The 138111-nt window shown below is 38.3% G+C and overlaps 17 protein-coding genes, 1 long non-coding RNA gene and 1 pseudogene across 41 annotated transcripts in view; 7 read left to right on the top strand and 12 right to left on the bottom strand.

Annotated features, from left to right (window-relative positions):
* LOC131321156 (dolichyl-diphosphooligosaccharide--protein glycosyltransferase subunit 2-like) overlaps nucleotides 1–163 on the bottom strand; it is a 9501-nt gene extending 9338 nt beyond the window's left edge. The window contains exon 1 of the mRNA XM_058352165.1: nucleotides 11–163. The gene's annotated coding sequence lies outside the window, so the exon portion shown is untranslated. The remainder of the gene's footprint in view (nucleotides 1–10) is intronic.
* A 938-nt stretch (nucleotides 164–1101) lies between these two features.
* LOC131321147 (ABC transporter I family member 19-like) lies at nucleotides 1102–5792 on the top strand. Its single transcript, XM_058352156.1, has 6 exons — nucleotides 1102–1401; nucleotides 2590–2750; nucleotides 3598–3649; nucleotides 3943–4079; nucleotides 4516–4602; nucleotides 4820–5792. Exons 1-6 carry the CDS (start codon nucleotides 1113–1115, stop codon nucleotides 5105–5107), a joined length of 1014 nt encoding a protein of 337 aa, XP_058208139.1. The 5' UTR covers nucleotides 1102–1112; the 3' UTR covers nucleotides 5108–5792.
* Nucleotides 5793–6102: 310 nt separating this feature from the next.
* On the bottom strand, nucleotides 6103–7266 carry LOC131332153 (F-box protein At5g49610-like). Its single transcript, XM_058366229.1, has one exon. It carries the CDS (start codon nucleotides 7264–7266, stop codon nucleotides 6103–6105), a length of 1164 nt encoding a protein of 387 aa, XP_058222212.1.
* A 1509-nt stretch (nucleotides 7267–8775) lies between these two features.
* Nucleotides 8776–12024, top strand: LOC131321136 (H/ACA ribonucleoprotein complex subunit 3-like protein). 2 transcript variants are annotated; one of them, XM_058352145.1, is made up of 4 exons: nucleotides 8776–8965; nucleotides 9223–9294; nucleotides 10778–10820; nucleotides 11757–12024. In XM_058352145.1, the coding sequence occupies exons 2-4, from the start codon at nucleotides 9241–9243 to the stop codon at nucleotides 11852–11854; spliced, it is 195 nt and encodes a 64-aa protein (XP_058208128.1). In that variant the 5' UTR covers nucleotides 8776–8965; nucleotides 9223–9240; the 3' UTR covers nucleotides 11855–12024. The 2 variants fall into 2 exon arrangements, with proteins under 2 accessions (XP_058208128.1, XP_058208131.1); XM_058352148.1 differs by having other exon boundaries at nucleotides 8793–8965; nucleotides 9231–9294.
* A 1419-nt stretch (nucleotides 12025–13443) lies between these two features.
* LOC131321093 (serine/threonine protein phosphatase 2A regulatory subunit B''beta-like) lies at nucleotides 13444–19752 on the top strand. 10 transcript variants are annotated; one of them, XM_058352136.1, is made up of 14 exons: nucleotides 13615–13712; nucleotides 14535–14565; nucleotides 14660–14780; nucleotides 15162–15264; nucleotides 15381–15480; nucleotides 15635–15740; nucleotides 15997–16087; nucleotides 16364–16505; nucleotides 16967–17114; nucleotides 17263–17372; nucleotides 17995–18151; nucleotides 18238–18363; nucleotides 18477–18621; nucleotides 19231–19752. In XM_058352136.1, the coding sequence occupies exons 5-13, from the start codon at nucleotides 15470–15472 to the stop codon at nucleotides 18609–18611; spliced, it is 1026 nt and encodes a 341-aa protein (XP_058208119.1). In that variant the 5' UTR covers nucleotides 13615–13712; nucleotides 14535–14565; nucleotides 14660–14780; nucleotides 15162–15264; nucleotides 15381–15469; the 3' UTR covers nucleotides 18612–18621; nucleotides 19231–19752. The 10 variants fall into 10 exon arrangements, with proteins under 10 accessions (XP_058208100.1, XP_058208090.1, XP_058208096.1 ...); XM_058352123.1 differs by having other exon boundaries at nucleotides 13624–13712; nucleotides 14715–14780; XM_058352128.1 differs by having other exon boundaries at nucleotides 13628–13712; nucleotides 14715–14759.
* A 7246-nt stretch (nucleotides 19753–26998) lies between these two features.
* Nucleotides 26999–29997, bottom strand: LOC131321084 (large ribosomal subunit protein eL14z-like). The gene is made up of 5 exons (XM_058352100.1): nucleotides 29825–29997; nucleotides 29636–29737; nucleotides 27877–28006; nucleotides 27684–27796; nucleotides 26999–27264 (listed from the first exon to the last, which is right to left on the bottom strand). The coding sequence occupies exons 1-5, from the start codon at nucleotides 29825–29827 to the stop codon at nucleotides 27208–27210; spliced, it is 405 nt and encodes a 134-aa protein (XP_058208083.1). The 5' UTR covers nucleotides 29828–29997; the 3' UTR covers nucleotides 26999–27207.
* A 656-nt stretch (nucleotides 29998–30653) lies between these two features.
* Nucleotides 30654–32609, top strand: LOC131321074 (CRIB domain-containing protein RIC7-like). Its single transcript, XM_058352093.1, has 5 exons — nucleotides 30654–30879; nucleotides 30980–31110; nucleotides 31340–31443; nucleotides 31586–31685; nucleotides 31911–32609. Exons 2-5 carry the CDS (start codon nucleotides 31053–31055, stop codon nucleotides 32384–32386), a joined length of 738 nt encoding a protein of 245 aa, XP_058208076.1. The 5' UTR covers nucleotides 30654–30879; nucleotides 30980–31052; the 3' UTR covers nucleotides 32387–32609.
* Nucleotides 32358–38828, bottom strand: LOC131321066 (succinate--CoA ligase [ADP-forming] subunit beta, mitochondrial-like; annotated as a pseudogene).
* A 4158-nt stretch (nucleotides 38829–42986) lies between these two features.
* Nucleotides 42987–44227, bottom strand: LOC131321059 (uncharacterized). Its single transcript, XM_058352077.1, has one exon. The coding sequence runs from the start codon at nucleotides 43733–43735 to the stop codon at nucleotides 43274–43276; it is 462 nt and encodes a 153-aa protein (XP_058208060.1). The 5' UTR covers nucleotides 43736–44227; the 3' UTR covers nucleotides 42987–43273.
* Nucleotides 44228–47825: 3598 nt separating this feature from the next.
* Nucleotides 47826–51680, top strand: LOC131321046 (rho GDP-dissociation inhibitor 1-like). The gene is made up of 5 exons (XM_058352071.1): nucleotides 47826–48275; nucleotides 49287–49350; nucleotides 49439–49660; nucleotides 50391–50515; nucleotides 51383–51680. Exons 1-5 carry the CDS (start codon nucleotides 48039–48041, stop codon nucleotides 51449–51451), a joined length of 717 nt encoding a protein of 238 aa, XP_058208054.1. The 5' UTR covers nucleotides 47826–48038; the 3' UTR covers nucleotides 51452–51680.
* Nucleotides 51681–53565: 1885 nt separating this feature from the next.
* LOC131321041 (BRCA1-associated RING domain protein 1-like) lies at nucleotides 53566–60100 on the top strand. Its single transcript, XM_058352061.1, has 13 exons — nucleotides 53566–53797; nucleotides 53897–53950; nucleotides 54105–54175; nucleotides 55207–55302; nucleotides 55413–55831; nucleotides 56250–56570; nucleotides 56727–56827; nucleotides 57032–57218; nucleotides 57322–57434; nucleotides 58113–58203; nucleotides 58679–58844; nucleotides 59011–59129; nucleotides 59598–60100. The coding sequence occupies exons 1-13, from the start codon at nucleotides 53709–53711 to the stop codon at nucleotides 59937–59939; spliced, it is 2169 nt and encodes a 722-aa protein (XP_058208044.1). The 5' UTR covers nucleotides 53566–53708; the 3' UTR covers nucleotides 59940–60100.
* Nucleotides 60101–62811: 2711 nt separating this feature from the next.
* On the bottom strand, nucleotides 62812–71652 carry LOC131321035 (cellulose synthase A catalytic subunit 4 [UDP-forming]). Its single transcript, XM_058352048.1, has 12 exons — nucleotides 71419–71652; nucleotides 70877–71078; nucleotides 68500–68618; nucleotides 68301–68370; nucleotides 68055–68205; nucleotides 66803–67415; nucleotides 66160–66297; nucleotides 65926–66051; nucleotides 65517–65729; nucleotides 64693–65214; nucleotides 64046–64396; nucleotides 62812–63674 (listed from the first exon to the last, which is right to left on the bottom strand). The coding sequence occupies exons 1-12, from the start codon at nucleotides 71497–71499 to the stop codon at nucleotides 63093–63095; spliced, it is 3168 nt and encodes a 1055-aa protein (XP_058208031.1). The 5' UTR covers nucleotides 71500–71652; the 3' UTR covers nucleotides 62812–63092.
* An 897-nt stretch (nucleotides 71653–72549) lies between these two features.
* On the bottom strand, nucleotides 72550–79928 carry LOC131321020 (protein PHOSPHATE STARVATION RESPONSE 1-like). 4 transcript variants are annotated; one of them, XM_058352017.1, is made up of 11 exons: nucleotides 79613–79921; nucleotides 78518–79131; nucleotides 78302–78408; nucleotides 77492–78210; nucleotides 77154–77364; nucleotides 76976–77052; nucleotides 76839–76878; nucleotides 75621–75678; nucleotides 74792–74861; nucleotides 73369–73726; nucleotides 72550–73054 (listed from the first exon to the last, which is right to left on the bottom strand). In XM_058352017.1, exons 4-11 carry the CDS (start codon nucleotides 78125–78127, stop codon nucleotides 73041–73043), a joined length of 1464 nt encoding a protein of 487 aa, XP_058208000.1. In that variant the 5' UTR covers nucleotides 78128–78210; nucleotides 78302–78408; nucleotides 78518–79131; nucleotides 79613–79921; the 3' UTR covers nucleotides 72550–73040. The 4 variants fall into 4 exon arrangements, with proteins under 4 accessions (XP_058208000.1, XP_058208009.1, XP_058208018.1 ...); XM_058352026.1 differs by lacking the exon at nucleotides 78518–79131; XM_058352035.1 differs by lacking the exons at nucleotides 78302–78408; nucleotides 78518–79131 and having other exon boundaries at nucleotides 72550–73143; nucleotides 79613–79928.
* A 3938-nt stretch (nucleotides 79929–83866) lies between these two features.
* LOC131321010 (acid phosphatase 1-like) lies at nucleotides 83867–89884 on the bottom strand. Of its 2 annotated transcripts, XM_058351990.1 has the most exons (4): nucleotides 89409–89884; nucleotides 86190–86565; nucleotides 84770–84979; nucleotides 83867–84199 (listed from the first exon to the last, which is right to left on the bottom strand). In XM_058351990.1, exons 1-4 carry the CDS (start codon nucleotides 89689–89691, stop codon nucleotides 84022–84024), a joined length of 1047 nt encoding a protein of 348 aa, XP_058207973.1. In that variant the 5' UTR covers nucleotides 89692–89884; the 3' UTR covers nucleotides 83867–84021. The 2 variants fall into 2 exon arrangements, with proteins under 2 accessions (XP_058207973.1, XP_058207982.1); XM_058351999.1 differs by lacking the exon at nucleotides 89409–89884 and having other exon boundaries at nucleotides 86190–88145.
* Nucleotides 89885–93573: 3689 nt separating this feature from the next.
* Nucleotides 93574–96300, bottom strand: LOC131321001 (large ribosomal subunit protein uL14). 2 transcript variants are annotated; one of them, XM_058351979.1, is made up of 4 exons: nucleotides 96141–96300; nucleotides 95763–96047; nucleotides 94824–94865; nucleotides 93574–93818 (listed from the first exon to the last, which is right to left on the bottom strand). In XM_058351979.1, the coding sequence occupies exons 1-4, from the start codon at nucleotides 96151–96153 to the stop codon at nucleotides 93736–93738; spliced, it is 423 nt and encodes a 140-aa protein (XP_058207962.1). In that variant the 5' UTR covers nucleotides 96154–96300; the 3' UTR covers nucleotides 93574–93735. The 2 variants fall into 2 exon arrangements, with proteins under 2 accessions (XP_058207962.1, XP_058207956.1); XM_058351973.1 differs by having other exon boundaries at nucleotides 93574–94865.
* A 1179-nt stretch (nucleotides 96301–97479) lies between these two features.
* LOC131320963 (probable inactive histone-lysine N-methyltransferase SUVR2) lies at nucleotides 97480–107340 on the bottom strand. Of its 7 annotated transcripts, XM_058351937.1 has the most exons (13): nucleotides 107161–107260; nucleotides 106916–107009; nucleotides 104400–104635; nucleotides 104151–104186; nucleotides 103973–104017; nucleotides 103407–103836; nucleotides 100756–101975; nucleotides 100260–100525; nucleotides 99356–99422; nucleotides 99205–99255; nucleotides 98689–98785; nucleotides 97862–97908; nucleotides 97480–97770 (listed from the first exon to the last, which is right to left on the bottom strand). In XM_058351937.1, the coding sequence occupies exons 3-12, from the start codon at nucleotides 104580–104582 to the stop codon at nucleotides 97880–97882; spliced, it is 2424 nt and encodes an 807-aa protein (XP_058207920.1). In that variant the 5' UTR covers nucleotides 104583–104635; nucleotides 106916–107009; nucleotides 107161–107260; the 3' UTR covers nucleotides 97480–97770; nucleotides 97862–97879. The 7 variants fall into 7 exon arrangements, with proteins under 7 accessions (XP_058207920.1, XP_058207911.1, XP_058207893.1 ...); XM_058351928.1 differs by lacking the exon at nucleotides 106916–107009 and having other exon boundaries at nucleotides 107161–107308; XM_058351910.1 differs by having other exon boundaries at nucleotides 97480–97908; nucleotides 107161–107255.
* A 4290-nt stretch (nucleotides 107341–111630) lies between these two features.
* On the bottom strand, nucleotides 111631–116261 carry LOC131332142 (homeobox-leucine zipper protein ROC1-like). Its single transcript, XM_058366225.1, has 10 exons — nucleotides 116192–116261; nucleotides 115610–115680; nucleotides 115029–115469; nucleotides 114644–114757; nucleotides 114275–114484; nucleotides 113962–114139; nucleotides 113267–113508; nucleotides 112827–112952; nucleotides 112452–112743; nucleotides 111631–111907 (listed from the first exon to the last, which is right to left on the bottom strand). Exons 1-10 carry the CDS (start codon nucleotides 116259–116261, stop codon nucleotides 111879–111881), a joined length of 1773 nt encoding a protein of 590 aa, XP_058222208.1. The 3' UTR covers nucleotides 111631–111878.
* A 4998-nt stretch (nucleotides 116262–121259) lies between these two features.
* On the top strand, nucleotides 121260–123179 carry LOC131320960 (uncharacterized). Its single transcript, XR_009198425.1, has 2 exons — nucleotides 121260–121552; nucleotides 122937–123179. It is a non-coding gene; the product is annotated as an uncharacterized LOC131320960 (long non-coding RNA).
* Nucleotides 123180–124911: 1732 nt separating this feature from the next.
* On the bottom strand, nucleotides 124912–130868 carry LOC131320947 (homeobox-leucine zipper protein ROC2-like). 3 transcript variants are annotated; one of them, XM_058351894.1, is made up of 10 exons: nucleotides 129776–130512; nucleotides 129453–129538; nucleotides 128804–129331; nucleotides 128032–128145; nucleotides 127659–127868; nucleotides 127301–127478; nucleotides 126645–126886; nucleotides 126178–126288; nucleotides 125797–126082; nucleotides 124912–125249 (listed from the first exon to the last, which is right to left on the bottom strand). In XM_058351894.1, exons 2-10 carry the CDS (start codon nucleotides 129519–129521, stop codon nucleotides 125221–125223), a joined length of 1767 nt encoding a protein of 588 aa, XP_058207877.1. In that variant the 5' UTR covers nucleotides 129522–129538; nucleotides 129776–130512; the 3' UTR covers nucleotides 124912–125220. The 3 variants fall into 3 exon arrangements, with proteins under 3 accessions (XP_058207877.1, XP_058207862.1, XP_058207869.1); XM_058351886.1 differs by lacking the exon at nucleotides 129776–130512 and adding an exon at nucleotides 130557–130868 and having other exon boundaries at nucleotides 124913–125249; XM_058351879.1 differs by lacking the exon at nucleotides 129776–130512 and having other exon boundaries at nucleotides 129453–129769.
* Between the last annotated feature and the right edge of the window lie 7243 nt (nucleotides 130869–138111).

The following is a 138111-nucleotide window of genomic DNA, read 5'->3' as shown; positions in this document are numbered from 1 at the left end:
TAGATCTTACGTAGAGAAGTTCACGGTCGCTTGCCCTGAGTGTTCTCAGTTCTCAGTCAGCGCACCACTGAGAGGGGAGGGGGTAGATACCGCGAAGGAGGAAGACGTTTTTACGCTCTTCAATTCCAAATTTACCCATCGTTTTTCATTATAGTAGTAGTAGTTTTTTAAATTGAGATTAAAACTTTGAAAATGTTATATGCTATTGTTTCTTGAATTTTTTAAAATTTTTGCTAGATTTTCAAAATATATCATCTTTACATTACATCTTAGACGATGAGAGGAATCGAAACAAGGATAAGATATAAATTAAGTTGAAAAAGTCCATCAAAGACAACGAAGGCACATTAAAAGATTGTCTTTATAGTCTAATATTTTTTATGCTTTATTTGGAACCTAAGGAAAGTAAGGAAAAAGAAAAGAACGTAAATTTTTATTTTTTTTACCATTGTTTGGTTACAAGAGAGAGAAGAAAAAATAATAAATTCTAAAATTGTAAAGTAAAATTTTTCTCCTACTTTTTCTCTCTCTTTTTATTTTATTTTCTTTTCCCTCATTTTTTCCTTAAGTTGCAAACAAAGCATTAGTGACTTTTTGATTTACATCGAGTTTCAACCGGGAAAACAATCTTTTAGTATCTCTTCGTTTATGGTATTTTTCTAATAGTTTTTTTTATTACTCTCGTTGAAACGAATAATGTGATGTAAAAATTTTGTCCAAACCTCGTTAAAATTAAGAAAATGATTTCCACACTCCCCTTTTATCCATTGTCACTCAATATATTTTCTTTTATTCATGTAAAATTACTGAATTACCCTTAACTATTTAGTCATATTTTTCATACAAAAGACAATTTGATACTTTCATGTTACAAAAAATAGAAGTGTCAATTAATAATAGGAAAGTGTTTAAAATCACTACCCTAAAACTAAGAGAAAACAAGCAAAAACTGTGACAAAAATGCCACCGAGAAATTGGCCTGAGAGGGGTCCTTTAAACATTCAGGGGACAACTCAAAAAACAAGTCAATAGTTCAGGGGGTTTAAATGTAGTTCCCCCTTGTAATTACAAACGGTCGCAAAGCTCAACAAACGAAGGGGTGGGTGGGTGGGATGGAGACACGTTCAGAGAAGGTGAGCCTCGAACTCTACAGAGGCCATTCAATCGAACACGACGAACATTCATTGGAGTTCGGTTGCGGGAATAAAACTCAGCGTTGCGACGCATATAAAGTGCAGAGAGAGAGAGAGAGAGCCGGGAAAATGGAGGAGGAGAGTTCGAGCGGTATTCGGGTGAGTGGTATGCAATTCGCGTACGATGCCCAACCCCCGCTTTTCCTGGACTTCAGTCTCAGTATCTTGCCCGGATCTCGATGCCTTCTCGTCGGTGCCAACGGATCCGGTAATCAAAATCACATTTTTATCGCAAATGACATTTTGTTCTTCCTTGATTGTATAATACCTTTGTTTTGTGTTTTCTGTTAGTCAATTGCGTGATTATGTTCTTTGTGATTGCGTGCATATTGTTTGCAACTACCCTCGAATTGGGAGTATTTACTTTGTTGGAATTCAGGTTATTATAGTAGCTTCCATGATCTTTTTGTTCCAAATATATGGTTGCCAATTTGGGAGAGAGTGGCTACGTGCATACTGAGGGAAAACAGAGAATGAACCAGAGTTTCAACACAGAACACGAGAGAGAGAGAGAGAGAGAGAGAGAGAGAGAGAGAGAGAGAGAGAGAGAGAGAGAGATTGAGAGAGAAGGCACCATTGAATTCACATTCCCATGTCATTTGATCTGCTTTCTTGTTTTTATTCACTGTTTCTGTTCTTAGTGGAAGCTATTATCGAAGCTATCCCGCATTATTTTGCTCTTTCCATGATTTTAGTATGATCCTTTTTTTTACTTTCATAGATGCATGAATGAAGAAAGCCACTTGTTTCCACTAAACTAAAAGTTGTAGTACTTGACTCTTTTTCTTTTGTCTTTATTTATATTTTTCCAAAAATTATTCACGTTTGTTAGTTTTGCGCCAAATTTTTATGGATTATTGGTTTGTCTCAACGAGAGGAATTAAAAAAGTAGAAATAATGACATTTACCCAAAAAAAAATTGGAAATATCAAGAAAAAGTCCAAAAACTGGCTTTTCCGATTTGTTCGTTGGATATGTCCGACAAATGTTGGGTAAACATAAATGTCATAGTTTCTTACCTTTCCAATTCCTCTCGTCAAGACGAACAAATAATCCACAAAAGTTAAGCGCAAAGCAAACAAACTCGATTTTTTTTTTTTTAATAAAGCGAAACAAAAAAGCCAATTACTCCAACTTTAAATTTAGTTGAAATTGGCTTTCTTGAAAGTCACTTCCATCAGTTGCTTTACAAGTTACAAATCCGAGGTCCTCATTTATTCATGTTAGAGAGTAGGATTGGCTGGGTGGAGCAATCATGGTCAAATTTTCCAAATATTGACATGATTTCCTATTATTACCTTCCACCCCTGACTGTACTGACTACTGAGCGTCTAAGTTATCTGGAAAAATTTCATTCTCTGTTTACTGAATCCCACTCGCTGCTAATATTGTGTAGGGAAAACCACTTTGTTGAAGATCTTGGCTGGGAAGCATATGGTTGGCGGAAGAGATATTGTTCGGGTGCTTAATGGTTCAGCTTTTCATGATACACACCTAGTTTGTAGTGGTGACTTATCCTATCTGGGAGGATCTTGGAGTAAAACTGTTGGCTCTGCTGTGAGTTCTTTACCAAGCTCATGTAAAACCCACAAGTGCTGTACCTTTTCTGTTTCTCCTGGCATAATGGAATTATACTATTTTTAGGAGAATGTGAATGCTTGAATCAGGCATATATTATTGCGTGTTTGGGTTTTTAAGACTTACTTTGGTGTTCGCTGCTTATCGTTGGGAAACGTTAGATGAAATAATCTCTCCCTCCTTGCAACTTACTAATAAATTCATTTGGTTTCGAAAGGAATTATGCCATATTTCCAGAGCCTAATTAACATTTATGAGACATTGATTCTCTCCTCAACTGTGAAGTGCATTGCTTTTCAAAAAACCATGAAGTGCATATGAAGCATGATCATCTCAGCCATGTAGAAGACTAATTGGCCTGTTCATGTATCCAGTAGTTCGCTAGGAATAGTAGATAACTAGTTATCTACTTCTAGTGGATTGGTTGGGACTTGGGAGTGAAGTAGTCCTTGTGTCTTTCATCAGTAGGCCTTTTATAATACCCATGCTTTTCGTCAAAATGTTCATCTTATTGTTGGGTGGCATGGTTTGTGAGCCTTTGGGTTGATTTAAGGTAACTTTCATTTTTGGCAAGGTGGAGCTGCGAGATAGAGTGCTAACACATCTAGCCTAGTATGCCTTTCATATTTTTAAGACTGCCCTTGATCCTTTCATATTATTCAGTCTGCCCTTTATTATTTGATATCAGATTGTATATATGGAGGGAATATTTGCGATATTTTAGTTTTTGAGCTTTCTAGATTTTACCGTTTAATGTTGGTTTCAAAGGGATGTACTGTAGGAAATTAAGATGCGATTCTAAATTGTACTGCCTTTTAACATTCAGGGAGAGATACCACTTCAAGGAGACTTTTCTGCTGAACATATGATATTTGGAGGTCAGTAAAAGCATTAGTTTGATAGTGCTTACGGATAATTTTTTCATGCCATGACAATCATCTACTTCCATCAAGTCTGAATTAACTGCCATTGTCCACTCTTTTGATTGGCACTTTATCTTAATATTCGAAACTAATGTTGACAGTTAGTGTGGAGGAAAAGATTTATCTTTTGAATGTAGATGAAATACTCAATCCAACTCATGTTCTCTCTATGAAAACTACCTAATTCTTGTTGAATCCATAGTTTGAAAATGCGCCGTGAACTTCTTTAATTTTTCCTTGTCATCCAGTTGAAGGGGTTGACCCTGTTCGACGAGAGAAGCTGATTGAACTGCTCGATATTGATCTACTGTGGCGAATGCATAAGGTTTCTGATGGTCAGCGGCGTCGAGTCCAAATCTGCATGGGTCTTCTCCATCCTTTTCAGGTATCTTTGTTCCATTGGCTCATGTATATCTTCTGTGAATTAGAATATGCGTTATTTATATGTTATGCTAGAATTGCATGAGTTTCAGGTTATCATGTATTTGCTGGTAATTTGGTCCAATCTTGTAAGACTGATGTGATTCCTGAAAGCTGAACGTTTTAGTTGTGTTAGAAGATTTGTGGACCTAAGTGAACCTTTTCCATTTACTTCACTTGCGGATACAAAGGCACCTCTTCATTTTTGTTTTCCCCTTTCCCTTATTCTTCCTCTTCATGAATCTGGTCATTGTTGTGTGTGTGTGCATATCTTTTTTAAAGTGTACATGGTGGTAACATGGGCATGCACCTGCGTTTTTTTAGACAAGTGGATGGTTCTGTTTGGTCACACGGTTTTGCATCTCTTCTAGTTTTAGTGACTCGAAACTACTCTCCTGCAGGTTCTTTTGCTAGACGAGGTTACAGTTGATCTAGATGTTGTTGCCAGGCTAGATTTGCTGGACTTCTTTAAGGAAGAATGTGAGCAGGTATGGACATGCTTGGCGTATTTTTAGGTTTTTACATAAGTATATGTACAAGATTCTAAAAAATGGCATTAAGTCCTAAAATGGACAAACACCGAAGAAGTTTTAGCTGAGGTTACGCATGTTACTGTACTTCAATATTTGTCTTGAATATCAACTTTCCCAAATCTTAACTAAGGCATTTATTTGTTTATATCTTGTTTGGACTGCTATTGGGTAGAGAGGAGCTACCATTGTGTATGCAACCCATATTTTTGATGGACTGGAAACGTGGGCGACGGATTTGGCCTACATCCAAGATGGCAAATTAAAGAGGACCGAAAAATTATCCGAGCTTGGTGAGTTGAAGAACTCTGCTAATCTACTTTCAGTGGTTGAGTCATGGCTTCGATCTGAAACAAAGCAAGAGAAAAAGAAACCTGCCAATCCTTCAGCTATAATCCAGAAATCTTCCCCATTCGATTCGTCTCCTTTTAGGTCATCCAGGCACATGGCCTATTATCGGTGATCTCTCCAAATTTGGCAACTTTTATGTCACAGTTCAAATTGGAAGTCATCCATACACAGGAAGAATTATATAATGAGTGCTGCCGGTTGGAATATATTACTACTTCTGTGTCCATATAGCTTTTGGTTCAAATTTCTGAGCAGTCCAATAGTTTTCCTACAACGTTTTTCAGAAATAAGGGTTGCAACTGCTGCAGTTCTGCTTGACGTGCTCGCTCTTGGGGTTACTGATCTTTCTGAGAGATGCCTTGAATTCAATCGAGGTGATGATTATAACCTGCTTGCGCACAACTAACTATAGACAAGCAGCGTGGTTTGCCATTGGTTATTATTCAAGATTTTTTACCCATTTGTTATGTAAGGTATGGAGTACTGGGGCTCCAGGAGAGTTGCAGACTTGCAGTTACAAACCCTGTCACTGTATTATCTATTTATCTTATCCACAGTGAGGTTCCTACGTAGGATGTCTCCGATGAAGATTAGGTTTTAAGCCGAACTATGTAATTTCTTTTCTCCTTTCTTTTCTGATTTCTTCATATTCTACGTAATTACTATGTCACAACCAGGGGCTGGAAACAAAGTTTATTTTTCTAATTTTTTTTGCTTTTGTCTTTTTAAATATGACTGGAGAAACTTGTATTTGGATCAAAAGTTATTTTTGATTGTATCTAGTTATGACTTATTCATTCGAAAGTTTCGTTAATCAATTTATATAAAACAATTCGTAAAACAATGTAGGTAGTTCAACCAAAACAGTTATATGAAATGAAATGAAAATTTGTGAAACAGCAAAGTTGATTAAGCTAATCACACAATTAAACAAATCACCAGTTATTCCAAAACGGTAACTAAAGCCGTGTCTAATATTGAAGCCGAATAACGAACAATCAAGCAAAATAGGGGGAATGAACAGCAAATACTTCCTTGTGGGAAGTATATGGTTCCAACCACAAACAAACAAAAACAACTACAGTTCTAAAAAAACCTTCCAAGAACTTATATATGAATCACTGACGCACCGTCTCCACACGGGCGAAGAGTACTCGAGTACGAACTTAGCAACACATCTCCGCCACATTGATGTCGACATATGTTCCGAACACTCCTGCTTTTCCAATCACCGGTGAGATCGTATCGATATATCCTTTTTGTTGTGGCCACTAGTAACGTACTCCCTTTCAAGACGGTAAAACCAACAATAATGGGCTCAGGCTCGACCATTCGCATCGCTCGCCCACGTATCTTGAGAATCCTACTCCATGACCCCAAGTTAAAGTCTCGCAACACCCATACAAGAAGCACACCCTTGAGTAACTTCACCAAACAGATCGAGTTCTCTTTTTCCCATGGAAATATACACATCCTGCAACTCCGATCAGTAAGGCCTTTTCTTGACTCCTTCGGTACTTTTAAAAATCCTGACTTACCCTCTTCGAGATTGAACGCAAGAACATATGGCCAATAAAAAGGACTTCTTTCAGCAAAACAAGGAGACCAATCTGATAAAAAATAAATAGTGCCACCTTGATACACGCCAGATTCAAATAACAAGTTTCTACCGCCACTATCCATGTGCCCAGCCTCAAGCCATATCTCCTTTTGGGGTACGTAGATTTTGCATGAAAGGGTGTTAGACCAATCTTCTTCATATTCCATCAACATTAAAAGGTAATCGCGGGGAAACTGATCATATAACTCGATATTGCACTGAAAAAAGATATGCAAATCTTTATCCGCCGTGCTTCTGAGGTTAGCCGGGGAGGGAATGCCTAGCCAGCTTCGCATAGCCGGGTTGCAAATAAATAACAGGTGATTCATTGTTGCTTGGTTGCTAATATTTCTACAACAAACCAGCCCGTTACTCGAAGCAAGCACCCGGCCATTAGTTTTCATGAATTTGACACACTCGTTAGGCACCCCCTCGTAATTCTCCTCACCAGGTAAAGTATGAAACTCCAAATTTCCTTCGAATCTTTGGCATGAATGTGGTTGTACGAAAAAGCTAGAGTCGCCTTTCAACTGCATGTTTCTGTTTTGTTTTTTTATGAAAAACGGATCGGAGACATAATCTTTGCAAGCGTTGCAAGCTGAACTGAATTTGAGGAGGGATTTTGCCGGTAACCATGAGAAGATTTCAAGAATCTCTCCGTCAAACGCCATCGTTGTTGCTTAGAACAGAGAGAGTGACTAGTATTGTGGGAAGTAATTTATGAGAAGATCTGATATTCTGTAAGACTGTGAGGGACATAAGTACTTTGGAAGACTATATATAGAAGAGCTGGGAAATATAATTCCGCTAGGATTTCCTAATTGTATCAAGTTTAGGATCCGTAAAGCCCAAGCAATCCCATATCCCATAACGAAGTGCTCTTAACACCCCCTACTGACTTCCTTGACTAGATTCCTAATTGTATCAAGTTTAGGATCCGTAAAGCCCAAGCAATCCCATAACGAAGTGCTCTTAACACCCCCTACTGACTTCCTTGACTAGATTTCCTTTGGGGACTCTAATTGTCGACTTCCATTGGGAAACAAACTCTCTCTCTCTCTCTCTCTCTCTCTCTCTCTCTCTCTCTCTCTCTCTCTCTCTCTCTCTCTCTCTCTCTCGTAATGGCCAGCTAAGCTTCACAGCGTCGGGAGTTTCTAAATCCAGCCAATTGTCCAAAGTAAAGGGGTGAGCGGACCAAATTGATCCGGTTCTATAGTAAATTAAGAACCAAACTAAACTCTTACAAAATAAAGATTTTTGAAAACAAATCAATCCTTGAAATCCATTGAAATGAACCAATACAAACCATTAGACGATTCTTATTTTTAAGTACTTATTTTCAGCTTTACAAAACACGTCATTCTCTCATAATATAACATTCAATTCAAAAAATAAAGACTTATTTCCCTTCGCGAAATGGGGCTTTAATTAGTTGATATTTTATTTAGGAACACGAGATAATTATAAACTCAACTGTAATATACTCTCATCCTATAAAGTATATAATTAGTACATATTTGGTTTTATGACTGACAGTGAATCTTATGAATCTATTTTAGTTACTTTTAGGGGTTTTAACCAAATTGGTTCAAACACAAAGTCTTGTTTGCTTCAAATGCTTTTTAAGTAAATTATCTCAACTTGAATTAAATCGTAATTTAAAACCGAAATCAAACAATGTAATGTAAATTGCGGTCTGGATCGGTACGGAATCTGAATTGTGGGAATAAATCCACAAACCAAACCGTTCAAATTGGGGGGGGATTTTCCGAACTGAGACCAATGCAAACCACACTACTAAAAAAATCAAATCAAACCAAACCAACCTATTTAGACCTGTTCGAATTGGATTTGCAGTTCGACGATTTCTTGCTCACACCTTGTTCAAAAATTCAATGACCTATGAACTTCATTTGATTGTACATACAAACAGTCACCAAGTTTCAATAAGTCTTCCTTCGATCTAACTTTTTGGTGATTTTTTTTTAATCATAGTCTATTTGATCATTTTATCATAATTTTTAAGTAGATTTTGGTATGTTTCTTACCTTAGATCATTCGGATCGACGAGTGGAATCGAAAAGGACACACAAATACACACCAAAATCGGAAAAAAGTTTACAAGACGACAGAAAGAAATTAAAAGATTGACAATATTTAATTGGACAATACTGCCCCACTCCCCTGGTAAAACCCTAGCTGTCTTTCTGAGCAATTCTCTGGACAATACCGGAAACACGGCTTCTCGTCTCACATAGACACATTAGGGTTTCCTCCCCCCAATTGTAGAGGTCTCCAGGGTTTTAGGGTTTGAGAAGTACAAACTTCAAAGGCTCCACAACTAAGAATTAGCTTCCCGCGTAATTTCTGGTAAGCTTCTATGTGCTGTTAATCTTCATCCATCTTAACTTTCAGCGCTCGTAGTTGCTATAATAGACTGTTTGTTTGTTGAGAAAAGTTAAAGGTGGAGGATAGTAAAATTTCAGAATTTTTGTGTGCTTTGGAAGATACTCTCTTTTCGGGTCCGTATTCTGTATAATAACCAATTGGGTTCGAGTTGTTTTGTTTTGATGTTTGTGTTCTGTATGCCGATTGCTCTTAATTGTTTTGTTGTGTCGTATCCACAGGTGAACAGTTTTGACAGAATGTATCTTCAGTTCTACATAAACGAGAAGGGTGACAAAGTTTACACTACTAAGGTCTGTGGGTTTTTTTGGTCAATGCTTTTTTTTTTGTTTTTTTTTTGTTTTTTTCTGCTTTTATTTATATGATATGATATGATGTTCCACGTTACAACAGCAGTTCCAACCGTTTAGTGTTGCTATATATAGTTTTAAAATTATAACCCCTCATTGAAACATTCCTCGAGTATGAGAAATCGGACCATGCCAAGGACTTGCTAACTCGTACGACTTGGGTTTTAGTTAAGTTCTTTTTTCCTTTCATAACCCCTATTGTAAATCTCATCAAATTGAACCTTATGTCCCAATTAGTTGGGCTTAACTACATGAATTATCTTTTGCTTCAATCGAGGGCTATACACCCGGTTCAATTAAGCTTTGGTTTCACCGGTGATTAGATGTTATCTATTTATGTGGAGTGTTGAACATTGATGAAGCTCAACTTTGATGGTAGCTAGTAGTTAGGTTAAGCTTGATGGTGGTGTTGGTACATGAACATGAATGTTATCGGTGCAAGCAATCCTAAATGTTAAGTTAAGCCTTTGAACCTTCTTGAGGCTTTTGTGGCTTGAGTTGCTTAATGCTTCTACCATTGTGGCTCATCTCCGAGATGGTCCACCACTACACCTCATGAATTGGAATCCTAGTTAGGAAGGTTGATATGTTGGGTCAGTTGGATTTGAATGAGTCAAGTTGTGGGCCATGTAGATGTAGTAAGTATCATGTTTAGCTGTCATTTGGCTTAAGTTGGAACGTGTGTTGGATCTGGTCTTATTTAGAGTATCAACACCCATAAAGCCAGATTTCCGTTGCCATTGCCATTTTTTGGCAATGAATAAAGCCATTTTGGGCAATTGCTAAACTTGTCACATCATCCAAGCCATTGCATCAAAAAACAGGATGAGCTTAATCTGACGGTCTGGTTTTGAGATTGTGCCAAAATGACACAAACTGGTGTCATAGCATTGCTATTTTATCACATTGTAGTGAGCAAAAAAATGGCTTCTGTAATGCCATTTGGCACTAACGGTTGGACTTGCTCTAAGGCTCAAGTTGCACTAAGGCCAATTCTCCTGGAGCTTGAGATAGGAGAGATATTGTGCAACACACAGCTTAAGGCACATGTTAGATAGGCTATGAACCACATATACAGTACTATTAATAGGTTTACGTAGATATGGAAAAAGCTACAAAAATTAAGGTACATGTACTACTGGATGTGCCCTCGGAAATTTTAATATTTCAATCTGGAAGGTACGTGTACATATTTCACTGAACCTTTTGAAGCTCTCTTATTGGATACTTCTAGATGGTTAAAGTGAATGGAATCTATCGTCCATCTTCTTTTTATGAATTCATTGCCCATATTTTGTTCAGCCCAGCTCATCTAATTTTCACGTTCATCTTCCATATTTTGTTTAGCTCAGCCAATTTAATTTTTAATTGGCTTTGTCTTGTATTATGCTCACTATTGACTTTTGAGTTACTTTTCTGCACGCAGAAAGAATCACCACTTGGATTGGCTACACAATCTGCTCATCCAGGTACTTTTCTTTTTGTTTGTGGATGTATTAGTCTATTTTTGTTGTACTTTCAAACGGGGAAAAGAGTTTCCGACTTTGAAGGATCCTTTGGATTAAACTACAGGTTGAGTATGCCCATAAAAATATCATCCCTTCTCTTGTTTGTCATGGTTTAACCATGGATAATGACTGAAGTAGACTGGGTTGTTATTGGGGGATTTAAGAAAACAACTATCTCCATCCGGTGGAGCTGTTGTTTGGTTTCTCCATTGAAAGTAAATTTATCCAAAGTCATGTTCTAAGTAATTCTAAAATGAGGCTTTCGGACCTTTTCTAGACCAATGAGGTTTAGTTAAGAGAGAGAGCTTTGACCAAAGTTTCATTTCTGTGATGTTGTCCTCTTGATTATTATGGTTCCAATTTTCGAATGCGGGTTCAGTATTTTCAAGTTGAGTCAATTTGCTTACAGCATGGTGTTTCTGCCTTTGGAACTTCACCTTTCTGTTTTTGTCACTATCCTATGGTACCCTATTCTTGACGATAGCCCTCCAGAATTGGCGCAGAACTAATTTATAGAGCCTCCATTTCTTTTCTAGCATGTCGTTTAGAATGGGCCACTTGGTTCAACGAAACATATTCACACCCACAATTCTCTTCTTTTTGTCACCAACGCCTGGAAATAGATGTGCATTACTTTGTCTCCACTCCACAATCTAAGAGTTGGTTATCGTCCTTTCTTTTGAATGCTTACTCCAAGTAGAATTATGTTTTAAGTCTTCACTATACTTATAGTGAATCATTCTCTTCATCTTCCTTCTCAGGCTTTGTATGCTCTTTTACGTGTCTCAGTTTGTATGTATGTTTTGATACTACTCGATGATATATTACCTTCAAAAGAAAATTATGCAACTATACAGTGTCTTTAGTAATTGATCTGCTTTTGTTTTCCAACTACAGCTCGATTCTCTCCTGATGACAAATTTTCAAGACACAGAGTTCTTCTAAAGAAACGCTTTGGACTGCTGCCAACTCAAAAGCCGCTCCCGAAATATTAGGCACTTAACAGGCTTCATGCTTATTACTATGTAGCTGTTCGAAGTAATTGCAATACTAAGTATGGTGCACCATGCTAGCAGTAAATCTTTGAATGCTGAAATTGTACTACGTATGGAATGCTGAAAATTTGAACTATATGAGAGAGACTTCTGGGTGAGAATTTGTTTCATGTGGTTGGTATTAATCTGGTTTCTGCCTGGATTGAACCCTCCAGGCACCATTTCTTGCTATTATTGTGTTCGTTATCTGGCTAATGTACAATTGTGCTGCTTGTGCATAAAGATCGTGCAGCATTATTGTCATTTACACACCCTTACAACCCGTTCGAATGGTGAGATTTCAGGAGAAAAGAACAGAAATGGTCATGGTTTCTAGTCAAATCATTTTTAGCTGGCTCTTCTTCTTTCTCATCCAATCTCACCTGAAATGGTGAGACTTTAAAGTGAAAATGACTCCCATTTTCTTATCTCACATTTTTTCACCATCAGAAGGGGTTGTTAGATTTTTCCATAACGAACCCCAATTTTGAGGCCAAATTTGTGCGCTTTAGACGGTGATCTGTTGAGCTTATACTTACAGTCGGGCTTAAGCAAAGTAGGAAACTGTAATTCTTAAAGTGATCAAATTGAAAAAAAAAATGACAGCTTATGAAATATGAGACGGTCATTTACAGAAAATTATAATTGCTTCCGGAGCACTCCCACGTGATGTTCCCGCCAATAAGTGCAGGACTATCACACCAATTCATTTTTTTTCATGTTAATTTACAATACTAGAGAGATGCTACGTACACTACACCAAACCACTACATCATCCATTACATTTTTAGTGAAGTCCACTCAAGATTTCAAAAAAATACAAAAAAATATCCAAAAATTTTAAAATAATGTTTTTTATGAGGCCTTATAAAAAATTAGCTCTAACGGATATCGGTAAATACTATTATTTATGGGTTCGTACGGCCAAAACTGCACAGTTTAGCATTTTCGCTCCTACAAATCTAGAAATAATACTAATCGATATCCGTTAGAGCTAATTTTTTTACAGGCCCCTCTAAAATATTATTTTAAAATTTATGAATATTTTTTTGAATTTTTTGTGAGACCTGAAATAAGTCCCATAAAAAATGTAGTGAATGATGTAGTGGTTTAGTGTAGTGTACTTCTTATATCCACTTGTACACTGCACTAACAGGAAATAATAGGAGTGAAAATGCTCAACTGCGTAGTTTCGAACATACAAACTCAGAAATAATATTTATCGATACCCGTTAGAGCTGATTTTTTACGGAGCCCTCTAAAATATTATTTTAAAATTTATGGATATTTTTTTGTATTTTTTGTTGGACCCGAAATGAGTCTCATAAAAAATGTAGTGGATGGTGTAGTGAAAGTGTGTAGTGTATGTAACATTCCTCTTTTTTTAAATCTTGAGTGGATTACACTGAAAATATAATGGATGATGTAGTGATTTGGTGCAGTGTACGTAGCAAACTCTCTCTTGTTGTCTCGAAATGCAAAGAGAGGAGTGTATGTAGACACGTAAGCAGGAGCATACGTATACGTCTGTATATAAACATCAAACTTCTGTTAACGAGTGCGCTCTCTCTCTCTCTCTCTCATCGGTGGTCGTCTAGAGCTAGATTTTGGAAGTGGTGGTGGCCGATGATATACAACCATTTCATTTGTATATAGACTGGATATGGATATCGTGGGGGATGTGACGTCACTGGACCCTGAACTGTTGCTGCAACTACAAGAACAAGAGGTCTCCTCTGTAGTAAGGCTAAAGAACAGCCCTCGGATTGCCGAAGACCTGTTTGCTCAGTGGTTATCACTTCCACAAACTGGCCGACTGGTACCTTTCCTTCTTGTGATTTTGTTACTTTTTCTCTTCGGGTCGAAACTCATCGGTTGATTTTGGAGTGGGTGTCTATGTTGGGCTTGTGAAAGCCATATTTGATTTGGGTTGCGCTTAGCTAGGTTATATCCACTTGTACTCTCTTTCACCCCATACGTACTAAAAACTGGCTTGGCTAGGTTATTAACACTTCTTATATCCACTTGTATTCCCTTTTCATTCCATACGTAGCAGAAACTGGTATGAGCCAAAGATGTATTCTGTCGGACCGCTTTTCCACCATCTCTCGTAAAACCTAACCTAACCCTGTTAGGGAGGACTTCAATTTAGTCTTTTACGACATTCGACACCGCCCCCAAGTCTGTTATTTAGAGCGGTTGTAGAGAGTATCATTATGTAACCAAATCCATGGGGGCCACTCCGGGCCCAACAGTCCCTCCCTCGCGATGACGCTCCCGCAATTCGAACCTATCACCTCCTGGCTCTAATACTACTTGTCGGTCTGCTTTTCCACCTCTTTCCTAAAACCAATTGGTGTTAATGGCTTCAATTAAATCTTTATGTCATTCAACATCACACCCGCAAGTTTATTTTTAGAGCAGTCGCGGGGAGTGGCATTGTGTAACCTAATCCAAGGGGGCACTCCGGACCCTAACATATTCAACCACACATTTGGGAACCACTTAAAAATGTACGTGTCTTTTGTTCTTTGTTTATTTTCTTGATTGTTCTTTTCATGCGCCTGTATTTGTTTGTTGATTTGGCCGATTTCGTAATAGTCTTGTTGAATATATTTCCCTCTATTTTGGAAAAATGCAGGTGAAATCGTTACTTAATGATGCAAAATCAGGTATACCTACTAATAATGCCATGGGGACCTCTTCGATTTCAAATGTTGTTGGTGGTAGCAATTCATTGGCTTCTAAGTTTCATGTGGGTAGTAGTGCACCTCCACTTTCACCTGGAATTGATTCTAGTTCTCCGCGTTCTTTGAAGCAGAGGACTAACCCTTTTTCACTGGGTTCTACACTAAAATGTGAACCAGTTAGAGAAAACATACCTCAGGTTTGACCCATTGAACCAATCGTAATGAAGGCCGATAAACGAACCAAGCTATTCGAGTTTGAGCTCGTGTTTTAGAAGCTCATTCGTGATAGATTTGTTACATAAACAAATGAAGCTTGAACATTTTTTGAAAATCGTTAAGCTTTTAAACCAAGCTCGAACAGGCTACTACTCTACTCGTGTTTGGCTCGATTGAAGCCCGTTCGAGATCAGCTTGTCTCATAAATAAGCTAAGCTTGAACATGTTTTGAAGCTCGTTAAGTTTTCAAACCAAACTTGAACGACTAACTGCTCGACTCGTTTATCGCCCCTAATTGTAATGCTGTTGTTACTTGTCTTATGTATCGAATGCAACATCCATGTGTATTTATGTTCTTTCAGTTCTATTTTCAAAATGGTTGTCCAGCCCCAAAGGAACTAAAAGAACAATGTCTTTCTAGAATCAATCAGCTTTTCAATGGATCGGATGGATTGCAAGTACATGGTCAGATATCTGCTTTCTCTGGTTTTCTCTTACATCTATGTTGGAAGATAAATCTTGGTTTTATCCTTCCTCCTATCTTAGACTCGAGTAACTATTTTCTTGATTTCATGATGCAGAATTTAAACAAGTCACAAAGGAATTATGCAAGTTGCCATCATTCTTTTCCTCTGCGCTTTTCAGAAAGATAGACACTGCTTGCACAGGAATGGTTACTAGGTAACTAAATCAGTTTAGGACCCCTTTAGATTCTGACAAGTGCATAACTATGAATTTTTAACCCACGGGAAGATGATTTTAGCTTAATGTCACATGAGAACAAGGTTTGTCACCCCTCCTTGCTGATATGCTGCATAATTTTTCGTGTTTGCAGAGATGCATTTGTCAAATATTGGGTTGATGGCAACATGCTGACAAAGGATATAGCGACCCAGATATTCAAAATTCTTAAGCAACCTAACCTTAAATATCTTACCAAGGTTATTTCAATGATTCTTACTTCAGTGTGATATTTGGGATCTCAACTTTTCCTTCATGCGTATGGTTAAGAGTTAACAGAAATTGCAACAGGATCACTGGTAAATCTCTGCAATCCTAGTGGCCATAGACGTTGGTTGTATGCCATGACGTGGCCCTAGATTTGGTTGTATGTTATTATTGCCTTTGGCTCTTTTCTTCTTCATTTCAATTTTCTTTTATGTATTCGCCATTCATTTCTCTGGATCTTGCATTCAGGCTGACTTCAAACCTATTCTTCGGGAACTTTTGGCTACCCATCCAGGGTTGGAATTCTTACAAAGCACACCCGACTTTCAAGAAAGATATGGTATGCTCTTAATCAGTTGACAAGTTCCTTGTGGTTTACTCGTGGGACCGTTGATCTAATGTCCCGCCTTTTTTTTTTTTCTTTTTTCTCGTTTTGCTCGTGGTCACAAGGTAAGACTGGGATGAATGGAACAGATCATGGCAAAACTGCTGTTAATCTTGACAGACGTTTTTCAGTTGTATTTTGGACATTTAATCTAGTTTTGTTCTCTTTTTTCTTTTAAAAGTTAGTGGGCACGTGGTTACTAACATGCTTTGAACATGAACAATGGTCCAGCTGAAACTGTTGTATGCAGAATATTTTTCTACGTCAATAGATCTGGAAATGGCCAACTGACCCTCAGGGAGCTGAAACGTGGAAACCTTATTGAAGCAATGCAGCATGCAGATGAAGAAAAGGATATTAACAAAATTCTGAGGTAAGTGTGCTTGGGAGATTCTTTGCATGATTGGAGTGAAGGACATTTGAAAAATTATTTTCAGTTTGGCTGCAATTACAAGTATATTTTTAATTCAGCATCTGGTGTACTCCTTCGAAGGATCAACTTTATTTCTGGGGCTCGCTAAACAAGCTACCAGAGCTCGTATATATATTTTGAGTTAGTTCCTTTTTAAGGGCAGCAGACACAAATGAACTTCTGGAAGTTTTAGACAAGGACACTCGTGGGCTGCAAGCTCATCCTGGTCAAGGAGGTTTTGTCTCTTTATGTTTCATAAGACTAATTTGTACGTGTTATCTTATTTTAAGAAATTGTGTTTGAAATTTTGGTGTATGACTGCCATTGGTAACATGGGAACTAATTTCTTTTCTGTTTGATGACTGGGTTCATTGATTGTTGATTGATGTGAGCTGTTGATTCATGCTTTCCCTTTTATTCAGGTACTTCTCTTATGAGCACTTTTATGTTATATACTGCATATTTTGGGAGCTGGACACAGACCATGATTTCTTAATTGACAAGGAGAACCTTATCAGATATGGTAATCATGCTCTTACTTACAGGATCATTGGTAGGATATTTTCACAGGTTCGTATTTGTTACTTGATACTATATGCTTCAAAAACGTGTATTAAACTAACTGATATTGGTGCAGAGTGAACATCTATACCTAAACACCTATGCATCTACTACTAAACTCTAATGCATTGTTGTTTTTCTGCTCTATTATTTTCAGGTTCCAAGGAACTTTAGTAGCAATATTGAAGGGAAAATGGCTTATGAAGATTTTGTTTATTTCGTGCTTGCGGAGGAGGATAAATCATCTGAACCTAGTCTTGAGTATTGGTATAGTTATCTTATATGTTCTGCCAATTACCAATTGTTCCTGTCATTGATTTCTATACTAAAAGAAGAATTATCTTCTGCTACTGCCTACCTCAAACTGCTCTCTTCAGTTCAAAAGTGCATTGGCCTTGTTACAACTATTGATTAGTTGCAGTAGCTACAAGTTCTTTTTGCACTCAAATTGGGTTCCATCAATTTCATATCTCGATTAGCCAGTGATACCATTGATGGTTGATATTTTTAGGTAGCAGTAGTAGTACTAAATTTTTGATTGATGTATTCTCATCCTGATGATTGATAATCTAATTGGTGAGGCATTTTGAAAAAATTACTTGGGACTTGGGCAAGAACCTAATGAGAAGGTCTTTAGATGAACTGTTGGCACCCTAAATTTGTCAAACATTTTAAATGAGGATTCACTGCGGAAATGGTGGAAGGAAAATTGGTTCTTTTAAGTTTTCTAGATTTGTAGGAATTTCCTTATGAAACTATGAGGTAGACATTTGAGGTAGAGTATCACGCAAGATTTGAAGCAATCCAGGCCTTTAGTTTCTGCTTATTCAAGAGATTTAATTTTATATCATCTTTTTTACTCCACTTACTATTCAAACAACTTTGTTAGGTTCAAATGCATAGATTTGGATGGAAATGGGGTGATAACAGTGAATGAAATGCAGTATATTTATGAGGAACAGTTTCACCGAATAGAGTGCATGGCCCAAGAGCCTATACTATTTGAAGACATCTTATGTCAGATTGTGGACATGATTAAACCAGAGGTTGCAACTTATCCTGTCGTTGTGTCCTCCTTTCCCTTGTCTATTTGGAGATCTCTTCACCTTCACTGATGCCATATTGCTTGCAGAGGGAGGATTACATCACACTCCGTGACTTCAAAGGGTGCAAACTTTCAGGACACATTTTCAATATCCTTTTCAATCTCAATAAGTTCATGGCTTTCGAAACTCGTGATCCATTTCTCATTCGCCAGGTACTTTGACGATTTTGTTCTTTGATATTTCATGGCCTCACCATCGAGATGCAGGTACAATTTCTCTGCTACTAGCCTACTTTAACTTCAGTGTTATGTGATGTTGTAAGCAGGAGCGAGAGGATCCGTCTTTGACAGATTGGGATCGCTTTGCACATAGAGAATATATTAGGCTCTCAATAGAAGAAGAGGGAGACAAAAATGAAGGTATTAAAGTCTGGAAAAGATCAGTTGAGGCACCCTTTTGAGTTCAATTAGGTGAGTTTTGTACAGATGAGGCCTTGATGGGAGTCATAATAGATATCCCACGAGTAACGTTTCATAAACATAGTCTATGTCCTTGTGTTTCTGAAGAAAGTCTTGCTCTTGTACGTAAACCAGAAAACCTTAAAAGGCTTTTTTTTGGCTCATGGATTTGCGGAGGGATATGGTTTATCAAGAGAAAGGCTAATAGTAAGGAAGCAAGAGAAACAAATTTAGCTTTTACGCTCTTTTCCTCTCTCAGCGATTCCCTCCGCAAATCCCTAATCCAATCACTACTGCAATCACAACAATCTGGTTATGTACCTTGCTGTGCGTGCACTCCAAATCGTACTAGAGTGGGACCCCACCAGAGGGAGTGACATGAATCCTAGAGGAGAAAAGATGAAATTTTTAATTCTGCTGTTTTAGTGCATAGGATCTCAAAACTTGTGGCATTTGTGAAAATTTTTGTTCTGCCAGAAAGCTCTCAACATTAAACTGTTCGAGCATCAGTTACCTTGATCATTTTCTTAGATATTCAATTACTTCAAATCACAATCTCTTCTGTCGAGTAGTATATTGCTTAGAAAACCAAGATTCCATAATGCTGTCTTATTTCTGCAGCTTCCAAAGAATGCCCGTGACACTCCCAGGAAACACTCATTGAATGAATTCAACGGGAAAAAGTACGAAGAGTGATCTGGTGCCTTTTCGTAATACTCTGTCATGATGCAGTTGAAACAAGCAAGCACTTGGGAATCCTGCATCAAAACGTTGTAATTAGGAATGCCGATTGGTCTTTCACAGAGGCATAATCATCAAGCCGCATTTCGACACTTTGTTTACTTGGTATCAGCTCCATTTCTTTTTCCCCATCTATTCTGGATTCATCCATGCAGCTGTCATGCATGTTGCGTCCCGTCCCCCATTCCAGTTACTCTGTTTACATATTTGTAGCCTGCTATTAGTGATGATTTTGTGGAAAGTTATTTAGCTTCACCAAATTTAAGATGAAAATCTTGAAAGCTTGATGTTGAAATATGATAAAGCATGTAATATTGATAAATGAATGCGGCAACCTTGCGGCATTTTGTACAGGCGCAAAACTATACTTGTATCGGCCTATAATTTCATTTGACAATTCAGTGCATCAAAATCCATATTAATTAACGGCATCCTTAGCACACCCAAGGTTGGTTTGGGTAATTCCATATATGCAATACGGCAGCGCACGGCTGCCACCATTTAACAATTATTGACTTAATTCTGACACCCCCTTAATAGTAGGCTAAGACATCTATCGAGTGACCAAAACAAAAAGGCTAAATTCTGACTTTTTTTTTGTCGCACGTGTTATTATAAAACTTCTTATTCAAGGTCTCCGATAAAAAACCAATCTGATCCATTTGAAGCTTATGTTTTTTCAGATCAATATAGGAGTATCGTTTATTTTGCGAAAAACAAACATTGCGATGTTCGCAAATCAACTCTTCAACTATGAGGAAGTAATGTTCATTTACCAAGTTGAGAGTCGAAATATATTTTCCATATTTAGTTACCAATGTATAATCTTCGGAATGCAGCCTGTGTTTTAATTTGTTGTCCAAAAAAGTGCTCAAATCTTAGATAAGGCAATTATTTAAGATAATTCCTCCCACAAACGTTCATTCCCCTTATTATTTAAGATAATTCCTCCAATTACTAAGACGTGCAAATTTTAAAAATATGAGGACTCTTGTTAATTTTAAGTGTTCGGTGATTAGTAATGATTAAGACAACATTAACGATAAACATGTTAATAAACTCTCTTAATTTTGATTTGACAGTTATAGAGCGTCAAAACTGGTTGAAAATGACAGCGCCAACGACATACTTATCTCTGCATGTTACGCCGCCATTTTTAGTAATAATTGGCTTACATCGTCTTTGTCGCCGCTTAACATAGCCACAATTGCTTATCCGATCTTACTAAATTCGCCACTTAGTAATCTATGTGGTCAATCTAAAGCATCAAAATATGGTTTCCTTCTAATATCAATCATTGGATTTAACGGGAAAATTAGACAAATATCAAAGTATGGACCAAAATTGAAAAAAAATCCAATCAAAACGGGAAAAATAAATAAATTTAAACTGCCTTCTCGATAAAAACAAAGTTCCTGAAATTTGTGTTTTCCTTTTATATATGCCATGTGTTTGAACCCATAATAATTACCAAAATCTGTCAGGATAATTATTACCAAAATCTGTTAGGATACCCCGAATTCGGTACTACTCTAAATATCATTTAGTGTAGAGACAACCCACCAACACCAAGAGAGTGAACAAATGTCCTTAATACCCTTCCATTGCACATGTCCATGCATGCATTCATCTATATAAGGAGACACGCTCCCTGTAGAGTTTGCACACTTGAGGACCTCAAGTTAAACACACTCTCTCTCTCTCTCTCTCTCTGATGGAAGGAGGAGACCTGTACAGTGTCTTTTCTGCCCTCGAAGAAGATTTCGACGAATTCGAGGCAAATGTTCTCAACAAATACTGGCCACTGATTGAAGAAATTCCTTGCCCCGAGTGTGAGCAGACAATGCTTATGTCAGTAGAGGAAGTTGTGGCTCACTGTGTCGAAGTCCATAACTGGGAAGAACGAAACAAAAGTACACTGGGCAAACTAAAGCTGAATGACGTTCCTGACCCTCGAACAATGTTGAAGGGATTGTTGGAGGAGGAGTATAAAAGTCAAAAATCTGAAGCTGCAGGAACTTGTAATTCCGTGGAGCCCAAGGCTGAAGTGATCAGCCTTGAGCTCACTCTTGGGAGTGGGAAAAATGGAGTTTAAGAGAAATATTTACTTAAACTTAAGTCTCATGTGTGATGGGCATGAGAAATTTTCATGTAGCTGAAAATCCCAAATATTGTCTTTGTTGTGTTTTTGTTTGTGTCTGCACCATGTGAGGGGACTAAATTGGAACAAAAAGTTGTTCAGATGTTTAGTACTTTGGTTGTCTGTGAAATTAAATATTGAGGATTGCTATAATTTTAAGGTATCATTCTCTCTCTCTCTCTCAAACAAAGGGTGGCGATGATAACGAAGGAAAGAAGGAATTAGGATTTCCCCTGGAAAGGGAAAATTACAGTATTACTTAACGTATGGACTTAATGGATGGACTCCACGTGATCGAATGCATGGCGGTGCTTGATCCAAAGGGCTTTGCCGGCCACCATACATTTACATGGATTCACGATTTAATGTATAGACTCCAAGTGAATGTATGGTACTGATAGAGGCATGTGGAACATCATGTGACGGTGCTCCAGAATCTCTGAATAATTAGGCATCCAGCGTTGTTTTCTTTCTCTCTCCCTCTCTTTCTCAGGGCTTTCTTCTTGGGTACTGATTCACACACACACATATATATGTTGCTATACAATTTTTGTTTATCAAGATGAGAGAACTGGATCTCTGCTTGTGTCTTACTTTATAACTTCATTTTTTGTTGTACAGTTTAATTAGATTTATTTTGATTGGAAAGGAATTCATGGCAATTCAAAGGAGAAAAAGGGTCAAGTTGATGAGCACCTACTAGAAATCGGCAATCTAGCATGGCAAACCTAGGACCCTGTATATATCTTTTATTTATTCTGTACTTTTTTTTTTATCCGCATTTATTCTGTATTTCTAGAAATAAAATTTCACATTTGATGATTACTTCCTTAATTTTTACTTCGGTTAAATGTGAGATATATAATAAGGTAGAAAATATGTGAGATCTGATGGTCACCTGTGACCGACGTCATTAACCGACATTTTGTCCTTGATGAACGGACATTATGATCAACGTATATAACGTGCATTGGCGTAAAACTAACTTCAACTGCCGTCTATCGATTTGACAATAATAGAGCGCCATAATTCTTGAAAAAAATGCATTGGCATGCCTATCTCTTCATGTTGGGTACGTCATAAATATTTTTTTTTAAAAATGACGGCGCTCTACTGGGCGCTCTCACTTAGTAATCGTTGCTAATTTCTAGAATCTTTGTTGTCGTCTCTCTTTTGAATACACAGAGTTCGTTAGTTACGTACCTTAATGAAAACATCTTTATAAGTATACATATATAAGTATATCCAACTGTTGAAAACATCTTCTTCTTCTTTTAATTCCCCACAAAAAAAAAAAAAAAACCCTTTTGTTTTGGGGTATTAGGGCATGCATGCAGCTGTTTGAAATTTGAAATTTTTTTTTTTCTCGGCAAACGAAACTTTTATATACTCGAAAAGGATACATCAAGGGAGCGAATGAAAAAGAAAATAAAAGAAACATCCAACAGATAATTGGATGTAAACACACCTAAATCTAAATTAGTTGGAAATTTGAAATTTTCTTGTAAGATTATTTTTCTCAAATACTACTACCAAATTAGTTTCAACTTGAATTTGCCGCTTTATTGTATCAAACCTTTCTTTATCATTTCCATATGTTAGGAATTAATTAATAACCCAAATATATATCAAGTGCTCTAAATATATATCATTAATTGTATCCAACGCATCATGAGATTGTTACCCCCCACCATCCACTCAAATACCATAAATGCCCTTCCAATCCCATGCATGTGATCCTCACCTGTATATATAAGGCCATGCTCCTTGTAGGGTTTTGCATATCCGCCAGAGGAGAGGTAAAGGTACAGGGAAAAAAATTCACAAAATATCTCTCTCTCTCTCTCTCTCTCTCTCTCTCTCTCTCTCTCTCTCTCTCTCTCTCTCTCTCATGGAAGGAGGATATTTATATTATGACGATTCTACCCTCAACAAAGTGCCACCAAGCGACCGATTTCACTGTCCGGAGTGTGACATAATTCTTGACCCCCCAGAGGGACTACTGGAACACTTATATGAGTACCACAATTGGGGAGATAAAAGGAAAGGAAAGAAGGTTTTGAATATCTCTGAGCATGAAAACATGTTGGAGGAATTTCTGGAGGAACTGAGCAAAGGTGATGGTAAAAAATCAGAAGCCGAACCATCTAATTCTAAGGTGGAGCCCCTCAAGGAAATGAGCCTTGGGCTCAACCTGGCTCCCCCCAAGTCAACCCCGGTCGCACAGGTTCAACCTCTGTGGCTCGATCTTGTGGATTTGAATCAGGAAGCTGCTGAAGTGAAGCGATTTGAGATTGATCTTAACGTCGATCTTAATGTACCTTTCTAGGGTTTTGGTGTTCCATTTCCTTAGTTTGATGAGTGTTTTGTTTATGTTGTGAGTGATTTTGGATCATATAAGAGTATCTTGTGGTTAAATGAAATGTTGTTTGTTTTCTTCGCGATGGTGTTACTTTCGATTGTCTTCTTCTCTATACGTACATCAAATGTTATTTGTTTTGTTTTTCGAAACCAAGAAACCGCACAATTAACTAGAGGGCACAATGGGTTCACAAGGTTGCAACCCTGTTGGTGCGGCTATGACCCACTTTCGATCGTTTGGTGGGACAGTAAAAACATATGAGTGATTGGTCTTTCACGAAACCATTTGCATGTCTAGAATACCTATGGTCACGTCCACGGATCCATGGGAGCTAGGTTGTTATAGCCACCATTTTATGAAGGGAAAAAATGGGTTAGACTTTAAAGTTTCCCATGGAATCCAGTTAAAGATTACAATTGACCGATCTGATGCATGGGCGACATCTGCTTTCTCTCTCTCTCCCTCAAACGTCTAATTATTCAATGCTTTCGGAGCACGGTCACATAATATTCTGGGACACTTTGTGACTTTGCTCTAAGACTACTGAATTATTACTCCCCTAAAACGGTTCTTATCACATAAGTGAGAGAGATTGTTATAACCACTTATTTTCTTGCTATATAAGATAAGAAAATTGAAGCTTCACGAGAACACAAATGGGCTCTTATTTATCGTACATTTGTGTGGATTCCACACACTTTGTGGTAGGGACTACATAATGTATGATGGAGAATGAGTTTGGGGCACCACGTGGCGGTGCCCGGGCCATTGGATAAATTTGCAAGCTTCACATTACTTGAATACACGTTAGAACCTCTGCTTTTAAACTTTAATTCTCATTTTTTTCATTATTATGTTTTTGAATTTTGACGAGTTGAATTTTAAGTATATTGGATCCATATTTACGTTGGATCTCACATAATTAATCAAACCAACTTGATTTGCTTTTATACAACAGGTAAAATTTAGTACTATGTTTGAAAGAACAATATTCTGGTGGCGCTTGTCGATATGTGGTCTGTATTAATTTCCTCCAAATTTTTTAGAATTTTTAGGAAAGATTTACTTTGGATCACTTATTCACTTGTGATTATTCATATAATTAGCTAGATTCAACCTCATGAACTAACGAATTTTACAAGAAAATTATGGCGGCGCTTGTCGGCACGTGACTTGCATTAATTCCCTCGAGATTTTTAATTTTCAGGATAGATTTACTTTGGATCACATGTAGTTAGTCATATCAGTAGATTCAGCGACAACAACTAAATCAATCTCAAGAGAAAATTTAGGCGGTGCTTGTCCATTGATCGTCTTAATTTTTGCGAACTTCTTGTAGAATTTTTACATCTTTTTACAAGAAAAGTGAGGAGTTGAGTTTAATTTGTTTTAATATACATAGGATTTTCGATACCAATGTTTCATAAAAAAGTCCTAATTTTTCCCAGAGTAAATAATTTACTGCGCACCAGCCAGCCAGCCAGCCAGCCCTAGTTCAATTTGAAGAGCTTAGCTTTTGGTTTGATGCCATTAAGTATATGACCCTCATATATATCAACTTTAATTGCCAAAGCATTAAATTTTGAGAATCTTAATGCATTAATATGCTGATTCGTACAAATTAGCTGGGCATAAATCAATGCATCTAGCTCACAGGGTAGGTGGGTCTACTCTACAGCATCACGTGTGGGGTCTACAAGTTTCATTTTAGTGTATAAAACTATTTGAGTGCTAGAGTTTTTAGCTTGGAGATTAAAAAAGAGATGGAAGTATTTTTCAAACATCAAAAGTATAGTCATGAAGATCTCAGTACGTAGTAATCCTTACCGGTTTAATTTATTACTCCTACATGAGACTATAATCGTGTTGCAATCAAAGTTATGAATCTCGTATCCACAAGTATTCCTTCTTCTTTTTTACTAGTGCGCTACATATGTATAAGACTGTACCGGTGTACCGTTTTTGAAGTATCGATATAATACATTCTATACTTTAATTTTAGAGTACTCCTAATATACTACTCACCATGGAAAACAGACAAAAGTAGAAGTTATGATTTTCTACTTTTTAACAATAAAAATATCTTCAGTAAATAAAGAGTTATAAAAAATAAAAAGCCTCTATACGAGAAGGGTATGGTTGTTTTTGTGACGTGAATAACTAAGGCTACGACAAGTGAAATTTAAAATAGCATTAAAAGGCTCAACTTGAGAGTAATTATGAAATAACCAATTGTTAGAAGAAAAAAAAAAATGCCTTTCTAGTACCGGCCGAGATTCAAGAAATGATCGAGACAGACCAAAACACCTGTTATCGCCCGGAATGTTTAGAACAAGGCGGTACAATTCGTAAGTTGGGTTAAGCTTCTACATATGCGAGATTTAGGAAAGGATTGATGTACATAACCTCACCCTAGTAGTAAGCAGATGAGCTATTTCCAAGAATCGAATTGATGGGACCAGCTTTAAAAGTGTCTCCGTTCCGGAACAAAAAAAAAAAGCTTTTATTTTTTAAGAAGACAATTTCAAACTCAAAAATTATAGACTTATTGAAATCTAAAAATATGCAATGTGGATCTTGTTTAAAAGATCTTGATGAGATCTTTTATACGATGCAAAAAAAATTGAAAAATTATTTTTCATTTACTTTATTTTTGAGTTTGAAAATGTGAAATAAGCTACTTATTTGTTAAGAATGTTTCTGGAACGGGGCCTTAGTTTTGATGCTTTGGACTCAGATATTAATAAAATCAGATTTTGTGAAATCTGAAGATTAGACAAAACGCCTTCTGCCAGATTTGAGAAATCTTGGGGTTAGGGGGCCAAACACCTTAAAGCTAAAAATGAGAAATCCAAAGGGGAGTGATTTTGCACTCCCTGTATTGATATCCACACTCCTTTTTTGGTTTTTTAGTGTTGAAAAAGTATATTTTTTCACTAAAGACAAAAAATAGATTGTAGATTTAAAAAAAAAGAGTGAAAATCAATTCCCAATCCAAAATGGGCCCACAGACACCCTCTTAGTCAAAGCTTCATCAGTCAGAATGAAAGCAGACTATCATCTGGGGATGAATCATGCAAAACGCAACGATACAACGATACATTTGGTCGGGCCATCCCATAACTCAAAAAATCAAAGCAACCAAATGTGAACATACTAGCACTGATATTGAAACCACATCAATCCCAATTTTGCATACACAAGTTACCGAGCCAAAGACAAGGACTCAAAAACCAGAAGGCATTGAAATGGAGCCAGATGATCATCTTAACAAAAAAATTCAAAAAGCACTGCAAGTTCCCAAAAAAACTTGCAGAAACCTATGAAAAAGCTCCAAATAAGAAGAGAAAAGGCGTTATGCTGCGCTCTGCTTCTTAAGCTTTGCAAGTTCCTGCCTCACAGCTCCAGCTCTCTGCAAAGCCACATTTACAAAAATATATATCAAAATCACAAAAGAAATATAGGCTTTTGAGGTTCAACTACTAATCAATGTGTTAGATACTTGAGATATTCTTTAATGCATTCAAGAAGATTACAAAATTGTGCAACTCTAACCAACAAAACCAATAGAAGCCCGTGCATCAACACGGGAACTTGACTAGAGAATGGGCCCTAAACGATTCTGTAGTCAAGTCTCGGCTCAAATCCATTAACACAAATAGGCACCGGGGGTTTCAGTCGAGCTCAAGCTACTTATTAATGTGTGCGTGGGTGGTTGTGGCCTGTGGGTATAAATACAGCAACAGGCTGCATTCAGAAAGTTCTCAATTCCTCAAAACATCTTTAAAACTAATTCGAGAAAAAAAAAACATATTTGGAAGCACTCTGGACCTTGATTTTTGCCAACATTAGCTTGAACCGGTCAAAATCATTAAGTGAAGCCCTTCTCTTCTGCACAATAAGCTTCCTGCCCCAAGAAGTGTTCTCCCACTTGTTCTTCACATCTGCCATCACAATTTATGGGTTCAATTCCTGAAGCATGGAGACAAGACAGAAACCACACACTAAACCATTTTGTACTTACCAGCAGCTTCCATGGCTGCAATTAAAGTCTTCTTCTTTGGAACCCTTTTGATGTCAATCGTGATATCGGTGAGTGAAAGCCTCTTAAAATTCATTTGGGTCCGCACCATATCAGGGGAATCAACAAGAGCCTGCACGAGGGCAAAAAGGCTAAACTAAATGAGCGAAACCAGTGTTTTATCTTCGGGAAGTAAATGCACATTCTCCAACAATTTATGAGTATGCCTGCAACATCAAAATGTTAAAAGAGTGAAAAGAAAGAGAAAATCCAGGGGCCAGGGAGTATAAGACAGATCAAGGGGCTGAAACTACAGCCTCCGAAGTATCCGTAGAACACAAACACATACATGCAGAAAGGTCTTGTAGGCATTCAATAAGTAGCAGTCCGAGACAAGATGTTTCACCATTCTTCAAGGCAACCTCCGGAACTTAGTTATAACTTCATAAGTTCTCTAGGACGTAGATCTCAAACTAAGGTCAAAATTCATAAAGTTCATTGGATTCAGTTTGGTAGCAGTGCGCAACAATTTCTTTCCCCTTCGTCAATACGTCAAGAAATAAACTCACTTTGCAACAATCTAGCAGATAAATTGTTCTTGAGAAGCAGAGTTACCAAACGAGATCAGTAAAAACTAAAGCCATTCTGAATCAGTAGGTCATACTCTTGTAAACCATGCCACTCCTTTAGAACTCTTATCACTACTCAAGGAGAGCTAATTCATTCATTGGGTAAAACTTACTGATTCAAAAGACTCAAAACCAAAACAAATGTTTTCATTTAAAATCTCATTAAGCTTTTCCTAATGAGATCATACCACAAACCAGGTGCACATACAAACATGCATGCTCATCTCTGAGGGATCAACTCTAAGGACATGTTATACATGCCGTCCAAGCTTTGTTACTCCAAAACTCATAACGAAATTATGCTAACAAATGAACTGTCATGATGGTTGCATCATTAAGACAAGCAAAAAACAGAGAAAGTCACAATAATACTTAAAGACAAGATCCAAGAAATAAATGTGTGATAACTAGAATGGTCTTCAAATACTGGTTAAACTCAAAAGAAGAGAAGTAAGCCATTAGTTGTCCTGACTACAAATGCACAATTGGGCTCAAGTTCTGCTGGACTTCCCTAAAGACATATGGGACTTCTTCCGCTACCTGTCCAAGCACCTAGAAGGCTAGATGTGCACAACCGAGTATCTACATTGTACCCTACTATGAGCTGAATATGCACCCAACTGAGCTATCAAAAACAAAACACACACACCTAACACAACAGAAGGCACTTTTAGGACTCAAAAAATTGGACATCAAAATTCTGTTCATCGATTCATACAAATTCAAGGCAACTGAATGAAGCATCGTACAGATACATACTACTCTCGCCGACACAAAAAGGTTGTTCGGTCCACAAAACGAGAACTTAAGAAATTACATTTTTTTAAAGACAAATTCAAACTCTCTTTAGTATATTAAAACAACTCATTGATATTTAGTATATCTAGCGGCAAAAGGTTTGAATTTCTTTCTCGACAAAAAATGCATTCTTTTTAAGTTCTTCGGCAGAACCGGACAATCTTTTTGGGACGGAGGTCATGCATGTATTCAAGTGCATATAAGTAGACACGAGGGAGAAGAGGCGCGAAATTTAGCGTTCCTTCAGCAGTTCGGTCTCCGTTCGTTGACAGCAAATTGAAGTTACAACTGATCGAAAATTAGCATTCGAATCAAAATCGAAGCAAATCGCGTACCCTATTTTGATCGATGACGTCAACAATGACGACGAGACTTCCATAGTCTTTCCCGTAGTTGACGAGAGCGACCCTTCCGACCTCCACGTATCTTTTGAACGGCTACAACCAACACAAACAACCACCATCATCGCTAATACACATACATTTACATTTACAGGTAATGAAAACTATAGCTCAAAATCTCACCATTATCGGCGATCTAAGTTGGCCGGACGGATACCAAAAACGACTGGAAGGCTGAGACCGCAGTGATAGAATTAGGGTTTGCGAAGCGAAGGCGACAGTGGAGTTTCTCCGTTTTAGAGTTGTGATCAGATGGGGTCGATACCAAGGACGTCGTCAACGTGTCGCAAGAAGATTAGCTGGCCCCAACACTTGTAAATACACCAACTATACATATTCACATTTGTTGTTTTTTATTTCATGATAATATCCAAATTATTTTTATTAATGTCAAATTTTTTGTGCATCATATACACTTACACATTTTAGCATTAACAAAAATAATTTTAGCGTTTTTGTTTACTTTATTCTGAAGTTGCATTACATTTAGAAATAAGGAAGTGAAGTTCTAATAAGTCTTCAATCGCTTTCTAGACTAGAGATATTGTAATAATAAAAAGTTTATCTCGCCGTGACATTCAATCTTGAATTCTCAATACTTATGTGCATTAAAAAAAAAGCTAAAGTTTCGCGCCATATCATCCTACTTTCTAGTAACCATCATTCATTTATAACATCTTTTAAACGGCATGACATCTTTTAAAGAAAAAATGACTTGTTAAAACAAATCTATTATTAGCATTCTTGTTCAAAAAGATGTAGTAATTTTTGTTTTGCCACCTAAAATTTCGATCAACAACTGGTTTGTATTAACAATTAGTTAACCACAAATCTCGTTCAATGCATGAGGCTACCGCCACTACAATATCAAAAATAACCAAATCGACACAACCTTTTCCCATGCTCGCTGTAAATCTTAAAGTAGTTTGATTAAAAGACAAGCCATACATTGCCATCAAAAGTCAACAAAATTCTCCTCTTTCTTCCATCTTACTTTTTCTTTCACCAAGGTAATCTTCACAATGTTACAATTAAACAATGAAACAGGTTTATCACTTTCCATCTCTTTTTGAATTCCTTACAACCTCCATCCAAAGAGGATCTCATCTGGTTGATCGCTCACCCAGTTTATCAAATCTTGATCCCATGCCATGGCATGGAGTTTTTCTCTTTTAAAGGTTTGTTTCCATTTTTTTTCTTGCTTTCATTCAAAATGAGGTTAAAACAGGAACTCTAATTCACATTCTCTATATAGCTAATTTTCTTCTTGGTTTTCAGATGTGAGGGTCAGATTATTCCAGTTTCTACAGCTATTGAGGAGAAATTGTTAGATTAGACAATTAATAGAAGAATGGGCACAAAGATGAAGGGCCTTTTGAAAGGCCTAAGATACATTACCCAAATTTTCGGTTCGCAATCTCAATCTCTTGTTGCATTGACAATTTCCCTGCAGAACAAAACTGGCTGCCACAATGTAAAGCCTGTCGGCCGCAAACTATGTCCCTCTAACAACCTACTAGCCGTAGAGATGAAACCTATGGCCGATAGGTTTTACATTGCGGCAAATGAGAAATTCCAATGCAATTGAGCGATATCTTTCTTGAGAAATTCTAATACGATTGCCAATTTATCTTGCAGATGAGGAAAAAGAACCGGAAATGCAGATTGGCAATCCAACCGACGTGAAACACGTGGCTCATATAGGATGGGATGGACAATCATCTGCAGATTCACCAAGCTGGGTAATTCTTTTCTTTCCTAATAACATCCCATTTTGTGATACGAAATTGGGAAAACTAATTTTCTCTTTATCTACAATGGTAAAATGTTGGGGGTTGGACTCCTCTAGTTGTTCAAGAACATTTTGTATACTGATTTGTGCAGATGGAGGATTTCAAAGCACCCCAAGGGTCTGAATCAGTACCATTACCTGTTAATGGGGACTCTAAGGAGAATCCAGAAAACAAAGGGGCTTCTTCTGAAGGTTTGTTACTTCACTTCTTAACTTGCTCATAAAGGGATTCAAACCTTAAGAAGGCAGTATCTAGATTCATTTTGTCCAAGTATGACAGGGAACAAACATGTCCTTCTGTATTTACGAGTAGTTATCTCTCAATGTTGTTAAGATCAAAGGAGGATTCGAAATCATGGGTCTGTCGTCCATGTCTATGTTTAGTAGTGGAAAAATGGTCTCATTCCTGTTTTGCAGGTTCAAGCCGAAGGAGTTCAAGATCACAAAATCCTTCCACCAAGGACATACCTGAGTTGCCAAAATCAACGAGACGCCATTCGTTGGAAGACGGCTCTTCAACAGCACCAGCGTCCCCAAGACGAGAGTCTTCCACCAGATCAAGGCAATCCAGGAGAAACACATCCGACGGGTCTAAACCGGCGCGTCAGCCCAAGGGTTTAGTTATTGGGTCGGACTCACCCTCGCGAGACCTTCCCGACGTACCAAAGAAATCATCGCGAAAGAAGGCAAAGGATCCGACGGGTGAAGGATCAACAAGATCATCGCGGTCAAAAGCCCATAATATCCCTCCTGTGGCCTATAAATCTCCATTCTCGGATCCTGGACCAAATACCGAATACATACCTGGATCAAATAACGGCGAGCTCGCTCACTCTTCAAGTTTCAGGCCTCTTGTAAGAGAGGGAGAGAAAGGATGTAATGGGATTTCTTGAAGAATTGGTACATATGTGTTGTAGATAGAGAACAGACTCGCTTAGCCATTAATTTTCTTGGAATACTATTGTGCAATCCCATGGAAACCCACTGCTTATTGCATCTCAAAGGGGATTGCAGAGTCCTTGATGAATGGTAAGTTCTTTTTGGATGACTCAAAATTTTGCATTTCCTGTACAAATTCTGTAATAAGAACTTAAGTGCAATGAATAATATAAGGAAGCCCTTTCTTTCCCCCCTTCTGGTTTACAAGTCCATTCTGCTACTTTCTTGGGCATCATCAGACCAACCACAATCACCGAAGTTGCTTTCCTTTTGATCACGGCTTCACGATTCTGTCTTCTGTTTCAATGTCTGAAAGACTGAAACAACGGGAAATCAAACTTCTCTAGTTGGCTAACGAGATCACCAAACATCAGAAAAATGAGTAACACGAAGAACCCGAGGTGCAGTTGACCACCAGCTTGCCTTATGGAGGATTGACACCAAAATAACCTCCATCACTATTTTCATCATACCAATTCAAAATTTTGTTCAACAAAATACCACAGAATTTGCAGAGGACTTGACACAATGAATCAAGGTAAAGGGAAAAAAAATTATATGAAAAGATCATTTGACTTCCTCAATTGTACGCCGCTTTGACTGCTTTCTCAGCGGCATCATCTAGATCTTCTGCTGTAATTAAGGTCATGCCACTTTCCTGTAACCAGATTTGAGATCAAAACAGCAATCATCGATGGATTTCCTTTTTCATTAGACAACTTTGGAAGACGTAGTGAACATTCTGCCTATAAGATTTGACTGGAGATACAGTTTCGAAATTTACCTTCAGAATGCTCTTCCCTTGGTCAACATTGGTGCCTTCAAGACGAACAACTACTGGTACTTTCAATTGAACCTTCATTGAATACAAATGCATAGAGAAGTCAGCGCTTGTGCGACAACTAGCATATAGGTCAGAGATCGAACTGCTCTAAGCATAAGTAAAGACTCGAATGAAAATGAAATACTACGTAATATCCGAGCATTGGGTGGAAAAGGAAATAGACAGTTGAGAGCTGTTAGATCATTTAACTTTTCTATTTCCTTTCTCTTCTTTTACCAAAATACTTGATACAAATACAGCCTAAGGAATATTTTCTAACTGAACTAGGATGAAAATTGAAAAATGAAAATCAGGATATATTGATATAAAGACCCAAAGCCAAAAACTAACAGGGAAGCAGTCAAAAAGATATTGCAATCTCCATCATTATAAATCTGATGCAAAACTCACATGTTTAGCAGCATTGACAATTCCACTCGCTATTACATCACATTTCATTATTCCTTCAAATATATTCACCAAAATTGCTTTCACCTTGTCATCAGAAGTCAAAATTTTGAACGCCTCCACAACCTGCATCACATGATTGCAGTGTGGATAATTGGCAGATGAATTTCTGTTAGCAAGATAGGCAAGCACCCTACACGAATTACCTGGCCTTCAGACGCATTCCCGCCAACATCAAGAAAATTGGCTGGAGTTCCACCACGCAACTTAATTATATCCATTGTAGCCATTGCCAATCCAGCTCAGTTCACCATGCAACCAATTTCCCCATCCAACCCGATGTAATTCAGATCTGCTTGTGCAGCAGCAACCTATCAGAAGTTGAAGACAATCAGCAAATTTGACATAGCTGAAGAAATATAACCAATCGTATGTTAATTGCCTTTATCCTCAATCCTTCAGCAGATAAAGTTTGATCTCCAAATTAGGGGATCTCAATTCTCCTCTGTTGAGCCTACCCCCCTTAATCTAGCCCTTCGTCACTCTTGACATCTAACTCCTAGAATGTGTGGTTCTGAGTCTGTATCAGTTTAGTGTCTGGTTTCGAGTGTTTTCCCTTGTGCTCCCTTAGTCGCTCTCTTCGTCTGGTCTTTCTAAGAAAATTTTGGATTACCCAAGAAAAAAAAATGAATCCTAAGTTTAGTTGCAAAGTTTTTATTTTCTTCTTTTCCATAGGCTTTGCTCCTCTTATATGAATATGACTTCCAAAAAACTATGACCTTATACTCTTCCGATATACTTTCCGCATCTTTGAAAAGACAAGCGCTCAACCACATCCCAACCCAAGACATAAACCCTGCACTCCCTTTGACGATGGCAGGAGGTGACATTCAAGCTAACGGCTGGTGTTATCTGTCCAAATTTTGTCTTAGGGAAGGTAACCGGAGACTTTAAACCAGAGTATCAGTGCAACCATTTTCACATATCTCAGGAAAAAAATGTTATCGTCAAACCTCACGAGGATCCTCCTGTGTCGGATCACGAAGAGAAAATATCTCCTTCTGACGGTAAGCAGCATTGTCATCAAAGTTCAGCTTTGCATCAGCAGCTACCAACTGGTTATCAGAAGTTTCTGCAATTGGATTGATCTGTCCATATGCAAAATGCTCAGCTAAAATATGGGACAAAAACTTTTCAGAAACACAAGACAGTCATCAATTATTAACCCTGAGCAGGGGTCATGACTCACGACAAAAAGCAGCTAATGCTTACTTCCAGAAGAGTGCAGTCAGTTTCACAGAAAAGTTTGTACAACTTCTTCACTTGTTCCATCGAAGCACTCCTGTCAGCTTCCTTGGGAGCCAATCCATCTACAACCTTGGCAGCATCTTCATCTGTAATCTCCTTGAAAACATCAATAGGGACCTGGGCAGACAACCAGACAACCATTTATGCAAGGAAATACAATGTTGCAAGGAAACTACTTATGGTCTATGTAAAGCATGCCAGAACCTTTATAATCATGTCAGGGAATTTCTCTGCGAGGTCTTCGATGCTGGTTCCTCCCTTCCGACAAGCAATAATGAGCTGAACAACAGAATAATGCAAAAGCACCTTACACTTGAGAACATCTGTTTCAAGGCAATAGAAAATGTGCAAAACCAAATAAAGAAAACTAAATCAAAAAGGATTCCATCAAAATTGATGTTGTACTACTTCATGAACTAGCATTCGGAAAGGACCAAGTAAAATATAAAGGCAGGAAGTAGATATTCTTTCTGATTTATTTATTTATTTATTTATTTTGGGTAAGTATTCTTTCTGACTTTATCACAGATGGAAAAGAATTTTTACAGAACAATTACCAATCCATGCTAATTCATAGGAGAATGGAAGAAAATCACAACTTCTTACACTCCATTCAATTTTTATCAACAACAGGACCACTGAAATCTGAACTTGATAGCTAACAACTAGATACATTTCAATGTCATTAGAACATAATTTGAAGAGGTAAAGAAGCGCTATGATGAAAGCCAGAACCATACAAAATGTCATATAACTAGAAATCAATCGATCAATATCTCTTTCTATACCAAATCGAGTTAACCTTTTCTAACTTCCCTGACAGGGTGGCATGCTTATATATGATACACTGCCAGCCCTAGCATTCATCCTTGACTCTTCTAAACAGCAAATGCATAGTAAAGTCACACAAAGTAGTCATGTTCCAATTGTTTTGTTGTAACGAGAGGCACGGAGTTTTCCTTCAGATGTAAGAAAATCAAATATCAAAGAGAAAGAGAGAGAGAGAGCAGACAGGAAACAAGCTGGTCTTTCCCCAACATAACCCTAAATAGAGAACATAGGCCTCTTACGGAATAATAAGTAACCCTTCACTATGTTAAACTCAAAAACCAAAGAAAGTTTGGGGGCATACAGGACCAGCCGTTTTACAATCTAGAGTGATAGCAAAGTACATCTCATTGACCAAGGACAGCTTTTGGCACAAGTAAACCTGTGTAGGAGAAAATAGAAGTGTTAAGGAACTACTGTCCAGATATCTCCAAACATAAAACATGTAAATTGGTATTGAGGGACAGCAAGTAATAGAGAATTTAACAGACAATCCAGTTTGATTTCTTTTCTCGTAACACATTCAAATTGTGTTGCAGCTACTCTTTATCTGTCTACTTCAAATTACAAATTCAAGTAGGTCTTACCATTAAAAGTTGTTCATGATGCCAGACAATGCTCTTGTCCTACCCTCTAGTAGAACCATAATTTGTGAGACAATGTTTTTAACTGGCAGCCTAGCTAACATGGGGACAAAGAGTTAATTTACGACAGGCATCGGGCATGGGGATAGCTGAGGGTATGCCAGAAGGAGCAGAATACGGTTGGTGAAAGTGAAAGTGTGAAACACGTGCTGTTTCCGCCAATTGCCAACCCAAACAACTATACTGACATATTACCGATTCATATGCACAAGTCATAATGCAAGTCCAAGAAGATCAATCTTACAGAAACTTCGTCACCTACCACATGAGTCTACTGTCAACATAAGGCCGAGCCAGAATCTTGGATAGTGGGGTTAAAAACCTAAAATCACATAATGCTCAAGTGAGGGGCCATAGGGCTTTAGGCAAATTAGGTGTTCTAATGTGGTCAAAATTGTAAAACAGATGTAAAAGTTCTATAATTTTCGGGTGAGATGTTGGAGTCACTGGGCTCAATTGACCCCATCTGTATCTAAATAGCTCTGCCCTTGCATACATAAGAAACTTAACCTTGCTGACAACTTTGCCCTGAGGCCCAGTTTGTTTAGTTACAAGTATCTGTCCAAGCATCTTCCCTGCAAACAATAACAAGCGACTAAACTTGGGAAATATATCGATTTAAAAAGTAAACGTACAAGTATAGAGCGCAGTTAGTCGCATTACAAAAGCTTAACCAAACTCTCTTTTGAGAAAAATCCTTTGAATAATCGAACGCATTATATATCCAACAATGTGCAGAGGTGATGGGGAAAGAATTATTGCACCTTAAGTAAATTAACAATTTTCAATAGCGGCAAAGGAAAGAGACGAAAGAAAACTTCCATACCAGCTATCTCTTCAACCTGATCAGCTTTAACAATGTGGACACCACCCTTAAGACCACTTTTGAATGTTCCCAAGCCTCGACCACCAGCAAGGATCTGACTTTTAACTACCAACTGGATAAGAACCAAAGCGAACATTGCTTATTCATGTTTCTTAGCTTGATTGATAACCGGGAAAGGAAAAGAAAAGCACAAAATAATCTTGCACTCAAAACAGTCGTATGAGCAGCGTCTGCATTATTTTTTCTTCCTGATTAGTCATATATTTCTACTAAAAGGCACCTATACGGTTGCCACCAGCATACTTCAGTTCTAAAGAAGTCAAAACAGAAGGCTGAAGGGCTATGTGATTCTACATTCTCAACTGACAAAACGACAATACCAAAGAAATGAAACTTTACCCTTGCACTTAAGTAGGTTCATCTATACCATCAACAGATTCCCTGCCCCGCTTGCATTAATTTAGTGAATCACTTCCCAAATCTGTTCCAACAAAGCACGCCGTCTACTTTCCAAATGAAGATCCTCTGCCTCGATCGGTACCCCTTCTCATACTGCTACTGGTTCATGGATTTTTCCATGTCATCAGGGGGGGGGGAGGATTCGCACCACAGGAGACAGATGATCTGAATTACTAAGTTTCAACTATATAGTCTCAGAACTTCTATAGTTCCCGACACCGCAAATTAAAAATCTGCATTCAACTCGGCATAGTAGTGCTACATTGCCAGATTGAATTGGCCTTTCATACCTCCGTAAAGCCAAAAGAAATAAAAATTGAGACACAGGCATCCTACAGCGTAACAATTACCTCGCTTTCATTGGGAAACACATCCTGAATTGCCTTTCTAACTTCTGGGACTGAAGAAACCGCTACGCCTTTCGGAACATTTACTCCATACTTGCTCATCAACTCGGCTCCCTGAAAATTCACACAACATCACTCCAGCTGCTAAATTTCACCAGGTTTCCCTATCTACAACCCCATCAGAATCCAAACAAATCAATCAAGCTGTGATTTATGTGGTTAGGCTTTGGCTAAATGGAAAGAAAAACATTGGAGAGCGTATAATTAGGTCTTTCTTTCTTTCTTTCTGTACTTATTTTTGGCAAACAAAAGGAGGACCAGTTCTCGAATCGAAGTCGAAGTAAGTTCTCTAGATTGCAGGTATCTACGGCTGTGTAAAATAAACATTACGAAGGATGACAATAGAAGAGGAACCTGATACTCGTGGATGTTGAGACGGCGGAGCTGCTGCTGCTGCCATTTACCGGCGACGGACAGAGAGCGAGAGACGAGTTTGTCAAGCGATCCTCTCACCATTCTTCTGATCCTTCGGTAAAGATCAAGGTGACAGGCTCGAGAATGGTTGGATCAAACCCACAGAGAGACAGCCGGCGACATGGTCGACCGTGGCGGGAACGGAAAAGCAGGCCCTACCTCGTTACTTCCTTTTTTTTTAATTACCTTTTGAGCTCTATATTCTAACTGCTTTCCAGAAATAACCCTTCACTTGTTAAAAATACTCCGTTGTTCCCAAATTATTTTAGATGCAGCAAAAGTATCATGTCCTTTTGAGGGGAGTAATTTTTGGCGGTCATGAGTAATTCTTCGCGGTCAGAAATAATTTTTTGTGGCCATAAGTAATTTTTTGCGACCAAAAGTAATTCTTCACGGCCAAAAACAATTCTTTGCGGTCAGGAGTAATTATTCGCGCCCATAAGTAACTTCCTCCTCCCCTCTTAGCCCTCCATTGATCCGAACTTTCTCCTCTCCTCCCCCACTCTCCCCATCATTTTTGAAATTAGGTCTAGGTATTAGTTCTTGCACGGAGACCCTAGTAGGTTTGGCTCGGACGATGATTTCCTGAGATCTTCAATGGTGACGATGAAGGCATTTGAAGGTAGATCCAGCAGCGATCCTCTGACGATAGTATGATTCGGTGGCAATCTTCCATCCACCCACCTCTATGAACGAAGTATTGGGATCCGATATCAGCGACTGAGCAAGCTTTTCTTGTTTTTTTGTTTTTTTGTATTTTGCTTTGTTATTTTGATGTACTTTGTTTTTCGTATTAATATAGTAGTAACTTGGATGGTCTTTTGCTAAAAAAACTTGGATGATATTTCGAGCAACTTAACGGATGATTTCAGCACGCTACGAGGGTCTCTTTGGGTATTTTCGTTACATTATTCGATGTAATCAAAGCGATTCCAGAGTATTTTCGAAACTATAATTGTAGGAGCATCATAGCTTAATCCGTTTTGAAAGTTCACTAAGGTCTTTACTAAAAAAAAAATTTACGAGCAATATAGTTATATTAAAACGAAAAACAGTACAATTGATATACGGAGTAATTTATAGTACTGCTTATGATGACATTAAATATTTTGCTATGCACCCACCAAGACTTTTTTTCGTTAAACATCATACCGACTCGTTGAATTCATGAAGAACCTTATTTGTGCATGAATTCAAACCACGTTGTGTGATTCTAGTGACGGAGGACATATAGACAAGGGTGGGCAACCAACCCCATTGTCTACCACAAACGTAACGGTAGTTTGTTCGTTCCTCAAAACAAATCAAGAGTTTCATTTACGAATTACACATAGTTCAAATTTTCGACCCCATTTATCAAAAATCCTGGCTCCGCAATTATACCAATTGAATTGCTCAAATAAATATGCCTTATGAATTCATTCGCCCGCTTGATTTCTTAACCGATTCACACCTATAGGGTCGTGACAACTCATGAGATAGTGGAGATCTTACAAACACGGGTGCTATATCCTTTAGATCCACATACAAAACTACATCCATCCAGTATCCATTTTAGGGTTAATTTTTCAGTGGCTCTAAATCTCCCAACAGTAACGGGAATCTGTTTTTATTCAATCCCAACATGTGATGAATTAGACTCGTAGTAGTAATGTTACTACCACCTTCACATGCATCATCAACATATGCCACGTAGGATTAGTCATTGTAGGAAATTAAAAGCGGTTTATGACAAGTTGACTATTGGTGCTTAACAATGCGGAAAGACGTATGCTCATAGATTCGGACATAAATGCGTCTGGAATAGTTCGATGTACGTATATTTAATAAGAAAAAATGTGATAAGTCCATACATATCGGACGATTTCAAAATATCTTTATCCAGATATATACTATATGAACTTCTTGTCCGTAACACTTTTGAATTAGCAATGACTGGTTGAGAGCCATCTTTGTTTAACCCCTAGCTCTTTTTATGTAGGAAAAAAGAGAAGTGTTGTAACAAAAGAACATAAAACCCTAACGGCTCGTTTGGAAGCAGTGTTGTGAAGGGATATAACTTATCCCCTCTATAATACTATGGGCCCTCCTTATCCCTTGGTTTGGGAACCAAAAAATCTGGGCTTCTTCGTTTATCCCCCTCTTCTATAACACCGGTCAATACCCCCTATGGAGAATTATTTATGGATGGGTTTTGCGGCGTTATTAGTTAATACCCCTGAATAAGGCCGAAATAATACTCTCTCCCCCTCCATTTCAACTATAAAATAATATTATTTCCTCATTTTATTTTTCATCCAAACAAAGCACTATTCTATCTCCCCATTTTTAATATCTCATCCAAATCAACTATTGTACTATTTAATATATCCTTTATAAACATCACATCAACGTGGATCATCCCTTATTAATCAATACCCTTTACTATTTTATCCCTCTTCATAAATAATACATTCAATCCTTATCCCGCATCCAAACGAACCCTAAGGGATAATGTAGTTGGTGATTGTGCAGGACAGAGGGGCTTAGCACCCTAAAATTTTAGGTTCGACTCCTCTGCACTGCAAAAAAAAACTCTTGGAAACATCCATGCGTAAAAATCTTAGGGTTAGCAAACGTTGGTGGGGGCCATAGAGATTTAATCCAGCGTGCAAGCTAACGTGAAGACAATCTGCGTTAAAAAAATAATAATAATGCATATAACATAGGGATCAACGATCTGGCGGAGCTGAGTTTGAAGACTATCATCATTTTCGAAAAGAAAACACACATCATGATTAATTTCGATTTCAAATAATTTCCCACCACCTCATCATTCTGATATAGAAGACTATGTGTAGAAGCTAAGCTAATAAGGAATGACGTGTCTGAGTTTGAAGCCTATCGCTCTCAAAACAAAAACATAACTCAAAGATCTTTTTTTTCCTTCAAAATTAATGCCACAGGCCCACAACGATAGTCAGTTGAAGGAAATAGCACACAAAAATGAAAAACATTTTGGAATTCTTGAAACCAAAGTACAAGGGCATAGCCAGAAATAACGAATAGTGGAGCACAACGAAAGCACAAATTCAAGAAAGAAAAAATCGTAACAAATGATACTACCATATATATGTACTTTTCTTCACTGAAAATACTACTCCCTCCGTCCCTTTTGGCACTTTTGGAAGTTCTCACTTTTAAAAAAAAATTATTATTGCATTGTGCAAAATCAAGTGTCTCATCTTATCTTTTTAGTGTACTTTGAATAGTACTTAAAAATTTGAAATTAAAATTTTGTGTCCAAAAGAAAAAGGTAACATGGGAAGTTTACTATATTTTGCTTTTGAATTTTCAAAATGAACAAATTATATGGGACAATAAAAAACATGAAAATGCCAAACATTTAGGAACAGAGGGAATAGTAAAAAAGTAGTAACATATTCATCTACCAATAATAGAATTAATGACCTTTCCATTAAAAATACCAACAAAACAGATAGTCACGAACAAAAGTTACATAAGTAACAAAACTACTTATGAAATAAAAGTTACATTAGTTAAAAATACCCCGACGAGTTTTCATATTGTGAAACCAAAAACTTTTCATTATAATAGTTTTATTGTCAATACATTTAAATGCATCTCTCTAAATATATAGAATCATCTTATCACTCACCCATTGATCGCCCATTCGATTACGCCATTAATTCTTCACATAATTCATAAATGAAACGCCCGCGGTTGAAACCGGTTAATGTCAAAACTAAAAGCAAATAAATCAATGGAATAAATAAGAAAATATTGGGCCTGCTCCATGACTCTATGTCTCCATCCTTGATGGTTCACCAAGGGTCTGTTTGACTAGCGATATAATAGTAAAAATGCAAGAAATAGGAAAAAATATATACTTTTTTCTGTTCACTTAGCAAAAATATCCTAAAAATTGTAGAAGGTGAATTTTCCCGTACAACCCTTTAAAACTTGAGAGCTTACCTCACTTTCTCTCACAAAATGTGCAGAAAAATTTTATTTTATCAAGAAAATCAATAATAATTACTCTAACTTTTCTCTTTACCCTCTTTCCTCCAACTTTTCTCTTCTAATTTTGGGTAACTTTCCTCATTTTTAAACAATGATATTTTATTTTTTCGATTATTTTCTTGTAAAACTTCATCCTAATCGGATGTGAGAAAAAAAATATTATATTATATTTTCTTTTTCTTTTCTTTAACTTCACTTACTATCATTTTCTATTATATTTTTCTTGTTGATCAAACGGATTCCAAGAGATCAAAGTTCAATCATGCTTAATTAAAGAAAGTTTAGGAACAACAAAAACATCAAAGAGATCAAAGTTCAATCGTGCTTAATTAAAGAAAGTTTAGGAACAACAAAAACAACATAGTGCGTACTTATTTTTCTTAGTGAAATAAGACCTAAGCAGACATGGGGATCTTGTAGTGCACTTTTTGATTTATCAAATTCACGAATCATGAAATTTAACCATCCATTCTTCCTAATTCTACTTCACCTGGAATTCGTATCATGTTTTTCACATACTCGCATGCTAGCTTACATGCAATTACATCACATATACAGTACATAACAAAACTACAAAAGGGCCCTGCATTTTAGAGAGAGAGAGAGAAGAGAAAGAAATGGATAACTGGTTTCGTTTAGTGGAGGAAGAACGGACCAATGAAGATATTCCACGTGTGCGAGCGTACCCGGCAAAGCCCGCGTCACAGCTGCAGGGAACGCGCGAGTTGGGTAGGGTTGACGATACCTGGAAAGTGGGCCCCGTCAGTCTTGAGTAGATCCGCTACTTCGACGTACCTTTGATTCCTCTCCACCTGCGGCTCGGCTCTCGAACTCATCTCGGCTTTGAATTTCTGCCCTGACAGCTTCAGCCTCCTCGAATCGGCTGACACGGGCACAGCCTCGGCTCGAGCCGGGTCCCACGGCTGGCCGAACAGAGTGCCCTTCGTGAGGAACTCGTGAGCTAGATACCCCGCCAGGAGCTGATTCCTCGAAGCCGGCTCGGGAGCCGGCGCCGGCGAGCCGGGTCCGGGAATGCCAAGCCGCGCTTGCTTCGGTTTCGGATCGTCGAAACCGTCTCTCTCCTTGCGCTTAACTGAGGGGCCCACGAGCGCATGATTCAGAAATCGACGGTCCTGATTGCTCATCGTCGCTGTCGTACTCATGCCTCGCTCGATGCATGCCACGTCAGCTCACAGAAATCAACGTTTTTTTTTTAATATTCCTCCGGAGTCCGGACCACTCAGACGTACTCTCTCTCCTCACCTTATTTCTCTCTCTCTCTCTCTCTCTCTCTTTGAATTAAAGGAGAAAAGAAAAGGTTGGGGGTTATACGGTAAAATGGTGAAAAGTGAAAATGTTTTAGGGGTAAGCAGCGGTTAAAACTTAAAATCGGGAATTTGGTTTTGGGCGAAGGAAATTGAAAATAAGGGAGTAAATAATCAAAGGGTGTATGGGCACCAAAACAAGGATTAATATTGCGAAAATAAATTAGATCGGAAAGGCTGTGGCCGGAATCTGGACCTTACCGGAGGTTGACAAGGAGTTGCCGCCGGTGGTCGCCCACTTAGAGAGAGAGAGAGAGAGAGAGAGAGAGAGAAGCGAAGAGAGAGAGAGGGGGAGGAGAGAGAAGCGAAGAGAGAGAGGGGAGAGGATTAGGGAGGGGGTAATGGTAGGGACCAGGGGGCATATTTATAGGGAGGCAGTAGTTGATTGCCCCTACATTTCGGTGTAATTACGGGGGAAAAAGCTCGAAGGTTGTGAAAAGACCAAAAAAAAAAACCAGTAATGCTACACGCACAGCAACTGTGCACAGATTTTGTGCACAAATTTTTTGTGGGACCCACTACGGGTCTCACACAAATAATTCGAGTCGTTCATTAAATGTAAAACATTTTTTCAAGGCCCCCCACCAAAAATCAGTTCAATCCGATATCTATAAGTGTTTGATTCAATCATTTACTTTTCATTATCCTGAGATTCGAATGAAAAGTTAAATGATTGAATCAAGCATCTATGAGTATCGGATTGAGATGATTTTTTGCGGGGGCCCTTGAAAAAATGTTTTACATTTAATGAACGGCTCGGATTATTTGTGTGGAACCCGCAGTGGGCCCCACAAAAAATCTATGCACAAAATCTGTGCACAGTTGCTGTGCGTGTAGCATTACTGAAAAAAAACCCAACTCTTCCTAAATTGCGGGCCTTCGATTATTTTGAGACTTCGACCCGAATGATGCTACTGGTACAGATTTAATATTTGTATCAGTGAGTACAAATGATTTTTTGGGTCTTTTTTGGATTTTAAAAAAATGATCGGAATCGCTCATTTTGCTTAGAATAATTTGTTTATGATCCTTGCAAAAAATAAGCTCAATCTAATATCGGTAAGAGCATGTACAAAACATCCAACTTTGTCATAGAATTCAGGCTTGAATTCTAAAGCAAAGTTAGATGTTTTGTAAACATCCTTACCGGTACTGGATTGAGCTTATTTTTTGCAAAGACTATAAACAAAGTATTTTAAATAAAATGAGCGGCTCTAATAATTTTTTTTAACCCAAAACATGCCCAAAAAAGCGTTTGTACTCACTAGTACAGATTTATGTCTGTACCAGTATCATTTCTGCTTCAACCCAAGAGCATCCACAATGGGTGTACTAACTCGTGTGTTTAATTGTATGTGTTAAGATTTAGCCAAAAAAAAATGTATTTTTTATGCTACAATGTTTGCATTTAGCTTGTGTGTTAGAGTGTGTTAAATCTTGTAATGTGCTAGCATGCGTGTCAAGTTTGACAAATATGCTAGCAAACAAGAAGTGGATCCCACCTCTATAATTCAGACTCCAACCACAAAATGTAAATGTCTATTACTCCTAATATACACTTGTGGGACTCGTTTTTTTATCCTAACACATATTTTAACACAAATTTATCAAACTCGTTGTGGATGTTCTAACACACTCCTATGTTAACAATGTTTAACAAATACTTGTAGGATCCATTTTTATCCTAATACACATTTTAACACACAAATATACCAAACCCCGTTGCGGATGCTCTAAGCCCAAGTGCAATTTTGCTCACCCATTGGGATAAGGTCTAGTCCCCTCTAGTTCGACCTTTGGTTGGCCCTTCCCGGTCCACAACAATTATCGGAAATATTTATTTTATGGAACTTGCTGAGTAAAAAATTATGTGCATGGGACACCAATCAATGCCTTGTTATGGACTCGTTTTGGGCTCACAAGTGGCCAAACTGAATGAGACGGGACATTAGGAGACTAGATTGGACTTTATTCTTAAGAAGTTTGCGAAGATTACAATGTTAGATGTGGAGAGAGATAAGAGGGGTATCGTGGCTCGAACCCAAGTCCCTTCGGGGATAGCACAAGTGTTAGCCGTTAGGGAGATAGAGCTTTGGTACAATGTTGGATGTGATTTACATGTGTTTCATTCTGATTTCATTTAGCGAAACTTTTTCTATTTTGGGCAATTCTGAGAGAAAATAAACCCAGATAGTCTTGTATAGGTAAGTATTTAATCAGACAACACTTATTTGGTTCAAAAAAATTGGGAGAACAATAATTCATTAATAGCATCTGGTTGGTTTATGATGCATGATGAAAGGTAAGCTTCCAAAGAAGGTCTTTGACTAAACTACGCATCTAATGAAATTAATGTGTGAAAAAGCAAATAAACGACTGTCCTCTAAGAGATCGCATGTTCGAATTCTTTGGAGGTTAAATATTCCAAACCTTTGAATCACTGAAGGGTTTGTGTAATGTCGTTAACTTCAAGGCTTTGAAATTAGTGGAGGTCTGAACAAATTGTTCCTCACATCTGATTATCGAAAAAAATTAGTGAAATTAAAATTAATTTGAACTCGGATAAATTTTATCACTTTGTGAATCTGTTTCGCAAGATATTCATGATAGTATCTAGTTGATGCCCATTGCTGGGTTGTGGACTGGACTATCACGCTTTGGGCGGCATTCCAAGGCCTAGGTCCATTCAAGGCCTAACGATTGGTTCATACGCGGTTTTGCCTTAATTTAAGTTGGAATATTTACATTTTTTATTTTCGACTCTGGGATTGGTCACTCAAAGATGAGTCGAGATGCAAGTAAGTTAGTCTACACATTTTAAAGTGGTCAAGAAAAACATGCAAAAAGCGAGTCGTTGTTGGGCTTGCCCGGTAACATACGTACAAAAAAGTGAAGTTAATTGAAATTGATATATAGGAAGCATATTTATCTTAGATTTTTTTTTTTATGTTTGGCCTCCACCTGTCTCATTTTTTTAGCCATCCTTCTGTTTTAGAACCTAGAGGGAGGAGGGGGGGCTGCTGTCTCCTTGGGGACAGCAGCGTGCTGCTGGGCCCAATTTTTGGGTCCACTCCAGTTTCGCTCCGATGATCGGAATCGTTCATTTTGTAGAACTCGTCGAGTTGAACAATCATGCAAAAAACTAGCTTAATTGGATATTGTTAAGTGCCTGATTGGAACTTTTTTATCTTGAAAAGAATGGATCCGAAACACTGGATCAAATCCACTGTAACCCATGGACCGAGAATTATATGGGCTCTGATCAGGCACTTAACGATATCCAATTAAGCTGATTTTTTGCATGGTTGTTCTACTTGACGAGCTCTACAAAGTGAACGATTCCGATCATCGAAACGAGACCAGAGTGGGCCCAGAATCGGGCACAGCAGCCCCCCCGCTTCCGATAAATACACGTTCACTTTAAAAAGTCAAGACAAACACCTTTTTAAATTTCCTATTTACAGTATTAGCTTTACAGAGGAGAATAACACCACTTTAAAAAGTTAAGATCAATAGGGTCAATTTTGAAAATAAAGTACTACATTTTGATGTGACTTGAAGTTTATTATATATATGCTCTTATAAAATGTTTACAATAAATAAGAATTATAGTAAGATGGAAGTAGTAGTCATTCCATTTACAAACGATTAAAGCAATAATTTTAATGCCGTTTAGAAAAGGAAAAAAAAACAGCAATTTTAAATAAAATAAACGATTCTCATCAAATTATTGGACCATGGTGTTCAATTTTTTTTGAAAAAATGACGGTTAAAAACGTATTTTCATAATTAATACAGTACCCGCCAAGGAAAGGCCAATAAACAACGAATAGACTTTAAATTCAAGGGCAAAATAACGGTTAAATTTTTTTGACATGGAAATAACGTTTAAATTCAAACTTGCAAAGTATGTGTGACTGATCCACTGTATTTATCCACACGCCGACAAATCCGACACTGCCGAAAATGTGCAAACAGAAGACAAGCCAACAAACAAATCCAGCAACCAAATCAGAGAGAGAGAGAGAGAAGAGAGAGAACTTTTCCTTTTTAGTTTTAGGTGATCTTTGTCTCCGTTCCAAATCTGTTGGGAGGATTTTCGACAACACAATTTGTGGTGTTTAGAGATAGAGAGAGAGAGATGGAGGGTAGAGAGAGAGCAGGGGCAGGACAGACTTGTGGGTGTGCTTCAGCTAGTGCTGTCGGTGGTGATGAAAATCAACAAGTGACTGAGAAACCAGTGGAGATCTGTATTGTGGATGATGATCCTTCTGTTGATGAAGAAAATGATACTAGTACTCTACAAGATGGTGAGGCTATTGGGAAATTTGTACCCAGCCCTCTGGTGCCTCTCAGAGACCAGATTGAGAAAGACAAGGTTTGTTTACTCTCTCATTCAGTATCATTTTCATTGTTGAATTTTACCAATGCCAAATCTTTAATTGTTTGTATTCCGTAAGTATATACTGCATTTGCAACCTGCTAGGTCGAGGAAGAGACGAGATTGTGTGTATACACGTAATCATTGCTTAATTTTATACGAGATCGAAACATAATTGGTAACTTAGAATTAATTTTAATAACTTCTTTCACTCAAGGCACTCAAGGGACTTGTAGGCGCCAATCTCACAAAAGTTTTCGAATTAACCTAAAAAAATAGTATAATAAATATGAATATTTGGAGTTGTGCAGGGGCGATCACCCCGGCATCCCTTGTCTCGGCCCCGGTGTGGACACATGTGGATTGAAATAAAGAATTTGGCACACGTTGTTCGATGAGAATAGTCCAATCTCAGATTTAATAATTGCATATGAATTTGGACATTGGCTGTGGGAGCTTTATCACGATGGAGTTGAAATGACTATGTAAGAAAACCTTGAAATGACCATGTAAGGAAAAATTCATCCTTAGGATTTTAGTTTAACAATAATATGAATACATTCTAGTTTTACACGTCACCTTATAACCACCACCCGGGTTGGTAGCCAAGACGGCAATGGGTTACTCCCATTGGGTTTGGCTCTCATGTGGTCATGGGTTCGAGGCGTGCTAACGCCCCCTCGCTCCCATTTGAATCCCATGAGCCGCCTATTGCCTTCTTCGGATTATTCTCCATGGAAACGAACCTAACAGATTGCGTTTTCCACTCAGCTTTAAACATTTCCTTTCACATCATTTGTAGAACTTCTTAAAGCTTATACCTCCACCGTTTCCATTGCTGATGAAGATTATTCACATGCTGGGTTACCTAAAACAAAAAATATTTGCATTTCTGTTGGGCATAGAAGTGCTCCAATAGATGATTGCTAGGTTCATCAATCGGATCTCATTGGTGTATCCTTTGGTATGGCCAGAGATCAGTACTAAGATTTAACTTTGCTTTTTCAGGAGGATGAGAGCTTAAGGCGGTGGAAAGAGCAGCTGCTCGGTTGCGTGGAAAGCGATTTAGATGGTTGTCTTAGGTTTTATGATGCCTTATAAAAATGTTCAAGGGCTTCAATGTGTTTTGTTTCGTGAACTTTTTTTCTTTGTTTTGTTAGGAAAAACGGAACCTGAAGTTATATTCCACTCCATAGGAATCATATCTGATGATATTGGGGAAATTAGTACTCCTATACCTGTTGATGAGAGTAAAAGCAGCTGTGCCCTCTTTACCCTAAAGGAGGGTTCCGAGTATCGACTTAAACTGGCATTCACTGTCTTGCACAACATTGTCTCTGGCTTGACCTACACAAACGCAGTGTGGAAGGGAGGACTCCAAGGTGATTGAGAACTTTCTCTATTTTCTCTCTCACAAATGATGAGTTAAATTTTATATGAGCAGAATCACTGGTAAGATTGTGATGAACTCATTGCAGCTTAATTCAAACCGTGACTAATCAAAAAGTAATTTTTTTTTTACAACACAGGTGTTCGACTAATAAAAAAATGGGTAAATACTTACAAATGAAAGCAGTTTCATTCAACCGTAAAAGTGATTGGGAAACAGTTGGAGGACACCAAAACTGTTGCAAATGCGCCATTGGAATTCCTATAGAATGCACAATGGTCTATACTTATTCACTAAACACAATGACATGTGGGTGTTGTGTATGGTCTATACTGTTTCCTTTGTTGTTCCTTTTGCACACAAATAAAACAGATAAATGTTTTAACTGAGGTTTATAAATCAAGAGTTCTGGGCAACATGGTTTCCGCAATTGCTGTTAAATTAAAAACGGTTAGCAGAATTGTTATCACAGCAATAATGTAGGGATTCCTCCGCAAAACCGCTTTAACAGGAGCTATGATTCTTTGGTATCGCTGTAATCTTGGGTTTTTGTTGGTTTTCATCTTTACGGCAGTGGTATTTCAAAGGTTCGAGTCGTTCAACTGTGCTTAGGAAAGAAAACACAGAACACTTGGTTTCTTAATCTTTGACAGTGTTTATTTCAACCAACTTAAAGTTGTATTTTACTTATTTTGTCCGTTTATTTGCCATTTGGGTTGCAGTTGATCAAAGCAAAGGAATGTTGGGTGCATTTGCTCCTCGACGTGAACCATACGTGCATACCTTAGACGAGGAGACCGCTCCATCTGGCGTGCTTGCAAGGGGAATGTACTCGGCTAAGCTTAAGGTGTGTGCAATTTCGCCTCTTCCTCCTCCCTCTCCTTGCAACAACACGTATGTGCACTTACGCCCTCAAGCATGCTCAAGCATATGTAACCAAAAATCTGTGATCTAAGCGGGTAAAATCCGAAGGTCATGTTTTCTTCTTAGCCCTCATTTTTACACCTTAAAGAATATGCATAGCTTTGTTCTCTTAAGGTTGGAGGAGCATTCTCCTTCTTGAATGAATAACTGCTAAAAAGAAAATCTGTTTTATAATTTTCACTTTTATTGGAGAACTAGTGGCTGAATTAACCTGGAGATATATAACCTACCTGTAAGCTGTAGCACATTTAGACTTGCACATTAACTGGAACCTGAAATCCATTTTACCCTAGCACAAGTACGCCGACTATGCTCAGCTGGTCTTTGTGAATGATCAGCCACACTTGGACTAAGACACGGCCCGGACTGCTGAAAACTTTACCAAGTTGGTTCCGTTTGTAGCACACAAGTACATCAAATCCAAGCTGGTTTTGCTCTATGTTGCATGATAAATTCAGGTGCAGGTCTAACCGTCTAGGGGTTGGACCTGTCAAACCTCTAATCGAAGAGTATGAAAAAATGGCACCTTAATATTGGACACAAACCACACTTTGTCCAGGTGTGAATTGTCAATACAAGTACTTGCTTTATTTTGAAGAGCCCATGTGACGCTGTTCTGCCTGTAACGTACAGTTAGTGACATTGCAGTTGATTCTAATGGAAGTCTATGCTATACCTGTAATGTGATCGAATAGATGAAGTTTCTTTTGTTACCATTTTTTCCTCTCTTTTCTGTCTGACAAATAGGTTTACGATTTCGTAATTCCTCTTACATTGACTGTTTATACAGTTTGAAGATGATGACCAAAGATGCCATATGGAGCTCAAATATTCCTTTGAAATCCAAAAGAGAAGCTGAGATTTCTTCAGGGAAGAATGTTTTCTCTGTCTTCTCTAGCAAGTTTTTTTCCCTTTTTTTTTTTTTTGGGTTACCTTCTTTTTCTAGTTGTGAAGTAATTAAACCAGTGGTTTCATTGTTTCAAGGTGTGAGAAAAATAGATTTGTGAGTGATTAACGTTGCCTTTAATATTTTATGTGACAGACGCGTTCGATTGTGTTAGCAAAGGAGGTTGAAGTATTATTATGAATCTGGGATGCTTTTTTTTTTTTTTCCAGTCAAATTTCACTCTGGATAATGATTTGCAGAAAATGTAATGTTCCCAACTATTAATCCTCATTGAGCAGAGAAAACAGGGAAAGGATAGTAGTGAGTTAAACCAACACATGATATGAATAAATATACTGGGCTCACAGCATAAGATTTTCTTCACCTTTCAAGCATGTACACTTCTTTCTTTGGAGGGTAAATTATCAAAAACTATTCTTTCTTAAGTCCCGTTCCGCTAAGGTGTTTATTTTTTAAGTACTTATTTCCTACTTTCGGAGACAAGTCATTTTCTCACAATACATCACTTTTAATTCAAAAAATAAGTACTTAGTGCATGCCCGTGCCTAAAAACACTGCTTGAACATTGGTATTAACATCCGAATCTAAGAGTCTTACCCTTGCATCTCCTGGCAAGTGTTGGTCCAATCGCCGAGCAGTGTTTTGCTTTAAATTTTATTTATCAACTGGATTCAAAATGGAACCATTTAAACCGTTTATCTCAAGACAAATGGCATTCCGAAATTATATCAACCGGTGTCCCATCAACCTCATTTTCTGGACGCGATGCAAGAAATACGCTGCATTACCAACCGTTTAGTATATAACACCCCCTCAATTTAAGAAAAATAATGCTGTTTGCGAATCTTTAATTTTCTTTCAAGTCAAGAATAAAATGAATAGTATACAGCTTCTGTGTCGATTGGAATAATTCTTGTTCACCTTCTCCAAAACTTTTGCATTATCTGGAAAATATAATTCAACAGTTTCTGCTCACCTTTATGCCTTTCAAAGAATTTGAACTCAATCTCCTTGAGGTGAAAGAGCAAACAAGAAGGCACGCTTTGATCGAGGTGGATTCCAACACTGTACAAACACTCGACTAAAAGGTTCATCGGTAAGCCTTCTAGCCAGGGCTCTGATACCATTACAACTTTTCAAGATAACGATGGAATTGAATTAAACTTTCAACTGAGTGATTTCTCGATACAAAGAACGAAGAAGATACCATGCAGGAATGATCCCACCAGCCATGTGATGGGAATGCCCTGAGACCCTAGTTCACCAGCCAAATTTTATGCTTCTTCTTCTACCTGTTGGAAGCAAAAGTGAACATTTTCTCTTCCAATTTTGCACCCTAGCATGGGGTCACTGTTATGAAACAATTATTAACTGGTGAAGAAGTTGTGTGGGCACTATAACAGCATCTCGTGCAGTAGTTAGCAAATCCAGGCGATCCTCCTTTGTAACTTGTTGAAGGGTAATTAGCATCTCCAACATTAATTACTCAAATTTTGTTAAAAGTAATTTGCAAAAGTTCATTTTGGTATGAAACATTGTGACGGCACAAAGAAATTTTCTTTTTCACTAAAAAAGTAGGGTGGATAGTAGGAAATTTTCCTCAAATTTTGAGTTTGAGTAAAAAGAAGAAGAAGATGTGGTTTGAAAATGTTACATGAAGAATAAAGATTACAATTCTCAAAAGCGAGAGCGTAGGCTGTGGGCAAGGTGCTATTTAACCAAGATTTGGGGTTGGGAGGACGCGGTGGTGGAGGAGGTGGAGTGGGGCTAGGGCAGGCTTCATAAAAGCCCGACTCATTTATAAAAGCTCGGTTCATTTGGAAAGGCTCGACTCTTTTTATAAAACTAGCTCGAACACCGCAATACTAGACGAGCCAAGCTACGGGTCAATTTTTGGGTTCTACTTGCTGGAGACTCGTTTTGAACGAGCCGAGCTCGAACACTTCGAGATTCTACTGGTTCGTTTGGAGCCCTAGCCCTGGTCTAGGGTTTGGAACGCAGAAGAAGGGGATAGTTTGGGAATTTAGACGGAAATAAAACCACGGTGGCGGGAGTTTAACATTTGAGGCAAAGCGCGCCAAGTTCAAATATCAGCGCCTTTTTTCCAAAAAATTAAACACTACTACCAGTTTATTAAGTCCGTTCAATTGTTAAGCCTTTTTCTCGTTTCATCTGCAATTACAGTAACAGTCAGAGCTCAGCGACAACAATGGCGGACGCTTCCAACAACTCCAGCTTTCTCAATCCATGGCTTCTCCATCACCAGAAACTGGGTCTCGAGCTCAAGTGCCCTCTCTGGTATACTCTCTCTCTCTCTCTCTCTCTCTCTCTCTCTCGATTTACTGCATCTGGGTAATGACTAATTTGGTTGGACCGTTGATTTTGTGATTCTTTCAGCCTAAATCTGCTCAACCGGCCACAGCTGCTCCCCTGCAATCACATCTTTTGCGAGTTCGTTTCCTCTTCTCACTCCTCAAATGTTCTTCTTACTATACTACTACTACTACTACTCTCTCTCTCTCTCTCTCTCTGATTTTCTATTGTTTGGTTTTGATTGTGATATATTCTGCGATCTGACTTCAAATTTTTCGAAACCCTATTTCAGTTTCTGCGTACCGAGATCTACCCAGTTTGGATCGGAGTGCCCCGTCTGCAAACAACAGTACGCTGAACTTGGTACGTGATGCCATAAACTTGTAACCAGAAAAATCAAGAATTTGATTCTAGGTAGAGAAACTCTCAAATTAAAATACAACAGGAGTCCTTGACTCTCAAAATAACAATTTTACTTCATTGATGCAGTCTATTTTACTAATAGTGGTTCATTTTATGGATGCATATTTTTAGTTAGGGTTTGTGAAGTGTCTTAGGTTATAAATAGGTGGTTAGGGTCTTTGGTAGTGAGTTTTCATCTTATTAGAGTAGAATACTTGAGGCCATAGCTCTTTGTAACCTTTTGGGAAGTTTCTGTGTGTTATTATTGAATCCCTGGATTTGTTTTTTTCAGTATTTATCTCTTCCACGAAGTCTTATTACTTTTCTATGTCTGTTTATGTTGATGGGAAAATAATGTTTCAGTTGTTTTTAAACCTCCATTTGCGCTTATGGGAGGGGCAGCAGACTACACACAACAATTGCAATAATTTAATGTTTTATGGATTTGTAGAGGGACAAAACGGTAAGGGAAAGATCAGAAGATATTGTTTCTTTGGTTTACCTACAATTTCCTTTTTCCTTGGTAAATTCTTTTACAAATCCTTGATCCAAATACAAAGCTCAGTCTATTTGATACGAAGCATATCTGGGAACAAATTTCAGTAGGTGGGAATTTTACATCCCGGAACTGAACAGTAGTGCAAAAGGCTTATGTCAACCGTCTTGATAAGTTGAGCTGATTCATGTCCAACTGTTGTTCCTTCTTTCTGACATTTTAGAGGAATTGAATCTTCAAGTAAATGAGAAGATTGTTCCTTATGTTGATGCCTGTAGTGTGGATCAAGAACCTGTGTAAGGATTTACAAAGAGAAAGGAAACTGATGGGGAAACCAAAGAGCAAATATAGCCTTTTCATTCATCATTTCCTCTCGCCGAAAATCCCTCTACAATCTGTTGTCCAAATATAGCCTAAGAATAGTTTTGGGGACAATTTACATGATGGAAAATTGATTTATGAACTCATGTACCTAAATGCCTTAATGGTTTTGCAGATGTAAGGCCAGCACCTTATATGGAAAATCTAGTTACCATCTATAGAAGTTGGGATGCCAGTTTTGGTGCTAGTCTGTTCCCGCCTCTTTCTTCTGGTACGACTATTTATAACCTTGATTTTTCCCCCCGGTCGATATACTTTCCTGTTATTGAATTTAAGAATTCTACCTCTTACTGGCATTGCTTGGGTTCCTAATTGTTCCAGGAGCTAAAAGGGTTTCTAAGGAATTGCCTTCTTCCCTTAAAACAGATGATGATAACAAAATAAAGGAGTTATTTGGAACACCTCAAGAGGGATCTAGCAATGGGGAGTGCCAAATTTTATTACCTACTTGTAAACGAGTTTGGGCTCCTCTTTACCATTCTGCTGAAGAAGGGAATGAGTTGACTGGGAAATTTGACAAATCTACACCGCCAATCAATTTTGTGACAGATCAATTCAAGATGGGCTATGTGGATCGAGTGGTTTTACGTGGTGGGGGTAATGTTTGGATGAGAGGTGCAAAACAAGAAGAGCTTGTTACGGAGGAATTATGTATTAATCAAGAATTACAATCATCACCAATCAGCCCTCCTTCATTTGATACCAAAGGAATAGCTGATGATCCAGGGAGCAGCAATGATGTAAGATGCGTAAGTGTGCCATTTGACATATCATCTCATTCTAACAGGCAGTCTGACTTCACTGTTCACATCAAGGCTATTTATTCCAGATTGTCATTTGAATGTTATCTATGCGCAGTGGTCATGAAATTTTTGTGCTTACCTTTTTGGTTGGAGTCCTTATACATATGCTGTCAGTATATTGATATTGATTGCCTTCATCCAGTGAAACTAAATTATGTATAGGTTGAATGGATCTTGTGCTCTATTATTAATGACTAGCACATCAGATTTATGCTTTCAAACATTTTGTAGACCAGGATATAGTGGTTTCTACAGTTTCCACTTTATGCTTCAGTTGAACAAAATTCCAACTGGAAGTACAGTGTCAGATAAGTATGGATAGGCTGAATAAGACCATTGTTGATTATTATTGTAGAGTACAGGAAAAATCCCAGCCAAGAGATTACTTGAGGACAACTATAATAAGGGAGAAGGAGAATTGGATAGACTCTCACCTGGTGCTGGGGTAGATCGTGCCAGGAAAGTTAAAAGACAAAGGAAACATAGCAATGGGTTGCTCAAGATGGGTGCGCCTTACACAGGCTGCACTCAACCAAATATAGTTCACACAGGAAGTCTGGAAATATCAAAACTGGAATGCGGAGAACTGTCTGGTGTAAAGGATCCAACAATTTCAGATTCAAATGATGCAAGTGGAAGTATTTGTGCATTTTGCGAGTCCTCTGGAGTCAAGGATGTGAGTACCATTTCTGGATGTGTTGGCCTCTTCATTTCTTTCACAACCATAGATATTGCTATCAAGTGTGTTTGTTGTACGTAATAGTATCCTTTCAAACTGCTTGAATGTCTCTGTGGTAATTGTTGTACCTTTGTCCTCACTTTGTGTTTGCAGAGTACGGGGCCCATGTTGCATTATGTCAATGGAAAGGAAGTTGTTGGAAATGCAGCAACAAACTCAAATGTTATACATGCTCACCAGATATGCATTGAATGGTGCACTCGTCTTTCCTTCTTCTTTTTTTGTTGATAGTAATATTAAAAGCTGCTGATGAGGCTGTTCTAAGCATAAGTAAAATGATTTGGGTAGATGTTCATTGTGATGAAATTTAAAAGCAAATGCATTTTGCTTTATTGCATTCATGATAGGTTGACCTTCAATATTTAATAATATATCCAGATACTATTTGCAATTTGCAGGACACCTCAAGCTTATTTTGTTGGTGAAACTGTTAAAAATTTGAAGGCAGAAGTAGCAAGAGCTGCAAAGCTGAAGTGCAGCAAATGTGGGCTAAGAGGAGCAGGTCTTGGTTGCTTTGTGAAATCATGTCGCAAAAGTTATCACGTGCCTTGTGCGATGGAAGTCTTGGGTTGTAGATGGGACTTTGTGAGTCAACTATATTTGCTTGTTTGACTACAAGATAAACTCGGGAACATTGTCAGGAAAGCTTACTATTCCTTTATTGATTTTCTTTGTTCTTTCTTTGCAGGAGGACTTTCTAGTGTTATGCCCAAATCATTCCTCAGTCAAGTTTCCCTGTGAGAAGTCCAAGTCCAGGAAGCATGCAAGTGAAGAACAGGATTTTGCGCCAACTGAGATGATGTATAATTTTTCCCTCCTTACTATTTATATTCAGAAGTCCAAGATTCAAAATTATTGACTGTAGCAATTCATACTGCTTTCATACTTCCAAATGTCTAGTGTGTACTGTTTGAATGCAATGGGCTTAATGGCTAAGTTCTTGCTAAAATTGTCAGTTAACCAATCGTTATGTTCTGATCAAAAAAACCAATCGTTATGTTGTTTTTTCTAAGCAATTTTTCTGGTGACTAATTAAGGGGAAGGCTCTTCATTAAAAAGTTGGTGGTTGAGTCTTGGGATTCTAGGCAAGGGTAAAATACTCTCTTTCATTTTTCCTTTTCTTTCTTTTGCGGAAGTTTTCTACAGGGCTCTGCTTTTTGACTGAGCATAGGTTCTCCCTCCTATGTCATCTCTTGTAAAATTAACTTTTATATTTATGATCGCTTTGTTGAAAGTATGTTGTCTTGGAGAGAGGGAACGCGAAAACAAGCATGATATGTTGTTCAACTGAATTGGAGAATGTAACAGATGTACACTGTTATACTGGAGTTGATGTTTCTGTTTTCCTTTTAATTAGTCTTTTTTTTTTCTTTCTAAAATTAACAAAACAAGGTAGGTGATGCGCTTTCATATGGTCTACACACAGTGCATCTATTTGCGATTTGTGGCCTGGTATCATTTTCGTCATTGTGAATGCAGAATCTCTAAGCAGCCCAAGGTATGGGAAGCCTCACGTAATGGAGTGAAAGAATGGGTTTTCTGTGCATCTGCTCTGTCAGTGGAAGAAAAGGTTGGTTCTAATAAGATAGTTATCTAGTGTCTACGTTTGTGCTAAATCATGCATGACTCATGCAAAGACAGGAGCATATGGGGTTTATTATTGGTTGTTTTTTCCCTGTTCAAATTTTGACAAGGTACAATATCTGATGATTTTGGTTCCCACAGTTTCTTTTGGCTGCATAATTCCCACTTATATTCAAAAAACAAAAAAGTGCTCTTCCATATATTTTCCTTGATCTGATTTTACTGTGGTTTTCTTTTTCCATATGCGTCCCTCTATCCACTTCAGGTTTGTGGTTCCTATGTGTTTTGGGGTATGGGAGGGGACATAAAGACTGAATTTATCCACTTATCTGGAGTTGTTACCAAAATATTTTATATTAGGAACTTTTGATACTTGGTTTCTGTGCATAGCTGTTGATTGGAAGCCCATTCTGATGATTCAATTCGGAGTAACCTTATATTTTCTGACTTCCAATGTGCAGTACCTTTTGGTCAAGTTTGCAAGCACGTGTGGTGCAACTGTGGCCAAGTTTTGGAATCCAAATGTTACCCACGTCATTGCTGCCACAGATGCAGAGGGTGCATGTAGCAGGACATTGAAAGTTATGAAGGCAATTTTGAGTGGGAAATGGATCCTTAAGACTAGCTGTGAGCTCTATTTCTGCCTCCCACTGTTTATACTTTTTAAGTGAAACTTTTTTTGGTTCTCTTTTCTTGATGGGATGTATTTCTACCTCTTGTGTTTTGCTTCAAGGACTGATTGAGAAATAAATCAGAAGGGTAATCCGCTATACCTTGGGTTGTGGATTTGCAGGGATCAGAGCATGCATGGAAGCAATGCATCCTGTGGATGAAGAACCTTATGAAGTTGCTCTAGACAATCATGGCTGTCGTAATGGCCCCAAGACTGGCAGACTTAGGGCCTTGGATAATGTGAGTGTGGATTTGGAAATATCAAATCTGACAATAAATAATCATACTTCTTTTACATACCCAATGAAGATTATATATGCCTTGGACTACTATGGGTTGAGTTGGGACAATTTTGATTTATCCAGTGTCATTTCATATTAGACATTTGCAATGTCGAGAAAAAGTATGCCATAGGCGTCAAGTCATGGGAATATATACTCACATTGCGTCTTTTCTAGTCTACGTTTGAATCATGTATTTGTTGAGATATCTTCTTAGAAAGCATGAAACCAATGAGATGTAATATCGAAACTAGAAAAGACGCAACTACAATTTCCTTTTCTTTTCGCTCTACATATCCCTCTATAGATATAATATCGAAACTCAGCCTGAAGAATTTAGTTCCTCCTTATGTACTTTCGTTTTTTTGGCTTAATCTGAAGTTGTGTTCTTGATTGAGGCTAATGCTTTTTATTCCTTCTCCTGCAGGCACCAAAGCTCTTCAATGGATTATGTTTTTACTTCAGCGGCGACTTTATACCTGGTTACAAGGAAAATCTTCTAGATTTGGTTACCACTGCAGGAGGTTTTGTTATTGAGAGCAAGACACAACTTAGAGAACAAAGTCAGAAACCTGCTTCACAGTTAACTCTAATTGTCTATAACAATGACCCCATGCAAGGGTGCAGATTGGAAGAGGATGGTTCTGTTGTGCTTCAAAGGCTAGAAACAGCAGAAAATTTGGCTGGTGAAACTGGGTCTGAGGTCATTCCCCACACTTGGCTGTTGGAATCAATTGCTGCATGCAAAAAGGCTTGGAATCAATTGTAATTTGCATCTTTTTATGCCAATTGTAACCTTTTTACTTGTCTCAGATGGGCTTGTATTAGAGAAGTGTATGGCTAGGGTTTAATGTCTCGTGAGGTACTAAAACTTCTTCCTAATTCGAATGAGTGGATTGCAGCAGTGAGCAGCCCCTCGAGTTTTGCCCCTGCTCCTGGGTATCTCTGCTTCGGCAGTCTCTTGTCCTCTACTGTCTTTTCTTAGTTTACACCATTACATCAAAAGGTCTTGAGTCTAAAGCTGATATAAGTATCGGAGTTTTGTTGGATGAAGAACAAGTTGTGAGTGAAATTTTGTGCAGGGAAAATTAAATCTTAGAAAGTCAAAAACAACAGCAAGTTTTAGATTCAACAAAGAATTGCGGATAGCCTGATACTATTTATCAAAAATTGTCGATGACCAAACTTGCTGAATATCAGCAAGTTAAGGAGGCATGAGATATTCTTTGAAATGAGTATAAAGGCAATTTGAAGAAAAATTTACCAAACTCTAATCCTTGGGAACAGATTTTGAGAATACAAAACTGAAGAGTGTTGAATTGTTGGAGTACTTTTGCAGAGTTAGGGAAGTTGTTACTCAAATAAGAACATGCGAGGAGACTATTACTAGTCAAAAAAATTACTAAGAAAATCTTGACTACTTTGCTGGAAAAGTACAATCCTATAGTTCTTGAAAATACTCAAGATATGAATTGCTGGCTTTCATTAAAACATTTGAGTAAAGGTTGAATAGGGAATTCAAAGAGTCAATTGAGAGTGACTTTGAATCTAAGCTAAGCGTTAGTACTCCAAGTGAGAGAATTCTTTTCAACTCATGATCAATCTAGAGGGGAATTTTCAAGAGACGGAAGATATGGACGAGGCAGAAGTAGAAATGCAAGTGGAATACTGATGTAGGACAAAAATGGAGAATTTTTGTATTTTATTTTTATTGTTTTAGAATAAGATTTTGATTAGGAATATTTTCGTTTAGGTTAGAATTATTAACTTTCCGTATTCAGTTTGATTTTGATTTCTACCTTTATTAGGATTCTTGGTCTACAAGAATTAGGATTTTATTTTAATTAATTAGGAAATATCTTTTATTTAATGCCGCTTGTTTTGGCATGATTTATTATTTCTTTTACAGTACGATTTATAGGGTTAGGGTCTTATAAAAAGGGCTGTAACCTATTCAATTATTAAAAAACTTTTATAACTTTTATCAATAATATTCAGAGATTTTCTCTTTCTTTCTTGTGCGCAAGAATTGCTCGTTGCGACGAGTTGTTTATCTCGTTTGGACTAGTACGCTAACTAGTCTCTCGTGAATTCCGCCGCGTCAAGTGGTATCAGAGCAAGGCTTTGCCTGGTTCGATGGCACCAAACACAAAAGAAGACACGCCCATTGACGTTCGTCGTGGTGAAGTATTTAACAGGACTCGCACTAAGGGATTTGCCCATGGTCAATCTGTTAAACGCAAAGTTGATAGGAACAGCGTTGAGGGATTTGCCCGCAACCAACCTATTAATCAAAACGTCTCCGGAAGATATTCTTATTATCAACTTGATAGTGAGGATGAATCTGAAGACGAGTTATTTGAGGATTATTATGGATATCAGTCGAATAAGCGACATTCAAGGTTTGAAGGGTTTTACCGCACAGATGACGATTTTTCAACTTTTTAGGTACAACCAATAATTCCTAGTTTTAATGGGTATTGCCATCTTGAGAATTTAATTTATTGGTTTCGTAAAGTTGATAAGTTTCTTGAGTATATGGAAATTCCGGAAGAAAAGGAAGTTAGATACGTGACTTGTAAATTACAAGGCTATGCTTCTAGATGGTGGAAGCAATTGCAATATAATCGGGAGCGCCAATATAAACAACCAGTCAAGACATGGCTCAGGATGAGACGATTGATGAGTGATAGATTTCTTCAATCGCATCATGGTCAGATGTTATATGAAGAGTATCGAAGAAATCTTGAGTCCAAGCGATTGTCCCGAGATAATCTTGGGTTGTCTTATTCTTTTTCAAGTAATAAAAATTATACCGTTGCGGCTACTGAAAACTCGAGGGACACATCACTGAGACTGTTGGGTTCGGGTCACTCAAAGCGTCAACAAACCGATAAAAATCTTTCAATCTCAGATTCATCACGTTCCAGCTATTATGATGGATATGAGATCGCAGAAGAGGAAGGAGATCGAGTTGAACTAGAGGAGGTGATATTTGTTGAGCCCAACATCGAAGAAACAGTGGAGGTCGATGTTGAATGGAGGTCGATGTTTTGGCATGATTTATTATTTCTTTTATAGTACGATTTATAGGGTTAGGGTCTTATAAAAAGGGCTGTAACCTATTCAATTATTATAACTTATATAACTTTTATCAATAATATTCAGAGATTTTCTCTTTCTTTCTTGTGCGCAAGAATTGCTCGTTGCGACGAGTTGTTTATCCCGTTTGGACTAGTACGCTAACTAGTCTCTCGTGAATTCCGCCGCGTCAAATAGGAAGAAATATTTTCAAAGGAAAAATAAGTCCACTCAACAAAGGTGTGAAAATTGTAATAGAGATAGTCCTATTTATGAAGATTGTTGGTTCGGAAAAAGCCAGGATGTTACAATTGCAACCACTTAAGAGTAGGCTAAAAAAGATAGCAGCAGAAATAAAAAAGAGAATAGGTGGTCCTCAAAATGTAGCAAGTAAATAAGAGATTTTTTTTCTAAACGGCAAAAAAATTAGTTTTTTTTTTAATAAGAGAATTAGTTTGTTAACGATGCATAATGACAATAATTTCACTAGAATTTTCAATGCAGAGTCATCAGTTTAGCTTTGCTTCTATTTAGTATTGAAAGGTTACAAGCTCCAAATCTCTAGCAATCTTCTTTTCTTTGATTATATGAGATCAAAATAGTGAAACCACCTTTGTATTCGTACAGAAAATTGTCTTGGGATTAGTCAAATGTATTATTTTACAGCAGAGCAGATACATTTGGCTTACTGCTAGCAAATATGCAGCAGAATCCTCTTACACCCCATATACACATCACTCTCCTACAATGCACCACAAGAATTGAAGGAAAAAACCAAGCCAAAATGATCCAAGCTAAGCAGAACACTGACATGTGAGAGCAGAGCACCCCAAAAGCATGACTAGCACTCGACTCCACATTGCTTGAGGATTGGACCTTTTTGCTTAGGCAAGAAAGGATCGATTCGAACCCAAACCAATGAGAAGATAGAAGCTAGAAGAACTGACCAAAGCACGACAATCGTAGGAGTCCTATTTTGCCTTCCCATCAACCCCTTGAGGAAAGGATAAAGATGGACAATAACCCAGAATGCGAAAAACAACTTCCCAAACAAGGGACCCCACGAGGCATAACCATTGTTGATGGCACCAGAGACTCCGGCAACAACACCAACCATGTTCAAGATTATCAAGGTGGTTGGTGGGATGAGAAGCGTGGTCCACTTGAAGAGATAGAGGTCCCCAAACTCTGCATCATCGGCTGCTTTTGCTGTTACTGTGAAGTTTGTGTCAACTCCGGCAAGTACCTTAAGGAGGCCTTGGAATACAGCAAAAAGATGGGCTGAGACACCGCCAATAACCCAGAATTGCTCGTTTCTCCACCAGTCTTGGATGCTAACCCCACTCCACCGAAGCTCAAGCACTCCCGTCACTATGATTGAGAGGAAAAGAGCCATGAACCATATGCTAGCCAGGTTGTTTAGCTGCACGTAAAAAAGGAGTCTGTTTAGAAACCATAGTGCCAAAATGGGGTTTTTCCATTCTTTGTGTAGTTTGAAGCAATTTTTTAGTAAATCAAGCATCAAATGCTATGATTTTACATAGATTTCTATTTCTGTTGTTTGAAGTAATTTGTTAGTACATCATACATCAACTAGAAGTTATGACATTACATAGTAAATTTTCTTTTTCGTGGCATTTTGAAGGAACTTGTTAGTAAATCAAGCATCAGCTGCAATGATGTTACATAATTTTTCTTTTTGTAGTATAATTTGTAATTAAATCAAGCATTAACTAGAAGCTATGGTGTTACATAACTCTTGTCCCCGGTCATATTTGAAACGTAAATACTTACAGTAGGGATGATAAATTTTCCGGTCAGAAGGCAAACGGCAGGAATTGTGCAGTAGGCAAGTAAAGGAATCGAAGTGAATGGGTAGACAATGGTGTTAACGTAAGCGAGCCTCTCAAGCCACTTCAATTTCCCCCCATAGGCATACCAAAGTGGGCAGTGACGGCTAAGGAAAATCTCAACAGAACCAAGAGCCCATCTCAGAACTTGGTGCAACCGATCTGAGAGATTGATTGGAGCTGACCCCTTAAAAGCTGATCTCTTTGGCATGCAGTATACTGACTTCCACCCTCTACAATGCATCTTGAATCCTGTCAATATATCTTCTGTGACCGACCCATAAATCCATCCAATCTGTGAATGTCTAACCCAAGTCAAAAACTCTTGAAACGTATGTAGAAGCATTAAATTTCTGTGCGGCAGTCTGGGTTCATAGTTGTAACAAAATTACACGGTAAAATGTGTTACTTGGAAGTGAAATACAAAAATTTAGTTGTCAAACTTCATTGAGATTTTTTTTAATAATTGAACTCTTTGAATTGCCTCTAAATTCTAAAATACTTCATTTTTTCTACTTCATTGAGCCATCCTAGTCATCGAAGTCCTGGAAATAATCTAATCAAAACCAAAAACCCATAAATACTACTCACCTCTTTGCCCCATTCAGTTTTTTCTTCATATCCACAACTAATGACATGAATGGCTTCTTTGATAAGTGAAGTGCTGTTAGTCCCTTCAGGAATGCCACCATTTTCCATTAGAGTGGAGGTAATAAAAACCGGTGACTGTCCAAACCGCTTTTCGAAATTCTTCTGAGACATGAGCGATGATTTCTCTAACTCATCAAAACCTTCAAGCCCTTCTTCAATCTCTTCAAGATCAAAGACAGGCCCAGACAAAGATTTCCTAGAGTAGTTCTTCCCCATCATTTTTTTCTTCTTGTTGTACATGCCTCCAAGGCCAAGCAGAGCTTTCAATCCTTTCTTCTTAGACTTGGGCTTCCTTGAACCACCACAGCAGCAGCAGCACCATGAAGGCCAGCAGTCACATGTCATCTTTGGCCGCTTCTCAGACACTGGGGGATCATAGCCATATAGTGCCTGCCGGTTGAAAACACATCCAGTCCCAACATACACTGGCCCTTGGATCCCATCTAGGCCTTTCATGTTGATCTATGGACATAGGAACAACCATGTACTCATGAGCTTTGCATACAAAATTTTCGGGCAAGCAATTCCTATTCCAGCCAAAATCCCTGGGCTTGTCCTAAATGCACTTTCAGTTGCATGAGGTGATGGAAATCAAGAAAAACACAGATCTTGAGGCATGATTGTGCAGCTGAGAGTGCATTGGGACTGGAGCACAGGAACTTTGGAAATCGGAAGAGGAATCCTGCGTCAAACTTTTCATAGCTAGTAGGGAATGCAGTATTACATATGGTAATGGAAATTTGATACGGAGCAAGTGGACTTACATCGAAGAAAACAACATTGCGATTGGCGTACCGATCGTGAAGATCAATGCCGTCGAACCGCTGTGGGAACTGGACATAGCAGAGCTTCTTTCCAAGCTGGGGATCCATTAGAAAGCACATGGCTTCCCTAACAGCCTTGCTGTTGTTGATGTAGTGATCACAATCCAAGTTCAACATGAAGGGTGCATTGGTAAGAACTGCTGACACACGAACCTGCAGTGATCATCACAAAACATTGCCAAACCATCAAGGTTACCCAATCGTGGCGCTCTCACAAAGCAATTTAAAGAATCTGGCTATGTCATATGATATGACATCGCTTAATTCTTCTGCATTTAATACAATACTTTGGTGATAGGGAGGAGCCAGACCACGAAATCAAGGATCATACTTTCGAAAGGGAACTCACCATAGCATTCATTGCACCAGCTTTCTTGTGGTGCTGATAGCCAGGCCGCTTCTCACGAGAAACATACACAAGCTTTGGCAACTCTTTCCCTTCCACATCGAGTGCTCCCTCACTTCCCAGATAAACCTATAGAAAAAAGCAGCAATCCCATCTCCAATTTCATTTTCCAGGAGGAGGATCAAAGAACACATTTGTTTTTCTTTCGAAAATAAAAAGGAAACAGATGATAGTAACCTGAATCATGCCAGGGTGATCCCGCGTGTTGTTTCCCGGCCATGGGGTCCCATCTTGCATGACCCATCCTTCTTCTGGCTTTTTCTGAGCCTTTGCAACTAATGCATTGATCCTCACTTTGAACTCCTCATACTCTCTCTACAACACAACACAAACCAAACAATCCGAACCACCCTTTATATAGCTTTCTGCCATATTGGGATCTTGTACGAGGGAAATGAAAAGAAATTAAATACAGAAAAAAACTAAAGTGGAGATGCTAAATTCCTTTATTTCGTTTCGTTGGACTAAGAAAATTAGGGAAAATGAAATATTTAAGAAATGTCTACTTTTTGTCTTGTTTCCATAAATAAATCACCAAATACATAGCTGAAAGTTTTATTTATCTTTCCTTCTTTTATATCTTAGGAAGTCAAAATAGATTTTTTAAACATCCAAATGTACACATACTTTGCGCAGAAAGATGGACAATGAACTCTTACAAGGGTTCCCTTGGATGGAGTGTGATTGTGGATCTACCCCTTGTACGTAAGGATCATGTCTCAATCCGTGCACAAGATATAAAACCCGTAGCAAAACTCATATGTTAATTACAAGATTACAACCACCTGCGCCAAGGTCACAACCAACAAAGCAAACTTACTTTCATGGCTCTCCGATCCTTCACAAAGGTAGGCTGCACCTTGTCCTTCAAGTAATCAATCTTCTCCGAAAAGTAAAACTCTGGTGTCCTTGGCTCTATGCTATACTTCTTGCAAAATGGGACCCATCTCCTTGCAAACTCACTAGTTTCCGCCAATGTGTCAAAAAGCAGCATTGACGCTCCATCATCCGACACATAACAACTCACTTTCTCCACTGGATAATCCACCGCCAAAATTGACAGAACCGTGTTTGCCGTTATAATTGGAGGTTCCTTAAGCGGGTCCACAGTACTCACAAATACATCGACTGGGGCCAACCGGTTTGGCTCACCCTCACGCTCGAAGCGGATGGACAAGCGGTCAAGGTAGGTTTCTCGACGTATTGGGTTCCATTTGGGGAACTGGTCTAGAATCCAGGAAAAGCCGAACCATATTTCACATATTACAGAGATGGCCCAAAGTGGATAGGCGTCGTATGCTGGAGTTAGAATTCTGAAGCGAAAGAAGAAGGCAAGAATGATGAGGCGAAGAACAATGACTATACGGTAAGGGCTGATTAGGCTTGATGGGAGTGGGACTTTTCGCCAGAGCGGTTGCCGGGCTTCAGCCAAACTGAATTGAAAACATATTATAGTATTCAGTCAAGTCCATTACTAAATCAAGAGAAAAAGAAGTCCAGAACTGAATCACAGAAAATGATTCAAAAAGTTAAATATGTAAATTTTCTTAGTTTTAAGTATAAGCACATTAAATCAAACTTGATTCTACACTCTACATTTGTTTTCTAGATACTTTTTTGTGGTTAAATAATTGTATGTAGCCTAAATAGAAAAGAAAGAGCTGTTCTATATTCACAACATCAACCCATGGAAACTGGTCCAAAAGCTTCTATCCATTAACCAAATTCAATCTATGTATGACTTGTATAGCACACAAAAAACCCACATCATTTTGTTTAAATTTCTGCACAGCAATCCTGCTAGTATAGCATTTCATATACGTAGAAAGTACAATGGTTTAAAAACAGATTTTCCATAAAACTACATCCACACTAATGTGGCAATGATGTTAAATATAAGTCAAGATGCATTTTGGTTTAAATGGAAGGACAACAAAATGCTACTTTACTATGTTTCAATATGACATCGACGTACAAATTTTTGTTGTCCACGTATCATTGCCATTAATGAAAACCAGTAATCATGAACTACAAACAATTTGATGTATAAACAATAGTAAAGAAAATCATACAGGTAGTCATCGTCATCCCCTTGATCATTTCCTCCATCATCTTTGGTCACCAGACCTCTTTTCTCTTGCCTAGTTTTCCATTTCTCCACTCTCTCTTTCCATTCAGCATTGGAGTAAGTCTCCTTCTCACCTTCAAAATCCTTCCCAACAACTATACACACCCCATAAACCCACAAACAAATTAAATTCAGTCCATGGTATCATTGGTGGAAATTCACCAAAAGGAGAAGGAATCGTGCTTATTACCACTTCCTGCAATAGAAGAGAAAGCTGGGCCGTTGTTATTCCATTTCTGCAGATTATAGTCCCCATTTTCCTGCATAAATCACTTCCTTGGATTGGTTTTTCTTACTCCCGCAAAAAAGATCTCCATAATATACTTGCTTCTAGCATGTCAAATAGGAAGTTAACAATGCCATGGGTGGCTATTACTAAATTAAATTACCGAGTGAGTAGCAACATGATCTCGATCTGGGCTATGTTGTGGAATCTTAATTTGGAATTCATCATCGAAATCGTCAGCATCAAAGTTTTCTTCATCGTCACCTGCAACTCTTGGACAACCTGCACAAAGAAGCCGACTTTATACTAGTTTGGTCATTCGAGCCTCTCAAATGCAAAAGAAACTTTGGCCATTCATAGTAGTACCAAATAAATAAGAAAATCTCCTGCCTTCACCAATATTTTCACTAAAAGTAAACAAAATAGAGTAAGAATTTCAGTAAAAGCTTCATTTGTTATAAAACACTCTAATCTAAAGCACTCGAATGACAAACTCAAATCTATGCAATAGCAGAGCGGGGTTTGATGGAATTTTACGCACATATTTTGAGTTTAAGTGAAAAAGAAAGAAAAAGGGATAAGGACTTAAAATGCCCTGAGCCTATTTTCCAATAGAGACAACAAATAAGAACAAAACCGTTTATTCATACTGTATACAAATGCCAAAGTGTGTGATTAATCCTTTTAATATAAATTTGTATTCCTATTATCAAAGAACGCACTCTCAGAGATGCCTAAGGAAAAAAAAATACTCTATGTCCTAATTTATTGGTTCCTAAGGGACGACATGCGTGTTGGGCCAATACGGACCGTCCATGCTCGGCAATGGGGTCCCCATTTTAGGAAACACCATCACTTGTCATACTTTTATTCTCTTTCTACCCTTCAAAACATCATCATTGCATGGTCCTATATCATCTTTAATTTCAAAAAGGAAGGGTCAATGAGTAAACTCATCAATTTTTGCCCATCACTTTCGAACACGGACAATATTTTGAGAACAACAACGAGTGTCACAACTGAGACTAAAAATTCGGGACGGAGGAAGTAAATCAAACCCTGATATCAAGATAAAGACTAAATTCACTAAACTTACAAATAGGAGGCTACTCTAAAACTTTTAATCGACCATCGATTACGAATAAACTGTCGTATTTGTGCAGTACATGTAGTATATATTACCTGCATATATAGCTCTCTCTGGGTGCGTATAATGGCACTTGTAATCGAGGGAAATAAGGAATTTAGGAGGAGGAGGAGTAATAGCGACCAATGCTAGGATTGAATTTGATGGAGAGAGGAAACTAGGGTTTTTTTTTTTATGGGTTTTGACCGTTTGAGGAGCTTATTTCGCAGCCTTCTATTTTCTCCCATAATCCGTTAAAAATTTCAATTATACTCGATAGTTAGTTACCGAAATTGAGATATATTTTCAGCATCTAATTACCGAAATATAATATTTTTTTCAACGAAAATGCATGTTCGGCATTTGTTTACCGAAAGTTGAACATATTTTCGACATGTAGTTACCGAAATATAATCTTGTTTTCAACAGCAATTTATCAAAATGCTATTTATGATTTTCAACAATCATTTACCCCGAAATATAGTGGGCTATGAGAGAAAATAAAGAGTTGCGAATGGCTACGCCCTATTTATATTAGGGAGTACATTTTTCTTTCTGCCACTTTCACTTGAGACCCCTGAGTTTGTTAAAATATCAGTTTTCGCCCGAGAATTCCCGCCCTTTCTTAGCCTAGTCCATCCTAATCTAAACCAAGCATAAAAGGCCACAAATTTCAGGCTCCAACTTTAAATTTCAGGCCCGAACTTTTTAGTGAAAAAATGGGGTCCAAAAGTTTGCGGATAGCGTTATTTTTTTGTTACTATTTTTTTTAACAGCAAAGAAAGTAATATTTCAATAATAATAATAATAAATATTACTCCTACAAGAGAAAAGAAATACTAGAAAAAACAATCAAACACAAACTATAGTTGACAAGGTACCAAACTATTGATGATAACTCCTCCAATTTTCCCATGCGAATCTGCCACTACACCCAAAAAAATTTCATGTGAACTCCCACATCTCCTTTGTGTTTTAAAGAGATCCAAACAAGCTGATAGCATTAGTGGCAGTGAGTTACAAAACATGCTAATTTTACTCCATCAATTCGAACCTAGGACCTCTTTGATGGGCACTATTTAAGGCCCCTCTCTCCATGATTGCTTGAGCTAGAGCCTCGGGTCCTTCGTGGCCTTAACCCATGCCAAATCTCAAGATATCTTGTCGAACATCGACACTAAATGAGTAGAAAAGCTTATTTGTAGGCAAGGGTGAACTTGCGCCTGCAATATGGCAGAATTCGATTCCCCTTAGAAACAAACCATGATTTAAGCGGGGGCCGTGGCTATGGATTGCTATGCTAGTCTCATCCGAAGATTAGTAATGGTGCGTGTAAACTGGCCCGGTAATCTTAGTTATAAAAATAATAAAAATAATAATCTATAGGCAGAGATAAAGAGTGAGAACTGAGAACCTTTGTGACGCTTATAGCGAGTGTTGCACTGAGGACAGCACTGGTTGCCTTCACTTCTTTCATACTCGTAGCAAGGCCGGCACACCGGAAACCCGCACTCGTGACACGCCGCAAACAATTCCCCGTTTTCCTTAAATCCGATCTCATCCCCGCACACTCGGCATATCTTTGTCACAGACTGGTGTAACGTCGGGGAACGAGGCTGCAAAATATAACAGACACGTTTCAATACAAACATGCGATGCAAGATTGGTCAAGGTGCATGTAAGCTAGCTGGCCCATACACGAGTTATAAAAAAAAAAAAAAAAACATTGCATCAACATCTTAAATGATTGCGTTAATGATAAGAAGAAAATGTGTTTGCGACTTTGCGGTCCAAGGTTGGACCACAAGAAGCAATTACATCTTGACCACTGGGATTCGTTATTAATGGTCCAGATTTGTTAAAAGATTCTCGGGAATAACACTGATTGTTTCTCTGCAGTCTAAACCAGGCCAGACTGGTGAGAAGGTAAATCCATAATTTGTATATTCATGTTACCTCGTCTGCGCCATGCATAACGTGGAGTTCATTACGGCCATGAGAACCTGCAACCAAGCCCGCCATGGGATTTGAAGCCATGGCTGGCAAGCGAAAATACAAGCGGTAAGGAATGAAGAGGAAGTTGGGCAAAGAGAGGGGACTGATCAGGTGGGATGGAGAAAGGTAAGAGGGTTTTAAAGAGAGAGAGAGAGAGAGAGAGAGAGAGAGAGAGAGAGAGAGAGAGAGAGAGATAGAATATGGTGATCTTGCACCAACTGATAGTTGAAGGGTCGTGGGTTTGATTGGAAGAGAAGTTAGTAGCAGTGGTAGTAGGTGAAAGGAGGTATAGTTTGCTTGCTTATGCCACTCTATCTGTTATGGGCAGATGTCCTTTGAAACTAAAGGTAATTTGTACGTAACTTAGACCCAAAGGTGTCTAAGGCCTCTCTGACCCCTACGGTCGGGTTAACCCTTTACTAACACACCTTGCGGGCAGCCAGCCAATATACCCCACTACTTCCAACCGCCAAATACGATCGCCACCGTGTCGGGGCATACGTAACCCTCTTTCTCTCTCGTAGTGTATTTGTTTCGATACTCTTTTAGTCACACGATCATGACGCGAAATTCATGCAATTTGAAATACTTTATCATGCCATACAATTGAGAGTAGAATAAGTTGAGGTACGCCCAAATTACCAGACATCCGGTTATCAAAAATCATACAAGAAGGATTTGAATCCTTAGTTATGTAATGCTATACGGACCCACACACTCCATAAAAACATGTGGACTCCGCTGAGAAAGATATGATGAACTAAAGAGAAATGTGCTAACTTTGTTTATTTGTAGAATATTTGCTGTACTTCAAAACCAAAGTATACGCAGAAATAGTCACTTTTCCATCAGCGGTGCTACGCTCACTGCGCGAACAATTTCATTGCTTACACTCTCACCGTCCGCCTAAGCAATCAATGGTCCGAATTTTAAACAATCTCTTCCGGAGAAAAGTTAAACTCTTTCCAAAACTTTTTAAAAATCCAGACTGTCCAAAAGTATTTGGACGGTAAGATTGAGTACGGTGGGAGGAGCGATAAAAGTGAGGGGCAGTCGTAGACTTTTCGCTTTTCCATATACCAATCACCAGCATCATGACAAATCTTCCCAATTTTGATCAATTATTTCAGGAGAAATTAGAACTACTATAAACAAAAATCTCAGCAAGTACACCTCCAAATGCTAGAATACAACAGCAGGCCTACATTGCGTGGCTTGCACTTTCCAGTCACAGAATCCTTCACAGCCAACTACCTACGTACCATGGAAGAAGTTTCCAAAATTCCCATACAAAAATATCATTCCTAACAACAGAATAAAGGGAAAATAAGAGTTCAAAAACATTCACATCACCAAACGAACACCTCCCCCAACAACGACGACTTTCCAACTTTCAGATAGCAGTCCGGACAAGCAGTTGATGATACCCAAATCTCTACTGTAGTCTCGGACACCTACCCGTATTGTCAAGGGCTTACGCAGTTTTTGAAACAATCTTGTTCCAAATTTCTCTCTGAATCCTATCCCAATCTCCTCCACTTGATGGTTCTTAAGTGCCAACCAACTTCTTCCTTCGGTTCTGTTCAGGATAACTGCACTGAAAAAAACAACCGATACCTGTAAAATTTACAAGGGCTCATACACACAACTGAACACGTATGCTGACTTGTTGGCATCACTCTCTCCCTGAAATTTGAAAAATTCACCCTCACTTAAATAAAAGTAGAACAGATTGAACTTGTCACAAGGAGAATTTGAATAAAAGGAAAGAGCAAATCTGAAGGTTAGAGTTCCAAAGCTCCTTACACCGTTTGGCTAAAATTTTATCCCAACTCCAACACAAAATATCCAACCTATCATTACTCTCCTATTGGTGGTCAAACAATTTGGCATGTGATGCTGCCTATTCACCTGATTTCGCACGCTTTGCGGGCTGGGAACTAGACCCCACAAGTTCATGTGCCTCAACATCCTCAGAAACTTCACTTTCTGACAGCTTTTGTTTCTCACCCGAATTCCTGGAAACTTGCACGGGTGCAATGGTGACGGTGGCATCAACTCCGGCATCTTCACTTTCTTCATGGTCCAACTTTGAGATTCCTGACTCATTTTTTGCAGGGGAATTCGGGGTCACATCCTTCGTCTCACCAGAAGGGCTTTCTACGGATGAGGTCTTCTTAAGTACATCAACCGATTTGTATTGTTTCTCAAACATCATCTGGAGGTACTTCCCTTGCTCTTCTATTTGCAGCTGTAGATTCCGTTGAATCTGCATAAAGAGGATTGATGTCCATCAATAGTAGATGGCTATGGCGAAAAGAGCTGCTAATTGACCACTATCATGGTAGCAAGCAGCATTACGCAGAAATCAGTTTATAATAGTACAATGGGCACTTGATCTTGAACTAGCAATTCAGTAGCATCTTCAAAGAAAAGCAAGCCCATCCTTCGTAATATCTAATGACTAAGTACTCAACAAAACGCACATTTGAGCACTATTAAGTTTATTGCAATCTGTTGCACCCAAGGGGGAAATTTGAGATCCTTTTGAAGTTTTTGATGAGTAAAAGGTGGAAGTATGAGATTCTTTATATCGTCAATAGAATCCTAGCCTCTAACACAAACTATCCAAACATCTCCATGCTGTCTCTGTGACATAGAATATAGTTGAGGTAGACCATAGGACAATAATGGGGAGTTTTCTCATTCAACTTCTTTCCTAGTCAGCATCTTTGAAATGCACGAATTCCACACCTATGCAAACCAGTTGATCACTTACTATCACATTGTTTCTAAACCTAGACAGTCTCCCAGTCGATCATACCCACAGGAAAGTAATATTTAATAAAAGTAAAATTGGATACTTTTCTACAAAGTCGAGAGAAAAGAAGGGCAAAGAATGTGACAATCTTTTAGCATTGTATAACATCTGACAACCTCCGAAAACCTTAGCCAATAAAGGGAAAATAACAACAAAAATTTGGATACCGAATAAGGCTCAAGATTGGGTAATTTTGTTTCCAATTTGTTGTCAACAAAGAAACAGAGAGGGTAGACAAAGAAAATATAAGGAAAAAGTTGAAGAACTGATCTCAAAAGAGTTATCTACCCACTTCTGCAAGTGGTTTGACTGTTAGCGAGTTATTAAAGTTGGCAGAACAAGTCCTTACAACTGTTTTCAAGACAAGCATAAAATAACTTATCCCTTCCCAAAAATATTCCCTTACAGTGGAAGAACCAGGACCAATAAAACAATTCACGACTTTCATTTCAGTAAACCATGACTGATATAATGAAATAAACCCCATATCTGGGTAAATATTTTTTTTTTTACCTCTAACTGTTCATGCAGGCGCTTCTGGACGTCCATCTGCAATCGTAATGCTTCAGTGAGCTCAATACCCCTGTTCACATAGAAGCTATAAGTTCAATCTAGTGATCCATATAGGAGTTACCCAACACAAAGATAAGAAATGTGCCAATTGAAACAAATTCATGCTTGCAAAAATTTCCATATTCCCAAACTCTGATCATTCTTTAGACTATTTAAAAGTTCACGGTGCAAGTCCCCAATGTGCCATTTGACTGCTAATGTGAACTTGATTTATACTCAAACATCCAACCAGGAAGGAAGAGACAAATATCTAACACATACTAAGAAGACATTTTCAAACACACTTGGGCTTAGTGGTGCCGGTTGGATTGGCAAAAACTTGTAAAAGGGTCTCAAATTCTGCAAAACCATAGAATTACATATGCGGAAATTAAACCAGAGCTTTTAAAGATGCTGACGTATGATTAAACAAGACAAGAGAAAACCTTGCTGATAAGGTCATAAAGAACATACATTTTCTGAACTTTAGAAATTAACGTATCACCTCTAACCTTCAATATTATTGACTTTAACAACTAAATGTTCACATTAGAAATTGACCTTCACTGTTGTTATAAGAGAAAGTTTGAGTTAACAAAATTATAGGGGCAACAACAGGTGAACTATGTTCGGCGAATACACTGTGAAAACACAAGTGAATTACAACTACCAAGTCCTGCAGATGAGTCAGATATATTAAGGGAATTCCCATAGTCCTTCCGTGAAAAGAAGAAAAACAGTTTTGTGCGATTGATAAATGTACAAAATCCCCCAAAATCAAGTAACTCACGTTTTCAAGTCCAGAGATGCCAATTCCTCAATGGGAGTCAACTTCTTCTCCAAGGATCCTGCAAATCAAGAGGATAACCATCTGTTCATAAAAGATTAAAAACAAGAATACACCAAATTTGTAAAGTTCTGCCAAAACAAAACATAAACCTAGGAAATGAATTTGAGCCGGAAAAAAAAAAACAGAACCAAGGTGGACAGGAGTTAGCCAGAATGGCCTGCTATATGAACACATTTTGCCTGCCTATCCAGCAAGTACAAAAGCATCAGCATCAAAGCAAGTCCAATAAAATTGACATCAACTAAAGAAACTGTAAGAATAAACACATTAAATATCTACATCGCAGTAATTTACAGAAAAATATAAATGAAATTGGAAAACAGAGAGAATAATCACTACAGGATGTAACAATCTGAGCTAATGAAATGAAGAACAAGAAGCGAGCTAAACAACTATTACACATTGTAAAAAGACATTTTCATTTGCAACCCTCAATAAAATAGGCAATGATGGCTTCCTATCAAAATAGACACACAGCTGGAGAGAGAGAGAGAGAGAGAGAGAGAGAGAGAGAGAGAGAGAGAGAGAGAGAGAGAATACAATCAAGGATGGGACCAGGGGGTCTAGTGGCAACGACTGCCACAACAAGAATTTTAGAAAATGCAATTATTATATGTAAGAAAAAATTATGCTCAACTTATATAGTTTTGCCACTACTAGATTTTTTTAATATACATTTCGCCACTGCTAGGGTAAAATCCTGGTTCCGTCCTTGAATACAATTCTTGCGCATGATCGCAACAACCTCCATAAAAAAGTTGCGACCCATCCGGAGATCATAGTTTCGGAAGATTATTATTCCGTAACAATAAGAAAAAGAAACAGCACAAAGAATTTCTTTCAAAACCTTCATGACTTGAGCATGCGACAATTGATAACTGAAACAAATTCTATCACAATGTCACAGTATCCTACTGCTATTTGTGTTCTAGGAAGTCAATGCTGGAAAAAAATTTAAAAAAAGAAAAAGAAAAAAGGTTGGACATGATATTTGATTCACTGAATTCTATGCTGTACCAGTGCTTAACAAACAAAGCATCCAACAAACATCAATAGTTGCAATGGTACAGAACCCTATTAAGAAAAGGAACTGCAACACAAACACAAAAGGCTGATACAATAATACAGAAAAGAACATGAGGAAACTATTATATTTACCGTCTGATGACTCTGGTCTATATCTGGCTGTTCTATACTTCTGCAATTCAACAAATAAGACATTCTCCAACTGAGTGACGCAAAATAACAGTCTAATCACGAGTAACGCACACCAAAATAATGGCTAATAGACAAACCTGCAGGTGGCTCTTCACGTGGTAGATTGTCAAACCTTCGACTTTCATTAACTTTAATACACCTTTAGGAGTAGCTTCTGTAGGTCAAGATGAGCATGTTATTAGAGAAAAGTTGCCCCATACTTTTAAACGCAAAATGAGGTTAGGAAGTACTATAAGTTGAGAAAGAGCTACGCACTATCACCGCCACCAAGCTTATTGACTGCTTCAACAAATGCCTCATGAAGTTCTGGTGTCCAACGCATCCGTGGTTTGGTCGGCACACCATTTGCTGAGGATGGGGAGTTAACAACACCACTAGACTCTCCAGATGGAACAGGAATCTGATGGAGTACTAGGGGGGGCTGTGGTGCCGAAACATTTGTTGGTTTTGCCACCTGATACTCCATCTGTATTAACACACAAGGACACAAACAATACAAAATCAAGCAAGTTAATGTGCACATTTTATCTGTAACTTGGAAATGAGTTATAAAAAAGAGTAACACAAATGATATATCAGAAGGAGACTCTAACCTTCGGCTCTGAAGCTTCCACATTGTTATCACTAAAAAAATCATTCCAACTAGATGTAAAGGAATCATCATCATTGATTAGCAGCCAATCCTGCCATTCTTTTCGGCTACTAATGTCTTCAGTTGCCGGGTCACAACCACCATCATTGTTGCTTCCTATTTGACCGTTCCGGGCAGGAGTATTAGCAGGATAATTGACAATACTCGGTAATGAATCAGGACAAAAGGAACCATTGTCGCTCGATGTTGTAGATTGGAGCATTCTTGAATCACAATGAGTTAATGTCATTGATGACCCACTATTTGATAACTGAGAAATAAAGGGAGAATTTCTGGAATGCTTTTCAGGAGGGGCAGAAGAAGAAAATTGGAGATCGCTGGAAAATCCTGAAGTTGATGAAAACAAAGGACCAACAACGCCACTGTTGGAGGGTAAAGAAGAATGAAGAGCAATAGAAGTTGAATTAAGCTCCCTCTCCACAGAAACCTGTTGAGAGTCCGGCAACTTAGGATATTTCTCTTCTAAACCAGAGCGAAGAACAGGTAAGGATGATGAGAGAGCCCCCGAAGCTCCATGGTTGCTGAGTTCTCCTCCACTTGATCTCTGAATAGATAAAAATGCAGGACGTGCTTCCATTTTCTACCTTTACGCTTTTTACAAATTGGCAACGCTATTCAATCACTGGAAGTAAGCCTAGCACATTTTACAATACTTGAAACCTGCAGCATAAGGAAGGTCAAATGTGCCACAGAAACCAAAAAATAACATTGACCATCAAAACAAATATAGGTGAAGGGTCATGGTACCTACTTGACCTGACTTATAACTTTTTTGTTCATAGACCACAAACGCAAAACACAGTCATACTGTGAGAACATGAATCCAACAGTAGTGTAGGACTTAACATTAATTTTTTCCTACATAGAAGTAAATGGCCAAAGATGTTAAAAAAGAAGAGTCAAACGGCATTATGCAGTTACACAAGGATTTTGTAAAAGGGGAAAAAAAAAAAAAAAAACTCCCTACCAAAAGCATTTTTCCTCCTTAGGTTGTGACAAGCAAATTCCTTCAACGTCGAGGTTGTGTATGGATCTTGTATTTGTGGAATTTGTGAAGGGGAAAAAAGGAAAGGGATTCTACTTCATCACGTAGGAGAACAAAACGAAGTCCAATCCATCAGAGTTTCTTTTCCCTTTGCAAACCCCCAACAAAAATCCAAATACAGCCTTACAATTGCTTTGCTGATTGATATAGAGATGATGAAGCAACAAACAACCCACCAGACATTTATATTGGGCCATTGCCTACTCTTGCACACAAGGACCAAGACTCAACACGGATCATCTATACCCAAATAACAGATGTTTCCTATGATTCTGTGGCCTAAACTGGAACTTTTTTTTTTTTTTGCGGATAACTCAGGTGTCCGTACCAACTTACTCGCACCTCACCTCGACTAATCCTACGGAACCAATCCCTCTGTCCTCCATCAGGGCGTCCAATTAAAGCCTAGGCAAAGCTCCGAATGGACTGACCCTGAAGAGTTGATAGCACCTACGAGGTTACAAACTCGAGACTTTAGGAGGAAGCAATCCTTCAGTCGCAGATTTTGACCACCAAGGCCAACTTCTTGGGGTTGCCTAAATGAAACATAAGGCCGTAATTATTGCACCCAGACAAGAGGTAACTCAACAATATAAGCACTCCAAAATTATCAATAAGTATTTGTACATATATGACTAATCTTTTTTTAAACGGCTAAAAAGACCCAAAAAGAAAGTCTTTTCGTGCTCCGGATACCCCAATGGACAAACCAACCCAATAAAGCCTTATCAGAACTGTTCTAATCAGCCATATGGGTCTCTTCCACCATACCAATCCACAACAAAGCACATAAAAACATCAAAGCACGGTCAATATAAGTTTCAGAAACACATTAATCTTCACGAATATTAACATGCGCACATATACAGAAAGAAAAAATAACCCAGTTCAACAGGAAGCCAAAAACAGTAAAACTAACCCAAATCGAACCCAAATTAGGTTATTCAGATTGAGGGTTACGGACGACGTATATGCAAAGTTGATCACAATCGCGAAATGGGTATTCGAAAGTCTCACCTGAATCAGGGAAAGCTCGTGACTTGGGACCCAATTAGTTCCATATTTCGATCTGGGACTTGACGATTCTTGAGCTGGTGTTTAGAGGAAAACTATAGAATAACTTGCCAAAGCTGTACCTAATTGGAGAGGTGGATTCCAAAGATTCATTCACCGGCGTCTCCGAAGCAGTGAACGGTGACGGGTGCATTTTGTCTTGTATGATTAATTTTATCGATGAGTATTAGAGGAAGGGCAGCGATCCAATCGCCTTTCAGAGCGCGTGAATGAAAATCAGAAGGTTTGTGAGTCTGTGATCACTGATGAATGAGTGATGACCGTGGGTTCTTGGTTTAGTTTAGAATCTTTATTATAGATGGAGTAGTTTCTTTTGGGCAAATTGGATATCACGGGGCGGCAGGGGGTGAACATTATTATTTTTTTATTGGTTGAAAAGTTGTGAATTCTATCCTAAAGTGATATCACGCTTATTATGCAATACACTTTTTGATAAACATGACATCACTTTTTGGTAGAATCCATGTCATTTTAACACCAATAGAAAAGAGGGTAATGGTCACCCTCTTAAGTAAAAGGTGAACAAAACTCAACTCGCGGTACCCAGCACGCATCCGAACCATTCAAACGTGTTTTGAAAGGCTCAGATCCGATCACTCTCTTTTCTTTTCAGCCGTCTACTCTCTCTTCTCTTTCTTGGCCAAATATATATCGTCCAAAACAAGTTTGGACGTCTTGGATGTGCGCTAGGGTGCTTTGGACTTTTTGATTTTTTCTTGAATGTTTTTTTTAAACAATTGAGTAAAAGTCATACAGTAATTTCTTATTTTTTCAATTTTTCTTGTCGAGACGAATTAATAATCTACAAAAAATTTGACAGAAAATAAACAAAACAAAATTTTTTTTTTGGAAAGGGACAAAAAAAAATCTCAAAAAACCAAAGTGACTTCTTTTAAGAAACTAGGCCTCAGTGCTTTGTATAAGGGTTAAATATCTACTTCCCCTTCCAACTATTCCAATTTTAGTTACTTCCCCGTCCAACTACCAATTGAAGCTACTTTTCCCTCCAACTTTCAAAACGTCAGCCACTCCATCCAATCCTTAATTCCCGTCCAATTCATGGACGGAAAACAAGCAGCTCTAACCCCCTCGTCCAATTCATGCGTCAATTTTTTATGCATTATTAGCTCAACTCGACAAGAAGAATTTAAAAAGTAAAAAAATTATGAACCAAACTATAATATTTTTTAATAAAGAAAAAATAATAATTCAAAACATTTGTTTATTTTGAAATGCAAATTTTTGTGGCTCAACGTACAAAAAATGCATACACTATACCTCAACAATATTCCATCTATACTACTCAATTTTAACGTGTTAAAAATTCTTAACCAAAGTTTAAATTGGGACCCACTAAATAGTTGCAAAACATAGCTGGAGTGTTACTGTGATTCCCATAGCATTATTTAGCTAAATAAACCCAAGGGGCTTATTTTATTTGTTCTTATTCAAATTTTTCTCGCATTTGCTAATTTTTCGTCAATTTTTTGGAAATTATTGCTTCATCGTGACGAGAGGAATCTAAAAAGTTAAAAATTACGATCGATACCTAATTCTTTGAATAAAGACAAAAATAAGCCAATAAGCCAATTTTTTCGTCTTTATTCAAAAAAATTGATTTTCGATCATAATTTTTACTTTTTTAGATTCCTTTCGTCATAACGAAACAATAATTCCTAAAAAATTGAAGAAAAACTAACAAATACGAAAAAAATTTGAATATGGATAAAAAAAAAAAAGCCACTTGGCTTATTTAGCCCAACAACCCTTTAATGCCTCTTCCATTTCTCCTTGTGGAAGAGCATCCATTTCATGATGTGGCTTCGGTGAATTGGACATCCGGACACAATGGTGAAATCACGTTTGGGGTTTGAGTTAGAATGTCCAGATTACCCTTCTTTTGGCACCAAATCCACTTTTGGGGCACCAAAACCATTCTTGGGGTTAGTGCTATTGGGTTTTCCGTCCATGAATTGGATGGGAGTTAAGGATTGGATGGAGTGGCTAACGTTTTGAAAGTTGAAGGGGAAAATAGCTTCAATTGGTAGTTGGAGGGGGAAGTAACTAAAATTGGAATAGTTGGAGGGGAAAGTAGATATTTAACCCTTTGTATAACACAACCACGTTGTTCTATAGGGCTCTTTCTCACCATATATTTTGTTAGAGCACGCTCACACTAATGTATGATAGAGAAGAACCTGAATACTTGACAGTGCTCCAAGGCAATTAATTATTCTTACTTGGGTATAGGTTGAAAATGATTAAATCATGACTCGCACAATGTGTAAATAAAGAATGCAAATTGAAAAAACATAAAGTTTTTTTTATGCGGTTTTTCAATTGTGTATTTAAAAACTATTGTACATGATAAATATATATTTTAGGATTTGCATCGTTAATTACCATAATAGTATTCATGTCGAAGTTTCGAGAGCGGTGCCCCGAGACTCCTCCGGTTTCACAAACCCAGCATATAGATGATGGAACTGTCTCGTTCGAGCACGTTGGGGTAGAGAATTGTCATATGTAGGGATGGGCCGGATGGCCCCGCTCTGAACCTTGGCAAGGTAATGTGAGGATGCCTTCGTCCCTTAGGGCCTGTTTCAATGAGGGCTATCGAAGGGGTATCAATAATATCCCCTCCAGACTGTGGGTCCATGGTTAAGTTATGGTTTGGGAATACATTTTATCGGAGGTATTAACTAAGTTTCGGATTCTCTTGTACCTTCTAATACCTTCCAACGGGAGGATTATTTACAGAAAGTCTACACACACAGCAGATCTGTGCACAGATTTCGTTGTGGGGCCCACCACGGATCCCACATAAATCATCCGAGCCGTTCATTAAATATAAAATATTTTTTCAAGGGTCTCCGTAAAAAATAAGATCAATCTGATACCTATAGATACTCGATCCAATCATATAATTTTTCATTATCCGGAAATCTGAATGAAAAGTTAGATGGTTGGATCGATCACCTAGAGGTATCGGATTGATCTTATTTTTTAAGGAGACCCTTGAAAAAATATTTTACATTTAATGAACGGCTCGGATGATTTGTGTGGGACCCGTGGTGGGCCCCACAACAAAATCTATGCACAGATCTGCTGTGTGTGTAGCAGGACTCAATTTATTTATGGGGAGGTTCTGGGTGTTATTACATACCCTCGGATAATACCTCCTCTTTCTTTCATTTCAACTACAAAACAACATTATCCCCCTAATTTATCTCTCATTTAAACCAAGTATTATTTAATCTCCCGTCACATCAATGAGGGGTCATTCTTCTTACATAATATCCTCTACTATCTTATCTTATCCCCCTTCCTAACTAATACCCCAATCCTTATCTCGCATTCAAACGGACTGTAAAAATTAAAAAATAATTGTTTAGCATAAAAGAAAAATATAAGGAAATAGTTATATATAAGGTGATATATTTGTATATAATGGTAAAAATATGAGGATAAAAATATAATTTGCTTAGAATAATGGTAAAATAATACTAAGGGTTAAAAATATGATTTGTACACATTAATATTGCAAGGTTACCCGGCGGGATAACATCATCCAAACCCCAACCCACCCAGCACCTGAAAATTTACAAAAACCCGCCTTGATCAGAGCGGGCCCAATTACCCTCTCTAGTCATATGCGAATTGCGATACATATTCTCTTGTACGTATTTGTGTGTTTCAGTACACAATTGAGATATGCATTGCTTTTTCAGTTGCATGAAAAAAAAGGCCCAAGGGGGAACCAAGAAATCCTATCCAGTATCCATTGATGATCACAAAAGGAAAAAAGATGATAAAAGTCCTTACTACCAGTGAAATCATCAAGTCATGTCAAGCTCCAAAAAAAAACTTCGTTTTAGTGTCTAGTGTGGGTCCTTGAACAGATCTATGTATCATGGAACTAAAACGAAAAATATGGCTACAGGTTTATTACTTTTACAAGGGAGGAAAAAAGGGTGTTTCGTGTTTCTTATTTTACCTTTCAAAACCAAGTTTTCGCTTTGGATGATGATTTTGGAGCTCCATTTTTATACGCATGTGTTCCACCTTTAACGTGAAATTACTAATAACTTTATGTACAAAAGTGGAGCATCTGGGTACAAAAGTGAAGCGTCAAAATCAATTTCATTGGCCTTTTCTTCTTCCACACTTTTACCATGCAGCTTTTGGTTTTCCTTGTTGGGGAAAAGCGTATTTAGATAAGCAACACAAAAACAAGAATCTCAAAGCCAATTCCAATGTTTTAGTTGGGTCAATATGGCAGCTGCCATTGCCACAACTTAGCAAGTCTGATACAAAGGGATGATGAAGATGAACATGGTGATTGGCGAACTTCAGGAAACATAATACAAGGAATTTGGAAGCTTGAATGTTCTCTTTGCAGCTGGGAGTCCATCAAAACTGCTCCACTGATCGCCGATGATTCCCCATATCCGGTACCCTTCTTCAACCAATCGTTTTCTTACCTCGGCTTTATAGCTTTGCACTTCCTTGTATTCATCTTCTAATCCCCTGTATCCAAGGTTCATACATTATGAGTCTTCAAGTAATTGAGTAAAACAACCTCTAAAACCGAACGAGGCTTTCCCCCATCCGCATTTCAGGAACCTTTAGTTTTGTACCCATGACATGGCACCTCAAAGATAATATGAGGGTCCCTCAAGGCAGAAGCCAGTGAATACCTTAAAACATAGTACTTTGGACGCGTTCTTTATTGCGTAAAATTTTTAGAGCTAAATATCGAACACCTATACGGGTTCAGACTGCCACATATTATGCAACAGTAGTTTCCTACAACCCGCATTGTAAGAAAATCATTCTCTGCCATTACTTAAGCTTCCAAGAATAATGTATATACTCAGTGTGTCACGAGGGGCATTGAATCTTGTGCTCTCAAAACCATGTTTCCATGTACCATATGCAGTACTGCAGTCTATCTGATCATGGCTCGAGATTTATGAGTTTCGAGATTTCGATCAAACTATACGTGCTAACATACATTAAGACATGGAAACAATGATTTTCGGAAAATAGAAAACCTCATGCTGGTAACAAGTCCTAAGGTAATTAAGTTGTCAGTACCTCAATACGAGAGAAGTCCAGCCAGGATACCCAACCTTGATGAGGTTGTCAACAGTGGCATCTCTGAGGTGTTCCCTTCTTGAGGAGATCAGAAAGATCTTAATCCCCTTTCCTCTTATCTCATGGTACAGTTGGAGTGTGTGCTCAAGAGCTGGTGCCTTAGTCTCCCTCATCCATCCTTCCAAACAAGTTACATTCAGCTTCTCCCCACTAATATTAATACATCACAAATCAAATCACCAACATGGCAGTTACAAACAAGTCTGCATCTTTGAAAATATGAAGTTGAGTTATGGAGAAAAGGAAATCCAAAATCCATTGTTAATGACTCAGCTAGCTATGGACTAGGGTTAGGACCAGACCAAGTTTGGCTATAGCCTCAAGGCCGTGTTTGATTGAGAGACTAATGGAGAAGGGATAAGGTATCCTGAGGTTGTCAGAGAGAATGATTTGTCTTTCTTTGTTTGCTGATCAGTTTTTGGAAGGATATAGTAGAAGGGACATTATTATATCAAGAGATGATAAATACATGGTTTGTTAAGAGTATTATTTAGAACGGGATATGTAAATACTGGTTTATTTTGTATTTAATATGAGTGGATATATATAGCTAGGTAGGTGGATTGATGAATTTTATTGAAAAAAAATGTACTTCGTCATTAAAGAGGGTGTTCTCGTGGTTTGATTTATTGACTTAATATTTATTCTCGGCAAAACCACCAACAGAGGGAATACGGCAAGGATAGGGGGAGGGAGTCACTTTACTATGCCCTCCGGGGATAATGGTATCGGGGCCATAGGCAATCCCCTTCTCATCCCGGTATCAAACTCTCAAGTAACAAACACCGGATGAGGGTGAGGCGAAATGACTAGTACGAGACCATAGGTAATCCGCTTCCTTTTGACCCCTAATAACAAACAGGCTCAACACCTCACCCTAACAAACAGGCCCGGACACGTGAGGTGCGTGTAAACTGATCTGGACGTGTGAGTTTTCAAAAACTGGTGTGCAAATGGTCCTATCCGGCTATTCAAATCCTCAACCAAACATGGCCTAAGAACCCAGAAAAGTGGGATTCTAGGAACTTTTCTTGGACTCTCTCCTAGTTTTCTTTGGGACAGAGGATTTGTGTCTACAGATGTCTCTACATTCAAATCATTCTGTTTTCCAAGGGCAGTCCAAAACCACCATTGCTGGAAGTTAAGATGATCTTAACTGTAATTTCCTCGCCAGAGCACATTGAAACAGCTTCAAGTAATCACCTTTACTCCACCATAGTGGCATAGTTTCAAGAGTTTCCAAAAGTTTTGATGCTCTCATTCACCATGTTAATTAGATCTAAAAAGTACTTATCTTTCCCTTCAACTTCTCACAGAGAGAGAGAGAGAGAGAGAGAGAGAGAGAGAGAGATTTACATACCCAAATTGGTGTTTCTTGAAGTAAGGCAGTGTGGACAAGAGGGTATCATCAACATCAAAGATCCAGGCATCTTTACCGTCACCCTTGAAGTTACAAAATTGACTGCTCAAATAGAGTGAAGACTCTTCCATTGCCCTTTCTGAGTCGGATTTGTACTGACTGGAAGTCATGTACTTGCCGATGTGGTCAATGCACTCTTGGGGGACTACATCGAAACCCCTTATGTTGTTCAGCTCCACATTCATCCTCCAGCTCTCGCAGTACTTCTTCAAATTATGATTGTTATCGCCATTGTGATTACCCAGTTTTGCTGATTGCATATGCCTATTTTTCTGGTACTTCAGAATGTTCCAGTTCTCTCCACCTGCTGCCAAGCCTGTGAAGAGACTGGCGATGGCTAGAAACAACCACAGATCCCTTCCCATTTGCATATGCGTATGCATTTCAGAGAGAGAGAGAGAGAGAGGACGATATAGCAATTTTTATGGTATTGTCTGAACACAGATTCTGACTCAATCGGTTCAGATTTGTTTTGCTAACATTGGTATTGTTTGATAGGTGCATGGCCATCATTTGAGGTCACATGGGCTGTAGACTTTTAACGGCCTTTTTTTGGAATTCAAAGTTTGTGTACAAATATGAACGAGCACAAATTCAGATAACTCACTTAATTGTGTCCGAAACCATTCTATACACGTAGACACTACGAAATACTAATAACAAGGGCCTCACACACATTGAAACACTATTGACATACCTGTGGCTGTATCTAAATCGGTGTACGAGTGTATGCGAACATCCCATTTTTCTTTTGGAAATCACATGGTTTAGGTAAGCAGGTGTTGTAATATAAGTTGAAAATGTCTCCTCTTCTTCTGTGGATTGAATAGGTTGGACGCCTACAACCCATTCCATGTTACTTCCTCCGTCCCAAATTGCACGTTCCTTATGAAAAATCGTGCAATTTTCGGTTCAAAGAATAAAGTACCATAGCATACCATTTTTGTTGTAACAATTACACTTCCCAAGTGGGTCCAGTTTCAATAATACCCGTCATTACCGCCCAAGTCTGATGATTGATGTCCTTCATGTCTTTTGTTATGCTATTCTGTTTGGATATGATTTATTAGGGTGGTGCCTCAAAAGAAAGAAAGAGAAATTTAGTCTTGGCATGCAAAGTACTACTCCCTCCGTCCTCATTCTTTAGTCTCTTTTGGGAATTTCAACTAATTAATGGAACACGAGCAATGCACTTTTGAAAACTTATTTTTCTCATTTTACCCTTCAATCATTACATTTTATTATTTTTAGTACTATTAATTTAAAAATAAAAGGGTAAAAGAGGAAATTTCTTATTTATTACCCATTTAGTTTTCATATGGGACCATTTTTTTGGAACGGAAAAAAGTGTTAATCGGGACTAAAGAATGGGGACGGAGGGAGTAATAGATTGGCACGCAAAACAAACCAAAATGCCAATTAGGGTGTTTCTGTTAAACTAAAAGCACTAAAGCTCATGTTTTCAAGAATTTCTAAGCAGGTCATTCTTCACATTAAATAAAATACCATTTAGCGCTATTTTATTGGTATTGGATTACTCGTCATTCCACGGAAAAAGTAGAAAGATAGGAAAATGATTTTCGCACTTTATAATTTTATAAATACACTCCAAAAGTTGTGTTACACTCAACAAAAGTATCAGAAGACAAATTCGGAGTGCGCTTTTAGAAAATTTAGAGTGCAAAACTCATTGCCCGTATAATGGGAAATCATAGTAATTTTTAACTTTGATTAAAAATTTTTTTTTATCCACATTCTAACTTTGATTGAAAACTAGATAGAATGGTAAAAGAAAAAGAAATTAATTATAATATCAATTTCCTTGTACCCTTGGCCTTTTAATTTCTGTAATTTTCAAATTCGATAATTAATAAATTTTTGCTGATAAAAAAAAAAAAAAATTTCAGGGATCCAATGCTTGAGTGAAGCCTTGAAGGCAAGAGTGGAGTGCATCACGAATTCTTTCCCCCTGCGAAAGCAGAGGGCTAGACAATGACTAGTGGAAGAGGGCCCAAATTCTTTGGCTCCATCATTGGATGCCAATTTCGCATGCATGAAATTAAGGGCATCTAAGCCAGCTGTCTTCTCAAACTTCAACAGCCAACAGGTATGGGAGGTGGAAGTGCAAGGTTTTTTTTTTTCTTTTCACATCGTAAAATGTAACTCTGTTACGTTTTACTAACTAAAATAAATATTTATTCTTTGAATTAAAAATAATATATCATGAGAAAATAATCTATTTCATAAAATAAAAAATAAGTATTTAAAAAATTAAAAAATTAGCGAAATGAGGCCTAACTAAATACTACTAACTAGGGACAGGGCCGCTAGCCGCTCCATTGCCTTCCATAACCAAAGAAAGAAACCGGACACCGAGCATTACTCCTTCAGCACTACTAATAATCTCTCGCTTTAGTGAGGTACACACTATCGTTAGGCTTCAACCAGACACTTTTGACCCCCAAAAATACCGTATTATCTGCTAGGAAATTGATTTCTACGCTCCTTTAATTGATGCAAACACTTTTTTTTTTTGGTTTTTAACAGGTGAATTTACATTGAAATTTGTAAAATGCGTATGCATGCGGTGCCTATTTCTTAAATTCATCGGCTAAAAGACAAAAAAGGAGTGTCTGCGTCAATTAGAAAAGTAAAGAAATCAATTTCCAATCTGCTAATCTCCAAAATCCAGCATAAAGTAGAAGCCTTTAAATTCATAAAAGCACATGTTGTGCAAGAACACAAATCATATACGTCGTACTCGTAACATCACCATCAATTTTTTTCACTTACAAAAAGCACGAGAATAGCTAGCAATTCTGTGTAATGCAATCAAGAAATCGAACTCGAGTAACTTGGCCTAAGTCACTGGCCTCGCATGGTTAGCTGATGAGGAAAGTATTTATGGGATCAGATTAAAATTCAACTCACTGCCCAAAAAATTTGCTGTCAACACAAAACTAGTACTAAAATAAAATCTCATCACAGTAGTACTGCTTACAGTAAGTGCTACCAAAATATAGGCAAGGGATTGATTTGGGTATTAATCCCCTCTGAAACAACTGACAAGGAGAGAGAGAGAGAGAGAGAGAGAGAGAGAGAGAGAGAGAGAGATTCATCTTGGAGCTAAAGGAGAGAGATGGTCATCCAAGCAATTACCCTCATCAAAATTCTGAGAATAGCTACGAATATCATAGCTATACAGAGCAATAGTACTGCTGTTTCTTTCCCTTCTGAGAGCCAGCTGCTTCCACTGAGACTTGAGCCTACAAAGCAACTGCCTCAAAAAGTACGGTCCGCCGCTGCCGCCACCGCGGCATTCCATTTCCTCCCTCCTCCTAAAGCAGACCGCAGCAGTAGAGCCGCCGCTGCTGCACCCAATTCTCCTCCCCCACCTGGCCACTTGGATCCCCTTCAACCTCAGTATACTCGAAGCTTTCATTTGCTTACCAACTTTTCTCTCTCACTTTGACCCTTCTGATAAATGGGTATGGAAAATCTGAGTCTTAAAAGAGTATCACGGAAGTTTTGTTGTTGTCTAGTAGCAGGGCAGGGGCAGGGGCAGGGGCAGCGGCAGCGGCAGAGAGAGAGAGAGAGAGAGAGGACAATGGGTGTCGTTTTCGAATATGCTGAAGGGATTGAAAATGTTACCATGAAACCGCTATAGTATTTATTCAACTCGTTTCTTTTACGCTCTGGATGGTACTCTGGTCCCATTCTTGAGATAAAAGGACAACACACTTTCTCTCTCTAGTGGTGTTATGTCATTGTTCGTGAGACGACGCCATTAAAAGTGTCTGGTCGTTGTAGACCCCATTTGAGAGTAGGGGGTCTGGAAAGTATTAGACTATTAGGTGCTCATGGGCACTGCCAACCCTCCGCATTCTCACGGATGGCTCGGACGGGAGACTGGAGAACAAGCATGTTGTCCCTTGTGGTCACTTGCGAACAACAGGAATTCCGATTTCCATGTGAGACGAACATATTTTGTGGAGCCCAAGGATTACGCCGGTTAGTCGGTGGATTTGCTCATCACACAATTGATCAATATTTGATTCTTAGGATGAGACCGCAAGAAAATATTTCTTGTGAATTCTCTAATCTCAGTGTGAATAGTCTGCTTTTGACTAGACTGGAGAGGGGATTAGTTGAGATGCGTATAAGTTAACTCAAACATCTCTAACCATCAAAACAAAACAAAAAATACTTTCTAGTGTGAATTTCGCTTGACAATGCTCCAAGAACGGTCAATAATTTTCCAGCGATCACATATCCCATTCAAAGTTAATCGGGTGGGTATTATGCAAATTGCAAAACAATCATGTTACATGATCGGATCACGCGATCTTATTAAGAAAAAAAAATAAAAAGGTAAAGAGTCTCGTGTCGTTTTTGTTGTCTACTCTTGTAATACGGGGTGATTTGGATTAAAAAGTCGAATAGTAACTTTTTTTTTTATTCAAAAAAATTTATCATTTGTTACTTTTGTAACCAACTTTTGTAACTTATTGATTCGTCTAGATGAGAAGAATCGGAAAAGTAAAAAATTTTGATCGAACTCATATTTTTTCTTTAAGAGGAAAATTTTAAAATCAACCCAATATGTTGATAATAGTAAGTGTGTGAATGTGTATTAAAGGGTGTAAAGAATACATAGAAATACTTATTTTCCTTGTCTTCTAGTAAATTTATCGTTAGTCCAATGGGCTGACAATAGCAAAATTGAATTTTTTACTTTTCCGATTTCTCTCGTCGATACGAATCAATAAGTCACAAAAGTTGGACGCAAAACAAACAAATACAAAAAAAAAATTGAATAAGGACAAAAAAATAAATCATTCAACTTTTTAATCAAAACCTACCCTACGAATATGATCGAGATTCTTTTTTGGCTAAGCAAAAGGGTGGAGGAGGGGATGGGCTTAGCAACCTTTCTCTGGGCGTGACCATAGAGACTCTAGAACAGCGGCGGATTCCGAGAGGAAAAAACCAAATTCGAAATGACGTTGTTAGCACGACTTAAACTCGAGAACTCCCGACTCATCCAAATCCGATGGGAGTAAGCCTTGACCAACCAGGTGGTCGAATATGGTCGAGATTAGTAGTATAAGGTTAACAGTGTCTAATGGGCTTTTTCTTTGTTTCTTTTCATTTTTTCCTCACAAATGATTTGAGTGGATATTGTAAGATGAGCAGTTCTCTGTCACAGAGGTAGACCCAAGGTATCCGATCATCTCATTTCATGTAGGACGGGAAGAAAAGACTTGCTGGCCTTTTTCAAAAAGGTGTTCCAGTTACTGAGTACTTTAATGGGCACATTATCAAGTGGGTAGACGATTTGATGCCAAGAAAAGGATAATTAATATATTTATTTAGAGTTTTCCTTTGAAACGCATATGGGGAAAAGTTGATGTATGTCGGTAAATCCCGAAGCCGGATTCTCTGTCCGACCCTAATCCGGACAGGAGCTTGTCCTACCTCTCTCTCTTGATCGTTGATCTCGCAAATCAAGGGTTGAGAATGAGTCAGAACAAAAAGTGCTCGACATATCTCAGTCATTGATTTGCAGGATCAACAGCCGAGAAAGGGTCGAACATGCCCCTGTCCAGATCGAGGTCGGACAGGGGATCTCGGCTCGTAAATCCCAGTCCATGTCTAAGTGGCTGAGAGAGAGAGACTAGAGAGTGACCTACTAACCAAAATCCATCCAGTATTCACCTAAAGACTCACTTTCTAAGCAACAACGTTTTCAATAGGGCCAAAGTTACAACCGAGGCGAGGAGTTAGTCTATGTGTTTTCAATGCAAACAGTACAGAAGATGACTTCATTCACACAAAATATCCCCCCAAATTCAGCACATAGAAACAGATCCCGGGGGTTTCCACATCGGGAGTTTGGGTATTGTGTGTGTTTAAAATGTCTATTATACATCTCCTTAGTCAGCAAATATCTAGGTAAGTTGATATGTAAAATTACCCTCTTGTCCTCATTCCAAGAAACAGATCCCTAGGAGCATCTCCGGTTCTCAGAGCAAGGTTACAGTACATACCGGAATTGTCTAAACTCGGTAACACTGATAGCGATAAATCCGAAACGGTACCAATATTTCACCGGTACCGATACGTACCATACCAGTACATACCGGAATTGTCTAAACTCTAATAGCGATAAATCCAAAACGGTATCCAGTATTTCACCGATACCGATACGCACCATACCAGTAAAAAAACCAGTACTCTATCCGATAAAGCATTCAGAACCTTGCTTCAAAGACTCAATCAATTTAAAATCTGAGAGAGAACCCTAAAAACTTAACTTCAGTCCCCTTCTTCATATCAAATTAAAAGGGACTCTTTTTCTTCACCAAATCAAGAGAGAACCAAACCCAAACCCAAACTCAGATTTGCAAAGTATATTTTATAGTGGCTGTGGGTGGTTGATGGTGGTGGCCATCATGTTTTCCGATGCTGGTCAGCTATTTCCGGTGGTCGGCGGTGGTTTTCAATGGTTGCATGAGGTGGCTATGGTTCTGGCTAAGATTAACAGAAGCCAGATCAAGGGGTCTTTGAAAGTCTCCGGCTGGGTTTTTGTGGTGGTGCGGACGTTGCTGGTAGATCTGCTGGTAAATTGAAGGAATCACAGAAGAGTGAGATCTGATGAGCAGCAGGGGATGGGTGACAGGCAGCAGTAGTGATGAAGGCATTTGAGGAGTCACAGAAGAGACTTGATTAGCGGCAGAGTACAGTGGTGAGGAGCTGCTTAGTTGAGGTGTACGACAGAACCCATACAAAATCTGAGTAAAGAGCATGAGATGCTCGTACCAAATTGAGCTTTTACTCAAAAGCCACACCATATTCAGGTAAAAAATTGAGTAAGAACTGGAGAAGCTCCAAATCTCTAACCACTAAATTTGGAATAAACACTCGATATAACCACAAGCTACTTGTCTACTTGAGTAGCTGAAATGTCGTGTTAGACACCCAACCAACACTGATGATCTTTCGAAGAGAGTGAACACAAATATATGGGACACAAAATACAAAAACCTGTACTGTAGATAGCTGAGTAAGGATTACACTTGTGTAACAATCTTTCTTGTGATGCAAAATGAGACCCACAACGTTCTTATTTGATGATCCGAGTTGTTCATGCAAAATTAAGTGGAGAGGTCAGTATCCATTAGAACAAATCACATGAGGGCCCCAAGAGCATTTGGCAAACCACAAAGGGAAAAGCAGAAAAGGAAAAAACAACCACCATCAAGGCTAAATCCAGGAAATGATCCTCATGAAAAAAACTACCAACAAACAAGAAACACAAGCATAACCAAATTAAGCATCACATGATAACTGTGAACAAAAAATGTAGTCTCTTAGTTCAACCACCCCACTTAACACACCTATTAAAAATACAATTTCAAATACTAGCAAAATCGAGTTGCAGACGAACAAAACCAGTTTTTCCAAACACTTTGGATCGATACTCTTAAACAATAGCATTCGCAGCACTAGCTATCCTTGGCCACAAGTCAGCACACTCCTTTCCAATCGGACCTGTTATTGCAGATCCTACGAATAACAAAGCAGAAAAGAAATGTGAATAACTCACCAATACATTCAGCACTTCATGACGATATAGGGTGTGTGGATGCAAATCGTAAATGATTTAAAGCCCTAGAGCATGCAATTTTACCTAAGACGTGACAAAACTCCGAACTTATAAATGTCTAAACACCATCTCACTCGCGGAATAACTCTTGGAAAGAAATAAGATTCTGACATTTTCCCTATCTGCCAACTTTGAGTAATATAATCGAGATGATTCTTGGCACTCATAAACTTTCATGGGTCGAAGGAGCTATTCGTTTGGTAGCCCGTCTCCCGGTCAGTCCGAAATGTCAATAATTACTAAGATATGAGATTACAAGCAAGTAGTTCAGAGATACCAAACAAACAATAAAACCCAACTACAAACCCAAACTACACAGAGAACTGTCGCAACAATCAAGATGAAACAAAAAAGATGGAGGTGAAATGACATGAAATTGCGCCAAGGAAATAGCCCAGAGGTTGGGCAAGTGAATTTGCTGCTCATCAACTCAATGGTTCAAGCTCTCATAACCCCTTCCCTCCACCTCTAAATGGATTGAAAACAAATAAAGAAATTACCTTTTTCTTAAAGACTTGGTGGTATTATGCAAAAACTTGAGCAAAACAAAATTCTACAAAAGTATTAAACATTGAAAATCTGGCTTTATTTCAGTAAGAATGTACGAACATCACAGTCACAGCCTCAAGTACAGTGATCAAAAATCCAACAAGAAAACTATTTCATGTCATATACAGACAAACACCTCAGCAAATTTTGTTGCCAGTTCCATTTGTTTCCATTTCCATTGGGACATCATAACTACTACTGGTTAAATGAGTGCAAATGAGCTCAAATGAAGTGTGTCCCATTCACTTTAAACATTATAAATTTGGCCATTATCTGAAACTCAAAGATGTTCCATTTACTCCACGGTTGGTGGGATTGGTTCAACGAAAAAACATAAAAAATATAATAATAATTACCTTTCATTTCACCTTTTGGATTCACAATGACACCAGCATTATCTGCACATACGAGAAACAGAAGATCAGTAGCAAGTCTCCACGTCAAAGATCTTTAATCTAACATTACTTTAAAGATCACATTCGGAGAAACGCCAATAAATTGCTAGTTCAAAATCCTAATGTCTCACTGCAACGAAATATACAACACCAATTGGGATCAAATAAACAAGTTGTCTCTCAATTACCTGATAGGTTGTGGATCATTAACAGATAAATTTCCTTAATTACAAGGAGTATCAGAAAATAAGGAGTGCTGAGTGAAAATGCATGTTCGTAAAGCAGCATCAAAAAAATCAAACAAATAGAAAAGATAAGATATAATACAATCAGCGGAAGCATAAATGACATGTATTTTTTTATAAATTAAAAAAGTCTATTCCATATAATGAGACGATTGTGCGTATACACATAACAGTAGCCATTTTTACATGTGACTACAAAATAGTTGATAACTTGAAATTTTAGGGGGTTTTCCGCATATATATAGAAAATTTAAGAATTCCATATAACGTTTCCAAATTAACTTCCAAAACTGCAACAATTAGAACATCTCCAGCCCTTACCCTTTTAATTGACTCAGAACCAAATTCTGTGTAAATCCCCTCCAGACTTACTCAAGTCCTCAACTCAAACTCGTACCAAATTGAGTTTTACTCAAATTTTTTAAGGCTTGTACAACTACCTACCCCATTATTAATGAAGCTTTAACTCAAATTAGCCCCTATATTTGGATTTTTCCATTGAAGTGCTTCGTACCAAATGAAGCAGGGCCGGAGATGCTCTTATAAAAGTGATTCCCAAACACTCAAAATTGAAAAATGCATAATCTACAATCTCATAATTAAGCTCCAAAACAGGGTCTAAGAAAAAGTAATATACGAATAGTGAAATAATGACCTTCGAAGTACATGAAGACGCCATCCTTTCGGCGCCACGGCTTGCGCTGTCGGACGATGACGGCGGGCATGACCTTCTTCCTTAGATCGGGCTTCCCCTTCTTAACCGTGGCCATCACCATGTCCCCGACGCAAGCCGACGGCAAACGGTTGAGCCTCCCCTTGATTCCCTTCACCGATATGATGTAGAGGTTCTTCGCCCCCGTGTTGTCGGCGCAGTTCACCGTCGCCGCCACCGGTAGACCCAGCGACATCCTGAACTTGTTCCCCGCCGAACCTCCGCGGCCTAAAACACAAAAAAAAATATTACTATCAGCGAGCGGACCAAAATAATACTAGTTGGAGTTTGATTTGGTAAGATCTGATAGTTCGTTCGTACCTCGCTTCGACATGTTGGATCAGCACTCTTCGTTTCTCTGTGCTACGCAGCGCAAGGAGGAGCGACTGCGTCTAGGGTTTTGTTTGGTGAAACAAAACTGGAAACACGGTCTAGGGTTTTGTGGAGTGGGCTGAAAATTGGGGCGGGTGAAATCTGATTTATCCAACTATTGGGCTAGTGGGCCCAATTTATGAGAGGGATTTTCCTTTGGGAAAATGACTGTTTATGACGTATTTTAATAATTAATACCCGTCAAGTACAAGCTAAGAACATTTGTTAATGTTGAAAATGTCATTGACGGATATTAATTATAAAACACCTCATTAACCGTCATTTTTCCTTTTTTGAACGGGTAATTTCGCTTCTTACTTCAACCCAAAAGAGAAAATTTCCTTCCTTTTTTAAAATTTTACGTGTCCTTTTTTTTTTTGGGTGGAAGCGTAACAAATTCAATTAATGGAGAAAAGTACAACTGTCACCGTAACAAATTCAATTAATGGAGAAAAGTACAACTGTTGCCGTAAGATGGAGGGCGCCGGCGACAGACGAAAACCAAAACCAAAATGCAAAGTACAAATTTTGAAGCGTTTGTACGTGAACCAAGAAAAAATTTGCAGGAACGATCAATTCTAAATTCGTGATGGATAGATACCAGTGCTAAGTGTTGTGCTCGTTGCTCAGTGCCACGCTCATTTTTTTCTTGTACAATTCACAATTGTTTTATGTAGCTGTAAAATTTTGTGTTACAGAGTGACCTTAAAGATACTATATTGAAAAATACTTCCCAAATATGATGTCAGTTGCAATATAGACCCCCCCAAAAAATTCATGCATTGGAATTTATGCATACGACACGGTGCATGAAATTTTCAACTGAGAAACTTTTATAAAACATGGTGTGCAAGTAGAGCACATGACACTCAAGATATGATTATATATCCCCTAGAACTTCCAATAATATAAATTCAACAAAGCAGGCATGCATTTAGGACCCTTTGGCTTCCAGATGAATCCCTCAAATGGCAAGTAGCTTCTCTATCTTATGGGATAGCAGAATCTATATCAAAGAGTTATGAATGAAAAATTGCAATTTCCAAAATTGCCACCATAAGGACTTCAAATTTATATCCAGTCACATTTTTCAGTGGAAGAATTCCAATCCCCATGCCAGATTACCAGTGCGGCAACAGGAGAAATGAGATCAATAACCTTGCGGTTTTTCTCTCATCGGAATAACCCTGCAATGAGGAGCCATCAGAAGTAGTAGTAATTCCTTCACAACCCAAGATAACCACACACAAAAAAAAAGCCTAAAGAGTAGGGAGCTGTGGCAAGGAAATTTCCAGCAAGTTACTTCTGCTATACATAAATAAGTACACAATAGCCATCCTCCACAATAGCTTACAAAAATCTCCCCATATACAAAACACTAGGGGGACGATCATTGTTATACGATGTTTCCTATCTTGTTTAAAGCTGCATATAGAACAAACTAAACTTAACCCTCAGAGATTGGGCCAAACATATCGCATGTATCTACATAACACCGAACAAAAGCATTCCAAACTATTATCAACCCTCAAAGCATTGGTAGTAACCCCAAAACATGTCGATACATAAGTGCTATAGCCTGCGGAGTAGTCAGTGTATCAAAACCGGCATCATCAGCTGTTTCTTCCTTTCACCAATGGAAAAAGCTCAAAACATTAAATAGTGAATACCTTCACAAACCCAAATCTTTAACCTTCATTCGCGGAAGATCTAGATCCTGTGCACCACAAAAGTATTATTGATTAAATTATTTCTAGCCACTAATAATTGGAAAAGTTCAAATTAACCAAACAACACAGCCTTGGTGCAAAGGAGAGCCATAAAGACAAGTATGACAATGAGAAGAGTTGAACTATTATTTCAAAGAGCTACGATGGTGGGGCAAAGATAAAGGGAGAAGGCCATCAAGGTGAGGCAACAATCCCAAAAATAAATTTGAAACAAGACTGAAAATACTCCAACACAGGGGTAAGGTAGTTATAATAATTTGCTATTATCATCATGCTACAACCATAAAATGGAATGGACTGTTTTCATATGTTAGAACGCACAAAATCCTACACACAAACTTCTTATATATTGAACGCTGTGAAACAGGTTTCAAACATCCAAGATTCTAAATATGCAACGTAGCCTATTATCAGTCACTATTATCAGTCACTAAACGGTTCGACCCTAAGTTGCAGGGGCGGGAACGAGTGCGGCAGAGCGAGAGGATATAGAAGAATTCAAGGTTGGGAACATGTAAAGGAGCAAATATATATGTATGTGTGTGTGTGTGTGTGTGTGTGTACATATGTACTGATATATGTAACTGAAATAGAGTTCTAGTATGCAAGTTGATTATTAATTGGTGTCAACTGCAAATGTCAACAATACAAACAGTGGATGAATAACAATGCAGATCTATCCAACCATATAGGCATCGTATCATCCACAGCAATTTGTCATTGGTGACCTAAGGAAACAAAATGCACCACAATAGAAAAGAACGTACTACTCGAGCGTTTGATGTTTCGGCAGAACTCGCTGCCGCATTGGCACCTGAATGCCTTGACTGGATGATCAGAATCATCAAAATCGATACCATAATCCTGCAAACAAATCCAATTTACCAGCTTAACAAAGGATCGAAATTCAAAAACCCAATATTCATTCTTTGAATGCTGATTACAAATAATTAGGCTGAATATACATGCAAAAATGAAAAGGTTAGAAATGAATAATAGGTTGCATAATGTTAGGACGGAAGACTAACATAATGTCCTTCTACCAGGATGCATAAAATCATTGCCAGACAGTTGTAGATTTACCAAGTGCAATATATGAAGTATCAAAGCAGGAAATATCGACCATCATTTCTAGACATCAAAAGAGTTTCTCTTTGTACATGCACAAAAAAGATATGCATTATCGCAGCACTAACAATATGCATAGAAACAGAGCCACTCAACACATAATCTAAGAATGCCAATGGAACACCTTCAAAATATTTATACAAAAACCAACTTACCCATGTGAGCTCCTCAAAAGCTTCAACCTTTCTGGTTGTGAAGAAGGCAAGCTTCAAGAAAGGGGAAGACATAAAAATAAACATTAGGTTGGGACCGCAAACGATGAGAAGAAAGGTAGAAAAATAATCATCAGTATCAGGGATATCATACGCGATAATAGCGATGGTCAGGGGTCTCCACCTCCACAGGTATCTCAACCAAGTTTGGATCAAAACATCTAGCAGAATAAGAATCATTTATTATTCAGGCCAAATCAGTATCTATCTTCAGAAATAGAGCAAAATGAAGAGGATTAAAAGAAATGGCAGAGATGTAAAGTACAGAAATGATAGGAAGTAATCTACATGAAATCGAGAGAGAGAGAGAGAGAGAGAGAGAGAGAGAGAGAGAGAGAGAGAGATGGTTCAACTAAAACCAAGAACGATAAGCAGTTACGACTTGCAAGTGATGAAATGGCATGCTTCAGCACCAGTCACGAAATGAACTTCTATCACAAATAGAAAGCCAGGCAACAAAGAACTAGACGTGTATTTGTTCCTCTCCGTACCTTTACTTGGTTTTCTATTTTTTCACTTGTTATATTCTATTCCATTTTCTAATGTACAAAGATACACAATCCCTTTCTTCTCTGGTCAAGTCAATTATCTCCTACACACTTTGGTAAAGAAAAACCATGGAACAATGAACATGGATGTTAAAGACATAATCAGGTTTACACAAACCCTTCAACTTTTCCCAGAGAACCCGTGCCCACCAAACATGCCAAGGGTACGGCTAAGGGTACAGGATATATATGTCACACTCATCCCCATATGGTACACTTTGATCCTTTTAAGTTTTCCAATTTTTGGGAAGAAAAAGTTCAGTGGTTCACATAATGCTTAAAATGATAACCTTCCAGCTTCTCAACGGATGGAAGACAGATAACCTTTTTCCCCTTGATCCCATTTATGCTAAAGTACATTTCTAAGTGCTAACAAGTTATGTCAAAACATGTACAATGTAAAACACATTAAAATCTTACGAACGTATAAACATTTTTTGTTTACCTTACCTGTGATTAATAAACCTTGCAACATTACCATAGTTTGTTGCATCCAAACAAAGAGCCTCTTCATCTTTTAAAACTCCTCCTGAACCCCAATTAGCATCAAGTAGCACAAGATATGCAAGCCCCTCACTGTTGGGGCTTTTCGAAATTCTGTCAGAGAGCTCGGCATTGGTCAAAATTTCCCCAACATATTCACACACAAACGCACCTTTTGGGAGGTCCTGCAGGGTGCGAAGACCCCATCCTTTTCCTTCTGGGGTCATAAAAACCTGAAACACGGAGAAAGGACAAGTGAAATTGGGTGAAGCAAATCACAGAAACAGTATGTAACCTAACTTGAAGATCTTTAGTAAGTTTATGGTCCTGTTAACATTTCTGAGCCTAAATTTTTAAAGCGGACACTCTCCGAAAGTTTGCAACAGAACATTTAATGGAGTCCACAATACATAATAAATCTCAACGAACAATAGAAAAGAGACCTCTTGGAAAGACTTCTCACCTGCACACTGCAATTCAGGCCACGTTGCACAACCCGGTTGCCACACTGTTTGTTGCAGCCGCACTTCCACCAACATTCTTTGATGAACTTCCGAGACAAGTGACCCTTGCATGCTTCAGGAATGTCATCATTTTTAATTCTTTCTAGTGGGCATTCCTTGCAATAGAACATGCTATTCTTCTCAGCGTCGCGATGCATCGATATACACTCTTCTAAAAGGTCTTCCTTAACAAGGCCTTCCAATGTGTAGGCAAAACTACCAGCAGTATCATGAGCACAAGCACAAGGAGTTGACCACAGTAAACAATCACCAAAACACGTTGGGCAACAACTCTCCCCAATCCGAGCCAAAGAGTAATTGACGCAAGCAGTCTGAAAAACCACATTTCGTGGTATATAAAGAAAGGCTGGCAATGGCTCATTCTCAGCTTTGTTTACCAATGATACTGTTACTCGTTCTTCTCCTCTGGCAATGTCATTAACATTGTGAAGAAGCCTTAATTCATCAAGTATAGGTTCACACTGACGGACAACTACCAGACTCTGAGCATTTGCGTGGTCAAGTCCATTATGTTCCTCTTTGTTATTGACTTCATAGTTGCTCTCAACTGTATTTTCAGTTTGCGCACAATCATATGTCCCATTGGAAGAAAGTAAAAGTCTAGGACTTAGAGGTTCTGCTTCGGCAACACCCTGTGCATTGGTTGGTGCAATAGCATCAAATGATTTACCTCCACAGACCAAAGAATCTTGTGGATTAAATTGCTTCAGTAAGTCAACATCAGCTGTAACATCTATCCTTTCATGTGATTCATTGACCGAGTCAGTTCCTAGTTCCAAGAAACAGTCACACATATCTTTCATTATTTTCATAACACAAAAACTTGGGTCCACAACTTTGTACGACCTAAGACATCTATCCTCCACCATTTTGACAACTGCTTCAATGCTAGGGATATGGAAACCTGGTCTTCCATGAGCAGGATTACAAGTCAATGAAATCTTCACCTCTCCAGCTGGTGACGAAGCAATGTCTAAGTGAGAAGAAAACTCCTCCTCAACATTTGCAAGCTCATGATTGTTTCTCCTTTGAGTTGATGGAGATGGAAGACCATCGCTTCTATCTTCTCGATTTCTTGATCGGGACACAAGGGGTTCAGGACCACCGGGTTTTCTGATCAAACCATTTCTACTTGAAGGGTTTTCAATGCTCAATGGTGCTACAAAATTTGAAGGAACAGAGCTGAACTATCAGGAAGTCGTAATTACAGGAAATAGTGTTGCTGAAATCTAAATTTAGGAGTCCTTTAGTATGTCAATCACAAAAGAAAATTGGAAATTTACAGACCACTATAATTGGCTTATCAAATACCCGAAAGACAATGATAAATCTGGCCCTGTCCAACACATAGTTGTCAAAAGCGTGCCTAGGCGCCAGGCGAGGCCCAGCGCACCTCTTGTGCCTTGAGGTAGCCCAGGCGGCCAGGCGCAGCGACTTTAATAAAGCGCAGGGTAGGTGCAAAAGGTGAGGAAAGGCGACAAGGCGAGAGGCGCAAGAAAAACGCGCTTCTTTTAAAATTTGATCTCAGCCCTAGGATTTTAAAGATCTTACCCTCGCCGTTAGATTTGAACCATAAAAACACAAAAGGGTCTCAGCCGATTGCCTCTCTCACTCGATCTCTCGCCTCTCTCCCTCGATCTCTCACTGCCGACCGGTCTGCTGCTGTTGTCGATCTCTTCAACTCTCTCGTCTCTCTCCTGACTCCCGAGGTATTCTTCTCCCCCCCCCCCCCCTCTCCCTCCCTCCCTCTCTCTCTCTCTTCTCGTACGTATACATGTATGAGAAGAAAAAAGCAAAATCACGAGAGCTCAGTTACCAATTTGGCTTCTTTGTGGCTGATTTTTACCTAATGTCAGGGGTTTTAAAAATAAAAATAAGTTCTTGGAATTCACAGATTGTATTAGGCAGCTTTAGGCTATTTACTATTAGTGTGTGTGCTATTTTTTCTATTTATTTTTTCTGCATAGGTGCGCCTCACTTCAAAGAGGCGTGAGCCTCGCCTTGCGCCTCAGGCCCAAGAGGACTTTGCGGCTCGGTGCGCTTTTCGCCCGTGACAACTATGGTCCAGCAACAAAATCAATAAATACATCTATACTATCCCACCAGGCAATAAAGTCTATATATGAATCTACATGTGAATGTATGAGATGTACATATCAAGTATCAACATCTGCTAGGACAAAGTTCTGTTGTGCTGAACCATGAAAATATTAACATGTGTTCTAATGCATGACTTGATGACTCCAAGTTAGACTACATCCAACACTATTTTAGGTAAACCATAGACGTAAATATTTTGGAAGGATTCCACAGATAAGCTTGATAGATCACATAAACCAATGATGGCCCACAATTTCAATTGACAAATCCAAAGAGAGGTCCACAGACCCAATCAGCTTCAAAGGTGGCAGATTTAAAATCCATCATGTAACCTCATTACAAGAAATAAAACAACACTCCAAATTTTTAAGGAGTCCTCCAGCAGAGATTTGTAACAAGTATGACAGTCAGCAGTCATACACATGTTGTCGTGACAAGATAGCCACCTTGGAATACAAATAAAAGTTCAACTACAGGAACTAAGATGTACCTGGATGAACCACCGCAAGAGGAACCTCAAACTGTGGCATGTCTTCTGTAAAGGGCTCATCTTTAGGCTTGATCAAAGCCAGAGAATTCTGCACCTGTTTGGGCAAAGGAACGACGCCCTGAGGCGACCTCCCAGAAATCGTTTTCTTCTCCCCTGAAGCAGTTTGCAAATATAGAGGTTCCTTCCCTTTTCCCCTGAGATGTATGGGAGGAGAAGCTAAATCTGATGAAGGCTTAGGCGAGACAGGTTGCTTTCCTTTGTTTCTAGTAAGTGGCTGGGGCGAAGAGGGATGGGTTCCAGCACCTGTGTGCTCTTTATATGGCTGAGATGAATCTGTCATGTCCTCAGCTTCATGGTACCTCAAGCGCAACCTTTTCAAGGGACGTTCAGGCTCCTCATTCACCTGCTCTTCATCATCCATTTCCACTTGCTAATCTCAAGGGAAAAGATAAATAAACAAGGGAATAAAAGAGTCAATAAGCAAAAAAAATGAGTGAAAGTATGTAAAGGGAGACAACAGGGTCCTGAATCGTGTGGAAAAAGAAGAAGGGAAATAGGCCACATACATCAGTGTTATCATTTCTCTTCTTTCGCTCTGCCATTCCCACTTGCTAATCTCAAGTTGAAAAAGTTATACAATCAAGAAAAATAGATGAGTCAATATGCAAAATCAATGAGTGAATGTATGTGAAGTGAGATAACAGGTAGCTGAATAAGCAAAAATACGAGGGATGGGCTACATACATCAGCATTTTCATGTCTCTTGTTTTGCTCTGTCGACTGAAAGAAGAAGGGAAAAAGTACAAGAAAAAAAAAAGGGAAACAAATGAATGGCAGTAAAATCAGAAAGACAGAAGACTGACAGCCTGACTAACAAGAACAATAACCATCACTCAATCAGTAAAATAAAGAATGTATGAGATATATATATATATATATATATATATATATAGAGAGAGAGAGAGAGAGAGAGAGAGAGAGAGAGAGATGCACCAGTGCTTCCTCTTGGTCGAATATAGCATCTGCAAGGGCTCTATAATTCTCTTCTTCAATTAGAGCCCAGTTTTTCTCATACAATTTTAAAAGATTTTTCAAGACTGGTTTCACTTTGTCTTCAGCGATGCCCAGACTCCTCATAGCACGAAAGGCTGCTGTAACTTTTGGATTTGTCGGCATCGCTTATCTCCAAGTAAATCCTTTCAAAATGGGTTGAGAATCATCCAACGCACCTACCATACCGTAAGGTGACAAATGTTAAATCACTAGTTGTTAAGCTTAAGTTCTTAGTAAAATGAGTCCAATAATGTATATCAAGCAATCACGTCATGCATGTGGCGATGCAAACATGGATTTTTCTTTTCTTCTCACTTTTGGAGAAGTATCAAACATGCACAACTAAAAGTGGAACAAATGGGAAAAGAAAGAATAGGATCTAGACCTCCTAAAATGTGAACTCTGATACCATGTTAGATCTCCAATTGTCTCAAAAGCCTAAACTATCAGGAAATAATGGATCCACCAATGTACTTTTTTTTCTCCGCAAAAGTCAGTAGCGTTTGTTGTAGTTCAGGAGGTTTTAACCCTACTCAAATATATGGGAGTACATGGTGCCTCCCAATGGGCTACCTGCTACCACTCTGCTTGCAATCCACCATGTATATTAAAGTACTATACAAAACTACGCATAGTGCATTGGTACTGAAAAAGGAAATATTTTACTTCACAAAAACCTTCAAGTGTATCAAGTGACGCAATAAAAAACACCAACCAGTATCCAACAGTAGTTGAACCCATTACAATTAGCAACAGTAAACTTATCAAGGTAATACATGCCTATAATGCTGCGTAAATGAATGGGGATGATAGTAGGAGGGAGGGAAGGGCTTAGGGGGAAGGAATGTACGTGTTGGAACCCGAATAATACAAAGGGTAACTAATGCTAATGCTTGCAACTAGGGATTTGGTGCAAAAACCTCAACATGCATAGGTCACACCCTGAAAAAGAATAGAAAAGAGTTATAATTACATCTTTGAGTTTATCCATTGCAGTCCAGTGGCCTTGAATTACAAGCATTCATCCTAATCTTTCACAAACATAAACATGAAGATGGTCCACTATGTGGTAATCTAACGTATTATCTGCAGAACTAGTTGCATCATTTGTTTTCCAAGTACAAAACTTCTTTTTTGATAAGTACAAGTACAAAACTAACGCAACTACTACCCCTCATATTGAAATTTCACATAACAATACACTACCACAAACAGAAAATTGTGCGTCGCTCTAAATCTTTCAGTGGTTTTACTGTGTACACTACTTCAAGTGAGCTCCACTGCTTCGAAAGAACCAATCAGAGATGGATACTGCCAGTTTGGCAAAAAAACAAAATTTGTCCAAGTAGAGAAGGTAATGATATATTTTCTCAAGGTGAGTAAGAAAATGTTTTCTACATTGACCCCTAGGTAAACAACAAAGAAATTACAAGGTGCAAGCAACTCATAGAAGCAGAGGGGCAGAAACTTCAAAAGAACTACTTTTCCTAACCAAGAAACAAATATGCTCACGATCAACCACACTTGCTAACTAGCCAGCACATGCAACAATACTAACTTGTGTTCTTAAACTTCTGAGCAACCAAACATAAGGTGTCCTAAACTACTAATAAGTGGCAAAGTGTGAGTGACTAACGTTTCCACATATGTGGTTCCGATGCGAAAGAATAGCATCACAACAATATACCTTCAAGGCTTCAAAAACCAAAACCCTAGCTCATAGAATATTCTAACAGAAGCAAAGGGGTAAAATCACTTAAAGTACTACTTGTCCGACCCAAGAAGCAAATATGCTCACAATTAAGCACTCTTGCTCAGTTTCCAGCACATGCAACAATGTTTTTTTTTCCTTCCCTATTGTGAGCAACCATATACCTTCACATCAATCGGATACCATTTTATATGGTTTCGAAATGCATTAAGCTTCATATAATTGTGTTACATGGGTAACAATCCAGTGTTGCACACTTGTTTTTTTAAAAACTTAATGCATTTCGAAATCATATAAAATAGTATCTGATCGACGTGATTTGTGATGTGGTCAATGTTATCAACGAGCTCCAAAAAGTGAACGGTTTAGATCATTGTAATGGGCCCACAAATGGCCGAAAACTGGACCAGATTGGAGGGAAGGAAACTGGACTGGATCTCAGTCCGTGCTAACAAATAGCAAAGCGTGAGTGAGTGGTGTTTTCCCAATGTTGTTCAGATTCTAAAGAACACGCAATATACTAGGAAATTATTCAAAACCCAAAACCCTAACTCATAGAGGAGGAACAAAATCATTTATAGTACTACTTCTGCACTCTTGCTTACTCGCCATCACATGCAACAATACTTAATTGTGTTCCATATGAACTTTGTAAAAGAGTAATCAAACAGACGGTGTGCTGACAAATAGCAAAGTGTGAGTGACTAGTGTTTTTCCCCCAAATGTGGTCCAGAACTTCAGATACCCTAAAAAGATAAAAATGGCCACAATGACAGCGACTGATGGCGAATCTTCCACCGTTTAGAAGTGTTGAAGCAGAAGCCCGGGAATTCCATAAACTGTTTCAAACATGTTCGTTCGAACAGATTATAGAAGGAAACAAAGAGGAAAAAAGCAAAAGGAAATGGAAAGGTAAGAGTTGTAGAGAGCATGCAGATGTAGAGAGAGAGAGAGAGAGAGAGAGAGAGGTAATCGAAGAGAGGAACTTACGAGAACATGGGAAGCGATTTGAAATGGTGGTGAGTGTGAGAGAGCTGTAGGGCACAGACAGCTTGGTATGAGAACAAGGGGGGAAAAGGAAAGGAAAAGACGGAGGGAGGTCTTTTTGGAGTGCTGTCGTGTAGAGAGAGAGAGAGAGATGTTACGGTGTGATGCAGGAATGGTGACGTGGGGGCCGGCACGGAGTGAATCGAAGGGACACGAATGAATCTTAAAGGTCACGAAAATCTGATGCCGTGACAGCTGGGGTGGGGCTTGCTATCGTGCCCCCACGGTCATTCGTTTGTAGAACAAATAAGTAAAAGCGAAAATTTTTTGAATAAGAAGAAAGTAAGGCTCCGTATCGAAATAAGTACTTATTTTTTAAAAAGATAATTTTAAGTTTAAAAATTACTTGCTTATGTAAATAGTTTTTTTTATAAATATGAATTTTATTTGATAGATTTTATTGAGATCTCTTTATACGGTGCAAAAAAAATTAAAAATTTATTTTTTATTTACATTATTTTTGAGTTTGAAAATGTGAAATAAATACTTATTTTTTAAGAAGGTGTTCTGGAACGGGGCTTAAGAAAACACTAAAAAAATTAAAAGAAAAAAAAAACTTATCGGAACTTGACCCCGTTCAACTAACTAAAATAAGTAATTATTTTTTGAATTAAAAGGTGATGTATTGTGAGAAAATGACCCATCTAGTAAAGCGAAAAATAAGGCTCCGTTCCGGAACTAAAAATAAATACTTATTTTTTAAGAATTCAATTTCAAACTCAAAAATAATGTGTTTACGCAAATAATTTTTTTAGCAATATGAATCTTGTTTGATAGATCTTATCGAGATCTTTTCTATGGTGCAAAAAAATAAAAATAAAAATTTATTTACATTATTTTTGAGTTTGAAAATGTGGAATAAGTACTTATTTTTTTAAAAAGTATTCTGGAATGAGGCCTAAGTACTTACAAAATAAAAATCTTAGCGGAATGTGGTAATTCAACCCTTACTAGACCCACGATGATTATTCTTAAAAGCTTGGATTGTCCAAAAATACCCTTCATTTTTAGCATTAAATGAGAGTGCAAAATTTTAATGCGCAATACTTTTAAACGTGAAGGGGTATTAATGGAACTTACACGAGTCAATTTCAAACTGGACAAAGAATTTGAAAATTTTCAAAGTCATAAAAGAGACAAACAAATTGGGATGGACAAACAAAGTGGGATGAAGAAAGTACTTATTTAGTGACATTCAGAAATGAAATACCATATCTTAAAATAGGAACGGATGTAGTAGTAATGGAGAACTGGTCATCTTCTCACATTGGTGTGGGAGCCTCACTTTTGCGGTTTTTTAATATATATATCAATACACTTGTAATAAAAGAAGATAGGATGGTAAGCCAAGGCACGCCGTGAAAATACGAAATTACCCTTCGTAGGATTACGCTTGTAGTTTGAGTTGAAGGATATGGTCGTCATTTCGTCTTGTTTGAAAGATCTAAAAGAATGTAGGATGGCTAGCCAAGCCACAATGTGAAATTATCAATTTGTCCTTATAGTTTGTCAACGGTGGAGTTAAGATATGAGGGTATTTTAGGCATTTCAGTGTTAGGTCTTTTGCTTAGTCAAGAAGAAAATGAGGTACAAAAAAAAATCTTTCTTTTCCCTAATTTAAGGGATATTGTTTTTTATAGGTACAAAAAAATAATCTAAAAATCTTTCTTTTCCCTAATTTAAGGGATATTGTTTTTTTAAAGTACAAAAAAAAAAAAACTTTCTTTTCCCTAATTTAACGCAAGCCAAGCTACCAAGTTAAAAGACAAAATTACCCTTGTAGATTTCGTCATTCAAATATTTTTTGGACGTCTTGAGTTGAGGTTATTTTAGGTCCTACTTTGCTTAGTCAAGAAGAAAAGGCTTTTCGAGGGTATTTTAGATATTTTGGGTCCTCCTTTGCTTAGTCAAAAAGAAGAGACTTTTGGGATATTTTAGGTCCTATTTTGCTCAGTCAAGAAGAAAATGCTTTTTCAAGAGTATTTTAGGTTTTTAAGATCCTCATTTACTTAATCAAGAAGAAAATGCTTTTCGGAGGTATTATAGGTTCCCTTTTGCTTAGTCAAGAAAAAAAGGCATTTCATAGGTATTTTAGGTATTTAGGTCCCTCTTTGCTTTGTTAAGAAGAAAAAGCTTTATACATCTTCTCAATCTAACCATTAGAAAGAAATCTATCTCTTTCTCTTTTTCTCGTTCCTCCTAGATCTCCCTCGATCTGTCTCTCATCGATCCCTCTGTAATTCAGATGAAGATAGACGCATCAATTTCTCAATCGTAGATTCTTACGCACAAAGAAAGAAGCAACTATGTGGTCAGATTCTCTTAGATTTCATAACCCTAGACTATGATTTTGTTAGAACTTCAAATCATAAGTATTTTGAGTGGTCTCTTCTTTCTAGGATTTTCTAATTGTTTTACTTTTATGGTTCTATTTTTTTTCAACATCAATGCTTGATAGTTTGTTGTGTGCTCTTAGCAAACCGAGCTCTAATTTTCTTCAATATTTTTGGAGAAAGGCTCTCTTGCGGTAATGTTTTATAGTTATTTTTCAAAACACAAAGACGAAAAAGCCTCATTATTTGCATAGTTTTAGAATCTAATCCATGACATTATCTTGATTATTGTTGCTATTGTTTGAGAATGAATTTATATTTTAATCCAAAGACTTATTTCTTTGATCTATGTTTATGCAATGTTTAATTTGTCCTGATGGAATCAGAAATACCGTTCCTTATAATCCATTTTTTTAACAAGGTTGAACTATTTGTGACTCTCTTCAGTTTTAGTGCATATGTTGAATTAAATTACTTGCATAATCTATGAAATAACAATAGTCTTAATTAATTATTTGAGTCTACAAAATTAAAAATATTTTGGTACTCCAAAATAGTGTTCTATATGTTATTTTTTCCGTATAAGAACTCCTTTTGTATTGCTTAAAAATACTATCTTCTTCTTTTTTCTTTTTTAAAATGATTTTTCATTCAATTACTTACTCTTACGACTTCTTTATTTCCATAACAATATCCTAATCCAAACTACCTTACATACATGAACAGTTAATAGTTACACCAATGAGCACACAACAGTGTGCGAAGCACGCGGAATTACACTAGTATATATCAGGCGGTTACGAGAACTCTTAAAAAAATCTTTCAAATCTTAATCTCATAGTTTTCAATAAAATTTTGATGATCCGAGCCGCTCAATGTGTTCAAAATGTGATTTTAAGAGAGCTCGCGAGAAACTGGCAAAAAAACTAACCAGGAAGGGCTTGATTTCAGCAGTTTTTTATTGAACCGTTCAATAAAGTTTAATAAAAAACTGTTCGGATGAAGCCTTCCCGGTCATTTTTTTGCTGATTTCTCGCGAGCACTCTTAAAATCACGTTTTGATTATATTGAGCGGTTCGGATCATCAAAATTTGATCGGAAACTTGGAGGATCTTTTTAAGGGTCCCCGGAACCGCTCGATATATATATATATCGGAACGGTTCAAGAGACACCCTAAAAAAACACCCATAATCTCAATCTCATAGTTACCGATCAAATTTTTATGATCTGAACCGTTCAATGTGTGCAAAATATAATTTTAAGGGTGCCCGCGAGAAATTAGGAAAAAAAATGACCGGGAAAGGTTTGATTTGAGCAGTTTTTATTTGAACCGTTCAATAAAAAACTGTTCAAAACTGTTCGGATCAAGCCCTTCCCGGTCATTTTTTTTGCCGATTTCTCGCGGGTACCCTTAAAATCACGTTCTGAACACATTGAGCGGCTCGGATCATCGAAATTCGATCGGAAAATGGAAGAAATGAGGAGGTCCGTATTTTAACTAAAATAAGAACTTCTTCATTTGAGACTGAATATATATATATATATATAGGTCTCAAGACTCGAACAAGCTAGTGTTGGAAAGCACTCATTGGCGCGCCCATAATTTTGGACCCGCATCCTGTTGGAACTCGAAGATTGTGACTTAAGCGATGTCGCAAAAGTGTTCATAAAACTGATCAAGTGTCACTATATTAGAGAGAACGAAGATTGAAAGCGCGCCAGGTAGAGTGAAAGGTTGAGAAAAGGATTCTGAGAGTTATATCACCTAATGATCAAAAGAAAAAGATTATGACGGTGAGGCAAAGGCCGGCCCACCCGGGTTCATCACATAATTGGAACTATTCTTATGGTTGCTCTCAGCTGATCGTTCATGACAATCATCAAGCGAAATCGAACGATAATTGCATGATCGTTCATGTCTTACTCCCCGTACCTTTTTTCCCGTACAATTTTAGGCATAGGATCACGCAAAACTGCAAAAGTATATTTACGGGAACAGAGAAGTTTGGTCAGGACTTGAGCAGGATCAAATCCCACAAGAATCTAATGAGAATTGATCTATCGCGGAATCACAGGATATCAGTTCAAAAGCTACTTCTATCACTTGTCTGCCAAGTATACAAAAGAAAGATTGATCACCAAAGAAGTCAAATGCTCCTTCACTATGCACCTGTATTTCATCTACCTTGAACGACTACCGTATCTGACATTATACATGCTACAGAAAAAAGAAAGAGTTTCGACTTTCGTGTCACATGGATATAGAAAGCAGCCTGGAATGTACAAGAACCGTCTTCATTTTCTCAAATCGGTCTTAAGAACGAAGTTCAGCTTGATGTGTCGCTTAACTTGCTAACTGCAGGAAACAAATGAACAGAATTACAACAACAAAACAATAACCACACAAGAAAAAGACCACTCTGAAGTACCACATTGCTCAGTTAGAAATATTTTCGTGCGGAGGTAAAGAATGGCAGCGTCATGAACTGAGATTGGTCCTCCATAGTCAACATTATAAGGTGATAGACAACTCAGTAGCTGCTGAATACAAAAGTAACCAGTAAAAAAATTCATGGGATTTGAACCTAAAAATGGCATTGTTGTTTCAGGTCAAATACAAGAAGATGCAGGCTCAACATGCTTTCGGTCAACTATCTAAATTGATGCTTAAATTGCCTTTATGATTGTGCTCATCGCAAAAAACTCTTCAAAAACTAATCTTTGAGAATCCGCAGCCATAAAGAGTTCCGAAGGTTTGGTTTGTGTGAACCATAACATCCAACCAATTGATTTTAGGACGAATTAGATGGGGCGAATGAAATGGCAAGTATCTATGCTCCTACATGTGTCTTTAGGTTCTTGAATGAATTTCTCAAGGTAGGCGTTAGGGAGGAAGTTACCTTCTTCAGATATATCTTTGATGATGCCGTTAACCAAGTCACACATTATCGGAATCGCTTGATCAGGGTTCGGAACGTTAAGTTGTTGTTGGATGGCAACTGTCACCAATGAAGCATCAGAATTGAAGCCGTCAGTTCCGTCAGGCATTAGAGCAAACCCTGAAGGCCGCACCGACACAGTTCCCGCACCGATCAAGAGAAGCATATTGGCATGTGCTTTGCTAATTGGTGTCGATGTAACGAAGAAACAAAACCCATCCCTTGAAGTCTCTTGTAACAGATATTCAACGTCCTGTCAAAATGAGAGTAGTACTCTATCAGTGTTGATGAAACTCCAGGGTGAAATATACGGAATGAGGAATCCGTTACAAAAACCTGGGCTATTGGAACCTGCGCGATCCCGTCTTGGAAAACTACTCTCCTATGTATAGTTATGCAATTACGCCCCGAAGTAAGCCTGATCATTTCTTCTGGCTCTCCCACGTTTAGCAATCTAGGCCACTGCAATGTGTCTATGAATAAGAAACTCATACAACCTGATGCATAGAAAGGCCATCTCCAGCCCTTACTTAAGTATCACCCATATTTGTATAAAAGTGAGGAACTCCAATGTGCGCTCCACTTGAAGCATAAATATGAATAAAAGCTCCGTTAATGGTATAAGTGAAAATTTCGTAGACCCAAGAAAGCCTTCAAAAAAAGAACAAAGTTTTGAGTCTCCCTTTATTTGAGTACAGATTAGAGTAAAACTTGATTTGGTATGGGGAGTGTACTATGGAGTTCTTAGAACATCAGTTTTGATCGAGTGTACATACCTGTATATCCATATTCTTCTTAACCAGAAAATCAATAACTGAGATGGGTTTTGCCTGAAGCCGAAAGCTAGCCACAGCTACGTAATTCCTTACGACTGAGTCAGCAGGATAAGCGGAGTTCCTCAAAATTCTTACATCCTTGTAGGACAAAGTAACCCATCTTTCATCAGCAGGGGTTTCACTGACAATGTCCAAGTAAGCCCTCCTCATGTTTCCAGTTATATTCAGCAAACAAATGCCAGCTGCACATCCAGGGGGAAAAAAAAAAAAGCGTGTTAAAAGGGAAATGCGTGATGTTTTTTTTTTCTTGTGGTTGGCAAATGCGTGATGTTTCAATAAGTGTCATATTCAGTACAACACATTCAAACATTAATGCCATGTCTTATTATTATGCCCAGCTTGGGATTCAATGCCTTCTGTACTGGAAATGTTGTGATATGTGCCTCAAAACTCAGGAGTACTCGATTACGGCTTGCTCCACAAAACAATAAGCCTAAAAGTGATTGCAACTCCGTGCCTTCTTGTTGACGTGCCCTTTAAGTAAATTTGCTTAAAAGTTGCACTAGTAGTGATCGTATTAGGCTATTAGCTAACGCACACAAATTTTTTATGTGACGTGCTAAACAGGACAACTATTTGAGCATTTCCCCAACTTTTTCCCGAGCAACTCCTACATGGAATGGAAACTAACGCACCTGTTTCGTTGACTTCCATCTTCGTTATGGAGAATCTGCTCTCCTTTCGCTTCAATTTCCATCTCAATGCATCAACCCACCGCTTTGCAGAGAACGCTGAATTCGAATCGATCAACCCAGAGTAGATGCCATTTTTTGACTGGGCCTCAGGAATTTCCACATTCTCAATCCAAATAACCTGCATAAGTCGAGAAAAATCAGAAAGGAAAGGGACAACACGTGCAGATGATAAAAGTTTTGGAAAAAATCTCTACAGTCGTCTTCCTTGTAAACATGCAGCATGTACATATAGACAACTATCCATTTTGCTAACCTCAGAACGGTCTCCATTCCGTCTGACAAAGAGCCCCGATGGCCTCTTTCGGCACATGTTTTCAGATTCAGAAACGAATGCACCTGGGAAATAATCCCTTGATATGTCAAGAATGGCCCATACATCAGGTACGATCTCCCTGAGACATCTCCAGAAACCGAATTTTGTCGGTCGAAATAGTGGTGTTGGTAACTGGAACTCTGTGTCCACCTATAGAGAAAATAAAAACAAGGATTGGATAATACAATCAGAACCCAAAATGACTAGGCAGGTTACGACATATTAAATGAGTAAGACATGTATACAAGGTAAATTCTAAGGTATGAAAAACCCTGCATGCTGATATCTACGAGGTGCCGGATAGCTTACCAGTACCATGGATTTGATTGTACGATCAAACGTTCCCAGCTCTAGAAACACAGCAGGTGGGATAGGGACAGATTTACGAGAGACAATGTGGGATAGGGATGAAGCCCATTTATCCTGAATGAAAAGAAATATTATACGAAGTTCTAACAAAAACATGTGGGAGAGTTGTAAGATATTAAACTCAATCCTGTCAGTTACTTGGCCAAACGATCAAATTAGAAAGACATACAAGCATCCTTGTTTGGTGACATCTTCGTTACTAAACAAACTATCTTCCGACAAGTCTGTCTGTTACTAGAATTAGCTGGAACCCATTCTTCTAAGGCACAACAGTTTAATACGACTAGACTAACCTAACTTCCTAAGAAGAGTTGATGAATCTCACCGCATCCATCATTATAGAAACCAGATGATCCGGGTGAATTCGAACAACTTCACTGTGAGTGGAACAGTGGACTCTCTTTCCCGGCAGGGGTGGACCTCGAAACATTTGCACGTATTCGTCAAGCGAACCCAATGCAGGGGTAGCAACAACCCAAGTTTTTGCTTCGACAGCAATTGTCGTGAGTTCCTTGTAAGCTGCCTTAGAGATATTATTTGCTTCTTGCAATTCCAAGAAGAAGTTGTTTCTATTCTGAATGTTATCCGGGATATCTGCAGAGTTGGATGGCTGCTCTGACTGTCCGCTATTATCTGCAAGGCTCAAACTATTCTCAAAGTTAACCCGGTCATCACCAGCAGCGGGTGCTTGCTCAGCCTCTTCATTTTCAATTGCAGGAGCGACATTAGGGTCCGCAGAAGCTCCCCCATAAGATAGTTCCGAATTCTGCCACAGAAGTACATACTTAGTGAAGTAGTAGAAAATTGGCCTGCCAGTTACACATGACTACGTGGCCATGGCCTGCAAATAGGTTGAATATGGTCACATAGTCTAGAGTTGTTCCTTGAAATGGAGCATGGACTAACCGTGTGTTCTGCCATGAGTTCCCTGTTTTCTGCCTTACGCCTCTTTATATCCGTTAGTTGACGCCTGTACTCTTAACGCCAAAGAAAGTACACACGTTAAAACAACATAAATGTCGCATGTCTGCAATAAACAAGAGGATAAGAGAAATACCAAAGCGGTTTTCCTATATCTCAACTGCAACCTTCCTGCGAAAAAGTTTGGAGTTCATACTTTATTATGCAGAAGTTATGCAAAAAATAATAATAATAATCTTATAAATTGTGAGAAACTCAAATGCCTTGATAAATGATACCAAAACCCGAAGCTTCAATGTGGTTGAGATGACAACAAAGTCATGAGCCGTTATTTAATCCAGCAACGTGGGAATATTTACAAGGTGGTACGCTATTTTGTTACTGTTCTGAGTATCAATACGCTTTCCCAAGTAACCAAAACTAAGTGTCATGTATTTCATTTCCAACAACACAAAGCCTCATTCATGATATCCAAATGACCCTAAACCCTAAACCCGAACTGAAAGTTAAATGATACTCGGCTTTTAACTAGTAGAATTGTGTTTTATACAGAGCTAGACTGAATACCCCTGGGGTAAAACCGAACGGAAAAGATACTATCCGAATTGGCTGGACTAAAAGGAAAAACCCCATCCATTGTCTACCTACTTCTGCCGAAGTCCTTCGAGGCAAAACACTAACAGAGAACCTTCTTTCTCTACTCAATATAAAGCAGCACAAGACAGCCCTCATTGATGGGCAATCTAAGAGTTGCGAACCTCAGTATAAACTTTCTTGCAACATAATTACCAGCATATGAATTTCATAACATAAAATTGAAATTTGATCAAGGACCAGAAAATCCTGACAGGAAGCGATTCTTTAGTGGCGACAAAGACAGCGATTTTTCTATTCATAACAACTACTGTTCATAAAAACGCAAGAAAATGCTATTCCTTGAGGTTTTAAACACTAAAACAATAATAAAATTTCGACATACGATCGGGTTTCAAGGAAATAAACCAATCACTAGAATATATTCAATAAGCATCGAAGTTCGTGAATGCACAATGCTGTTCTTGAATGGAAGTTATAGATCCCTAAAATCAAATTCAAGAAAACTACAGATACAGTTTTCTTGAAACTGAACGTTCAGATTTTCAAATCAAGAAATCGGAAAACATCAAATGCAGGACTTGTGGTGCGATTAAGAGTAAGAAACAAAGTTCGATTACGGGCTAGATTGAATTGATGAATCGAATGAGAATTTACCTCTTGGTGATTGATTAAAACTAGTAGTTTGCTTTCCGCTAGTCTTGAACGTGTTGAGAGAGAGAGAGAGAGAGAGAGAGAGAGAGAGAGAGAGAGAGAGAGAGAGTTGGATTGCTTTGTTTCGGTTTTCTGTTTCCCGCCACGCCAGCTTTTCAATTTCCAGCTAACGGAACGGTTCTTGAGCGGTTTATATAGTTGGCAGCTTGGTAACCGTGGAACACGTGGAGTGCACGTGATCAGCTTGGTACCAGGCGACTGTAGGATTAAAAACATCAGCGGCTGTGACACATTTAAAAGACGAGTAATTATCGAGCGTTGCTTACATGGTACTCCCGATCATTTACGTAGCCACAAATTAGCCGGCCGGCAGAGATATTATCATTCACTTTTGTTTTGAGGTTGGACGGCAAGGAGTCAAAACGTAGTGACGATATTTTATTTGCGGGGAGTACCACGTAGCAATGTGACAATGTCACATGAAAAATACTGAGGAAAAATGATCTAAGAATGGAAAAATAGTAAGGTCTGTTTGGGAATTGAGGAAAGAAAGAGAAAAGAAGAAAAACCACTCCTCTTTGGTCCTGGTTTGGTGCCTATTAAATGGGCAAGCATTAAATGAGGAGAGCATAAAAACCAAACATCGAACTAAGCTAATTTTTTTACATCAACCCGTAAAAAACATTTTAAGAATAATAAGCGGCTTGAATCATTTTTGTGGTACCCATTTAAAACCGAACGGAAACAATACTATCCAAATTGGCTGGACTAAAAGGAAAAACCCCATCCAATGTCTACCTACTTCTGCCGAAGTCATTCAACGCAAAACACTAACAGAGAACCTTCTTTCTCTACTCAATACTATAAAGCAACACAAGACAGCCCTCATTGATGTGCAATCTAGCTAAGAGTTGCGAACCTCGGTATAAACTTTCTTGCAACATAATTAACAGCATATGAATTTCATGATATAAAATCGAAATTCGATCAAGGACCGGAAAAATCCTTACAGGATGCGATTCTTTGGTGGCGACGAAGACAGCGGTTTTTTGTCTTCATAACTACTGCTGTTTATAATCACCCAGACTATCTCTGGAGTTGTACAATCTTTATCGTTAGCGATTAAAAAACACGAGAAATATATAGATATATATATCTCTACTTGAGCAACAATGTCTCGCCCCCACCCCGCTACAGAAAATTTTGGGTTTTTCCCACATTAAATGCAGTTTGAAAAGAAAAAGAAAAGTGAATAATGGGTTGGCTGTTTGCCTCTAGAATCCTCTCTTTAATTAGCCGGCTGTGCTTGAAAAGTCCCGAGGAGCATTTGTGATACTTGGAATATGAAGAGTCAAGTGTGTAGATTCCTCTCTTATTTCCTAGTTAAGTGAAGTGGTGCATGTGTGCCGAGTGTGAGAAAGAAAAAAAAAAGAGGGCAGCCCTTTGGGGGTTGCCGGATACATCGCCCAGGAGGTGAGAGGAGAAAAGATGTGAGGGAAAAATAGGGTTGTGGGGGTGAATGTAAAACATTGTATGGAGCTATGTGTTAGGAGCTCGGGAGGGTTTTACATCTCAGATTGTAATATCTATTTTTCATATAGTGGAAGATTTCTCTCTCTCCCGTAGACGTACCCGAGTTTGGAGAACCACGTATTTTGATTGTGTGTTCTTTTTGTGTGATTTCGTTTTTGTTAATTTGTTACGCTTCCGTTGCGGGTGGTATTACCGGGCATAATCCCAACAACCGGTATCAGAGCTGTGGTTGAAGATCGGGAGTTCACCGGAGAAGCACAGCACGGTTGAAGACGGCAGAGGCGCGCGGCGAAGAGGCGGTCGGCTTGTTCAAGGAGTGGTTGGATGCGAGATTGGAGCACGGGGTTGTGTTTGTCTCGTCTCGACGAGTACGGATATGTGTAGCACGTCGCCGGAGGAGCTTGGAGATGACGGCAATGGCCGGTCAAAGGCGGCGGCGAGGTACGTTTTTTGAAAAGCCCGTACTCGTAGTTCCTTGGATTGAAGTTTGGAGCACAGGGTTAGATGCGTCTTGAAGAGACGATCTTGGGAGTGCTTGGAAAGTCCCCGGAAGTGGCCGGAGGAGAAAGCACGCGCCGGTCAAAGGTGACGCGTGCCGGGCGCGTCAGATCTAGTCTCGCGGGTGTGGTGCACGCGCTGGGAGCTTTCCTTTTTCTCGGAGTAGGCAGGCTGTGCGTGAAGGAGAAAAGGAAAAAGAAAGAAAAAAAAGGAAAAAAAGAAAAAGGGTAGGCAGCATGTGATGGGTTGGAAAAGCTGTCAAGGAAAATGATTCAGTGTAGCAGATGCCACGTCAGCAATGTCACATCAGCAGGGTCAGGGTCAAGGCCACGCAGTCAGATTTGTTTTCGCGATTTCGGAGCGGTTTGGACTCCGTTTTTTGGCGAGTGAGTAGTCGATTTTGAGTATCTCGACATTCCGGATTCAACCGTGCGCTCCGTTTTCTGATTGGAGGCTCCTAGGCAGGTGCGATTGCGCTAGTTGAGCAGGAATCGGGTATTTGGAGGCTGGTTTAGGGTTGGAAAATGGCTTGGAAGCAGCGAGGATGTTCTGTGGTGATCTGTTATGAGCTAGCAAGCAAGGAGACTTTTACATTCGAGCGGGTTTGCTCGTCTAGTAACTGACACAGGCGCTTGCTGTAAGTAATAGATCGGTTTGGAGATGCTGGGAAGCCAGGAATCGGAACGATGATGGATGAGTGACAGAGAGGTGACCTGGGGAGAGCTAATGATGAGTGGCAGGAGGCTTAGGGAAGTGGCAAAAATGAAAGATTGATAGAACAGACTTGCAGGGATCGGAGGTTGATCGGGGCAAACATGCGCGGAGCTAGTGAGCAAGGATACACTCGGGTTGGTAGTGACACAGACGCTCACTATAGCGATGGTTTGCGAAGATGATTGACGATGATCGGAGACAGTCTGGTTCAATTGGAAGGCCTATCATTGAGAGTTGCAGTTGTGATTTGAGATGCACGAGGAGGATGATAGGGTCATGGATTGTGTTTTGTGATTAGGCACGGGCGTTCGAGATCAGACACAACTACCGAGCACAGCAAGGATACATTCAGAGGAATGACACAGGCGCTGTGAACGGATGGTGGGGGCAGTGTAAGCGATGCTAGTTCTATGATTGATCCGGTGAATAGGCAAGTTGCGGATAACTAGACGTTCACGCAGTGATGGGGTGCGAGGTGCCCGAGCAAAAGGGGTGCATTTTCTGTGGGGAAAGGGGGTGTTTGTTGGGGTTTTCCCACATTAAATGCAGTTTGAAAAGAAAAAGAAAAGTGAATAATGGGTTGGCTGTTTGCCTCTAGAATCCTCTCTTTAATTAGCCGGCTGTGCTTGAAAAGTCCCAAGGAGCATTTGTGATACTTGGGATATGAAGAGTCTAAGTGTGTAGATTCCTCTCTTATTCCTATTTAAGTGAAGTGGTGCATGTGTGCCGAGTGTGAGAAAGAAAAAAAAAGAGGGCAGCCCTTTGGGGGTTGCCAGATACGTCACCCAGGAGGTGAGAGGAGAAAAGATGTGAGAGAAAAATAGAGTTGTGGGGATGAGTGTAAAACATTGTATAGAGCTAAGTGTTAGGAGCTCGGGGAGGGTTTTACATCTCAGATTGTAATCTCTATTTTTCATATAGTGGAAGATTTCTCTCTCTCCCGTGGACGTACCCGAATTTGAGGAACCACGTATTTTGGTTGTGTGTTCTTTTTGTGTGATTTCGTTTTTGTTAATTTGTTACGCTTCCGTTGCGGGTGGGATTACCGGGCATAATCCCAACAGAAAATGACATTTCTGAGGTTTTAAACATTGAAACAGTAATAAAATTTCGACATACGATCGGGTTTCAAGGAAATAAACCAATCGCTAAAATATATTCAATAAGCATCGAAGTTCGTGAATACACAATGCTGTTCTTGAATGGAAGTTATCGAGCCCTAAAATCAAAAGTTCAAGAAAACTACGGATGTAGTTTTCTTGAAACTGAACGTTCAGAATTTCAAATCAAGAAATCGAAAAAACATCAAATGCAGGACTTGTTGTAAAGACCTGTATTTTTTAATAAATAATAATTATTATCAAAACAAAAATAATATTTCTGTTCGAAAAAATTATTTATTCCGGCACACCAAATTTTATTCTGTAATTGATTGTGTGTGCGTGTCCAGCGAGTAATTTTAGTAGTGTGTGCGTGTGTTGTTCCGGAACAAACCCTCACCTTTTCCTTCAAAATATTCGGCTGAGAGAGGAGAGACCAAATCCCCTTTTCCCTCCCTATTTTCCTCTAGCGTTGACAGCTCATTTTTAACCATTGGGTATTAGCCCCCGTGCAAAACTAAACCCAAGTTTATATCCGCCTTCTCCATTTCATTTTCTGGTTCCCAGGCTATACACATTTCGGCAGATAGAGAGGGAGAGAAATTTCAGCCGGCCACCACTCCTCCATTCTCCAACCCCAGCCGTGTACCTCCATCACCACCCCGAGCATCACCACCGTAGTCCATCTCTTCACCACCGGAATCCGACCGCCGCCGTACATTCCAATCACTACCGTACATCGTCATCTCCATTAACCGGGTCACCACCAACCGAGTTCTACCGCCGCTCCGACCCGCCACCGAATCTCTCCGAAAATTGTTTCGCCGGACGAGAGGTAGTCCGAACTCACCTCCCTAAATATATGTTATGTTCCGTATTGATTTTAGCATTTCGGCATGATTATAATCGAACCCGACGGCGTCGGTCGAGTCCGGCCAAACCCCCCCCACCCCTGTTTTCTTTTCCGAATAATACAGTAGTCGCTGGGTTTTAGAAAAATATATGGATTAATTACAGTTTAACCCCTTGTGATTTAAGTGCTTGTAAATCTAACTCTTGAATGGTAAAAGTTAATATCAAGCCCCGACGTTAATTAGTTTTCGATTCCGATGCCACCGGTTGAACCGATCGAAACCCACTGTTTTTCCAGAAAATAGTAGCCACTGGATTTGAAGATTTCTTAGAATATTTGCAGTTTAGTCCCTCAAATAGATTAACTCATAAATCTTACCCTTGAGTATTAAAGGCTAAGATTACAAGTCCCGAGGTGATTAAGAGTAAATCGTAGACTTTAGTTTCAAAAAAAGAAAAAGAAATAAAAGGAATAACTTAATTTGTTTTAATCGCATGATTAGTGTTATCGCACGATTAAATAGTTTTAACATGTTGGTATGTTTAGTTGGATTATTAAATTGCATGATTAAATTTAACGTATGATAAATTATTCCGTGTTTAGCCTTATAGCATGATTTGTTATTATCGCGAATTTAATTGTTGTTATAGACCATGAGCATGTTTCGAAAAATGTTGAACTGTGTGAAATGTTGTTATACTGATAGACTGGACAAATAGGATCCTGCGATGGTTGCGATGTGCGGATTTATCATCTTAGACGTTGAAATATGGTTAACGGAAAAAATTTAATAAAGTGAGAGACTGTGATTGGGATTCCGGACAAGGAATCCGGAGATTTGAATTGTTGGAGGTTGATTGGTGGTGATCTGTTGAATTTATGGATTTTCAAACCCTAGGTACGGCATGGTGGTGGTCGGCTCTCGGATGTTGGGACGGGACATAAGGTGGCATTGTGCTTACGTCACAACCCGGGCTAGACAGCGTTTGAGCGTTGCCGGTGAAGTTCAACCTGGGCTAGACGGCGCTTAAGCGTTGCCGGTGAAGTTTTATCCGAACTTATGGTTGCGGATGGGATATCCAGGTATATAACTTAGGTATCTTTCATCTGGATCTAGAAAAGGGGAGTCGGACCACACCAGTGTTTGTGCCAGAGGTTATGGGTGGGAACGGATCTGTGGATAAGATTCGAGATTTCACTTAGGTTGAAGAATAGTAATAAAATGATTAATTGTTCTCTCTTTATGTTATGTCAATGCGCTTCAATTATATTTTCTTGCTGCTTGTAAGTTATGGGTTCGGGTGGGTTTTGGCTATTGAGCGTCATCGCTCACGGTACTATGTTGCCCTGGTAACTCGAACGCCAGGTACCGAAGATGGAACAGAAGTGTCGTACGATTCGATAGAGTTAAATCCTAACGAGGAAGAAGCTGAAAACTTTGGTTTCCGTGCGCATAGTCGCTCTGATTAATTTAAGTCTACTTTATTTTGAAAGCTTCTAAGTTTATTTGGATATTGTAATATTTTGATTTATTCGAAACGGTTGTAAAATAATGACATTTGCTTTTGAAATGGTGACGCAGTAAATCTATGAATTTCTTTTGTGAAAATAATCTTTTCATTATTATTTTTAATGTCTTCGAATTTTCGGGGCGTTACACTTGTGGTGCGATTAAGAGTAAGAAACGAAGTTCGATTACGGGCTAGATTGAATCAGAGAATATTGTGATGTGGATACGTAGTCTTGAATATAACAGAAGTGCTATGATTAATTGATGAATCGAATGAGGATTACCTCTTGGTGATTGATTAAAACTAGAAGTAGTTTTTCTTCTCATTGGTCTTGAATGGAGAGAGAGAGAGAGAGAGAGAGAGAGAGTTGGATTGCTTTGTTTCGGTTTTCTGTTTCCCGCCACGCGAGCTTTTCAATTTCCTGCTAACGAAACGGTTCTTGAGCGGTTAATATAGTTGGCAGCTTGGTAATAGTGATACCGTGGAACACGTGGAGTGCACGTGGTCTGATTGGTATCAGGGGAGCCGTAGGATCCAACGCATCAGCGGCCGTGACACATTTCACCCTCTTAAAGATGAGTTATTATTGAGCATTACTTACGTGGTACTCCCGATTATCTACGTAGCGACAAATTAGCCGGTAAAGATACACCATCACATGCTATGCTAACATCCGCTGCTGGTGTGGACCTGAGCTAGAAACCTCATACTTCAAAGCACGAAAAAATTATTGAGTACTTCAAATACACCATCACACGCTATGCTAACATATCCTTCTCCATCGTGTATTCATATAAGGCTCAAGACTTTTTGTTTTGAATCTCACCTAAATATGTAATGGAGAAGAGTGTTGGGCACCATATGACGGTGCTCCAGGACCACTATATATAATTAATTACTCTCGGCAAACCTCCATTAACTAAACTTTAGCCCCCAACCCACCACGTGTTTACAAAATTACAATTTCTATCTCGTCACAAAATTCAAGTTAAGTCAGGCTCCTTCACACGTTCTCTCTTCTTTCTCTTGTTAAATCTATCAACAACTCGTTTAGAACTAGAAATTTAATTGCTACTCTAAGATAATGTGATAGTTGAACAAATTTTTTAATAGTGATCCTGAAGAAATAGTTCAAAAGAAACTCAAATTAGGCGTATTGTCGGATTCTTAGAAAGGAGATAGATATATACGGAGTACTTCTTCTTTTTTCAAAATCAAGTTGTATGAGTTGGATTGTGCCCCCGCTGATATCAGATTCTGGCTACGCCATTGGACTAGTCTGTTGGGAACTCGGAGGTTATGACATAAGCGGCATCCTGAACGTCAACAAACCTGAGACTCACACAAAGAGGGATATATGGCCTGTCCCTACCCCTCATCGGACCCTTTCTTTATCTGACCGCGCTCGCCTTCCTTCAGCTTCGCTTCGCTTCTTACTCTTTACCGGCCACCTGCTTTTTATAATTCGTTGGCCTCTCCCTCTCTTTGAATCTGATTGCGTTGGAGACTTGAAAGGAATTGTCGGGGTGCTTTGGCTTGCTTACTACTAGCTCACTCGCTTGCTTGCTCGGAGAGGTTATTTAGTAGTTACTACTATACCTATGAATGATTGGTAGGTCCTCTATGTCGTCAGGTAAGTGAGTTACTCCTAATCCCCTTTTTCAATCCACGTTCTCAGTTAAGTTGCTAGAAACAAGAGCGTGAAAGTAATTATAAAAAAACATCAAACGTCACTATAATTCTGAGAACGAAGACTGAAAGCGCCAAGATAGAGTGAAGATTGAGAAGAATTGCTTCCCCGCAAGTATCCCAACGAGAATTGATCTATCATGGATTCAGGTTTCAAAAATAAAAAAATATCATGGAATCACAGGATATCAGTTCAAAAGCTGCTTCTTTCTTATTACCCGTACATATCTGCTATATATCTGAAAGCAAGTTTGAGTGTTTGACACCTACAGAAGTCAAATGCAGCTTCACTATCCACCTGTATTTTATATACCAAGAATGACTACTGTATTGACATCATATGCTGCAGAAAAAGGACGAGTTTCAACTTTCGAGTCATGTGGATATAGAAAGCAGCTTGGAATGTACAAGAACCGTCTTCATTTTCTCAAATCAGTCAAAGAACAAAGTTCAGCTTGGTGTGTTGCTTAATTTGCTAGCTGCAAAAAAAGTAAAACATGAACATAATTAGAACAACAAAGCAATAACCATACAGGCACTCTCAGAAACATTTTCAGTGTTGAAGTATAGAATGGCCACATCATAAATTGAGACTGGTCCTCCACAGGTGATAGACAACTCAGTAGCTGCATTATACAAAAGTAACCAGCAAAAAAATTCATGCGATTTGAACCGAAAAATGGCGTCATTGTTTCAGGTCAAATACAAGAAGATGCAGGCTCAACACGCTTTTGGTTTCAAATATACACTCCAGGGAAGCCTTTCTTGTATGAATTGATCATTAAATTTCCTTTACGATTGTGCTTGTTGAAATAAACTCCCAAATAATATCTTTTAGAATCCACAATTCCAAAGGCTTGTATGAACCTTAAAATCCAACCAATAACTTTAGGACAAATCAGATGGGACCAATGACATAGCAAGTATCTATTTGCCCACATGTGTCTTTAGGTTCTTGAATGAATCTCATTTTGACAAAAAAGAAGAAGAAGAATTTCTCAAGGTAGACGTTAGGGAGAAAGTTACCTTCTTCAGATATCTCTTTAACGATGGTGTTAACAAGATCACACATTATAAGAATTGCTTGATCAGTGTCCAGAACGTTAAGTTGTTGTTGGATGGCAACTGTCACTAAGGAAGCATTAGAATGGAAACCATCAGGCATTATTGCAAATCCTGAAGGCTGCACCGGAACAAGTCCCGAACTACCGACCAAGAGAGCAATGTCGACATCTATTTTGCTAATTGGTGTTGAAGTAACGAAGAAACAAAATCCATCCATTGAATTCTCTTGTAACAGATATTCAAGATCCTGTCAAATGACAGCAGTACTCTATCAGTATAAAGGAAACTCCAGGATGAAATTTACTAATGAGGCATCCTTTAAAAAACTTGCGCTAATGGAACCTGTGTGGTCTCGGCTAGGAAAACTACTTTCTTATGTAGAGTAATGCAGTTACTCTCCGAGGAAAACCTGATCACTTCTTCTGGCTCCTCCACGTTTAGTAATGTAGGCCACTGCAATGTGTGGATGAGTTAGAAACTCCTATAACCTGTTGAATAAAAAGTCCATCTCCAGCCCTTGCTTAATTACAACCCAAATTCGCGTAAAAATTGAGGTACTCCAATGGGCGAACTCAACTTGAAGCATAATTTTGAATAAAAGCTTCATTAATGGTATAATTGCAAATTTGGTAGACCCAAAAAGGCCTTCAAAACATGAACAACGATTAGAGTCTCACAGTACGGATTTTATTAAAACTCTATTTGATATGGATTTGAGAAGGAATGAAGCTTTTGCTCAAATGTGAGTTTGAGTAGAGATTTAAGTAAGGAGTGGAGTTTCTCTGAGAGCATTAGTTTCAAGTATATACCTGTATATCCATATTCTTCTTTACCAGAAAATCAGTAAGTGAGATGGGTTTTGTCTGAAGCCGAAAGCTCGTCACAGCTATGTAATTCTTTACGCCCGAGTCAGCATGATCATCGGAGTTCCTCAAAATTCTTACATCCTTGTTGGACAAAGTAACCCATTTTTCTTCATCAGGGGTTTCACTGACAATGTCTAAGTAAACCTTCCTCATGGTTTCAGTTAAATTCAGCAGGTGAGTGGCAGCTGCAGGAATAAAATTTGCGTTAAAAGGGAAATGTTTCTTGTTTCAGCAGTGTTTTTATCTCAAAACAATACATTCAAATATTTATGCCATGTCTTAGTATGATACCCAGTTTTGGATTCAATGCCTTCTGTAGTGGAAATGATGTGATATGTGCCTCAAAAACTTGGGAGTACCGGATTACGGCGTACTCTACAAAATAAGAAGCCTACGTGATTGCATCTCCGTTCTTTATTATGTGACGTGCCCTTTAAAATAAATTTGTGTTAAAGTTAAACAGTAATAGTGATAGTATTAGCTAACGCACTCAAATTTTAGATGTGACGTGCTAAACAGAATATAACCATTCGAGCATTTTCACAACTATGGTCAACTTTTTCCTGAGCAACTCCTATATGGAATGGAAACTAACAAACCTCTTTGGTTCACTTTCATCTTCACTTGAGAGAAGCTGCTAAAATCTCGTTTTATTTTCCATATCAATGCATCAACCCAGCGCTTTGCAGAGAATGCTAAATTTGAATTGATCAACCCAAGGTAGATGCCATCTTTTGACTGAACTTCAGGAATTTCCACATTCTCAATCCAAATAACCTGTGCATAAGTTGGAAAAAATCAGCAAGGAAAGCGATATAACATGACAGATGATAAAAGCTGAAATATAAAGAGAAACTGCTTAGGAAACATAATCTCTGTACAGTCATCTTCCTCATAAACATACAACATGCATATACTGATATACAGAGAAAGACCACAACAATTCATTTTGCTAACCTGTGAATAGTTTCCATTCCTCCTGACTAATAGTCCTGATGGCCTCTTCCGGAATATGTTTTCCAATCCAGAAACAACTGCACCTGGGAAATAATCTCTTGATATGTCAACAATGGCCCATACATCAGGTAGGATCTTCCTGAGACATCTGAAGAGACAGAATTTTCTTGATTGAACCAGTGGAGTTGGTAACTGGAACTCCGCGTCCACCTATAGAAAATAAAAACAAGAATTAGATAACACAATTGAAACCCAAAATGACTAGGCAGATTAAGACATGTCAAATGAATAAGACAACATGTATACTATGAGGAAAATTCCAAGGTGTGGGAAATCCAGCATGCCGAACTCTATGAGCTGCCGGAAAGCTTACCAGCAGTATGGATTTGATTGCTTCCTCATACTTTGTCAGTTTTAGCAACACATCAGGTGGATCATGGACGGATTCACGAGAGACAATGTGGGAAAAGGACGAAGCCCATCTATCCTGAATGAACAGAAATAATATACAAAGTTCTAACAAAAACATGTGGGAGAGATATAAGACTCAAATCTTAAACCTGTCAGTTACTTGGCCAACGATAAATTAGAGAAAAAAATATGAGCATGCTTTCATGCTTGTTTGGTATCTACTTATAGGACCTGGGTAACATTTTCAGTACTTAACAAACTATCTTCCATCAAGCCTGGATTCTGGCTTAAACCAGCACTCTATTTGTTTGCAGGAGTAACATTATAAACAAGGCAAAACATAAATCTTTGAGATTTTAAGGCTAGATCATTTTACACTTCATATTTAGTGCAAGCAGATGTGGCAGTTATTTCGGTGCTGTTGGCCCTGTCAATTATGTAGCAAATGGGCAATACAAAGAGCAGAAGAGATAACTCCATATTACTGAAAGGGGCAGAAGAGAGAACTGTATTAACTTCTCAGTTTCCCTAGTCTGTGAGAACATTTGGAGAATTTGCACTGTAACAACTAATTGAAGGTAAGAATTAGCTTGGCTTATTTCCATAAATCAGATGCAATCATGTAAGATAAGATTAAGACGCCTATAAGTGAGCTTACTGGAATCTTTTCTTCAAAGGCACGACAATTAATTACTAGACCAACATAACTTCCTACAACAGTTGATGAATCTCACCACATCCATCATTATAGAAACCAGAAGTTCCGGGTCAGTTGGAACACTTGCACTCTGAATGGAATGTTCAACTCTCTTTCCTGGCGGGGGTGGACTTCGAAACATTTGAAGGAATTCTTCAAGTGAACCCAATGCAGGGGTAGCTACAACCCAAGTTTTTGCTTCAACAGCCAATGTCATGAGTTCCTTGTAAGCTGCCTTGGAGATATTATTTACTTCTTGCAATTCCAAGTAGAAGGTGTCATTTTCCTCAATGTTATCTGGGATATCTTCAGAGTCAGATGACTTCTCTGACTGTCCACTATTATCTGCACAGCTCAAACTATTCTCATAGTTATCCAGGTCATCACCTGCAGTGGGTTCTTGCGATGACTGCTCTGACTGTGCACTATTATCTGGAAAACTAACACAAGTCTCAGAGTTATCCAGGTCGTCACCAGCAGCGGGTGCTTGCTCACCCTCTTCATTTTCCATTGCATCATCAGCTTTAGGGTCTGTGGAAGTTCCCCCATAAGATGGTTCAGAATTCTGCCACAGAATTACAAATTTAGTTAAATAGATGCTTGGCGTGCAGTTACACAAGACTGCAAGCCCATGGCCTACAAGATCATTAGATCAGTTGTTCCTTACAAATGGAACATGGACTTACCGCGATGTGAAGTCTAATACGTTCCGCCATGAGTTCCCTGTTTTCTTCCTTACGCCTATTTCCATCCATTAGTTGATGCCTGTACTCTAATGATAAAGAAAGTAGACACATTAAAACAACATAAATGTTGCATGTCAGCATTCAAGAATATTTTATCAACGATAGGCAGGATGAGAGAAATACTAAAGCGGATTTTCCTATATCTAAAGTGCCCCCTTCCTGCGAAAAAGGTTGGAGTTCATACTTTATTATGCAGAAATTATGCAAGTCTATGTAAGTATTCTTAACGGGAAAACTAAATGGAAAACCCAGCCGGTGTCTACCTTCTTCCGACAAAGCCCTTCAACACAAAAACACTGATGGAGAACTTTCTTTCTCTACTCTATTATAAAGCAGCACAAGACAACCCTCACTGTGTAATGTACAGTCGCATGCCTCAATATAATGTTCTTGCAACATAATTAACAAAATATCAATTGCATATTCGTAAATTGAAATTCATCAGAGACCGGAAAATCCTGACAGGAGACGATTCTTTAGTGGCGAGAAACTGAGAAATACCAAAGAAATTTATCTTTACAACACAATTAATATTTATAACCACAATGACTGTCACCGTAATCGTACAAGTTCTGATCGTCGGCAATTGAAAAACAAACAAAATATTTCTATACTTTAACTACAACGTCTCGGCCACACCCCAGGACCACAGAAAATCACGTGCCTGAGGTTTTAAACTCTAGAACAATGATATGACGATACAATCAGGTTTCGAGAAAATAAACCGATCGCTTACAATATCCAACAACCGCCAAAGTCCGTGAACACATAAGCGATACTGTTCTTGAATGGAAGTCATCGGGCCCTAAAATCAAAATTCAATAAAACTACAGTGTACGGATGCAGTTTTTCTTGAAACATAACATTCAGAATTTCAATTGTAGAACTCGATAAAACATCAAATGCAACACTCCTGTGCGATTAATAGTAAGAAACGAAGTTCGATTACTGGGCAGATTGCATCAAGAATAGAGTGATGTGGATAAACAGTCGTGCATGTGAGGAAAACGCGATAATCAATTGATGAAACCGAATGAGAATTACCTCTTGGTGATTGATTTCAACTAGGAGTCGTTTTGCTTCTCGCTGGTCTTGAATGTGGAGAGAGAGAGAGAATTGGATAGGTTTGCTTCGGTTTTCTGTTTCCCGCCAAGCGAGCTTTTCAATTTCCAGCTCACAAAACGGTTTCTGATCGCTTTGTACAGTTGGCGCTTCTGTTAGCGAACTGTGGAACACGTGGTGTGCACGTGATCTGCTTGGTATCACGTATGATTCACAACATCGGCAGTTGTTGTTAGAGCACGCCACGTGATGCTTTAGAACCCTCTTCACCACACATCAGTGATGAAACCCAGACCAATATGTGATAGGAAATGTCCATAAAGTCTCACGTGGCGGAACTCCAAGAGTATTGAATAATCACTCCTAAAACTCAATTTACTGTAACGCCCCGATTTTCCAAAGAATTTCGGAAGCATTAACCCAAAGATACACTAAATTTTACAAACTATTAGACCCCTATTTATCCTTATACAAAAATTACAATTTCAAAATAATACAAAAATTTATGTACATTTACTTAATAAAAGCAACTCCAGAGCGACTCTAATTTTGACACGAAATTCCAAGCAATGTTGGCCCAGACTCCGTTTCAGGGGTCCCACCTGTATCAACTGCTCCACTGTGAAATCCTGCACACTCTGGCAAATTGAACGCCGAAGCAAACGATTTGCCAGGATACAAACGTATCCTGAGTGATAATTCACTAAGTAGAAATCCTAAAACCCAATACCACAATATGCAGATCAACAATATAATAATTCATAATACACCGAAGGTACAAAATAATAACACATCGTCTTTTTCTTTACTATCCATCATCTTACATGTAATCTAAGGATTCTCTCCGCGAGATCCTTTCCTCCCACATCCACTAATTACAATCGTCCCATGGGTCCACCCTTCCTCTTGCTTGTCCTGCACCAGGGTCCTAGGTGAGCGCATCTAAGTTATGTACCGAGTATGTTCTCACTTAAGACCATAACAAGAGGATTGAGTCATCCCATGACGTATCGTACATTAGGGTCGGACATCCACTACCCCACGCTAACTATAACCGTCTCATGGGACCCATTCTCTTTCTCCAAGAGAAACTTTCCATGACGTATCATACATTAACGTCTCACTAACTATAACCGTCTCATGGGACCCATTCTCTTCCTCGAAGAGAAACTTCCCATGACGTATCATACATTAGCGACTCACTAACTATAACCGTCTCATGGGACCCATTCTCTTCCTCGAAGAAAAACTTCCCATGACGTATCATACGTTAGTGTCACAACACCGGGCCCCTCAGGTAACCCATTTCAACACAGGGCCCCATAGGTTACCCTTGCCATCACCATGGCTCAAATCACAATCCACACAATCACACTTCCAACACTTTATCAATTTCCATTTACTTAACATCGTCTACATGAGTCACTACTCGTAACCACCCAGGGAACCTATTTGTACAATCTACAGCCACAACAAAATATCGCACGGTTCAACATTTCAACTAAAAGTACTAACAACACATAACCATGCGATAAAATTAATCATGTCATAGAATTTATCATGCGAGTAACAAAATAATATTCAGTCAAACAATTAATTACTACACTTAAAATTAAGTCTATTTCTCTCATTTAGAAATTGTATAAAACATTTTTACTATTTAAACATTTTCTTTAACTATCATATTATTCATAGATTTTACAAACAAATTTTTATTGAAAAATACTTATTGCTAAATTTAGTATTTACTAACTATATTAAATATTAATATGAGATTTTTATAACAATAAAATTATGCGAGGCTATTCTAGTTAATATTTATTAAAGTTAAAGATTAACTAATATATAATCTAAAATATTTCTTGTTTACAATCTAAATAAATTTTTACTAGTAAAATATTCTTGTTAATATTTCATAAACATTTATCTACCCCAATAATTTATTAAACACGTAAACGTCCACTCAAATACAAATTAACAATGCAACATCAATAATAATTTCACAATCAAACATTTGTTAAACGATCATAAATTTTCACAGGGTATAACACTAATCATTCCAGCACAACCAGATTAAATTTTAATATAAACAGGACTAAAAATAAATTAACAATTTAACAGCAGATCATCATCTTCAATAAACTTTAAATCTAAGTAACTCCATTAAAATGCAGATAAAGGTTTTGGGTTTTCGGAAAACTACCTCAAACGCGATTCTAAGTTCGGATAAGTGTTGTACGGTGTCCGTAGATCACCATGGTGGTTTTGAAATCTCGGGGCAACGTCCGGTGGCACTCCAACAGGGCCCACAGCGGCGGTGTGCACACACCTACGGCCACAACTCTCTCTCTCTCTCTCTCTCTCTCTCTCTATTCTAGACTCAACAATATAATTGAGAGTAAAATAATATACTGGTGTTCAATATTCGGATTTATGTGGGTATGTATAATGAGAGAGAATAAGGTAGTGAGAAGGTGAGAGGATAAGTGTAGAAGTGGTGGAATGAGGAAGGAGAGTGATACTGATAATGATAAAAAGATGGGGGACAAGTGCCACATTTGGGGGGAGTTTTCAATTCTAATGTATGTGGACGCATGTATGTACATGGTGAGAATGTATCTGGACGCTTTTATGTATAGGATGAGAGATAGAGAAGTGAAGAGTTAGTTTGAATAGAGTTCTACTTAGGGTTTAGATAGGAAAGATAAGAGATGAATATGAATCACTGATTTCCTGTATATTTAAAGTTTAAATACATATCTTATACAATAATGCAAATAATATCAATTATACACGTAATAATATATTTTAATTATTCAATCTAATTAATTATTGAATTAAAAATTTAACAATATAAATTTGTATTAAAAAAAAATTGGGTCAAAAATCCGGGTCGTTACAATCTATCCTCCTTAAAATAATTTCGTCCTCGAAATTGTGTGTTTAGAAATTTCAAACTAAAACAATAAAAAAAATTTATAACTCATTTACGTTGATAAAAGATATTTTCAATTTTTTTTTTTAAAGTTTTTGAAAAAGAATCCATTTTAAGAATTCCTGAAAAATATATTTAGATTCCAAAAAGATATTTGTTCAAAGAGATTAAGGACGATGAGCAACTGTATGTTAAATAAAAGTTTTTTATGAAAATTAATTTTGACAACAAACATGAAATTATAGTTTCCAAATTATTATTTTTTGATCTTAAAACCATTGGAGTCAAACAACAACATTGCACTCAACAAAAAAAAAAAAATAATTAACGTATCACATAAAAGTCAAGCAAGTAAGACCTATGTTTTCTCACAGTACGCTCTCGAAGTCTAAGTTGAACGACGGCTAAATAATACTTATAGTTTAGATTTAAAATAAGTAATAACCACAACAAGTAACTCAGGTTTACGCTCTCGGAAAGTGATCTACCCAATCTACCCAAGGCCGAGAGTTCAACCTATGCTCTGATACCATTCTGTAACGCCCCGATTTTCCAAAGAATTTCGGAAGCATTAACCCAAAGATACACTAAATTTTACAAACTATTAGACCCCTATTTATCCTTATACAAAAATTACAATTTCAAAATAATACAAAAATTTATGTACATTTACTTAATAAAAGCAACTCCAGAGCGACTCTAATTTTGACACGAAATTCCAAGCAATGTTGGCCCAGACTCCGTTTCAGGGGTCCCACCTGTATCAACTGCTCCACTGTGAAATCCTGCACACTCTGGCAAATTGAACGCCGAAGCAAACGATTTGCCAGGATACAAACGTATCCTGAGTGATAATTCACTAAGTAGAAATCCTAAAACCCAATACCACAATATGCAGATCAACAATATAATAATTCATAATACACCGAAGGTACAAAATAATAACACATCGTCTTTTTCTTTACTATCCATCATCTTACATGTAATCTAAGGATTCTCTCCGCGAGATCCTTTCCTCCCACATCCACTAATTACAATCGTCCCATGGGTCCACCCTTCCTCTTGCTTGTCCTGCACCAGGGTCCTAGGTGAGCGCATCTAAGTTATGTACCGAGTATGTTCTCACTTAAGACCATAACAAGAGGATTGAGTCATCCCATGACGTATCGTACATTAGGGTCGGACATCCACTACCCCACGCTAACTATAACCGTCTCATGGGACCCATTCTCTTTCTCCAAGAGAAACTTTCCATGACGTATCATACATTAACGTCTCACTAACTATAACCGTCTCATGGGACCCATTCTCTTCCTCGAAGAGAAACTTCCCATGACGTATCATACATTAGCGACTCACTAACTATAACCGTCTCATGGGACCCATTCTCTTCCTCGAAGAAAAACTTCCCATGACGTATCATACGTTAGTGTCACAACACCGGGCCCCTCAGGTAACCCATTTCAACACAGGGCCCCATAGGTTACCCTTGCCATCACCATGGCTCAAATCACAATCCACACAATCACACTTCCAACACTTTATCAATTTCCATTTACTTAACATCGTCTACATGAGTCACTACTCGTAACCACCCAGGGAACCTATTTGTACAATCTACAGCCACAACAAAATATCGCACGGTTCAACATTTCAACTAAAAGTACTAACAACACATAACCATGCGATAAAATTAATCATGTCATAGAATTTATCATGCGAGTAACAAAATAATATTCAGTCAAACAATTAATTACTACACTTAAAATTAAGTCTATTTCTCTCATTTAGAAATTGTATAAAACATTTTTACTATTTAAACATTTTCTTTAACTATCATATTATTCATAGATTTTACAAACAAATTTTTATTGAAAAATACTTATTGCTAAATTTAGTATTTACTAACTATATTAAATATTAATATGAGATTTTTATAACAATAAAATTATGCGAGGCTATTCTAGTTAATATTTATTAAAGTTAAAGATTAACTAATATATAATCTAAAATATTTCTTGTTTACAATCTAAATAAATTTTTACTAGTAAAATATTCTTGTTAATATTTCATAAACATTTATCTACCCCAATAATTTATTAAACACGTAAACGTCCACTCAAATACAAATTAACAATGCAACATCAATAATAATTTCACAATCAAACATTTGTTAAACGATCATAAATTTTCACAGGGTATAACACTAATCATTCCAGCACAACCAGATTAAATTTTAATATAAACAGGACTAAAAATAAATTAACAATTTAACAGCAGATCATCATCTTCAATAAACTTTAAATCTAAGTAACTCCATTAAAATGCAGATAAAGGTTTTGGGTTTTCGGAAAACTACCTCAAACGCGATTCTAAGTTCGGATAAGTGTTGTACGGTGTCCGTAGATCACCATGGTGGTTTTGAAATCTCGGGGCAACGTCCGGTGGCACTCCAACAGGGCCCACAGCGGCGGTGTGCACACACCTACGGCCACAACTCTCTCTCTCTCTCTCTCTCTCTCTCTCTATTCTAGACTCAACAATATAATTGAGAGTAAAATAATATACTGGTGTTCAATATTCGGATTTATGTGGGTATGTATAATGAGAGAGAATAAGGTAGTGAGAAGGTGAGAGGATAAGTGTAGAAGTGGTGGAATGAGGAAGGAGAGTGATACTGATAATGATAAAAAGATGGGGGACAAGTGCCACATTTGGGGGGAGTTTTCAATTCTAATGTATGTGGACGCATGTATGTACATGGTGAGAATGTATCTGGACGCTTTTATGTATAGGATGAGAGATAGAGAAGTGAAGAGTTAGTTTGAATAGAGTTCTACTTAGGGTTTAGATAGGAAAGATAAGAGATGAATATGAATCACTGATTTCCTGTATATTTAAAGTTTAAATACATATCTTATACAATAATGCAAATAATATCAATTATACACGTAATAATATATTTTAATTATTCAATCTAATTAGTTATTGAATTAAAAATTTAACAATATAAATTTGTATTAAAAAAAAATTGGGTCAAAAATCCGGGTCGTTACAATTTAGGCCATCGGATTTCGTTCTTTTTTATCAGAATTTAGTTGTTTTATTGTAAGTACTTATATTTCTATAATGGTGAATTAAGTAGATGTTTTACCTCCTCCATCCAAATTTAATTGTCCCTCGTTCTATTTTAACTGGCTAAAAAACGAGTTAAATCTTTAAATTCGTAATGAATTTCATATCGAATATGGATCTTGTTTGATAAATCTCGATTAGTTCTAGGCAAAAGTACATAAACACCCCTCAACTATCGCTTTATCCCACAAAGACCCCCTTACATGTAAAATCGCTCATATGGACCCCCTCAACAACTGGAAACGAAAAAAATGCTAACTCCATTAACAGAAATGGAGGAAATGACAAAGATACCCTTTTTTATAAGGCAAAAGTACATAAACACTCCCTCAACTATCACTTTGTTCCATGAAAATCCCTTAACATTTATATTATACCTTCGAGCAAAAAAAAAAAATACATTTATATTATACCATTATTCTATCAATCATTGTTCTAATTGTTTTTTTTTTTATACAATTTCTTTTTTCCTTGCATCAATCATTTTAAAGATAACTTTTTGTATATAACCCTAAAATTGCATCTTCACTTATTTCATCCATAAATATTGGATTCCACCAAAAATAGCATGAAAACCGTGGCGCCACGGTGGTTCTTTTGCTGAGAAGAAATGAGAAGGGAAGAAGAGGAAGGAAAGGAGAGAGATGTGAGAGAAGAGAAGTGGAGGAGAATGGTGGTGGCAACTGGTCGTGGCCATGGCGGCGGCTGCATTGCTTTTTTCAACTATTTTTTTTGTAACTTGTTTGGGTTCTTTAGAGAGAGAGAGAGTATGTATTGGATGAGAGAGAAAAGAAGGTCGCCGGAGCGGGACGAAAATCAGCGGTTAGTTGGTGAGGGTATAAAGATAGAATAGTTTAGATGGAGAGGGAGAAATTACTTGTGGTTGAGAGGGGGGAGGAGAGATTACCTGTGCTAGTTTTGGGTTTTGATTGGAGGTTGTTTGTAGATGGGAGAAAGAGAAGGTTTAGAGGGAGTATATGTATGTAATACAACAAAGGTATTTTTGTTCAATTTATGGATGAGAGGGTTCATCACAAATGGTTTTGAGTTGGAAGGGTGTCACTTGGGTAATGGAGATTAGTTGAGGGGGTCTATATGGGCGATTTTAAATGTGAGGGGGTCTTTATGGAAAAAGATTATAGGTAAGGGGGTGTTTATGTACCTTCGGCTTAGTTCTGTAATACTTTCGAAATCATATAAAACATTATAAATTACAAGATATAATCAATTGAAAAGTGGTACGAATTGTTAAAAAGGACAATTAAATTGGGACGAAGGGAGTATTTTGTAGATGGGGATATAGATGTTTATAAGGCCGATACAAATTTTTTTCTTGCTTAGCAGAAAAAAAAAACACCCTTTTCTTAATTAAAGTGTACTTGTTGTTAAAGTCATCAAGGCCCCGTTCCGCTTAAGAGAAATTCGAAAAATAAATACTTAAAAAATAAAAACCTTAACGAAACGTGG

This window comes from Rhododendron vialii, chromosome 1a, assembly GCF_030253575.1.
Source record: "Rhododendron vialii isolate Sample 1 chromosome 1a, ASM3025357v1".
Classification (NCBI taxonomy): Eukaryota; Viridiplantae; Streptophyta; class Magnoliopsida; order Ericales; family Ericaceae; genus Rhododendron; species Rhododendron vialii.
Note: the sequence above shows the minus strand (reverse complement) of the source record. Positions and strands in the feature narration are given on the sequence as shown.

Coding starts and splice junctions, on each gene's coding strand:
- LOC131321084 (XM_058352100.1), bottom strand. Junction 28,007..29,635: donor ACGTCATCGATCAAAATAGG/GTACGCGATTTG, acceptor GCCCTCGTGCAG/GCTCTTGTTGATTCCCCTGA. Junction 27,797..27,876: donor TGCAGCCATGGAAGCTGCTG/GTAAGTACAAAA, acceptor TTGTGATGGCAG/ATGTGAAGAACAAGTGGGAG.
- LOC131321147 (XM_058352156.1), top strand. CDS start 1,113: ATGGAGACACGTTCAGAGAAGGTGAGCCTCGAACTCTACAGAGGCCAT. Junction 2,751..3,597: donor GTAAAACTGTTGGCTCTGCT/GTGAGTTCTTTA, acceptor TTTAACATTCAG/GGAGAGATACCACTTCAAGG. Junction 4,080..4,515: donor GTCTTCTCCATCCTTTTCAG/GTATCTTTGTTC, acceptor ACTCTCCTGCAG/GTTCTTTTGCTAGACGAGGT.
- LOC131321010 (XM_058351990.1), bottom strand. CDS start 89,691: ATGAAAGCTTCGAGTATACTGAGGTTGAAGGGGATCCAAGTGGCCAGG. Junction 84,980..86,189: donor TTCAAGAAACACCAATTTGG/GTATGTAAATCT, acceptor TATTAATATTAG/TGGGGAGAAGCTGAATGTAA. Junction 84,200..84,769: donor TGGACTTCTCTCGTATTGAG/GTACTGACAACT, acceptor CCTTGGATACAG/GGGATTAGAAGATGAATACA.
- LOC131321035 (XM_058352048.1), bottom strand. CDS start 71,499: ATGGCTTCAAATCCCATGGCGGGCTTGGTTGCAGGTTCTCATGGCCGT. Junction 64,397..64,692: donor AAACTGAATGGGGCAAAGAG/GTGAGTAGTATT, acceptor AGACATTCACAG/ATTGGATGGATTTATGGGTC. Junction 63,675..64,045: donor GAAAATTTATCATCCCTACT/GTAAGTATTTAC, acceptor TTTTACGTGCAG/CTAAACAACCTGGCTAGCAT.
- LOC131321041 (XM_058352061.1), top strand. CDS start 53,709: ATGGCGGACGCTTCCAACAACTCCAGCTTTCTCAATCCATGGCTTCTC. Junction 58,204..58,678: donor CTCTGTCAGTGGAAGAAAAG/GTTGGTTCTAAT, acceptor TCCAATGTGCAG/TACCTTTTGGTCAAGTTTGC. Junction 58,845..59,010: donor ATGGATCCTTAAGACTAGCT/GTGAGCTCTATT, acceptor GTGGATTTGCAG/GGATCAGAGCATGCATGGAA.
- LOC131332142 (XM_058366225.1), bottom strand. CDS start 116,261: ATGGATGGGGTTTTTCCTTTTAGTCCAGCCAATTCGGATAGTATCTTT. Junction 114,140..114,274: donor GGAATGGAGACCGTTCTGAG/GTTAGCAAAATG, acceptor CGACTTATGCAG/GTTATTTGGATTGAGAATGT. Junction 112,744..112,826: donor CGCAGGTTCCAATAGCCCAG/GTTTTTGTAACG, acceptor TCATTTTGACAG/GACGTTGAATATCTGTTACA.
- LOC131320963 (XM_058351946.1), bottom strand. CDS start 104,582: ATGCCGACAAATCCAAAAGTTACAGCAGCCTTTCGTGCTATGAGGAGT. Junction 104,018..104,150: donor AGAGACATGAAAATGCTGAT/GTATGTAGCCCA, acceptor ACTTGAGATTAG/CAAGTGGGAATGGCAGAGCG. Junction 98,786..99,204: donor CTTTTGAGGAGCTCACATGG/GTAAGTTGGTTT, acceptor ATTTGTTTGCAG/GATTATGGTATCGATTTTGA.
- LOC131321136 (XM_058352145.1), top strand. CDS start 9,241: ATGTATCTTCAGTTCTACATAAACGAGAAGGGTGACAAAGTTTACACT. Junction 9,295..10,777: donor ACAAAGTTTACACTACTAAG/GTCTGTGGGTTT, acceptor TTCTGCACGCAG/AAAGAATCACCACTTGGATT. Junction 10,821..11,756: donor TACACAATCTGCTCATCCAG/GTACTTTTCTTT, acceptor TTCCAACTACAG/CTCGATTCTCTCCTGATGAC.
- LOC131321020 (XM_058352017.1), bottom strand. CDS start 78,127: ATGGAAGCACGTCCTGCATTTTTATCTATTCAGAGATCAAGTGGAGGA. Junction 77,365..77,491: donor TGGAAGCTTCAGAGCCGAAG/GTTAGAGTCTCC, acceptor GTGTTAATACAG/ATGGAGTATCAGGTGGCAAA. Junction 74,862..75,620: donor GCATCTCTGGACTTGAAAAC/GTGAGTTACTTG, acceptor CTATGTGAACAG/GGGTATTGAGCTCACTGAAG.
- LOC131320947 (XM_058351879.1), bottom strand. CDS start 129,593: ATGCTGACATGCAACATTTATGTTGTTTTAATGTGTCTACTTTCTTTA. Junction 128,146..128,803: donor TTTCTATAATGATGGATGTG/GTGAGATTCATC, acceptor CTGTTCATTCAG/GATAGATGGGCTTCGTCCTT. Junction 127,479..127,658: donor GGAATGGAAACTATTCACAG/GTTAGCAAAATG, acceptor ACTTATGCACAG/GTTATTTGGATTGAGAATGT.
- LOC131321074 (XM_058352093.1), top strand. CDS start 31,053: ATGGGCACAAAGATGAAGGGCCTTTTGAAAGGCCTAAGATACATTACC. Junction 31,111..31,339: donor ATACATTACCCAAATTTTCG/GTTCGCAATCTC, acceptor TTTATCTTGCAG/ATGAGGAAAAAGAACCGGAA. Junction 31,444..31,585: donor CTGCAGATTCACCAAGCTGG/GTAATTCTTTTC, acceptor TGATTTGTGCAG/ATGGAGGATTTCAAAGCACC.
- LOC131321046 (XM_058352071.1), top strand. CDS start 48,039: ATGGAGGGTAGAGAGAGAGCAGGGGCAGGACAGACTTGTGGGTGTGCT. Junction 48,276..49,286: donor ACCAGATTGAGAAAGACAAG/GTTTGTTTACTC, acceptor TTGCTTTTTCAG/GAGGATGAGAGCTTAAGGCG. Junction 49,351..49,438: donor CGTGGAAAGCGATTTAGATG/GTTGTCTTAGGT, acceptor TTGTTTTGTTAG/GAAAAACGGAACCTGAAGTT.
- LOC131332153 (XM_058366229.1), bottom strand. CDS start 7,266: ATGGCGTTTGACGGAGAGATTCTTGAAATCTTCTCATGGTTACCGGCA.
- LOC131321093 (XM_058352105.1), top strand. CDS start 13,557: ATGGATATCGTGGGGGATGTGACGTCACTGGACCCTGAACTGTTGCTG. Junction 15,481..15,634: donor TGCACAGGAATGGTTACTAG/GTAACTAAATCA, acceptor TCGTGTTTGCAG/AGATGCATTTGTCAAATATT. Junction 17,373..17,994: donor GAACCTAGTCTTGAGTATTG/GTATAGTTATCT, acceptor CAACTTTGTTAG/GTTCAAATGCATAGATTTGG.
- LOC131321001 (XM_058351973.1), bottom strand. Junction 94,866..95,762: donor CGTCTTCATGTACTTCGAAG/GTCATTATTTCA, acceptor TCGTATGTGCAG/ATAATGCTGGTGTCATTGTG.
- LOC131321059 (XM_058352077.1), bottom strand. CDS start 43,735: ATGAGTACGACAGCGACGATGAGCAATCAGGACCGTCGATTTCTGAAT.